Source organism: Sminthopsis crassicaudata, chromosome 3 (assembly GCF_048593235.1).
Source record: "Sminthopsis crassicaudata isolate SCR6 chromosome 3, ASM4859323v1, whole genome shotgun sequence".
NCBI classification, from domain to species: Eukaryota; Metazoa; Chordata; class Mammalia; order Dasyuromorphia; family Dasyuridae; genus Sminthopsis; species Sminthopsis crassicaudata.
The window spans coordinates 489470790-489614968 of record NC_133619.1 but is presented as its reverse complement, the minus strand read 5'-3'; the positions used below and the strand labels follow the sequence as shown (position 1 = coordinate 489614968).

At 36.4% G+C, this 144179-nt stretch overlaps 1 long non-coding RNA gene across 3 annotated transcripts in view; it reads left to right on the top strand.

Moving 5' to 3' along the window:
• The window catches only part of LOC141563115 (uncharacterized), a 97719-nt gene extending 91226 nt beyond the window's left edge, over nt 1-6493 (top strand). For all 3 annotated transcript variants that reach the window (XR_012488331.1, XR_012488330.1, XR_012488329.1), the window contains one exon: nt 671-6493. This is a non-coding gene — a long non-coding RNA (uncharacterized LOC141563115). The remainder of the gene's footprint in view (nt 1-670) is intronic.
• Nucleotides 6494-144179: the final 137686 nt, after the last annotated feature.

Sequence of the window (144179 nt, the reverse complement as noted above, 5' to 3'; positions counted from 1 at the left end):
TCTCTTTGGGATCCAGGTCCAGTAGAGACACTGCTGGAACAAAGGGTATGTACAATTTCATAGACCCTTTGGGGATAGTTTCAAATTGCTCTCCAGAATGGTTTGATCATATCATAGCTCCACCAACAGTGTCCCAGTTTTCCCTTATCCCATCCCCTCCAACATTCATCAGTATCTTTTTTCTGTCATCTTAGTCTATCTAAGAGGCGGTACCTTAAAGTTGCCTTAATTTGTATTTCTCTAATAATAGTGATTTAGAGCATTTTTTCATGTGACTAGAAATGGCTTTAATTTCTTCAACTGAAAATTGTCTTTTGACCATTTATCAATTGGGGAATGGATTGTATTTTTATAAATTTGAGTCAGTTGTCTATATGTTTTAGAAATGAGGCCTTTATCAGAAACACTGGCTAATATATTTTCCCAGCTTTCTGCAATCCCTTCTAAACTTGGCTGTATTGGTTTTGTTTGTGCAAAGCATTTTTTTTACTTAATGCAATGAAAATTATCCCTTCTGCATTTTACAATGTTCTCTAATTCTTCTTTAGCAATAAATCTCTCCCTTCTTCACAGATCTCAGAGACAGACTATCCCTTGTTCTTCTAATTTGCTTATAGTATCACTCTCTTTGTTTAAATAATGAATTAATTTCACATTATTGTTCTATAAGAAATGATCAGCAGGATGATTTCAGAAAGGCCTGAAGAGACTGACTGACATGTACTGATGCTAAGTAAAGTGAGTAGAACCAAGAGATCATTGTACACAGCAACAGCAAGATTATACGACAATCAATTCTGATGGACATGACTCTTCAACAGCAAGTTGATTCAGGCCAGTTCCAATGATCTTGTAATGAAGAGAGCTATCTGCACCCAGAGAGAGGACTATGGAGTCCTGAATGTTGAATATAGTATTTTCACTTTTTTTTGGTTATTGTTTGCTTGCATTTTGTTCTCTTTCTCATTTTTTCTCTTTTTGATCTGATTTTTCTTGTGCAGCATGGTAATTGTGGAAATATGTACAGAAGAATTGCACATGTTTAACATACATTGGATTATTTGCCATCTAGGGAAGGGAGTGGGGGAGAGGGAAAATTTTGGAATACAAGGTTTTGCAAAGTGAATGTTGAGAATTATCTATGCATATGTTTTGAAAATAAAAAGCTTTAATAAAAAATAAAGAATCCATTTCAACTTTATCTTAGTGTTGGGTGTTAGATGCTCATCATTGTCTTTTGTGTGCCATACTATTTTCCAATTTTCCCTGCAATTCTTATCAAATAGTGACTTCCTATTATAGTAACTGGAGACTTTGGGCTTGTGAAACAGTAGATTACTATAGTCATTGATTATTGTGTCTTGTGAACATTACCTAATCAACTGATTACTACTCTATTTCTTATCTAGTACCAAAAGGTTTTGATGCTACTTCAAAAATATAGATTTAGGTCTGGTACAGTCTTCCTTTGCATTTTTTTCATTTATTCCCTTGAAATTCTTGATCTCTTGTTCTTTCATATGAATTATGTTTTTTTTTAGTTCTATAATTTCTTGACAGTTTGATTGATATGACACTGAATAAATAGATTCATTTAGGTAGAATTGTCATTTTTATTATATTAGCTTGGCTTACCTATGAGCATTTGTTTAGATCTAAATATTTGTGTGAAAAGTGTTTTATAATTGTTTTCATATAGTTCCTGGCAGATAGACTCCAAAATATTTTATATTATCTACAGTTATTTTAAATGGGATTTCTTTTTTTATTTCTTGCTGTTGGGTTTTGTTGATAACATAGAAATGTTGGTGATTTATGTGGGTTTATTTTATACCCTGAAACTTTGCTAAAGTTAATTTAGTAGGTTTTTTAGTTGATTCTCTAGGATTCTCTAAATATACCATTATATTATTTGTAAAGAGTGATAGTTTTGTTTCCTCATTACTGAGTAACTCTAACTCCTGCAATTTCCTTTTATTCTCCTCCTATTAAAGCTAATATTTCTATTACAATTTTGAATAATATGGTGATAATGGGCAAGCTTATTTCAGTCCTAATCTTATTGGGAATGCTTCTAGTTTAGCCTATTGCATATAGTGCTGGTGGTTTTAGGATAGATGCTACTTATCATTTTAAAGAAAATTACATTTTTTTCTTGTGTTCTCTAGTGTTTTTTTTAATAGAAATGGGTGTTGTATTTTATCAAATGCTTTTCCCACATCTATTGACAAAATTATATGGTTTCTGTTATTTTGATTATTGATATGGTCAATTATGCTGATAGTTTCCTTGATGTTTAAACAGCCTTCCATTCCTGGTGTAAATATCTAGATTTTTATTTTTTTTTCTGATTTCTGGTATATGGTGTTAGATGTTCATCAATAAATTAAAAAAAAATCAAAATCTTCCTTCATTTTTTCTTCTTTTCTTGTTTTTCAACTACTGAGAAAAAACTGCCCCTCTCTTCTGCCTTATTACAATAAAATTCCCTGAATGGCCATGTTTTAAAAAAATGTCTCAAACAGTACTACCTTGCTCAAAATCCTCATCTACTCTCATTCTTAAGGCTCACACCTCTTAACCTGGCATTCAAAGCTTTTTTACAATCTGACTCCACACTCCCTGAAGAGCTTTATAGAAAAGGTTGGCTGCTCTGTTTTTAGCTAAGCTAGGGTTTTCATTGGTTTCCCTGACTCCTTCTGGCTTTTCTTCCTTCTGTACCTTTGATTATTTTGTCCCTTGACAGGAATGCACTTCTTCATATTTATTTGTGGAAGTATTTATTGCCTTTCCAAATCCAGGATAGACTTTAATTCCATAATCATAACTGATATTTACATATATTTTCTTATTTGATCCTTTAACAACCCTATAAAGTACAGATTTTTATTAGTAGCACTATATGGATATTATTATCCTTATTTTATAGATTCAGAAAATGACGTTTATAAAAATGAAGTGACCAAGGTTCCTATGACTAGAGGTGCTGGAATTAGGATCTGGATTCATCCCAAAGTTGGTGCTTTACTCCCAACTCTACACCATGTTGCCTACAGAAAATCTTCCCAGACCTTCTTCCAGAAAGCAGATGTGATCTCTTCTTCTTCTGAACTTGTAGCATCTGGATTTCAGTTATTAATTCAGTCATGTTTCAGTCATATTCAATTTTAGTTGTCTTTTTTCTTTTCCTACTAGACTAATAAAAATATATTTGAATGATCTCAGTGCTAGGGGCAATCCTTTGCACATAATTGCATAATACATAGTAATAGTGATAGTAAAAACTGTTTATATTTGTATAGTGCTTTAAGGTTTGTAAAATATTTTATATCATCTAATTTGATTTTCAAAACAATTTTGTGAATTAAGTGCAATTATAATTTAGAATTAAAAGTGATCTTAAAGGCTTACACCCTCTCATGTTACAGTTGAGGAAACTGAGGCACAGAAAAATTAAAGTTTGCCCAAGGTCATATCACTAGTAAGTAACTTAATATGTTTGTTGAATTGAATGAAATGGGAAAGGTGTTGATAATATTTATTCTGTTCTTATGGAAATCAATTGACTGTAGAAAAAATTGTATGACACAGGGCATTAAAATATTGTGCTTATTTCTGTAAATGGGCATAGACTTGGAGATAGGAAGGAGCTGAGGTTATCTAATGAAATTTCTTCTTGTATATAAGCAAACTGAGGCCCTGAAAGATGAAGAGAATTATCTAGATCACCTAAGTGCTAAGTTATAGGGTTGTGAGGCTCAAATTAGGCAATCTATATAAAGTATTTTTACAAACTTTAAAGTAACAAATAATTGTCTTTTGTCAATATATTTTCTTGTTTTCTGATTATCTGGTAGTATATAAAGTGTCAACAAAACCTTGTATAGCTAATATTGCATAAGCATAATTTCACCAATATGGCCGACTCTACAAAAATCCCATAATGGGAAGATTCTCTAGCCAGAATTAACCCTCTTTCCCCACTCCTTTTGGTACCAATTTGATGTTTGGGATTCCTTTTGTTACTCATCATTTGGTAAAGACCCTTATTAAAAGAAAATACATTTTCTGTTAAGAATGGGCTTATATTGTCAAATTTATGAGTACAAATCATTCCTCAATCGATAAATCGTCAAAAGAAAGCCACCATTAGTTATATAAAAAATGTGCTAAATCATTATTGATTAGAGAAATGCAAATTTAAAAAGCTCTGAAGTACTACCTTTCAATCTCTCAGATTGGCTAAGATGACAGGAAAGGATAATGATAAATGTTGGGGATGTGGGAAAACTGGGACACTAACACATTTTTGGTGGAGTTGTGAATGGACCCAGAGATTCTGGAGAGCAATCTGGAACTATGCCCAAAGGACTATAAAACTGTGCATACTCTTTGATGCAGCAAGGTCACTACTGGGTCTGTATCATAATGAAATCATAAAGGAGGTAAAAGGACTCACATGTGCAAAAATGTTTGTAGCAGCCTTTTTTTTGTTGTAGTAAAGAACTGGAATTATTTGGGGAATGGCTGAACAATTTGTGGAATATTATTGTTCTATAAAAATGATGAAAAGCTGATTTTAGAAAGGCCTGGAAAGATTTACATGAATTGATGCTGAGTGAAACAAGCAGAACCAGGAATACATTTTACACAGTAACAACGAGAATGTGTGATGATTAACTATGAAAGGTTGGTTCTTCTCAGTGGTTCAGTGATCCAAGGCAATCCCAATAGACTTTGGACAGAAAATTCCATATCCTTCCAGAAAAAGAACTAAGGAGACTGAATGTAAATCAACACATGCTGTGTTCACTGATTTTTTTCCCCTCTTTTCTTGTGCCTCCCATGGGTTTTCCCTTTTGCTCTGATCTTTCTCTCCCAACATAATTCATAAAGCAATGTACATTAAAAATAAGTAAATTTACTAGAAAAATGAATAGGCTGATAAGGGGGAAAAGCAGAGGGCTGTATAGTACAGTGCTCAGTATAAGGCTCTGGGAACTTAGGGGTGGAAGAAGACAGGAGAGAGACTGGGGCTGAAGAGAAGAGAAAGGGGCCCCAAGGAGACCAGAGGAGCACTAAGAAAAGCTTTTTCTATTTCATAATCTTGCCCGGAGCTTTTAACAGCTACTTGCCCAAGATGAGATCACTCCAGGAAAGGGAGCCCATCTTTTGTCCCTCTGTGAGGAAAGTCTAGACAGAAAGAACATAGTTTCTTCCTTCAGTTCTTGTTAGCAAGGGGATATAACTTGTCTGAGCACAGAATCTTCCAGAGAGCTGGAGCAAGATTTTACTCTGATTATTCCTGCCTTAGTCCTGGCAAGAAGCTATGAATCCAGGCTTAAGATCTTCCCAAGCTGAGCATCACCTGAGAGATCTTTTCCTGGGGAAGAGTTAACTTTTAAACCCACAAAGGCCCCAAACCTCCTCATGTATCTGTGTCCTGTCAGTCCAATTCCCTTCCTGGGCACAGGTAACTCATAATCTGGATTTCTGCCAAGCTCAGATCATTGTTCTGAGGAGGTGGTATGTACTCTTGTTGTGTGTTGGTGCTGGATAAAGCTCACTCTCCTGAGCTACAGGACTTACTGAAGATGATGAGTGTTTGACTCTTGACTCAGGAGATCCCCCACCTTGCTTCACATGCAGTGGATTGCACTGCCCTCTCTGTGGTGATCATAGCATCCCTGTCTGCTGTGAAGATGAAGGGAGCTTGGCTGGCATCCCAGAAGCTGGGACAAAGAGGGGAAGAGACTAAAGGACTGGGACATCTGACCATCTCACTTGTGTACTGACAAAAAGAATACATGATTTCTGGAAGAAAAAGAGATGGAGGGAGCCAGAAACGGTTTTTTAAGTTTTTACCCTCATATAGTCTCCAAAGGAAATCTCTGGTCCTGGGAAATCCTCCCTTCCCCAGCAAGAAATGGTCACTGAAAGATCTCTTTGTTAAATCTTCCAAACTATATATGATCAATCAATCCCTTCTATTTGCCACTCCCTCTCCCCACCACCATTTTTTATATTCTTATTTCCCTCTATCTCTGGGATTGCTGGAGCCTCTTGGCTCCTTTTCCCATGTTGGTCCTTCTTGGCATCTTTCCTTACCTGTGTCAAAGGCAGATTTCATATGGTATCACAGGGTCAGGCTGAATAATTCAGCAGCCAGATAAATCAGTGGGTTGGCCAGGCCTTGCTCTTTGAGGTGATGGTAATAATCATTGCTCATCATTACGAGACATTGGGAGAAGGCTGGGTCCTGTTCAGGGCTAGCACAGCCAAGAACCCCCCCTCCCAGGGGTTAATGGCAGCAAGTGAATCTGTCATCAAGGTCAATTATCCAGATAATTCAGGTGGAAGTGGCTAGGGGCCTCTCTCTCAGCTACAACGATCTCTCCCTCTTAACTCCTAGCCTATTATTATCCATACTACATATCTGCCTTGGATTAGATTATCTTGTATTAGTGATCTTTTCATGTATCTGTGTCTTGAGTCCCCAGTTGGATTGAAAGTTCCCTAAAGGAAAATAATTTATTTTATACATTTTTGTATTCTTTCTCCATCTCTCCCAAATTATGTTTGGCACATGGCAGGCACTGTGATAAGTACACAAACACAAATGTACTATCAAGGTGGTCTCTGCTATCAATATTATTACATTTTACTATGGGGATCTAACATGTCTACAGATAAATTAATACAAGCTATATACAAAATAAATATAAAGTGATTTTGAATCTAGTTATCCTCCTGTCTTCTCTGTCCTCCATCAGTTTTCCTGTCACCATTCTTTCCTGGGACTCCTTTGTTAGATGAATATCTATCTACCAGACCCCAAGGTTCTATCCTGACTCTTCTACTCTCTCCATAGTCTCCCTCCTGATGACTTTATCAGTGTACAGAGATTCAATGATCATTTTTATTGTGATGACTCCTAGTTCTAGATATTCAGCCCTAATATGTCCCCTGAGCTTTAGTAATAATAATAACAATGCTAACATACATCTATCTATTCTATCTATTCTATCTATTCTATCTATCTATCTATCAATCTATCTATCTATCTATCTATCTATCTATCTATCTATCTATCTATCTATCACTTACTAAGCACCAGGCATTGTGCTAATCACTCTATATTTGTTGTCATTTGATCTCACAAAAATTCTGGAGAGTTATCCCCCTTTTTTCAGATAAATGTCTGAAGCTGCATTTGAACTTAGATTTCCCTGACTCCAGATCTAGAACTCTAGTTTGAAACTTTGAAATTATCCTTGATACTTCCTTCTTTGATGCTGCCATCTCTCTCCTTACTTTGATCAACTGATAAACCTCATGTATATAGTGTATCTCCTATGATAAAATGTAACCTTCTTGAGGAAGGGATTCTTTGAATCCCTAATATCTAACATAGTATACACAGTACATGGTACACAGTAAACACTTGTTAAATTTACATTGTCACCCGTTGGTTTAATCTAAAAAGACCAAGAGACCTACTAGGTAATAAAGTGCTCATTTACTTGAGATTAATTCCTCTGTCTTCTCCTCTTTCCACAAGGTACCATTTGAACTTCTCTTTCTATAAAATTCTCAGAGATATAACTGATATTTATATAAACTTTTTCTTGAAACAAACCTGTGAGATATGAAATACAGATAGGTATTACCCCCATTTTACAGATAAAACTGAGGGTTTTGGGGGTGGGAGTTAAAGTGCTTTGCCTATAACCCTGTGACTACTAGCATTAGACTTGAGATTTGAATTCAGTCCCCAAATTCTGAGTGCCATGATTTTTCACTCTATTATTGTGCCTCTCAGAGAGAGCATTTTAGCACTCAAGGAGGATTCCTCCTTATCTATAGAACCTAAGAGCTGGGAGGGGTCCCTGAATTCTATCTAGTTTAATCCATACCTGGCTAAGCATTCCTTCTTTTATTAATCATTCAGTTTCTTCGGGAAGATCTTTAGTGGAAGAGGGGGAAGAACTATCTTCTAAGATAGCCCTTTTTATTTTTTCCTAATATTGTTAGGAAGATTTTATATATTATATATAAAAATATACATATAAACATGCATATATTTAGATATATACTTTATAATGGATATATTATATATGATACAATTATTATATATGATACACATGTATGTTGTATATACATACATACACACATGTATATGTGTATAAAATATCTACTTCTGCTACTTCTACTCATTGCTTTTCATGTTGTCCTCAATGGTTAACCCGCCAGATAATCTCTCTCAAGTTGTAATCCTTCAAACATTTGAACGCAGCTTATCATGTCTTTGGCAGCTAGGTGGCTCAGTGGATAGAACTCAGGGTTTGGAATCAGGAAGATTCATTTTCATGAGTTTAAATCTGACCTCAAACACTAGCTATATTACCTTGGAAAGATCACTTAATCTTATTTTTTTAGTTTTCTTATCTGTAAAATGGAGTAGAGAAGAAAATGGCAAACTACTCCATTATCTTTGCCAAGAAAATCCCACATGGGAGTCATGGAGAAATAGACATGACTGAACAACAACAAATCATGTTTTTACTAAACTGCTCCTCCCTAAAAGTCTTAAAGACTTCCTAACTTCCTCAATTAATTTTCATATGAGATGTTCTTCAATTCTCTTACTATCCTAGTTTTCTCTGGGGAGAAAAAAATTAGGATTTAGTACTCAAGGAAGGTCTAGTATTTAGGGAAGTGCTGAAGGAAACATTCTGTACTCTGGAGGTCTCACTAGTCAGAAAAATACTCAATTAATATTATAGATGGAAATGGATGGGGTGAGTAGACCATATTTATGTTTACCCTGAGGCAATGCAGAAAGTATGGGCTGCATGTTCCTGGTCAATAGTAGGACATTTGACATGAAGTTCTAGACTTGATGTTTTGTCAGGAAGTTGATGTTCCCTAAAGCAGGAAGTCCCTGCATGCATGTCTCCCCAATTTGATTTGAGGTGCTCCCAAATGCCTCTTAATCCAGAGTATCTCTTGGGTTGATCTGATGAGGAAACTGATCTTAGTAGTAGCATTTTCACAATTATTGATGCTTTGTACTACCTGTGGGAGAGGGTTAGCTATGCATCAGATCATAGATTTAAAGCTAATTTGTTGTTCAATCATGTCCAACTCTTTGTGACCCTGTAGATCATGATTGTGTTTTTTTTTGCAAAGATACTAGAACACTTTTTAAATTTTCTTCTTCAGTGGATTAAGGTAACCACTGGCTAAATGAATAGCCCCGAATCACATAGATAGTAAGCATCCGAGGTCAGATTTGAACTCAGGAGAGACTTTTATATAGTTTTAGGGAAGAATTTCTGCCTTTTACCTATTTATTCATTTGTTTTTTCTTTTTTTTTCCTGCCTTTTATAACAGAGCTGTAGTAAGAAAAAACTTATAGGTGCTAAAGTAAAAGAGAATGACAGAGTCCATTCTTCTCTTGATGAAGAGGCCCTGAGTCAAAAGCTGAAGTCTATGAGCAATATCTAAATGAAAATCATCTGGCAGAAATTATGTATCTAGTCATATAGCATTCAAGATGTAATGCCCATTAGAGCATCATCAGGCAGAGACTATAAGACCAGTATTAAACAGGTTTGGCAGGAGCAATGCAATGGTATTCTTCAAAGATACCAACAGCTCTAAAGTATTGAAAGTATGAATTGTTATAACAACATAGATGCCCTGGACACCAATATTCCACATATGTGTGCTTCTTGTATCTGCCTTGATCACACTTCCAGTTTACGCTACTCCACATGTATTCTTCACATGGGTCCACTCTTCCCCCTGTCCTAGGTATAAGTATGTCTTGTAACATGGATATTATTTAATAAGTTTTTTTTTTACAAAAAAAATTAATACTGGGATAGTATGTAAATTAAAAATTATAATTTTATCAAAAGGTTTTCCGTATATGCAGGAAGTAGTTTAAACAGAATATCAGCTTTGGGTGTTGATGGTGGGGCGTAATGCTTCTTTGTGTTTGAAGGATAATGCTTCCCAGGTCTTTGGGTTTTATTGTTATTCCTTCTTGTGTCATTTTGTTATATGACCTCACTTTAAGCTAATTATATGCTCCAGTTTACCAAGAAGGTTAAAAATATTTGAAGAGAATCCTGAATTATGATTTAGGTGATGTAGACTCACACAATGACTCAGACCTTAGGGTAATGATTCTTTGGAGAAATCTTCTTTGTGATTTCAGGAGTAATATGATATGAGAAGTCATTTGAGATTTCTATTATTAATGTCCCAATATCACAGAAATCCACTTGGAAAAAGCATTTTTTCCCCTTTTGTGTTCAGGCTGTATAAGCTCAGGTTAGAGAGCCAATTTTACTATGTTTTCTTTATAAGACAGACCTGGTGCTTTAAGATAATTTTTGCATGGTTGAATGCTTAAGTACTGATATCTGTTATATTAATGAATCCATTTTTAGTATAAAAGCCGATATGAGCATATTAATGTTGTATGCTTAGACACTGGTGTATAACCATGTACCTGGAGCCATACAATGGATTGCTAATTAAATAGTTGTTCATGACTTAAAAAAAGTAAGGACAACAGGAGCTTTCTGCAAGATAGTATAGATATTTTAGGATATAAAGTGCTTACTAAAAATATGAGAAGACAGAGGCTTGTGTGCTTTCTGTACATTACCTAAATAAATAAAATTTTAAAATTACTGATATATTGGGAATTTCTGTGAATACTTAGAAACTGACTAGTAGGCAGATAAGAGCATACTGAATAGAGTTAAACTTCTAATAAACAATGAGAGGAAATTTGAAAACTATTGATTTTTTTGGGGGGGAAGTCAGTTGAGAGAATGGATGTGCTTGTAGATCTTTGTATTTCCCAATACATGGTACTGGGTTTGCTTCTTTGTGCTGTAGGGAAACCAAGGACTAAGTTAAGAGTCTACTCAGAAAAGGATTCATATCATTTTGGGAAAGAACCATGGAAAAGTTTAGATCAGCCATATGATTAAAACACAATAGCATTGGTATATACCTGGATTAAAATGCAGTAAGATGCTAGAAAGTCCACTTTTGGAATTGTGCAGAATCTGAGGACCACAAAGCCTGAAATCATATAGCAAGAATACTTGAAAAATCCAGCTAGGTAACTTGATGATGATGGGATATCAAAGCAAATAAAAAGGTAAAAATTCTCTGATTTTGTAAACTTGCATAAGCAATAATTGATAGAATAAGGAGAAATCAGATCTGAAGAAGTAGATGAAGTTAACCCAGAGCAAGTGTGCAAAGGTATGAAAGAGCTAAAATGTGCTTGATTTGTCTTAAGCCAAAATAGAAGCCACCAGAATTTGAAAATATTCTTCTTTTTAAAAAGAATTATTTAGTTCAAGAATGTCATTAAAGCTGCAAATAGTGATCTAACTTGAGAAAGTATATTAAGAAAAGTGAGGAGCTTATGAAGAATCTGTATAGAAATGAAACAGTGGACAGAATCATGGAACTGCACCTGGAAAAGCCAGAGGTTCCAACATTTGATGCAAAGATACCATTAATTCAGAGAGGGGTAAAATTATCTTCTTTTAAGAATTTTTACTTTTGAGGTTTCATTGCATACACTGAATAGTGGCAAAGATGAAAATAAATGTTTGAGGGGTTGTGTAAAGATAACTACTCTGATACATTATTGATGGAGCTATGAGTAGGTATACTTTTGTACCTTTTGGTACAAAACACTTTTGGAAAGTAATTTGGAATTATGCAGAGAGTGACTAAAATATCTATACCTTTAGATTCTTTGATTTATACCTGAAGGACGCTAGCCATTGATAAGAAGAAAGTCGTTGTAGATACTCAAAATATTTATAATAGCACTGTTTTTGATTGCAAAGAATTAGATGTAAAGTAGATGCCCATCAATTGAAGAATCCTTAAAAAATGATGGTGCATGAATGTAATGAAATATTATTGGGCTATAAGAAATAATGAGTATGATGAAAACTGAAACATGGACTTATGTAGAATGAAATAAGCAGAGTCAAGGAAACTAGATTATATAATGACTACAACAACAATTATATAAATAGAAAGAATAGCCATATACACACACACAAATCAAAAGTGAATGTTGTAGAGTCATAAAGAAGAAACAAGGCTTGAAATAAAGGAAATGAAAGGAAGCTCCTAATCTTTCCTCTAAATCTCACCTTGAAAGATATACACAGGTGTTTAAGTATCAATTATATTAATATGTTATTATGATTTTTTTCTTTGTCTTTAAGAAAATATTATTTGTTGTATGTGATTGCTCTGGGGAAGTGGTGAGGAGATTGTTCTGGGGAAAACTGTGATGATAAAAATGACTAAAATTTTAATTTAAAAAATGGCATTTAGGTGATACAGTGGATTGACTAGTGGACCTGGAGTCAGGTCCTCCTCTCTTCCTGAGTTCAAATTGAGCCTCAGACACACTTACTAATTGTGTGACCCTGGGCAGGTCACCTAATCCTATTTGCCTCAGTTTCCCCATAGGTGAAATAAGATGAGAAGGAAATAGCAAATCACTCCAATATCTTTGCCAAGAAGATGCCCAAATGGGATTACAAAGAGCCAGATACAAATGGAAAATGAGCAGCCACAAATGATAATATCTTTGTCAGATGCACTTAAGAGAAGACTATAGGCTTTAGCAGTCAAAAACTGATACCCATTCAATTAGCATTTAGAAAAAGGACAGGACATTTAGAAACCAGAAGTTACCCTGGATCCAGAAGAAGCTAGGTATGATTCAACATGTAGTACCATTCTATCTGGACTCATGGCCTCATACAAAAGTCACCATGAAGAGTGGTTATAGAGTAACCTATTATGCTAGACAGTGGATTCCAATCAACAATTATATTGAAATTGCTCAATTTGAAAAAAAAAACAAACCCAAAACTTTTATTGCTTATTAAAGACTAGGAGTAAGTGAATAGTGTGTCAAGGATTATCCTACTTTGGCTACCCCAAAGAGTGAACATGAAATTCATTCTTATCATTGTTGTCAACAAGAAAGTGTGTTGTTTTATTCTCAGGCACTATGGCTTTGTTCAAATGTGAAAAACAGAACTTCTGGGGGTGAAGCCAAAATAGTGAAGTAAAGCCATAAAGCTGTTTGAGCTCCTCCAGTTTTCCTCAAAAACCACATGAAACTAAGCCTCTAAACATAGTGGTGGAATGAAACCCCTTTCCAGCTCAAAATAGACTGGAAAAACTTCAAGAAAGGTCACTCTCCCTAGGGTGAAAAGGGTGCTTCAGACCAGCTCAGACAGGCTCTGGGAAAGGTGGTGAAAAGGTCTTAATCACAGCAAATTAGCAACTAAGACCCTCAGTATAGGAACAAATCAATGGGGCAGTTTCCAATCTCAGCTCAGAAGGCAAACTCTGGGAAACCAGACTGTTTCCTTAAAAGAGCAGGTAAAATTACTCCCTACAAAGGTAAGGGACCTCTGTGCTCAAAGCCATAGCTCAGAGGTGTACAGGAAGCATGGGACAATGCTCCTTTTACCCCAGGAGCAGAGCTCTACCTTAAAAGTTAAAAAAAAAAAAAGGAAATACCAAAAGAAAAGAAAATGAGCAAGAAACAGAAAAGAACATTGACCATAGAGAACTACTTTGGTGACAGGGGAGACCAAAACACAAACTCAGATGAGGATAAAATGTGCATAGAAGAAATCTTAAAGGGTGATATGAATTTATCTCAAGCCCAAAGAGGCTTCTTGGAAGTGCTCATGAAAGACATTAAAAGGCAAATAAGAGAGGTAGAAGATAAAAAAAAAGAAAGAAAATGAGAGGTATGCATAAAAGAGTCAACAGCTTGGAGCAAGAAGGAAAAAAATTGTCTGAAGAAAACAATTCCTTAAAAGGTAGAATTAACCAAATGGAAAAAGAGATATAAAAGCTAACTGAAAAAAACCACACATTAAAAGTTAGAAAAAGGCAAATGGATGCTAATGACTTTGTAAAACAGCAAGAATCAGTCAGACAAACTGAAAGAAATGAAAAAATTGAAGAAAATGTGAAATATCTCATTGGAAAAAAACAGCTGATCTGGAAAACAGATCCAGAAGAGACAATTTCAAAAGTATTGGTCTGTCTGCATGACCAAAAAAAAGGAGCCTGGATAGCATTTTTAAGAGATCATAAAGGAAAACTACCCATGTATTCTAGAAACAGAAAGGGAAATACTCCTTGAAAAAAATCCACAAATCACCTTCAGAAAGAGATCCCACAAGGAAAACCCCAAGGAATGTTGTTATGTGTTAGGTTCTTACTAAGTGCTAATGAGATAATGAGATATTAGGTTCTTACTAAGTGCTAAGTAGGTACTTGACAATTCTCTAGTTCTGGCCTTTACTGGGGAGGAGCTTGCATGCTTAGGAGGAGCAAGTTCATTAGTTGAAGTAATTTTTCCCAGAAGCCCTTGCATTATCCCACCCCCATTCTCTGGGAGGACAAAGAGGGCAACTCTGGAGGAAAAAGGGAGTCTCTGCTCTAGACCAGACTTGAGGCAGCTCTCTGCAGGAAGGGAAATCACTTCTCTGGACGAGAGTTAACGGCAACTGTCTGGAGACAACGGTTCTCTACAGGAAGAAGAATCTGTCCGAGAGATTTGAGTTGATACAGCAGATCTCCTCCCAGAGAGCGATCGGCAGCTTCTGGAGACAACAACACGTTACAGTTATGAAACTCCAGAACTACAATCTCAAAGAAAAAATATTGTATGCTGCCAGACAAAAAACAATTAAAATATCAAGGAGCAACAGTCAGGATTACCCAGGATCTGGCAGCTTCTACAGTAAAGGATAGGAAGTCCTGAAAGATCATATTCTGGAAGACTAGTGGAAGAACTAGGCTTACAACCAAGAATTAACTACCCAGCTCTATTTTCAGCATTATTTTTTCAGGGGAGGCAATGGAGCTTCAATGAAGTAAGAGAATTTAAATCATTTCTATTGAAAAAATCAGAACTAAACAAAACATTTAATTGACAAACATAGGACTCAAAAGAAGCATAAAAAGGTAAATGGGGAAATATATTGTTTAAAGGTTTAATTGTTTATATCACTAGATGGGAAAATGATATCTATAACTCTAGAAAATTGTATTTGTCACTGGAGCAGACAGAAGGGGGCATCACATGGACTGAGGGTGTGGTTCTGAATGGACTCTGATATGTTAACATCAAAGAAAAAGACATTTTTGAGCGGAAAAAAGATTTGTACTTGAAAAAGAGGGAATGGAAGGTATAATGGGACAATTCGTTCACATGAAGAGGTGCAAAATACCTATTACAATCTAGAGAAAAAAGGGAAGGGAATGAGCATTGTCTGAAGCTTGAGCTCATCAGTTTTGGTTCTAAGAGAGAATAATTTAATCATTCAATTGGATGTAGAAATTTAATTTTACCCTATAAAGAAGTAGGAAGAGAAAAAGGAAAGAAAAGGGAGGGGCAGTATAGAAGGAAAGGCAAAAATACTAGGGAAAAAGGTTAAAGAAAGGGGGAAGGAGTGATAGAAAATAAGGTAGTGGGTGGGGTTGGTAAAAAACCCACAAGACTAAAGGACAGGGGGAAAGAGAGAACAAAAGTATATAGAGGGGAGAAAATAGAATGGAGGGAAATGGAGATCGGGTAATCATAACTGTGAATGGGAATAGGAGGACTCTCACAAAACAGAAATGAATAACAGAATGGATTAAAAACAGAATCCTACAATATGTTGCTTACAAGAAACACAGTTGACACAAAGAGACACACACAGAGTAAAAGTAAAAGACTAACAGAATTTATTATGCTTTAGCTGAAGTTAAAAAAAACAGGGGTAACAATTCCAATTTCACATAAAGCAAAAGTAAAAATAGATCTTATTAAAAGAGATAAAGAAGAAAAATACTTCTTGATAAAGGGTGTCATAAACATTGAAGTAGTAATGATGCAAAACGTATATGCACCAAGTAGTAGAGCAGCCAAATTTCTAGAGGAAATTTTAAGCCAGTTACAGGAAGAAATAGACAGCAAGATTATACTAATAGTGGACCTCAACCTTTTCTTTTCAGAATCAAACAAATCTAACCACAAAATGAATAAGAAAAAAGAAAGAAAAAACCAAGTTGCCAGCATTAAAAATGAAAAGGGTGAACTTACCACCAATGATAAAGAAATTAAAGCAATAATTAAGAAGTATTTTATCCAACTGTATGACAGCAAGTCTGACAATTGAACTGAAAGGGATGAATATTTACAAAAATGTAAATTGTTCAGGTTAACAGAAGAGGAAATAAATTACTTAAATAGTCCAATTTTAGAAAAAGAAATTGAATAAGCTATTAATGAACCCCCTAAGAAAAAATCTTCAGGACCATATTAGGTTCTTACTAAGTGCTAATGAGATAATGAGATATTAGGTTCTTACTAAGTGCTAAGTCGGTACTTAACAATTCTCTAGTTCTGGCCTTTCCTGGTAGTTTGACTTGTGAATTCCTAAGGAAGAGTTTGTGTGCTTGGGAGGAGCAAGCTCATTGGTTGAAGTGGTTCTTCCCAGAAGCCCTTGCATTATCCCACGCTCATTCTCTGGGAGGATAAAAGAGGACAGCACTCCAGAAAGAGGAGAAGTCTCTACACTACATCAGGCTTGATGAGGCTCTCTGCAGGAAGGGAAGTCACTTCTCTGGACAAGAGTTAAGGGCAACTGTCTGGAGACAACGGTTCTGTACAGGAAGAAGAATCTGTCCGAGAGATTTGAGTTGACACAGCAGATCTCTTCCCAGAGAGCAATTGGCAGCTTCTGGAGACAATAGCACGTTACAGGACCATATGGGATTCACAAGTGAATTATACCAAACATTTAAAGAACAATTAATTCCAATACTATGTAAAATATTTGGAAAAATAGGTAAAGAAGGAGTACTTCCAAATTCATTCTATGATACAAATATGGTACTGATGCCTAAACCAGGAAGAATCAAAACAGAGAAGAAAATTATAGATCACTCTCCCTAATGAATGTTGATACAAAAATTTTATTTTTTTATTTATAAAACATATGCATGGGAATTTTTCAATGTTGACCCTTGTAAAATCTTCCGCTCCAAATTTTCCCCTCCTCCCCACCTCCTTCTCTAGATGGCAGGCAGTCCAATACATGTTAAATATATTAAAATATATGTTAAATCCAATATATATGTATATATATATGCATATACACACATATATATATTTATACAATTATCTTGCTGCACAAGAAAAATTGGATCTAGAAAGGAAAAAACCTGAAAATGAAAACAAAAATGCAAGCAAACAATAACAGAAAGAATGAAAATGCTATGTTGTGGTCCACACTCAGTTCTCATAGTCCTCTCTCTGGTTGTAGATGGCTTTCTTCATTACTGAACAACTGGAACTGGTTTGAATCATCTCATTGTTGAAGAGAGTCATGTCCATTAGAATTGAGCATCATATACTCTTGTTATTGTCATGTACAATGATCTCCTGGTTCTGCTCACTTCACTTAGCATCAATTAATGTAAGCCTCTCTGAAATCCTGTTGGTTATTTCTAACAGAACAATATATATATATATATGTGTGTGTGTGTGTGTGTGTGTGTACATATGAATGTAAGATATATAATATATAAGAACAATGTAGAAGATATATAACAATATAACAATAATAAAATAATATTCCATAACATTCATATACCATAATTTGTTCAGCCATTCTCCAATTGATGGGCATCCATTCAAGTTTTCAGTTTCTAGCCATTACAAAATGGGCTGCCACAAACATTTTTGCAGATGTGGGTCCCTTTCCCTCTTTTAAGATCTCTTTGGATATAAGCCCAATAGATACAAAAAATTTTAAATAAAATATTAGCAAAGAGATTACAGCAACTTATCAACAAAATAATACACTATGACCAAGTGGGATTTATATCAGGAATGTAGGGGTAGTTCAATATCAGGAAAGCTATTACTATAATCAACCATATCAATAACAAAACTAACAGAAATCATATGATAATCTCAATAGATGCAGAAAAAGCTTTTAACAAAAATACATTACCTATTCCTGTTAAAAAACAGTAGAGCACATAGGGATAAATGGAGCATTCCTTAAAATAATAAGCAGAATCTATCCAAAACTAAGAGCAAGCATTATTTGTAAGGACGAGAAACTAGACTCATTCCCTATAAGATCAGAGTTGAAACAAAGATGACCATTGTTACCTCTATTATTCAACATTGTACTAGAAATGTTGGCTTTAGCAATAAAGAAGAAAAAGAAATTAAAGGAATTAGAATAGGCAATGAAAAAATAAAACCATCACTTTTTGCTGATGATATTATTATATATATGTATATGTGTGTGTGTATATATATGTATATATGTATGTATAATCCTAGAAAATCATCCAAAAACCTACTGGAAACAATTCACAGCTTTAGCAAAGTTGCAGCATATAAAATAAACCCACAAAAATATTCGCATTTCTATATATTATTGACAAAATTTATCAGCAAAAGATAGAAAGGAAATTATATTTAAAATTACTATAGATAAAATAACATATTTAGGGGTCTACCTGCAAAGACAAACCCAAGAACTATATGAACACAATTACAAAACACTTCTCACACAAATAAAGTCAGATCTCAACAATTGGAAAAATAGCAGTTGCTCATGGCTGAGCTAATATAACAAAATGATAACTCTGGCTAAATTGATATTTTTCAGTGCCATACCAATCAAGCTGACAGACAAAAAGTTATTTTGTAGAACTAAAAAAATAATAACAAAATTCAGCTGGAAGAAGAAAAGGTCAAGAATATCAAAGGAATGAATGGAAAAATACTTAAAGGATAGTCCTTAGCAGTACCAAATCTAAAACTATATTATAAAACAGCAGTCATCAAAACCATTTGGTACTAGCTTAGAAATAGAGTGATGGATCAGTGGAATAGATTAGATAAAAATGACACAATAATCAAGACCTGTAATAATCTAGTATTTGATAACCCCCCAAATTCCAGTTTCTGGAATAAGAATTTACTATTTGACAAAAATTTCTAGGAAAACTGGAAAATAATGTCAGAAACTCAGCATAGACTTACATCTCATGCCTCATACCAAAATAAGGTGAAAACAGATACATGATTTGGGCATTACTAGTGATATCATAAACAAATTAAGAAAATAAGGGATACTTTACCTATCAAATATTTGGAGAAGGGAAAAATTTATGACCAAAGAAGAACCAGAGAACATCATAAAAGGCACAATGGACAACTTTGATTACATTAAATTAAAAAGGTTTTGCATTAAAAAATCCACCAGAAGTAAGGTTAAAAGGGAAGTACAAAGCTAGGAAAAAATCTTTACAGCCAGTGTTTCTGATGAAAGTCTCATTTCTAAAATATATAAAGAACACTGTCAAATTTATAAGAATACAAATCATTCCTCAAATGATAAATGGTCAAAGGATATGAACAGACAATTTTCAGATGACAAAATTAAAGCCATCTATAGTTATATGAAAAAATGCTCTAAATCACTGTTGATTAGAGAAATACAAATTAAAAGAACTGAGGTACTGCTCACACACCTTAAATAATGATATATGTTGGAGGGGATGTGGGAAAACTGGGATACTAATGCATTGTTGGGGGAATTGTGAAATAATCCAACCATTCTGGAGAGCAATTTGGAAATATGCCCAAAGGATTATAAAACTGTGCATACTCTTTGACACAGCAGTGTCATTACTGGGTCTATATCCCAAGGAAATCTTAAAGGAGGGAAAAGGATCTACATGTACAAAAATGCTTGTAGCAACTCTTTTTTTGTGGTAGTAGAGAATTGGAAAATAAGTAGATGTCCATCAATTGGGGAATGGCTGAACAAATATGTTGTATAGTATTTTTTTTTTTTGCTGAGGCAATTGGAGTTAAGTGACTTGCCCAAGGTCACATAGCCAGGAAGTGTTAAGTGTCTGAGGCTAGATTTGAACTGAGGTCTTCATGAACTGATGCAAAGTTAAGAGATCAGAACTTGGAGAACATTGTACATAATAGCAGTAATATTGTAAGGATGATTAGCTGAGAAAGACAGCTTCTCTGACAAAGACTGTGATCCGACTCAATTCCAAACGACCCTTGGTAAAAAAATATTATATCTCCAGAGAGAGAAGTGATAAATTCTGAATGTAGATTGAAGCATCCTTTTTAGTTTACTTTATTTTTCTTATTCCTCTATGTGTATGTATATGTGTATATGTTGTGTTTTTGCAACATGATTAATATGGAAATATATTTGTATTGTTTCACTTGTATAAATCAATATTCTAATGCTTGCGTTCTCAAGGAATGAGAGGGAGGGAGGAGAGAATTTGGAATTCAAAATTTACCAAAAATGAATGCTAAAATTATTTTACATGTGATTGGAAATTATTTCAAATAAAATATATTTTTTAAAAATTAAAAAATAAGAAACATATTTTAAAAAATTTAAGTAACACACCTAGAAAGTACAAAAGGCTGGATTTGAACTGGGTTTTTGTGTTCTGTCCACCTATTCTAACTCTGACCTTTTTAAGCTTTGTGAGCTCATCAAGTGATTTAACTCCCTCAGGAACACAGTTCTCTAAGCCTCTTAATTCTCTAATTTGGGGAGTTGATGCTGACTTGACTTGGGAGAGGAAGTTTCCTTATCCAGGTTGATCATAGGTCCCTAGCCCATATAAATGTGGGCTACTATGATGATGATGGTGGTGATACTCAGTATGTGGAGTCTTCCTGTACTTAGGCTAATCTACCACTGTGTTTTTTCATCATTCTTCATCCCTCTATGCATGAGTTGGATGAAAAAGCAGTATAATTATCCCTTCTACATTATGTGTTTCCCCATCATGATTTCATGTGCAGGTTGGCATAAGAAATTAAATGTGAAATTTTGGAGAATTTTGCAGAAGGCACAGATGAGACTCAAAGGCCAGAAGACAACACAGAAAAAAATTTAGAAACTTAGAAATGCAAAAAAGTATAGTATTGCATAATATCAATATATTTTATCTTTTAATACCATATTTAAAACACTATACCATAATACCATATTAAAATACTTTTATTAAAGTATGGCGTATACTTTATATCTATTTCTCTCTGATCTAAAGAGAAGCCAAAGTTTTTTATGTGAATTTTTCAGATCATGGGGGAACTGTTCTCCTAACCCTCAGGATGTGGAAGACATAGCTACAATGGGATATAATTGACCAACTTACCTGACCCACAGTCTTCATGCTAACTATGGTTTCAGAAATAGTCATTAATGCCTAAATAAATATTTATTTATTTAATTTTATTTTTTTCCCTGAGGCTGGGGTTAAGTGACTTGCCCAGAGTCACACAGCTAGGAAGTGCTAAGTGTCTGAGATCAGATTTGAACTCGGGTCCTCCTGAATTCAGGGCTGGTGCTCTATCCACTGTGCCACTTAGCTGCCCCCTGCCTAAATATTTATTGCCTTTGTTCAAGAGACATCACTATGCAACGGTGGAACCTAACTCTAAATCAGGCTTCTCAGAAGACCTGGGGTTGGGGTTAGGACTTAAGTCTTGCCACATGACAGGACCCAATCTAGCTTTGATTGAGCCTTCACTTCCTAGCTCAACATGACTCAATTCATGTCATGTGCCCATTGCCATTTGTGTTGCAGTTGCCACATCTGTAGCAATAACTTTCCCTGTAGATTATCTTTGCAGCCCACTTGGGGCAGCAGGAAATTAAAGGATAACTGACCTGCATGGAACATGATTTCTGAACATCCACAGCTGCCTCGGGGAGCTCAGGAGCATCTCATTCATTTGCACCAGCGAGGAGGAATGAGACGAGGGCAGCCGGCCAGCCAGCTCCTCGGTGTGTATGTGTGGCAGAGCCCATGCTGGGGACTAGGCTCCTAGATGGACTCCTGTTTGTCATGCCATTCAATTATGTATGAACACAGTGGGGATGACCCTACTGATATCATTGGGAATGCCCACGTATGGGCTGCAGTATGACAGTGTGTGGTTGTGTGTTTTTACAGATGGTTGGGGATATGACAGAGCTTGTTGTTGTTTTTGTTTGCCCTTTGTTGTCAAAGACAAACATGGCATCATGGAAACGGAGGCTTTGATCTTTAACAGTTTTCAGTTTTATGGTAGCAATTCCATTCAATGATTAAGGTTAGGTAAGAAAGAAATGCTGCAAAATATAACTTTTTTACTTAGTCAAAAAAAAAATCCATCTGGGAGGGAAAGACCCTTAGAGTTTCTGGCCAAAACAAAAGCGAGTTCTATTTACATTCATTTTGAGGCAATAAGAATTCAAACAATAAGCATTTTACAGGACTTGGTCTGGGATATTTTTTATTTTAAATTTCATTTTTTCTCTTTTATTTTAATTCATTTATTTTTTTAATAGACATTGCTTTATGAATCATGCTGAGAGAGAAAAAATCAGAACAAAGGGAAAAACCATGGGAGAGGAAAATAAAAAAAAAAGTAGTGAAGTACTTGATTTACATTCAATCTCCATAGTTCTTTTTCTAGATGCAGATGACAGTTTCTAGCCAAAATCTATCGGGATTATTTTGGATCACTGAACTACTGAGAAGAGTTGATCATCACATGTTCTTGCTGTTATTGTGTACATGTATTCCTGGGTCTGCTTGTTTCACTCAGCATCAGTTCATGTAAATCTTTCTAGGCTGGGATCTTTTGTTAGCCAATTATTGAAAGCCAGATTAATGTAAACTTAAGGCACAGACCTTAGAAATATATAACTATGGAGGGCAGTTTGTTTGTACAGCGGATAAAGTGCCATTCCTGGAATCAGGAAGACCTGAATTCAAAACTGACCTCAAACAATTATTAGCTGGCTGACCCTGTTTGCCTCATTTTCCTCATCTGTAAAATAATCTGGAGAAGGAAATGATGAACCACTCTAGTCTCTTTGCCAAGAAAATCACAAAAAGTATCACAAAGAGTTGGACATTACTCAAAATGACTATACAACAAAAACAACAACATATTTATGGAAAAATCAGATTGTGATTGGATGAAAGTCTAAACTTGTGTATGTGACATAAGCATATACCTGCGATCCTAGTGGGAGTGTCTGAGCTTGCCAACCAGTTACTGGAACCCATAGACTACACAACAGTGAATTAAGTGTGTGAGATATGTTGAAGAATGAAAGAACATGTTTACTCCCTCCCTTCAATAAGATTACAATTTAATAGGAATGTCAAACAGATTTAGTTCATTTTAGCTTAGTTCAAATCAATTAACCAACATTTATAAAGTACATATCAATGTGATGAGTGCTAGGCATACTAAGGTGAAAAACAACTTTTATTCTCAAGATACGTACAATGTACTAGGCAGGATGGAACAAGTCAAAGTAGAATGTGATGGAGATAATATAGCTGTTCTAACAATTCACACCTAAAATCAACATAAGCATATGATTCTTAAAGCTCTTTTTAAAAAAATTATTTATGTATTTAATTTTTACAAAAATTATGCATAGGTAATTTTCCAGCATTGCCAATTGCAAAACCTTTTGTTTCAATTTTCCCCCTTCTTCCCCCCACCCCTTCCCCCAGATGGCAGGTTGACCAATACATGTTAAGTATGTTAAAGTATAAGTTAAATACAATATATGTATACATGTCCAAACAGTTATTTTGCTGTACTAAAAGAATCAGACTTTGAAACAGTGTACAATTAGCCTGTGAAGGAAATAAAAAATGTAGGCAGACAAAAATAGAGGGATTGGGAATTCTATGTAGTGGTTCATAGTCGTCTCCCAGAGTTCTTTCACTGGGTGTAGCTGGTTCAGTTCATTACTGCTCTATTGGAACTTATTTGGTTCATCTCATTCTTGGAGAGGGCCACATCCATCAGAATTGATCATCATATAGTATTGTTGTTAAAGTATATAATGATCTCCTGGTCCTGCTCATTTTACTCAGCATCAGTTCATGTCAGTCTCTCCACGCCTTTCTGAAATCATACTGTTGGTTATTTCTTACAGAACAATAATATTCCATAATATTCATATACCACAATTTATTCAGCCATTCTCCAATTGATGGGCATCCACTCAGTTTCCAGTTTCTGGCCACTACAAAGAGGGCTGCCACATACTTGCACATACAGGTCCCTTTTCCTTCTTTAAAATCTCTTTGGATATAAGCCCAGTAGTAACGCTGCTGGATCAAAGGGTATGCACAGTTTGATAACTTTTTGAGCATAGTTCCAAATCGCTCTCCAGAATGGTTGAATGTATTCACAATTCCACCAACAATGTATCAGTGTCCCTGTTTTCTCACATTCCCTCCAACATTTTGCATTATCTTTCCCTGTCATTCTAGCCAATCTGACAGGTATGTAGTGGTATCTCAGAGTTGTCTTAATTTGCATTTCTCTGATTAATAATGAATTGGAGCATCTTTTCATATGGCTAGAAATAGTTTCAATTTCTTCATCTGAAAATTGTCTGTTCATATCCTTTGACCATTTATCAATTGGAGAATGGCTTGATTTCTTATAAATTAGAGTCAATTCTTTATATATTTTGGAAATGAGGCCTTTATCAGAACATTTAAATGTAAAACCGTTTTCCCAGTTTATTACTTCCCTTCTAATCTTGGTCAAACACTAGATTATTGAAATTATTGGCTGTTTTTTCCTTTGAATCTAATCTATCCCACTGATCAACTAGTCTATTTCTTAGCTAATACCAAATGGTTTTAGTAACCTCTGCTTTATAATATAATTTTAGATCTGGTACAGCTAGGCCACCTTCATTTTTTTTCATTAATTCCCTTGAAATTCTTGACCTTTTGTTTTTCCATATGAACTTTGCTGTTATAAAGTCCTTTTTTAAGCTTGATAAAAAAAGTGATATCAGAAGAACTCTTATAAGAGGAGAGTAAATTTCTTTGCTGTGAAGGATAGAGAACAAGGGGAATCGTTGAAATAAATAGGTGAGGAATAACCCATGTGTCATCTTCCATTTCATAGGATCATTGAGTTTAGAGCCAGAAGGGACTCTAGAGTTCATCCAGTCTATCCCCTCATTATGCAGATTAGAAAATAGAAAGCCAGAAGAGGACATCTGTGCTCAAGTAGGCAGTAAGTAACAAGCTGGGATTAAAACCTACATCCTCTAAATCCTGAGGTATTTATTCTGAGTATAAAACAGCTGAAAGTGAATAGGAGATATTCCTAACTTTAAAAGTTAAATTTAATTTCACAGATAAGGTAGCATTTATCTGTGCTTATGGGAAAGAAAACTGGATTCAGGGTAAAGAAGTAGTTTGGAAATCAAATTCTGACATTGGGCCATTCTTGATAAGTCTCATCTTCTTCTGGAACATTAATTTTTTCATCTGTAAAACAAGGATAACATTACATTGAAAAATTTAGCATGATATATAAATGTGTTTCATTATTATTATTAGCAATAATTATCTTCTTTTGTGAAGTTCAGATAGAAAAAAATATACAGGGATAAGCCACTATCTTGCTATTATTGTTTTATATTTAATGTTCTATGTTCCATTGCACAAGCAGATAAAATAACCATTTAAAAATAATTGCATAAAAGTATTGAGTTAGAAGCCGTAGATTCAGTGAAAGCATCATTAGGATTGTTACAGCAATAGATGAGATGATGGGGGTGATAGATATATTATCTTCTTCTCTCATGGTTTTGATTTCTTTTGCCAAGTCTCCATAGCTATTTAATTTTATGCAGCTTATAAGTTATTAGCATTTGGTAGGTGTCATCCATTAAACTATTGTTCTGAAATTTATGTGAATAAATATTATATCTGGGCAACAGTTTTGTCTATTATTAACATTCTAGTTCAAATACAGCTTATTTGTTGAATTCCCAATAATATTCTGAGGTCTACATTTATAGTATGGAGATTGATTATCTATTCTTTTATGAAAGATTGTGAATTCCTGATATGTAATTCTTGCCATAAGGTCATTTCATGCCAGGTACTAAAGTCTTGGAAAAGTGCAATGAGGTAGTGCAGTTTCTTTCTGTCATTTATTTCAACAATTTGAATTGATAAATGAATGAATGAAAAAAATATTTATTGTTTGCTATGTGCAAAGTACGATTTTGAGTCAGTCAGTTTGTAAGTATTTATTAAGCAATTACTCAGTTCCTGGCACTGTGTTGAATGTTAGGAATACAAAAAAAGGCAAAAGCCAGTCCAAGCTCTCAAGGAGCTTGCAATCTAATGAAGTGCTAGAGACATAAAGAGAAAAAGGAAGCAATTCTGGAAAATGTTATGTATGGCTTGCTTAGAAGTAGGTCTGGAAGTCTTCAGGGCACTGGAATTTCCAGGACTTTTAGGCTTCAGAGTATCAGAGTATGAGGGGAAGTGATGGTCATAATGGTTAAGGTTAGTGGCAGTGACTTGATACCTTAGAATATGCTGCTTCTTGTTTTTCCCCCAGGGTGCCTTGTGGCTTCAACAAGGCTGGATTGCCTTTCCTGATGGGCAGTTGGTCAGTATTGATCATATATTAAGAAAGCCAGGGTCAGCTAGGTGGCACAATGGATAGATCACTGGACTTGGAATCAGGAAGATTCATCTTCATGACTTCACATCTGGCCTTAGACATTAGCTGTGTGACCCTGAGCAACTCATTTAACATTGTTTGCCTTAATCTTCTTGCCTATAAAATGAGCTGGAGAAGGAACTAGCTAACCATTTCAGGATCTTTTCCAAGAAAATTCCAAAATGGGATCACTGAGAGTAGGAAACAACTGCAACACTGAACGACAACAATAACAAAAAGTCTCCTCCAAAGACAATGTGCCTGTAATTTCCAGCAGTAATGACCTGATCCTGAATTGCTGTCAGATATGCCTGACTTAGCTATCTGACATTTTTTGTTAACACAGTTTTGGTTGAATGAATGTGAATACTGCCTAAAGAGGGTCTTTGGGTTCCACTTTTGTATATTTGCAGTTTTATAGATTTTTTTGGAATTGAACTACTTTTGGTTATGTTTGACATATTGAGCGGCATCCACCTATTGTTGTTCAGTTGTTTCAGTAATGTCTGTCTTCATTCCCCCATTTGGAGTTTTCTTGGCAAAGTTACCAGAGTAATTTGCTATTTCCTTCTCCAGTTCATTTTGCAGATGAGAAAACTGAGACAAACAGGATTGAGTGACTTGTCCAGAATCACACAGATACTAAGTGTCTGAGAACATATTTGAACTCAGGAAGATGTCTTCCTGATTCCATGTCTGGCATTCTATGCCACCTAGCTGCCTTCCACTTATCATAAGATTTCACTCTATGTTAAATGAAGTATGCTTCAAAAAGCATTTCCATGAAATTTTAACCAGTTTATAATGTGATCTGGTAATATTATTGAGATTTTTGTTTAGTCATAATCTACAGTTGGTGTCATGAGACTTGGTGGCACATTACAATTGGATTTGGCAATGGAGAGGTATAACTTATTCAAAAGGAACAAATTAGATATAATGGACCTTAGAGTTGCATTATATAATGAGATACTCATAGGAAGATATTCATAAATTGAAAGGAAAAGCATGATTGAAAATTGAACTAATGATTTGTAGTTGGGTGGGATCTGAAGCCATCTAGTCCAAAACTGTTCTTTGATAGAAGAAACTGAAGCCTAGAAAAATTAAATAAATTGTCCAATTCCTCATTTTCAAAATATACAGAGAACTGAGTGATAAATGGTCTAAGGATATATATAAACAGGCAGCTTTCAGGTGAAGAATCATAGATATCTGTAGTCATTTGAAAAAATATACTGTCACTATTGATTAGAAAAATGAAAATTAAAACAACTCTAAGGTACCACCTCACACCTATCAGATTGGCCAACATAACAGAAAAGGAAAATGATAAATATTGGAGGACATATGAGAAAATTGGGACACTAATGCATTGTTGATGGACTTGTGACCCAATCCAACCATTTTGGAGAACAATTCGGGACTATAACCAAAGAACTATAAATTTGTGCATATCTTTTGACTTAGAAATACTGCTACTAAGTCTGTATTTCAAAAAATATTTTTAAAAGAAAAAAACTTATTTGTACAAAAATATTTATAGCGACTCTTTTTGTGGTGGCAAAGAATTAGAAATTGAGAATTTGCTCATGTTTGGAGAACGGCCAAACAAGTTGTGGTATATATTATAATGGAATACTACTGAGCTATAAGAAATGATAAGCAAAATGATTTCAGAAAACCTAGGAAGATGTACATGAACTGATACAAAGTGAAATGAGGAGAACCAGGAGAAAATTGTACACAGTTAAAGTAAATTTGTACAGTGATCAACTGAATGATTTAGTTATTCTCAGCAATGCAATGAATCAAGACAATTCCAAAGACCTCAATGAAAAATGCTATTCACTTCCAGAGAAAAAACGGATGCAGTCTGAATGAAGTTCAAAGCATACTCTTTTTTACTTAATTTTTTGTGGGATTTTTTTCTTTCACAACATGTCTAATAAAAATGTTTTACATGATTGCACATACATAATATGTAGAAAATTGTTTGCTATCTCAGAGAGGGAGGGAGAGAATCTGGAAATAAAAAAAATTAAAAAAATGTTAAAAATTGTTTTTACATATAATTGGGAAAAAATAAAATACTATTAAAAAAACAGATTGATAAAAAATGTTTTAGCCAATAAAGGGTGCCTTTCCTCCACGTAGATACTCTGGGGGAACAAGAAAGGGATAAAGCTAAACCTTAAGACAGAGGGATGATAACAATGGATGACACAGACAAGGAAGAATAATCAAATTGGGGAGAAGAGCAAAATTGGTTAATAGAGAGTTGAAACTCAAGTTAAGTGAGGAGATGGTAAAAGAATAGTGAGAATTCCCTAGTCTGTTCAATTCATCAGACCCAGAAAATGTTTCAGCATACTGAAAAACCGGTGGATATTATTCCTTACCTGCTGGAGGCAATCTTTGAAAAAATAATGGAGAACTACAGATCTGAAGATGGGCAAAGGTAGATTCTTCAAACTATAAAAAAGTGAGAGCTCGATTGGGATGCTTGACATAATTCTAGAACATATTATTAATGGGATGGTTTATGAACCCTTAGAAAGGGAGGTATTGATCACTTTACCAGAATAGGTTCATCAAGAACTTGTCATGCCAGACTAACTTCATTTCTTCTTTTGACAGGTATTAGTCTTGTAGGTTGGAGAATGATATAGATGCAGTATACCTAGATTTCAGAAAAGCATTTGACAAAGTCTCACATGATATTCTTTTGAACAAGATGGAGAAATATGGCTTTAATGACAATAGAATTTGATAGTTTGGGAAGTGAACTCCAAAAGGGATGATTTAAAAGCTGATGTCATCTTGGGGGAAGGTCTCTGGTGGAGTACCTTAAGGATCTGTTCTTGACTTTTCAGAATATTAATTTACCCCTAACTTGAATCAAGTTATAAAAAATATTTTTCAAGCTTCTGAATAACAGAGTTAAGAGAGAGAGAACACACATTTGAAAAATTATTTATAGCTTTTGTTTTTATATCACCTTCAGATTGCAACATCCTTTCTCCCCTCTTTCTTCCATGAGTAATCTTTTATAACAAAGAATAAAAAAGTAAAAGGGGAGAAAACAATTTGGCAAAATGAATCAACCCATCGACCAAGGCTGACATTACATGTGGTGTTCCACACCCGTAGTCCTTAATTTTTACAAAAAGGGAGGATGATACATTATTATATTTCTTCTTTAAGGCCAAGCTTCAATACTACCATTACAAAACCTTCCATTTAAATTTTCTTTTGTTGTTATTATTTGCATGTCCATTGCATTAGTGGTATATATTGGTTTCTTGGTACTACTTATTTTATTTTGCATAAGTTCATGCCAAGTCTTCCTTATTCTTGATGTTAATCATTTCTCATAATGTAATAATATGCAATTCCATTCATGTATCCCAATTTAATAGCTCATATGTTAGATAGCAGAATTCAAATCCAAAAATATCTTGGCAAGCTACAACAAGAGGTAAAATATAATAAGTTGAAATTTAATAAGCGAAATGTAAAATTCTACACTTAGATTTTTAAAAAATTACATGCACAAATATAAGATACAGGAACTTGTAAGTGGTCTTTTCCTATTAGATAGCAAGTTCTGTGAGGGCAGGAACTGTTTTTCTTTTTCTTATTTGTAATCCTAGAGCTTAGCACAATGCTTAGCACACATTAGGCACTTGGTTAATGTTTATTGAATTTAATTTAATTGGACATAGGAGACATAACTAGACAGAATTTTGGATGAAAATGACCAAATAGGCCACAAACTTAATATGAATTCATGTTGTAATATGGCAGTCAAAAATGTTATGGCAACTTTAGACTACAAAAAAGAACCATAGTGCTGAGGATGGGTGGGTGATAATTCTGGCTTACTTTTTCTTGGTCAGATTACATTTAGAATACTGTACTCAGGGCTGCTGCCACATTTTAGGAAGGCCATTAGAAACTTCAGCATGTCTAAAAGCACCAAGAGGAGGGTAAAAGGACCCCAAACCATTCCATATAAGGATTCATTTAAAAAAAGCAGGAAATGTTGAACCAAGAAAAGAGGAGAGTTGTGGGAACATGAGAGCTATTTTCAAATATTTGAAGGACATGAACATAGAATAACACTTGTTTTCCTTGGACCTGTAAGGCCAGATTAGGAGCAATGAGTAGAACATCCAGAGGCAAATCTGATAAGAGAATGTGAACTGCCCAAAATAGAATGGGCTATCTTGAAAGGTGGGGAACTCCTCATCACTGGAAGGCTCCAAGAAACGACTAGATGATCAAGAGTTAGGAATGTTGTATAGAGGATTCTTTCGTAAGTTTGAGTTGGTCTAAATGACTTCTTAGGTTCCTTTGGATTCTGATAGTTTATAATTCTAAGGAAATTTGTTTTTTTTTTGCTGAACTGACAGAAAGACAGTATGAGCAAAGCCAGCTGGCAGGTGCCCTGAGTGAGCCTAGCCAAGCTGCTGGACCTAAAGCTTGTCCGGAAATATCCCCTCTGTGATAGCCTCATCATGCAGTTCAGAGAGTGATGAAAATAATTTTGGTGCAGTTTGGCTAAAACTTCCCATCCTCTCCCTAGTGATGTGGATATTTTGGTTTGGGTTTTTCATGGGAGGAGACCTAGTAACTCTGGGAGAATCCTTAAATTGGAGATTACTCATAACCGAATATTTGACCCATTGGGAAAAGCTGGAAGAGATAAGAAAGAAGCTGTTACCTGATTGTTAATTTACTAAAACACTACTGAGTATGTTTTTCTTAGAATCCATGGAATAAAGGTGAACTGCAGTTGGAGTGGGATGGAGGGGAAGGGAAGTCAGGTAGAACTGTTCTTCGCTACATGAGCATTTTCTTGAACATGAGCAGGGGAGGCAATAGCATGTCTCTTGGATACCCAATTTTCATGACCCTTAAAGTCAGGAAGTCCTCTCTTGTGCTTGAAGTAAATATGAATGGAAGGCAGCATCTTTAAAGGAAATGGACAGCTCCAATATCTGAATGAGTGGATGAAGTTAATGTAATGGTCCTTCTCTTCACCAGCTGAAAATAGTGTTGGCAGAATTGTCAACTCAAAGTGGTTGAGTTGAAGTGCATTCTGGTTAGTCTTAATCCTTTCCCTTTCAGTATTCTTCCTATACCCTACCTTTCTCAGTTTCTCGGTGCCCAGTTGCCAACCCCTGGATAACCAGTTCATCCTATCCAGGCCTGGGACAGTACCCTTGTTCTGGACCAATATCACTTCACCCTTCCTTCTTTCAAATATTTTCTATTTCAGTTTCATTCTTCAGGGCTCTATTCATAACTAGTAGTCATTCTGGAAATAATTTGATAACTCACAATTATGTAACATTTAACTTTATAAAATCCTTTCTTCACAACTATCCTGGGAGTTAGGAAGTATATCTAGCTATGTATCTGACTTGTCTATCTATCTATCTTTCTAACTATATCTATTTATAGATATTATATATATTACATATAGAGATTTATATCTATTTATAGATAGATATAGATATAGATATAGATATAGATATAGGGAAGAAAACTAAGGTTTTATAGAAGTTGAGAGGGTTGTAAACAAATTCATTTTCAGGTAAATCATTCACATGTATTACCCCTCCCAGCATTAATGCAAGCACAGTGTTTGGCATATAGTAAGCACTTAGTAAATTTTTTTTTATTCATTCACTCTCAGGAGTATTTATTTTTTGTTGGAATTGTTGGAATAGTAACTTTAGAAAACTGGCAAGGTTTTCTAATAAGAGAATTCCAGATAGTATGGAAGCCAATTTGTGGTTGATGGTGACTGAATTGCTTCGTTTAATTCCAGGACAGTTCAGGCCAGTAATCTATCTTTCTGATACCAGTCTCCCACTCTTTCTTTTATAAAAATCCCACTATCAATAACTCTATAGAAGTGAGTACCTATTCATAAGGTAGATCTTCTCTTAAAGCATTTAGTAAGCACAATGGTAATACCAAAAATAAGTGTGAGCTCACAGTTTTACAGTAGAGTTTAAGTATTTCCCTTCTATCATCATCTTCTCTTATGTCATTGCTCCAGCCCCAGGATAAGTTGGTCTCATATAACATATTGACATGTTTAATCTCTTTCATCACTCAGTCCATCTTCTTGCCATTCCCAGGCTAGGAAAGTGCCAGCCAAACCATGCCTCTGAGGTTGGGCTGTAGTTCTGGCTATAAATATGAAAAGTTGATTTTTCTAGTGGAGTAAGGCTTTCATATGGAGCTGTTTTAAGCTCCCCTCACAGCATGTTTTAACAGCTTGTTGCATGAAATCATTCACTTGAATGGCTTTCAATCCAAGCCCAAGCTGTGCCGTCCAAACCAATCTCTCTTTCCTTCTTTCTTTTCCCCCGACCCAGTGGCATTAATTTATTTCCACTCTTGCAATCTAGGCAGCTACTTTATTACCTGGTGGAATAAGGTAGAGGTGCTTAGCCAAGTCTTTGATAGATGTGGGTGAAATGTTGGATCTCCTGATAGTGGGTGGTCAGGTAGGTGGGTGAGGTGTTTTATACACTTAGGATGCTGAGCTGAGGGAATAGTTCCTTCTTCTATAATATTACAGAGTAGAGATATGAAATGGAAAAAAGTATCAAATCTACATTTATTTATGACATCATAATTTTGGAGGTCCTTTGAAAGGTCATCATGCATCCCTTTATCTTTAAGTGTGAGGAAGCAAGGCAAGTATACTCACAGCCTTGTTGAGGAAGACACCCAACTGAGAAAGATTCATATTCAATAAATGGAGGTCATGAGTTCAAATTCCTTTCCATTTGCTCTCTATTTCCTTTTATAATTCAAACATACAAAGCAATGTGTAGCCTTTTCTTCTCTTGCTTTTCTTCCTTATCTTTCTACTTGTCTATTTCTCTACATCTTTTTGCCAAGTTGGCATCCAACTGTTTGCCCTGATCATCCTTCTGCTCTAGTTCTATCCCTTTATTTGGAATGAATACACTTATTTTACTTTTTTCCAGTTCTCTCTGATCTCTTGGTTCAGTTTCCATGTTCCCCCAAGCCCTGGAACCTTACTGCTCTTTCTACCACCCCCATCCATCTCCAATTTCTTTAAAGTTCGGTCCAGAATATTAATTCTTCCCCTTTAGCACCCCCAGTGAAAAAACTTCAGGGAGAAAAATGCCATCATTTTAAAAATAAATGACCCAGGCACAGTAGGACCTTATTAAAATACAAAGAGATTAACAAGGTCTCATTCCCCTCAATTATTAACAATGTACTTGTTCTTCAGAAAAGTACCCATGAAAATTTAAAACAGATGAAAATGGTTGTTCACTTAAAACTGCTCAGTTAATCTGTGAGTAATGTTTTATTCAGCGCCGTTAAATGAACACTTCGAGGTTTGATACCTGGTGATCCATCACTCAGAGGGCACAAAAGCAGATCGATAAATAGCAATGTGGAGAAGACAGGAGGAGGAGGAGGAGAATTGAAGAGCAGCTATCAGAATAGCTTGAAGACTGTAGCAGAAAAGGTTCTGGTTAATTCACTGGATGGTTCCAAAATCGATGGTGGATGCTGGATTTTTATGACTGGACCACTGTAGTAGGCACAGTGGAAAGAATGATGAGGGGAGGAGGGATAATGGACCACTGCCAATGAAAATGTCTAGTAGAAAGGGAAGAGAGAAGCCAGAAATAGACAGGAAAGAAGACATAGGAGGACTATTTAGTATATCTAAATGGGGAAAGGGAAACAAGTCTGCTCTTCTTTTATTTTTTCTTTCTTTTTTTTTCTTCCCTTCCTCCATCTCTCCCTCTTATCATTCCTTCCTATCTCTCCTTTCCACTCTCTTCATTCCTTTTTCTCTTCTCCCCTTCCTCCTTCTCCTTCCTCCTCCTCTTCTTTCTTCTTCCTTTCCTCATCCTCTCTTCCTCTTCTTTATATTAAAGAGTTATGAAGTCCTCAAGGCTAACATCCTCATTTTACAGACAAGGTACCTAGAATTCAGGAAAATAAATGCAGGAGGGTAATAATATTTTAGAAGGTGATATTATGGTGAAAGGCAATAATAAGAGAACTTTGGACTTGGAATCAAAAAAAATTTGGATTTGAATCTTGACTCTAACATTCAGTAGCTATCATAGTACAGACATATTCTTTAAGCTCTATGAATCCTAAGCCCTAGATCTTTGTGAAGAACCTCTGTGATGAACTTATGGAAAAGAGTTACACTGGATGTGCAAGCATGAATTGTGATCTGAATCACTGTGGGATTATCTACATCTGTAGGGGCCATAGGTTCACCTAAGCATTGGAATAAATATTTACCTTTCATAAGGGTGTTGCAAGGAAAATAACTTATAAGCTATAGAGCCTGATATAAATATAAGTTATTAGGTATAAGGAATGATGTTAAATCATGGATTTTTTTATTTCTCTGAGGACGAAATAAAGAAAAATGGCCACACACTGTAAAAAGTGAAGTTGGGGACAACTGGACATTTTCCCATAAGTTTGTGGAAACCTGGTCACTTTTCTATTTATGGGTTATGGCTGGGTGGAGAACAGAAGCAGTACCTTGGATTTCTTGAAACCCTTTTTATCAAATGCTTTTTCTGCATCTATTAATATAATCATATGATTTCTGTTAGTTATTGATATAATCAATTATGCTAATAGTTTTTCTGATATTGAACTAGTCCTGCAATACTGGTATAAATCCTACTTGTTCATAGTGTATTATCCTGGTGATAAATTGCTATAATCCCATTGTTAACATTTTATTTAAGATTTTGGCATCAATATTCATTAGAGAAATTGGTCTATTGTTTTCTTTCTCTGTTTTGGTCCTTCCTGGTTTAGATACTAGCACAATATAATGTCATCAAAGGAATTTGGTAGGATTCCTTCTTCCCCTATTTTTCCAAACAGTTTGTATAGTATTGGAATTAATTGTTTTCTAAATGTTTGGTAGAATTCACTTGTAAATTCATCTGGCCCTGGAGATTTTTTGAAACTCTTTTTGAAGAATTAATTCAAAGCTTAATTAACAACAAATTTCAGATTAATCAAAGCATAGATTTATGGCCATAGGGGAGAGAGAGCTTTATATCACAGAAAGGAATAAATACTGTGGAAAAGTTTTTCATCCAATAGAGCAAAATATTTTTATACTCTTTGAATAGAAAAAAAAATCAAAGAAAAGGCTTTGTTTGACTAGATTACGGAGGTATAAAGAGTTAGGAAATGAATGGATATATAAAAATTAGATGAGATAAAGAGTTACTTATTTGCATATGTGTTATTTCTCTTCTTGTTTCATTTTTGTTTTTGTTTCTCCAGGGCCTAGAATAACAATTGAAACATAATATATAATAAATTATTGTTAATTGATTTCCTGATTCGATTCCCCTATTTAAAAGAGATCTTATCTTCCTAGAAGTTTACCACAACTCCCAGGAATCAGGATTCCATCTTTCTTCCCTTCTTTTTGAAACTTTGCCTGGTTGGTGAATGTCTTTTGACTTCTCAGAAATTAAAAAAACAAAACCAAAAACAAACCATACTTAATTAGGGTCATTATATTGCTTACCCTTTGCTTACTCCTGCCTTTGTTCCATTAATACTCCATCTTCCCTGATGGCCTTCAGGCAGTTTTTAAGTTCAGAAAGTGGTTGAATAATTGGCAGAGACAGTTGGGAGTACTAGTCATGAATAATACTAGGGCAGAGCATGCAAATAGGTGAAAATTCTTTATATTCCTCTAGTCTTTTCTACTTAATTAGGAAGAATTTATAATAATTCCAGTTCTATGTTTAATGAATTAATACAAATCTTACTATTGTGAGAAACCTCTCACAAACAGGGTTTTCCTAGGAAAGCAGATTACTAAGAAGAAAGTAGAACCAGAATTAGTGTCAAGTAGAAGGCAAAATTAGCTTTCTTTTATATGGTGCTATGGATAGAGCATTGAGCCTAGAATCAGGGAGACCTGAGTTCAAATATAGCCCCAGACACTACCTAAGCAAGACTATGAACAGTTTATTTAATTTTGTGCTGTCACAGTTTCTTCAATTGTAAAGCAAGGATCACAATGGCATTTATCTCCTGTGGTTGTTGTGAGGATCAAATGTGATATTTGCAAAGTGCTTAGCACAATGCTTGGTACATGATTATTATCTGTTTCTTTCCCTCCTCCCTCCTTCCTTTTTTTCTTCCCTATTTCAGGTATCTTTTCCTTCCCCCATCCTATTCTCAGAGATAAAAGGAAAATCATCCCCTGAATCTTCTACTTGTGTCTCAGCTGTATATTCCTTCAACATATCCCAATGCTCCCAAAGTAAGAAGATGTAATGGTTGGGAAACCTTCATTTGCTCAATGATATTAAGTTGACACTCATGAAGCTCCTACTATGTGTCAGGTTCTGTGAAAAATTGTTCATTTCTAAGGTGTATGGGGTTTATTAATAACTTTTCCCCTTTCTATAATGCTGTAAGATTCCCAAAGTGTTTTTATAATCCCGGTGTAGCAAAGGAAGGTAATATAAGGGCTAAAATACCCATTTCATATATGGAGACATACTTTGTCCAAGGTCACAGAGTAAGCAGGAATCAGAACTACTAGGTCTTGAGTTTAGTTAAGATTTCTGAATCTCAGTTTAGGGTTCATTCTGTCTTATTGGTGATAGTTAATGGTTAGCATATAGCTAGGGATATGGATGACTTTTCTCTGCTTTTATTATTCATTCAAAGTTATGGTAAAGGCTTATTAATTTTTCTTGCCAAGAATTAGGAAGTAGAAAGGAAGAATACTGGATGCTGACAAAGTGCTTGGAGATCCTTGTCAGGATGGGAGCTCCAAAAATAGTAGGCTTTATCAGGCATAATAGTCACCTTCCTACTTTTTCTACCTTCTAACCCTAAGAGCTACCTGCCCACTCCTTTCTCCCTCTTCCTCCTCCTGCACAAATAAACTAAGACAGAAATAATGTTGCAGGGTTGGATGCATATTCATATTGAGATGACTCTATAGCAACCCAAATCTCAACAAAAATAGTAACCTCCCAGACGTTTGTATGAAGCATCCGCACCCATGGGAGTGTGAGCAAGCAGCTGGAGCAAAGTTGGCCTAACGGTGAGCCCTGAGTCAGGGAAACAGGTGGACTGTTTGGGGGGATGACTTTCTGCCCCAAACTCCTTCTCACAGATTTAAGGGAAACCAGGGGTGGTGTGACTGGGTTTAAGGTGGTGGCAGAAGTGTTGCTGGACAGAAATCACCACCACAGAGCTGTACCAACAGCTTGGCTTTGGACAGTTCTGAAGTCTTGTTATCCTATAGATGTCTTAGATAATCTTGGGAAAGTTCTAAAGAAGCATGAATCAGCTATAGCTGACAATATTCCCTGGAATATCTACTGTATACACACATATACATACATGTGTGTGTGCCATGTATATATGTTGTTTGTACATTCTCTCTCTCTCTCTCTCTCTCTCTCTCTCTCTCTCTCTTTATATATATATATATATATATATATATATATATATTTTTTTTTTTTTTTTTTTTTTACTGAGGCAATTGGGGTTAAGTGACTTGCCCAGGGTCACACAGCTAGGAAGTATTAAGTATCTGAGATCAGATTTGAACTCAAGTCCTCCTGACTTCAGGGCTGGTGCTCTACCCACTACGCCACCTAGCTGCCCCCACATTTTGTATATTTTTTCTCCTATAGACTGAGTTCCTTAAGACTAGGGATGATTTTTGTTTTTCTTTGTATTCCTAGAACTTATCACAGTGCTTGGTATACAGTAGAAATTTAATAAATGCTTGTTGACTCATTTTAAATTTCTAATGAGAATATCATAAAGATTCAAAGATCCATATCCATGTGACTGGTCAGAGGGAAGAAAGAACTTGGGAGGGACCATGCCCACAATGTAATCACAAGCTTTAGAGATCGTTGTCATTGCTGAGAAATTAAGGGGATATAAGGGTATAGATGGGAAACAGGAGAAGCATGAGTGATATAGATAAAACAGCTAATACCAAATTGTATAATTAAAGTCACCATCATTCATTGGAGGCAGTGAACTTGGACCTAATAAAAACCAGTATCAAGGACTACATTCATCCTGGTGACCTGATCCTATGCATTCTGCCTTTCTCCTCCTTGGTGAGGGAGTTCTATGATTTCTTAGCTCATGTGGCTGTATAGGAGTGTGTAAACTGAGGAATGCAACTTATCTAATGCTTGATCTTGCTCTTGCTCCTGGCAGGTTGTGTGGATTGGTTTGGTTCCCTTGGTCATTCCCTTTGTGGATGGTATAGTAAGCCATGTACTATCATGTTATTCATAAGAAGAGTGGGATTAGAATCCTGCTAGTCTGTTTCTCTCTTTGTAGAAAAATAAAGGGAAATTGTCTGAGTTAGTAAGATAGCTAAGAGTGAAGACTGTTGATGAAAACCAGCTCCACACTGGCCTAATTAGGCTTTTGTCTAGGATTGAAATTCTGAAGCTTCCTTTGTCATGCTTTGCAAAGGATGGCAAAGGAGGATAGGGAGAAGGCAATTCTCCCAATTTATTTTCTCTGCCTCTTGGGTGAAACATGGATGATGGTATATATATTCCTTTCTAAATTATGTGATGTTCTACCTCTCCTTAATGACAGTGCCATTTCTCTGTTGATTATCTTCAATTTTTTGTGTGTTTTGTTTTTGTTGTTTTTCACTGTTGTCTGATTCTTTGTGATCCCACTTGGGATTTTCTTGGCAGAAATACTGGAGTAGGTTTGCCATTTCCTTCTCCAGCTCATTTTCTAGATGAGGAAACTGAGATAAACAGGGTTGAGTAATTTACTCAGAAACACCCAACTGGTAAAGATCTCAGGACAGGTTTGAATTCAGGCTTCCTGACTTCAGGCCCAGCACTTTGTCTACTGTATACACACGTATACATACATATGTTTGTGTGATAAATGTATGCTGTTTGTACATTTTATATATTTTTCTACTATAGACTGAATTACTTAAGACTAGGGACGACTTTTGTTTTTCTTTGTATTCCTAGAACTTAGCACAGGGCTTGGCACACGGTAGGAGTTTAATAAATGCTTGTTGATTCACCTTACATTCCTAATAAGAATATTATAAAGATTAAAGGATCCATATTTTCAATGTGCTTTGGAATTTCAACATGATAATTGTTGAGCAATATTCTCTATAGGATAACATTTTGGCCTAAGTGTCAGTACCGCTAGGGATCTTATCCTAGCCTCATTACTATCTTACTGTATGACTCTGGAAAAGTTAATTAACCTCTCTGGAATTGTTTACTCATCTAGAAAAATGGGGAATAATACTCTTTGCACCCAAATTATTTCAGAGGGAAATTGTGAAGATGGATGAGGTTAAACTCTGCAAATGCCTAATGGGAAAAGAAACTATAGCAGTCCAAGGTGTGCTGTATTATCATTAATAAGCAGTCTCACTCCAGAATTACCAACAACCAGTACAGCTCTTCATCACACAGCACAGCCCTTCTCTGTCTCAGACATTGTCTCATCCTGTCTAATATGCCATTTTAATGAGACTCAAACTCCACTCTGCCTCTATCAGAGGAGCACCAAGAAGATGGGAGCGAGATAGTTCTCGTCTTGCTAAGAGCCCTTCACCATCTGGAAAGAATAAAACGTTAATTAAGAGCAAGAAAGGAACGACTGATGGATGATCTATGTTTCTGTGTGACGAAAAAACCACCATCAGGATATGGGGGTGGGGAGAATGAAGAGTCCAAGGGACAAAATTCTCCTCATATAATTGGAAAGTGACAGGATGACTCTTAGAGGGATACTAGTCCAGCTCAACTTCCAGTCCTTCCTCAACAGATCTTTCCCAGTGGCTTCTATCCCATAGGGATTTCTCCCTTCTGCAAGCTTCCAAGGCATTTTTTCTTTATTATTTGTCATTTGGCAAATGATTTCTGTTGTTTCCTAATTGTTTCATTTTGTCCCCCTAAACCAGACCATAAGTTGAAAGACAAGGATCTTCTTTATCCCCATCGAGGGTGTGATAGTATGATAGTTTGATAGCAATATGTCTAGGATACTTCTATTGGGCGGGTAAACCCCTAAACCCATACAGATAGCAATCCCTCTAGTTCCGAGTAACTTGTTTCATAAGTTATGGTAGCTCCCAAAATTCATAACCTTCCTGAATACAGCTAGGGACTTTCTCTAATGACAGATACTGGACTTATACTCAGAGCTTTTGTAGTGGAGTAGAAAAGGCAGTTTGACATAGTGGATAGGACACTAATCTAATCCCATCTCAAATACTTCCTCTATGTGAACTGGGCATACCTCTTCAGTTCTATGAGCTTCGGGGTTTTTTAATCTGAAGAATAGGGATAATAATAGTACCTACCTCACAAGGTTGTTGTGAGGATAAAATGAGCTAATGAATGTAAAGCATTTTGCCAACATTAAAACCCTATATAAATGTCTGTTGCTGCTATTGATAGAACCCACCAGAATTAGAACAGGGCTGTCTTGGTCTTCAGGAATTCAGGGTCACCTGCATCCTGTGATAAAACATTGGAGTTAGATTTACTGTAGATTAAGCAAGCGATGATAATAATAACTGCCGCATTTATATAATACTTTCAGATTTTCAAAGTGCTATTTGTGTTTTGTCTGTACATTTCATGGATACTTTTGAAAATACCACAATGTAGAAACAATGGTTATTCTTACCCCCCATTTTACAGATGAGGAAAATGAGCCTCAGAGAGGTCACTTGCCTGGATTGACACAACCAGGAAGTATTTAGGGTGGGATTCTAGAATACCCAGGTCTTCCTGACATGAAGTCCAGCTCTCTGAAGTCAAGTTAATGATACTTAGGGAAAGACAGTATGCAAACAAGTTTGTATGAAATTTAGACAGAATAAGGCAAAGATAATCTCAGAAGGCATCTTCCAGAAGGTGACTTTGAGGAAGGCAAGGGCAGCTGGATGGCACAGTGGTTAGATTGCTGGGTCTGGACTCATCCTCCTGAGTTCACATCCAGCCTCAGATACTCACTAGCTGTGTGAGCCTATGCAAATCACTTAACCTTGCTTGCCCCAGTTTCCTCATCTTCATAAGTTCAAATCTGGCTTCAGACACTTACTGTGTGACTCAGAGCAAATCACTTAATCCTGTTTGCCTCAGTTTTCTTATCTCTAAAATGAGCTGGAGAAAGAAATGCAAACCTCTCCTGTATCTCTGCCAAGAAAACCCCAAATGGGGTCACAGAGTTGGGCTTGACTGAAAAATGACTGACTGAAGGAAGCCATGCTTGATAACTTGACTTGATTGATTAACTACAAATGCACCTGGCAGGTTATATCAATTAACATAGCCTCACAATATCATCTTTGGCACTTTAAAACCGAACTGCACTCCTTTGAAAGCCTACTGTGACTTGTTTGTCTGTTTCCAATATTGTTGCTAGGAACCCAACTACCTCTGCAATATTTCACCTAGTGTGGATATTAATCCAGCAAGAACTGACAACCTTAGTTAAGGTATGCTTTTACTTGAATGAATGCATTAATCGATGAGGGATCTAGCTGTCTTAGAAACAGGTCTTAGAGTACGCCAGGTGCTCTCCATTCCATATACTAATAAAGATTTACCCAGAAGTGCTGGATGCTTATATCCACTTCCTTCCCAGCCCTGCAGCTCTGGCATCCCAGGAAGCACACTGTCAGTAAAATCACTCTTTCAGCGTCTGTTGGGCTTTGACAGAGATGGCTTTCTCCCATCCTGGCAGGATCGGAACCATTTTGTTCTCACATAGCCCCTTCTCATCTTTCCTGGGGAGAAGGGACTTAATTGTAGCTGTACTCCTGGGGAAGAGATTCCACGCTTTTGCCCCATGCTGAGTCAGAGCTAAAGATCTGCCTGCAAGGAGCAACCAAAGGTATTTTTATTCCTGCTTTCAATTTTACTTTGGGCCCCAAACACCAAGTGGACAAAAGACTATCAATAAATGCCAAGTTGTAAGGGAAAGTGCAGCTCACTTAGCCGCCTCACCATCGATTTTCACCTGCTTTTGTTGATGAAGCTGCATGCGTAAGTAGTGATAAATCCATTAGACAAACATGACACTCCATTATTCACTGTGTCTCCAACAGCCAGGAATGGGGGGCTGTGGATGCTCTGGTTGGAATGGCTGGGGACAAGGGAGAAGGAAGCTCTACTCTAGGCTGTCATGCTTTATCTTCCTTCCAGACAAACAGGATGAAGCACCAGTGGGTAGGGAGTGTACCTTGGAGCCTTGGAAAGGATTATGGCTCCCTGTGCTGGAAGTTTCCAGTCTAGCTTCCCACGGAAGCAGCTTTAGAAAAAGCCCTCAACACCAAATATGTGGCCCATGTCGGTGGGGTCTTTGCTGTTAGGGAGGCTAGATTAGGGGTGGATTACTTGAGCTTGGGAGTTCTGAGCTTCAATAAGGTGAAAGTCACCTGGATGTCGGCATAAATCAGACTCCAACAGGCTCACACAGCTAGTGGGTATCTGAAAAAAGTACCAGAAAGACAGGGGCGCAGATAGAATGGAGAGTGGAGTTGGGTGGTTATAAGCTAAAGAAGGGTGAACTAGCCAAGATCAGAAATACAAAGCGCACACACAGACAGACATGCTATTCCTACTCTTCTAGTTGGCAGGAGTCCCAAACAGCAATATAATGCTTTTGGAACAATACAGTTTGCAAAGCACATCTACAGGGTCACAACTTTATTCCTTACAATAGATCTATGACATAGGTAGATCATTTATTGTTTCCCTCAGTTAGAATGCAAGCTCCTTGAGAGTGAGGATTGTTTTGTTTTTGCCTTTGTATCCCCAAGTGACTGGTACCTAGTGAGTAATAAATACCTATTGAATAAGTGAAGGATTCCCAGTTTACAAACAGAGTCTCAGAGAGGTTGACTTGTTCAGTAGCACAATAGCTATGGGAGAAAGGCCATGACTTCTGATTCTTCCCATTATAGCAGAGTGCTATCTCAGTCCTGCATACTGATGGTCTTAATGTCCATCCCATCCTCGTCCCTTTAGAGGTATGAGCCCTTTGCTTTGTCTGACTCTGTAACAGGTACCATGACAACCAACAGATGAGATAGATCCCTCTAGGATCCTGATGCTGATTAATGCTATTCACCTGATTACTCTATACAATTTATTGGGTACACTGGTATAGTGTTTTGTAATTTTTAAAATGTTTTCTCTATATTTCTTATTTCTCTGAGTCATGCCCTCCGTATTTGCCCACCTTATGAGCCAGGCTAAGTCCTGGAGAATACAAATACAAAAGTGAGCCAGTGCTTGCTCTCAGACACCTTACATTCTAACAAGAGGATACCATATGTCTAGGGGAATGGTGGTCAGAGAAAAAAATTTGGTCTTGAAGGTCACTGGGAGTATGATAGAAACTATGGGGTAATATATTGTTGTTCCCATTATAGTAACAGGGAGAAGGGGAGGGGAAAGGAATAAGCATTACATAACACCTACTATGGACAAAGCACTATGCTAAATGCTTTACAAATATTACTTCATTTAATTCTTACTGCAGCCTTGAAAAATAGATGTTATTTTTCCCATTTTATAGTTGAGGAAACTGAGACAAACAGGTTAAGTGACTTGCTCAGGGTCACACAGCTAGTATTTGAGGCTGGATTTGAATTAAGGTTGTCCTGGCAGTATTGATTTGCTTATTTGGTTGGTATCTTGCTGGATGTCTAGATGTAATGGGAAACACAGTAAGAGATTGATTAGATATGGTGAATTGAGGTAAATATTCACTTATTCACTAGTCAGGGCTGCTCAGACTCAAAGTAGGAATTTTATTGTCTACTTCCTCTGCATTTGTACAGCACATAATAGGCAAGCATTTACTAGTTGACTGATTGACTATCAAATAGCTATTTATCCTGTAGCCATGGAATCTACCCAATCTATGATGCTAAATTAAAAGAGGGGGTTCCTGGGAAGAAGAATGTCAATTCTGTCCTATGTGGGGTCAGCACTGTGTGATCTGGTTCTGTGATTCTGCTACTGTGTGGCTGTAGTGGCTTTCAGCACATGATTTAATCTCTTAGAACATCAGTGTTCCCATCTCACCCTAAGGGCTAAGATAATGATTTCTGAGGTCCTTTCATACCCTAACACTCCCTGATTTTATATACAATTGTTCATTCAGCTCCCCACAATCTCTACTGATAAGAAATCATATTCCACATTTATATAGAGCTATAAAGTTTATAAAGCACTATGCCCACCATAACCCCTAAAAAAGGTAGTTCAAGAATTATCACCTTTAATTTCCAGATGAATAAACTGAGTCTCTTCAGGGTTAAAGGATTTTGTCCATGGTTACATAGTTAATATCATCCTAGCTGGGAATAGAACCCAGACTCCTAGGCTTCTGTGATCTTTCCAGTGCATTCTAAACAAAAGGAGTCATTGGGCTTGTCCTAGACTTCCCAGGTGGGACCTTCTTCTGGATGGTAACTGTGCTGAGGTTTACCTGGTCAGAACTAATAAGTACATGGTAATTGTACCCTCAGGAGCTTTCCTGCTAATTGCACTCACTATTTCTGGCTTGTGCCTCCTCCTGATCTGTCCTCCTGCTTAGGAGACAGAAATAACCTGGCGCTTGGCTGATAATTATCTCATGGACTTCCCACGTCAGCAGAGCCTCAGAAACAAGATGCCCGGCCCTGACTCAGCATCTAGGTTTTAGCCAGAGAAAAGAAGGTGGGGAGGAGGGAGACCTAGACTGGCTAAAGAATAGTATCTCTGAGAGCCTCCCTACCTCTTGAATGAGGATATTTGCATAGCAGTTTTACTTTCTAGGACACTTTTACATATTTTATCTCATTTCAGAGGATTATAAAATGGTAGATCATCTACTGACCAATGGTCCTTAATATAATGCTTATACATTTATTTTAATAACTATTTTCAATATGGTTAGTTTCTTATTATTCTATGCATTTTTATGTATATAAAATAACCCCCTGAGAAGGGGGTCAACAGGCTCCTTTAGACTGCTCAAAGAGGGCCCATGACACACAGAAAGATTAGGAAGCCCTTCTCTAGTCTAGTCCTTCTACTTGATAATATGAAAGAAATGAAGTCCAAAAGGTGTCATGACTTACCCAATGGGAATGATAGAGAAATAATTTGAACTCTGTTTTTTTTTTGCTTCCCTATCACCATACACACAATTGCTGGGGATAAAAATACAAGCATTATATTTGACAAACGATTTAGTCAGGTCACAGAAAAGGTAAATAGCACAGTGGATCCAAACTTGGGTTTTTTAATGGCTCTAGGTCCTGCACTTTTTCCTTTATGCTCTATGAATTTTGTATGTATATTTTCTTTGCCCCAGCAAGAATGTAAACTTCTCAGAGACTATGTATACATAGTTTCACTTTTCTCAGAGTTTACAGGTTTATTATTATTGCTGTCACCACCACCACCATCACCACCACCACCATCATTTCTTATCATTCATTATCATAATTTCAGTGGTTCTTGAAAAGAATTAGCGGCAGTTTGGTGTCACAGTGAATAGAACACCAGTTCTGGAGTCAGTAGGACCTAAGTTCAAAACCAGCCTCAGACACTTACTAGCTGTATGATCCTGGGGAAGTCATTTAATCCTGACTACCTCTCCCCACACTCCCATTTCTCCTCCCCTACACCAAAAAAAAAAAAAAAAAAAAAAAAAAAAAAAAGGAAAAAAAAGGCATCTCCTAAGGGAGAGAATATTCACCTTATTTGGAGTTCTTTCTCTCTGCTTTCCCTTTTCCATCTCTTTTCACTTCCCCCTTCCTCTCTTTTTTCCTCATCTACCTTAAGTAGCTGAAGTCAGAACAGTGGCCAATGACAGCAAAATTATTTGTAGCAGCTCTTTTTATGGTATCAAGGAATTAGAAATTAACTGGATACCCATCAATTAGGAAACAGTTGAATAAGTTGTGGTATATAAATGTAATAGAATACTATTGTTCTATAAAAATGATGAGCAGGTTGATTTCAGAAAAGACTGGAAAGATTTGCATGAACTGATGTTAAAGAGAGCAGAATCAGGAGAACACTGTAAGTTGTAATAGCAATTTTGTGTGATGATTAATGATAACAGATTTAGTTCTCCTTAGCAGTGCAGTGATCCAAGACAGTTCCAATAGACTTGGGATGAAAAATGCCATCTGCATCCAAAGAAAGAATTATGGAGACTGAATGTAGATTGAAGCATTGAAGCATTATTTTTTGTATTTCTCATGGTTTTCCCCCTTGTTCTGATTTTTCTTTCGCAACATGACTAATAGGGAAATCTGTTTAAAATACATGTAAAATTCATATCAGATTGCTTGCTTTCTTGGGGAAGGGGAAGATAAGGAAGAAAGAGAATAAAAAAAAAAACTAGAGCTCAAAATCTTACAAAAATGAAGGTTGAAAACTATATATATAATTGGAGAAAATATTGTTAAATGAAAAAGAAACCTATAGTATGAATTCTTTCTATATTTTTTGGTATTTATACCAATTTGTATTATTAGTTATATATTGCACAGACATGTGCTATCTTCCCAGCTAGCTCCCTAAGGGCAGGAACACATATCTCATTCCTAGTGTTCTTTTCTTCTCTCTTCTTTTTTCTCTCTTCCTTCATCTCCCTTTTTTCCCCTCCTCCTATGAATGGATGATATCAGACTAGAGGCTGATTGTTGTCCTTCCTACTTGAATAGGACCAAGATATCATCACTATGCTAGAGTCAAGTCATTGTGTCCATCTGTGGCTGATCATTTTGGAGCTCGGAATGCTGTGTCACAAGTCGGACACAATAGTAGCTATGAACATTTGGGATGGCTTCTCTATGTGTATTTCATGTTTCTTTTGGGCTAATTCAATTCTGCCTTGCTCATAGAGCACAGCACCTTCTTTAGTGAGGATCCTCCATGCGGGGTTCTTGTGCCAGTGGCTCCCATGTCACACAATTGATTCTACAGTTCTTAAGAGAGACCTTGAGGGTGTCCTTATATTACTTTTTCTGACCACCTTGTGAGAGCTTGCACTATGTAAGTTCTCTGCTCCTAAGAATAGAAGAAATAATGAATGTAAATAGAGCCTGTTTCTGTTTTGACCAGAAATCCTGAGGGTCTTAGCCTCTTAGATTGATATTTTTGCTAGGTAAAAGAGGCCAGTTTCTGCCTCATTTCTTATCTAGCTTTAATCACTGACTGGGAGTTGCCTCAGTCAAACTGAGATCTGTTAAAAACAAAAAGACCTTAGCTCAGAAAGGACAAGAGTCTTTCAATGCATTCAAGACCATCTTCAGTCAGCCTAGTCTATATCTGGTGACTGGACCCAGATGGCTCTGGAGGGGAAAGTGAGGCAGCCTCCCTCACTTAAGTCTAATTCACTTGCATGTCATGGCATCCCCTCCCTGATGCCCTGGTCCTCTTCAGCAAAGGACAACCAACTTCTCCTACTGAATGGCAGATATCAGACTAATGGCCAATGACAGAAGAAAAACTTCTTTATGGAGAAAGACAATTAACAGACAATGGTGTCAGCTTCAGGGATTGTGACCCTCTTTGAGAGTTAAGTCATGGCAATTCATTTCCAGCAGAAAGTTGCACTTAAGGGGAATTTTATGAAGCTTCATTTGCCACAAGTGTTCCCTACATGTCTGCCTCACAACCTTTGTACTTTAAGGTTGAACCCACTCTTCCAAGTGTGTACAAGGGGAGAGTGTGCCCTGGTTTGTAGATTCTTTTAGACCAACCATTCTTACTCTCCTCAATAAAACTCTTTCCTGTTATCTAATTGAAATATTCCTGATTTCAGAGGAAGAAAACCAGTAGACGATTGTGAATAGCCTAGTCCCTCAGGGCTACCTCTTGAACCCCAAAAGAAGTGGAAGCTTGCCAGTGTCTGAATACCTAATGCAAGTGGGAGTTAGAGAAGTTAACTCCCCAACTTCCCAAAGATATATGTGGATCCTCAGATGCTATCATCTGGTATAAAAGAACAACCCAAATGACTACTATCGGTTCATCCATGACCTTTGATTATGTGTTGGGGAACTGAAGTGCCATAGCAGAAGGCTCAAAATAGCCACATCTTGCCCTTATTAGGATGGACTGAGCTGTCAATTTTTTATCTTTGTGGTTACCACTGAATATATGTGGAACCAATAAAAAGTGGATGTGTGCATGGGGTTATTTCCAAGCTGAGGGCAGTATAATATTTCACTCTGGTATAGACCTCCAATATAGGAGGAACTGATTTCCTAACCTACCTTGATGAAAGTAGAGCTTAAGGCCTCCTCAAACCAGTGAGGTGCAATAGACTCTTTCACCCCATAAGGTATCATAATTAATGGCCAGAGGAAAAGTAGTGACTCCCTGACAAGAGTTATAAAGTGAGATATTTCCCAGCCTAATAAATAATCAGGAGGCTTGTTGTCTTTTTGAGATGTGTATCTGGGATGGCACAGGAAGCCTTGTCCTTCCTGGTAACTACTAGCCTACTGGCCACTTTTAGTGATTCTTACACAAATAAAACTATCAGAAGGAAACTAGGAATCAGACAGAAAATATGAAATTTTGGGCAAAGTGATATAAGATCTTAGGGACATAAGTGAGGTTTTCCTTACTGAACCTATTCAGGTTAGAGAATTCATAATAGAAAGGTGAATATGGGGAATGAATAGTTGTTGTTCAGTCATACCTGACTTTTTGTGATCCCATTTGGTGTTTTCTTGATAAAGATACAGGAATGGTTTACCATTTCCTTTTCCAGATCATTTTACTGAATGAAGAAACTGAAGCAAATTAATTGATTTGACCAGGATCACACAGTAAGTGTCTAAGGTCAGCTTTGAATTCAGATAGATGAGTCTTCCTGACTCTACCTGACTTTAACCACTCCATCAATTAGCTGCCTCAAGGAATGAATAACTGGTGTTGAAAAGGGTATAACAACGACAGGGCTTATTATCAGAGAGAGTAGGGAGGGAAGAGAGGGAGAAATATAATTTGGAACTCAAAACTGAAAAATAAAAACAATGAATGTTAAAAGTTGTTTTTTTTTACATGTAATTGGGGAAAATAAAATATTAATTTTTAAAAATGATATATGAGAAAAGGATTTGAATTTCTGCACTGTAGTTTAAAATATAGGAATAATAAGCTTTTAATTAGGGAAAGAGAGGTCCTAATAAGAGATGATATGCTTTTTGCAAATCTGATCTAAAAAAGTTAGCTAATAGATTTATTTATATAGGCAAAGTTATTAAGCATTTACTCTGTGCCAGGTACTATACTGAGGGTACAAGTACAAAAACAAGCAAGATATTTCCAGACCTAAGAAACTTTTATATTTGAATAAGATAAGATAACACTTAAATAAAGGGAAAGTTCAAAAGTGTTTAGTGAAAAGGGAGACAAATCTGGGAACTTGGTTAGAGAAGTCTGATACTGGGCAAGATAAGATTTTTTTTAAAAAGCTCCACTATTAGATCCCTGAATCTTAGGAGAAAATCTAAAGTGCTAGAATGAGCTGGAGAATGATGACTAGGAAGTGGCTTGTAATGGGTAAAGAAAGCAAAATTTTAGCTATTAAAGATACAAATAAAAAAACCAACATAGTTCCTGTCTAAAGAGCTTATCACTCCAATAGGGCCTGGAAAGCAGGGAGTTCCTTAGTCTCAGTGAAATTTTAAGATATTAGTGTTTAAAACTGAACTAAGACTTTTGGGACATCTTGTATATACAAAATAAGTGAAGTATGAGATCAAATGTGACAGGGAAAATGGAAAATTTCGCATGATGCTATAAAAATAATTTAGGAGAGAGATAGGATAGGATAGGATAGGATTGGAAATCAGGAAAGAATTTATGGAAGAAAAGGCCCTTAAATCAATCCTTCAAGGATTGAAATCATCAGAGATAACTAGAGAGTGTGTCCCAAGCATGAGAACATCCTATATGAATGAACTCATAGAAAAAGAGAATGTAAGATGGTGTCAGGGGACAACTCAGAATCCAATTTGGCTAAAATACAGAGTATATAAAAGAGAAAAACATAAAATTAGCCTGAAAAGGGTAGCAGGATAAAACCAGATCGTGGAGAATTTTAAATTTCAGATTAATGAATTTGAATTTTATCTTGTGAGCAAAAGGGAACGACTGAAGGTTTTTGAGGAGGCGAATGATACGATCAGACCTGTGCCTTAGGAATCTTATTTTGGCAGCTGTGCCAAGGTCTTTTCTATCCTCCTGCTCTCAAGAACCTGGGAGGTTCTGAAAGGCATGATCTGATTCCCCAGGAGAAAATGCAAGGTTTGCTTGCAAAGACTATCTTGAGATTTGACTAACAGAACAAGGTGCTATTTCAGCTTGCCGACTTCCCCCCTCCTACGCCCCATCTTCCCAGCCAGAATTCAAATCATAGACCTCATTAATAGGAACTTATCACATGACCAGTTTCTTGCTCAGATCCCAGGGAGGGAAGACAAGTCACTTGCTAAGGGAATACAGCTGTTTCCACCTGCAACTGAGAAGCTCCAAATTTTCTCTTCTCAGGTGGGGTCATTACAGTTTTTGGAAGTGGCAAGAACTGACTCTTAGACCTGTTTAATCAGGCCAAAGATTGTCAGGATTGGGGCTGCTAAAGAAATGGCACATTTATCTGTATAGAAAGGCAGTAATTGCCAATTTATCACCAACTGTGACGGGGCGGTGAACAATTAATTCTGGGGGATTCCCTGCCTGCTGGGGTGTGATTGGCTGTCTCCTCCCAGGCAGCTTTCATCCAGCACCCCCCCTTTTGGTAAGCCCCCACGCCCTCTTCATCCCCCCGCCATACTCTATCTCCCAGGCCAGCTGATTAACACCACTTATGGTCCCGGTAGTTTAGTCACCCATTAGTGGGGATCCAAGTTCTCCCTTCAGGTAGGGCTAGATGTGTATCAGGTGAGAGAATAGAAATCAATGACCATTAAAGTTTCTTCCAGCTCTGAGATTTGTGAGTCAGTATTTTGCCTGTTATATTCCATTTTATTCTTTCATTTCTTTAATTGAACATTTATTGAAGGCCTACTATGTGCAGTGTTATTCAGTTGTGTCTGACTCTTCATGGCCCCATTTGGGATTTTCTTGGCAGAGATGCTGGAATAGTGTGCCATTTCCTTTTCCAGTTTATTTTACAGATGAACAAACTGAGGCTAAGGGGGTTAAGTAATTTGCTCCGGCTCACCAAACTAGTAGATGTCTGAGGCCAGAAATTAACTCTGCAAGATGAGTTGTCTTGACTCTAAGCATAGCACATATATATATATATATATATATATATATATATATATATATATATATATATATATATATATATATATATATATATATATATATATATATAATATAGCAATAACACATTAGGCCACCTCGCTGCCTCAAGAACAATCATATCTAGTATTTACATAGCAATTTAAGTTTTGCAAAGTGCTTTTAAATATTATTTCATAATATTTACCTCCCTACTCTCTCAGATAATAAGCCCTCTGGTTGTTATACCCTTTTAAAAACCATGACAATATTGAGAGGTAGGTGCTATTATTATCCCCATTTTACAGATGAAGGAATGGAGTTACTTGCCCAGGCTCACAGGGAGCTAATAATTGTCTGAGGATGATTCCTGATTCCAGATATTATGTTCTAGACACTGTATCACCAAGATGCCTCATACTGTATCTAGTTCTGTTCCTCATTCTTGTAGAATGAATGTGTTGAAGGTGAAATAGTGTGTTGCAAAGCCCACTAGAGGTTCTAAGTGATCCATTAACACACAACAGAGAACATTCTTTTTGTTTTATTTTCAAGAACTGGAGGGGGACCTTGGAGATTCTTTAATGATTAAGTTCTAGTCTTTAAAAAATCACTTATTATTCAACAGGCATTTAGTCCTTCATTTACAGGTAAGAAAAACTGAAGCATAGAACAGTTTAATAATTTGACCAAAGCCATACAGAAGATAAGTGGCAGAGTAGTACTAAAGCCACATCTTCTGACTACAAATCCCATGCTTTCTCCATGACACATGCCATGTCTAATTACTCTGGAAGGAATTAGATCATATCACAGGATCTCAGAGCTGGAAAGTCTCCTAAGAACTGCTAATTTGGCGGAGCCAAGATGGCGGAGAAGAAACACACTACTCTGTAAAGGTCCTCACTCCCTCACAACCAATTAGATAAATCAGCCTCAGAATAAGCCCAGGACTGATAGATACCACAAGGACTGGAAGCACGACTTACCAGCTGAAGAGAATCTGGAGTTTCAACAGACAAGGTTATTTTTACCTTCCAAATCCAATTCTTTCTTTGCTACAACAACAACAACAACAAAATTCGGTTCTGCACATATATATTGTACCTAGGATATACTATAACATATTTAATATATATGGTAATGCCTGCCATCTAAGGGAGGGGGTGGAGGGAAGGAGGGGAAAAATTCGGAACAGAAAGAAGTACAAGGGATAAAGTAAAAAATTACCTATGCATATGTACTGTCAAAAAATGTTATAATTATAAAATTAAAAAAAAAAAAGAAATGGGAGTACCAAATCATCTTATTTGTCTCCTAAGGAACCTGTATGTGGAACAAATACAAAGAGAACAAAACATGCAAAAATTGACTGGATTAAGCGTGGAAAGGAGTACGAAAATGCTATATATTATCAAGTTATTTATTTAATTTATCTGTAGTATGTGTCATGAGAAGTACCAAGCTGGATGTAAGACACACTGGAATTATGTTTTCCAGGAAGAATATTAGTGATCTCAGATATGCCAACAAAACTTTTCTGACGGCAAATAGTAAGAATAAAACATCTCTTTCTTAGAATGAAAAAATATGTCTTGAAGCTTAAAATTAAAAAAAAAAAAACTTAAGATTTTAGTGACTGGACCCATCATTTCCTTACAAATATAGAGAAAAGAAAGAGAAGCAGCAGGAATGTTTAGGGATCTTTGGCTCAAAAATCACTGTAGAGCGTGACTGCAACCATGAAAGTAAAACACTTGCAATCTAGAAATCATACTAAAATTAGAGACATCACTTCTCCAACAGAAGTTTGAGCATTTAAAGGTATGCTTGTTCATTTTTTTTCCAGTATCAATGTATGACTATGAGAGTTGGACTATGAAGAAAGCTGACCACTGCAGAATCCACACTCTTGAACTATGATGCTGGAGAAATTTGTGAGAGTTCCTGGATAAGTAAAAAGATCAAATCAGTCAATACTCACAAAAAGTAATTCAAGAACTCATTTTGAAAATCAGTTAATGATACCATTGCCTAATTAATATAGTGACATAATGAGAAAATGGGACTCATTGTAAAAAAAAAAACTGATCTTGTAAAAGATTGGAAAAGTGGATTGCAAAAGATTAGATTGATAGATTCTATAGGAAAATAATTATACATTTTGACGAACTTTGTGAGATAGTGAAGGATAGAAGGTGGTATGCTATGGCCCATGGGATCACAAATATTTGAATAAGACTGAATGACTGTAGAACAACAAAGGGTGGGGTTGTGTTTTTTCCACTACGGGAGGATTTAAAAATTTGGGGGGGGAGGGGAAAGTTATTTATCAGGATTTATTTCTAACAGATACTTTTTGAATGACTCAGTACAATGTAATGGAGAAAAATTTAAAGAAAAGAATAATGTAGTCACTTCCTAAGTCATTAAAAACCAATCTGTAGTTTGAAACTATAACTTTTGCTAAATAATCTCCAGTGAAATTATTCAATACAACACATATTTAAAAAAAAAAAAAGAACTCCTAATTTGTTCTGCCTATCACCCATCACCAACAAGAAGTCATCTAGTCTTTGTTCAAAGTCCTCTGGCTAGGATGGAGGAACCATGAGGTCGTTACCTACTATCTTTTGAACCAGCTTCTACTTTTGGATATCCCTAATTGTTAGGAAATTTTTTCCTAAAATCAATCAGTTCTGTAATGCCCATTGTTCTGAGTTCTGTTGTTGAGATCAAATGGAGTAAATCTAATTCTTCTTCAATCCATGAAAGCTGCAAAGAGGTTAATTTGGATTCTATGTCAGGTAGAACTTTCTAACAATTAGAGCTGTCCAGAAGTGGAATGGGCCACTTAGAGAGCTCAATTAGTGGTCAACAAGCATTTATTAAGTGTCCCTTACATTCTGGGGACACTGTGTTAAGTGTCAGAGATATAAAGAACAGCAAAAACAATCCCAGACAGAGAGATTCCCCTTGTTGGAGGGTTTCCAGTATTCTTTTGATGAATGGGTTCAATTAGATGACCAGGAATGCCCCTCCTAATCTTAAATTCTGTGATTCTTGCAAATGCCATCTTTTATTTTTTATTTTTATTTATTTATTTATTTTCTGAGGCTGGGGTTACGTGACTTGCTCAGGGTCACACAGCTAGGAAGTATTAAATGTTTGAGACCAGATTTGCTCTATCCACTGCGCCACTTAGCTGCCCTGCAAATGCCATCTTTTAGACTCATCCTTGTATTGCAATGTCTTCAGTGTTCCTTACATCTTGATCATCTTCCTCTGAAGGCATTATAACTTGTCAATGTCCTTCCTACAATGTGACATTCAGAAGTGAACACAGAATTCCATATATAGCCAGAGCAGAGTTGGGGTGCCAGGGAGAAGGCAATGGAATAAACATTTATTAGATACTTACTATATGCCAACCACTATGCTAAGTGCTTTGCAAATGTTTTGTCATTCTTTCCCCATCCCTGCTCTTGCCTTGATACCCTCTGTCTTCTTGAAGTCTAGGATAATATTATTAGCTTTTTGGATTATCGTGGCAAATTTTGATACAATTAATTTCTGAGGTCCCTTCCAGTTTTTACTATCTAAATGCCCAGATTCTATTGGCAGCATGAGGCAAATAGAAGAAGAAGTTAATGGTCTGACTTCTTCCTGGACTCAGGGACTGAGTGGCCTGAATAGCTCTATTTGATTTAGCCTCTAGGTCCCATCAGGCAAGCATTGCATCTGCCTCTCTGCCTCATGTCATGGCCAGTGCAGTAAAGAATAGCAATTATTATTCTTGCGTCTCATTCAGTAACTGTTGTCGTGTAAATTGTTGTTAAGATTCATGCTGGTTTCTGAGCCTGGGAGACTGGATTTAGAAGCGGAAACCTCAGCAATTTTGAACCAAGATATATTATTCCATTATTAGGAATGGAACTGATGATCACAAAAGCCGAGGCGGCAGCATTTACTGAGCACCAGTTGCCTCTCGGATGTGTTTCTTGCTCCCAAGATGAGTCTATGGGTGTTTGAAAGTTTATTTGCTCCTGTGACATGAGCACTTCTGTGGGGAGAGGGAGAAAGATAGGGGCTATAGGAAATGCAGTCCATTCTCCAAAGGGAGAAAGGTAGGGGCTATAGGAAATGTAGTCCATTCTCCAAAGGGAGAAAGGTAGGGGCTATAGGAAATGCAGTCCATTCTCCAAAGGGAGAAAGGTAGGGGCTATAGGAAATGTAGTCCATTCTCCAAAGGGAGAAAGGTAGGGGCTATAGGAAATGCAGTCCATTCTCCAAAGGGAGAAAGGTAGGGGCTATAGGAAATGTAGTCCACTCTCCATTATCTACAGCCACTTAGAAGAGAGGAGCAGACACATGGATAATTGGAGGCATTAGATCAAGAGATTCACTGCAGTGCAGTTTTGGAAAGCATTATTTTGGAGCATTTGCAGAAGATTTACCTTTCTAATTAGGTCTTTCTTAAGTTTGCATTATCATAAGTTATGTTTCCCTTAACATATGATTTTGGGTGGTTTGGAGAAGCAAGCCAGACCTTAAGGAGAAACGAATAAAGGATTTACAATTTGTTAAAAATGACTTACAAAATGGTTAAGGCATGTGGAAATTCCCAAGTGCTGAAAATGCACTCAAGAGGTTTGGGTGCCAGTCCCAGTTCTGCCAATAATAATTTAATTTGCAAAGTGTTTTTCATCTATTTTTTCATTTGAGCTCACAATGACCCTCTGAAATGGGTACTACAGGTATTATTGTCCTCATTTTATAAATGAACAAAGCAAGGCTTAGGAGATTAACCAATTTGCTCAAAGCTACAAAGCAAGTGTCAGAAATGGTATTTGAAATCCTATCTTTCTGATTCCAGGGACAGCGTGACAACACATTCCTTTATTATCCTGTGTAATGTTGGCCAGGTCATTTAGTTTCTATGTGTTTCTGTTTTCTCATCTGTAAAATGAAAGGACTAGACTAAATGATTACTAAGTAACACTAAGGCTCCTTCTATTACTATCATTCTGGGATTTTGTGATCAAAGAAGGTAAAGCTTCTAATATAAAGGGACTAAATAGCACATTCTGCTCCTTCTTAGGGTTTAATTCCCTCCCCCTAATACTTGGACTGGATAGTATAGGTTTCCTTCCTCCCTTTTTTCCTTCATTCCTTCGTTCCTTCCTTTCTTTATTCCTTCCTTCTTTCCTTCCATTCATCCATCCATCCATCCATCCATCCATCCATCCATCCATCCATCAGTGTCTAGCAGAATAGTGAGTTTAGAAGTTGGAAGACTTGGGCTTGAACTCTTTCCCTACTGCTTGCTATGTTTGACTGAGGGTGATAAAGTCACTCTCTGAGCCTCAGGTTCTTAATCTGTTAAAGGTAGTTAATGATATGTTATGTACTTTCAAAGTTCAGTATGAGGAAAGGGCCTTTAAACCTTAAAACACCTTATATATGCCTGCTATTATCATCTATGGTTTTCTTTTTAACTTGGTAATAAAAGGTGGAATACTGTTCAATATCATGCATTTTCTCTAGCTATGATTTCTGGGGCTTTTTTGCACTTTTTGTGGATCTATCTATCTAACCGTCTATCTTTTGAACATTAAAGGTAGAAGAGACCCTAGGGATTATTTAGTTTAGAGACCTCAAACCATTAACTTATCATCTACTGGATTGGCTGCTTGAATCCCATCCCAAGTGATATTGTATAACCCTTTGCTGCTTTGTTCACATGAATATGTAACTCGATAAACTAGACTTTGTAAAGAAAAACAAAGATTTGGGGAAGTAAATTATTTATAGAAACACAAAACAGATACAGAATATGTGTTGGAGACCTAGTATGAGTCAATCCCTTCATTTGAAAGATGGAGAAATTTGTAATCTATGTCTGTCATCCATCTCTATCTGGTTTTCATCAATCAACTCTCTTTACTCCCTTCTATAGCCCTTCTCTACCCATATTTTACCTATCCATCTGTTTCTGATCTAAATCATCTTTTATTTTTCTCTCTATATAAAATGAATTGGATTAGATTTGTCAGATTCCTTCCAACTCTAAAATTCTATAAGATATCCCTCTCCCTCTTCCTCTTCTTCTCCCTCTTCCTGTTCTTGTTCCTTTCCTTTTCCTGCTTTCTATTTTCTTAACTATCTACCATTGTCCTTTTATAGATTTGCCTGTGTGTTATTATTTTCAAATGGGTTCATCAGCCATACACAAATGGTGAAAAAGAAACAGTTCATTTCAAATCAGCTTCAATACCAATACATTTTGAGTGAAATCTTTTACTCATGCAGATATTTTGATAAGCCCAATAAAACAACAAAATAACTTAGTATCTAGTATTGAAAATTCGAATCTTATAAGACTAGATTAGAAGGGACTTTAAAGGAGCACTTCAACGAGCAAGCAAGACCTACTCTGTAGACGTATTCCCTCTGTCACCTCCCTAACAAAGGATTGTCTGGTCTCTATAATATATCTAGTGTTGGGGAATTCACACTTCTGAAAGAAGTCCATTTTGGTTTTGGACTGATAGAATTGTTAGGGTGGCATAAGAGATCTGATCTCTCTTTCTCTAAAGGTAGATTTGGGTTCAAGACCCACTTTTTTTTTTACATTTTTAAAAAAATTTATGGAATAAAATAAGAAGAGTATAATAAAAAAGTTATTGCACATGAAACTGCAAATCTATTTTGCACAATTTGCTATTCCTTTTAAATATAACCCTTTGACATATAATGGCTATAGAACTCTGGGCAAATCACTTAATCTATTAATACTCCACAAAACTCTCTATGATATAACTTATGTAGCAAGTCGTGGGCTGTATATGCTCTCTTACTCTACTATTCTGCTGCCTTTGTTTGTAGGAATTCATCACCAAGTGTGTTCCTTCAGCAATGGAATCATAGGTCTGCATTTTTTTAAAAGTAAATATATATGTAATTATAATTGTTTAGGAAATTCTTCTATTAAATTAAAATCGAGCTCCTTGAAAATTTTACCCATTTGCTCTAGATATGACTTCTGAGACTGAGCAAAATAAATGGAAGCACTCTTCTGCATGACAGCCTTTCAAATGCATGATGCTAGCTATCATGTCTCTTTGGTCTCTCCAGGCTAAAAACCTCAAGTTCCTTCAATAAATGCTCATATGCTCAGTTTTAATGAGTTAAGAAGGCACTTTAGTCATAGAACTTTAGAAATGAAAGGAATTTTACAGGTAATTAAATCCAAAGTCCCCATTTTTCAGATATGGAAACTGAGGTTTAGAGAGAGTAAGTACTCCAGAGATTCCCTTCTCTCCCTCCAAGGCATGCCATGGGTCCCCAGGGATGCTATACTGCAGTAGAAGTTGTAGGGTTTTCTTGAAGGCTTTTCTGTGTCTTGGAATTATACAAAGTTACATGGCTATTGAATGTCAGGGCAGGTCTTCTGAGACCTAGTCCAGCAATGTTTTTTTACTACTGGACAATGAGATCTATCGATACTTCTTCAGTGGAATACAGGATCTGAGTTCTGGTCAAGGGTCTACTGCTAATTAGCTGCGAGGCTTTGGACAAGTGCCTTCCTCTCTTTATTCTTCAGTTTCTGTCTCTGCAAAACAAGAGATTACATTAGGTGGTCTCTAAACTCCTTTCCAGGCCTGTCATCTTTCATTCTAAGTCAGAGGTCTTAATGCTTTTCTCTCTATTCGGGGGTAAATCTGCCAATAGGTAAATGGCCCCCATTTCTGCATATGGGCTCACATCTAGTTCCCTATCTCTTTAATTCTAACTGCTCTATTTGTGCAGGAGCCCAATTGAGAACCATAAACACTGAGCATGGTTATTTTCTGACTGGGAAGTACAGAGCTGTGAACACACATAACTAATGGTTTTCTTTTTTGACAAGTAATGTTCTCGTCATTGGTTCCTCAAGGTTGTGCTGGGGCTGCCTGCAGGGCGCTGTATCATTTTTATCGTGGTGCTTTCTCATTTCACACTTGCCTTTTTCTCTCTCTTTTTAAAAAAGATTTTCATCCACCTTTTCTTCCCAGGCCTGATTTATGACCTTGCCTTTCCCTGATTTGTTCGCCTGGCGATAATCCTTCTCTTTTCTGGGTAGCGGGATGTGCTTTGCTTTTTGTTTCCATGAGCTCACCGTTCTGGAAAAGGAAGTACAAGGAGCTAGGTTTTTAAACTGCTTCCCCACCCTTATCTCCACCTAGATTTCTAATTCCTTTCCTCTCTGTGAATCAATCCAGTCTGGATCTCCTCCCATTCTGCTGCCTTCAATCTATTTAATTTAATTTTATTGTTGTTTATTCCCAGAAGCCCTTATGCTAAGATGCTAAGATGCTGACTTGGTTCAGCTCTTCTCCACCCCATTGAGCATTTATATCCACTGTCTTCTCCCTACCTGCTCTCAGTGGGTCCAAGAATTTGGGGAGAGGTTCACAAGACAAGAAAAACAGAGGGAAGGGAAAAGGAAAGAAGGAGAAAATGGGAAAGGAAAGAGAAAGAGAGGAGAGAGATAGCAAAAGATGGAGGAGGAGAGGAAGGGAGGGAGAGATCATGGATTTAGAGTTCGGAGGATTCCTGGAGACCATTAAATCCATCCCTCTCACTTTATAGACGAGGAAACTGAGGTAGAGCTGTAGCCAGTATCACACAAATCCAGTACCTAGTATCACACAGTTGGTAAATTTTAGAGAAAGTATTTGAACCTAGACCTTCCTGACTCCATATACTTTTCACTATGTCTTGAAGCCCTCAGCTTTATTTTTTTTTATTTTTTTTAATTTTTATTTTATAATTATAACATTTTTTGACAGTACATATGCATGGGTAATTTTTTACAACATTATCCCTTGCACTTACTTCTATTCAGATTTTTCCCTTCCTCCCCCAACCCCCTCCCCCAGATGGCAAGCAGTCTTATATATGTTAAATATATTACAGTATATTCTAGATACAATATATGTGTGTAGAACCGAATTTTTTGTTGCACAGGAAGAATTGGATTCAGAAGGTAAAAATAACAGTTTACATTCATTTCCCAGTGTTCCTTTTCTGGATGTAGCTGGTTCTGTCCATCATTAATCAATTGGAATTGGATTAGATCTTCTCTATGTTGAAGAAATCCACTTCCATCAGCATACATCCTCGTACAGTATCATTGTTGAAGTGTATAATGATCTTCTGGTTCTGCTCGTTTCACTCAGCATCAGTTGATGTAAGTCTCTCCAAGCCTCTCTGTATTTCTCCTGTTGGTCATTTCTTACAGAACAATAATATTCCATAACATTCATATACCATAATTTACCCAACCATTCTCCAATTGATGGACATCCATTCATCTTCCAGCTTCTAGCCACTATAAAAAGGGCTGCCACAAACATTCTGGCACATACAGCTCCCTTTCCCTTCTTTAGTAGTTCCTTGGGGTATAAGCCCAGTAGTAGTATGGCTGGGCCAAAGGGTATGCACATTTTGATAACTTTTTGGGCATAATTCCAGATTGCTCTCCAGAATGGTTGGATTCTTTCACAACTCCACCAACAATGCATCAGTGTCCCAGTTTTCCCACAGCCCCTCCAACATTCATCGTTATTTGTTCCTGTCATCCTAGCCAATCTGACAGGTGTGTAATGATACCTCAGAGTTGTCTTAATTTGCATTTCTCTGATCAATAGTGATTTGGAACACTCTTTCATATGAGTGGAAATAGTTTTAATTTCATCATCTGAAAATTGTCTGTTCATATCCTTTGACCATTTATCAATTGGAGAATGGCTTGATTTCTTATAAATTAAAGTCAATTCTCTGTATATTTTGGAGATGAGGCCTTTATCAGAACCTTTAACTGTAAAAATGTTTTCCCAATTTGTTACTTCCCTTCTAATCTTGTTTGCATTAGTTTTGTTTGTGCAGAAACTTTTTAATTTGGTGTAATCAAAATGTTCTATTTTGTGATCAATAATGGTCTCTAGTTCTCCCTTGGACACAAACTCCTTCCTCCTCCACAAGTCTGAGAGGTAAACCATCCCATGTTCCTCCAATTTATTTATGATTTCGTTCTTTATGCCTAAATCTTGGACCCATTTTGATCTAATCTTAGTATGTGGTGTTAAATGTGGGTCCATGCCTAGTTTCTGCCATACTAATTTCCAGTTTTCCCAGCAGTTTTTGTCAAATAATGAATTCTTATCCCAAAATTTGGGATCTTTGGGTTTGTCAAAGATTAGATTGCTATTTTTATTTTTATTTACTATCTTGCCCGAAGCCCTCAGCTTTAAATAAAGATTTTGATTGACTTCCATATTCGACATCCTAGGTTATTGTGAAGCTGGTAAGGAACACAAGTGGTATCTGATTTAGGAATTCTGTCTCTTGGAAATTTACTCACAGCACCTTCAGAAATACGCACAGATACCCTCTACCTGACCACAGTAAATAGGTTTATGTCTTTCTTTTATAGATATTATAGCATTTACTGATACATAAAAAGGACACAAGAGAAAGAGAACAGGAGAGGGAGAACAGACACCTGATGAAGGGTATTTGGATCAATGAGACAGGACATGGGTATGGGAGCAAGGGATAGGTCACAGTAGGAAGGGCTGCAAGTCCCCAGCATTTGTGTGGTTTCTCTGACATAAGCTTACATGTTGTGTTTATGTACATGCATGTATAATATTTATGTAAATGGATGCTCATATAAACATGTGAACACCATTATGTACCTGTGGGCATCTATGTTCATTCATGTATGGTCTATGGGTCTGTAAGTATCTCATCCCTGGCACATATGTATGGTGCTGACAGGGATGCATAGGTAGTGAAATGATTCTAGAATGCCTTGATTCCCCTTTAGCTCCAGATTTCCTCCTTACAGTCACATATATACATACAGACTTTTCCTAGTTCGTGTTCCTCCCACCCTGACAAGTTCAGAGACTTAAAGAATTTTTATTTTCTGACTATGAGAAGAATGCATGTATATATGTGGAGGGGTTCAGGGTAGGGGGTAGGCTCCAGGTAGATGTGAATTCAGTTTATATGGCTGTAAAGGGGAATCATGGGGATAGCTAGAAGAGAAACAAGGCATTCTAGAATTATTTTGCTACCTAAAACATTCCTGGGGATCCCTGTCAGGACCATAGATATAAGTCTATCTTATTTCTTTCCCCTTTAATGATTCATAATCCTTCCCAGAAGTATCTCACTTTTTCCATCCTTTATTTTTTTATTTTATTTTACAAGGCAACCAGGGTTAAGTGACTTGCCTGGGATCAAGTGTTTGAAGCCAGATTGGAATTCCTGAATACAGAGCTAGTGTTCTATCTACTGTACCACCTAGTTGCCCCATTTTTCTGATCTTTGGAGAAGACTAGATTGAAGCAGTGCCAAAATCAAATAGGAAAGGTCAGTATATTGACTTAGAAAATCACAAATTAACATTATATATGTTGTATTATGTTTTTTAAAAAAATTGTTAAACATTTCTCAGTTACATTTTAATCTGGTTCAGTTCCCCTGAATCTGGCAAGGAATATGACATTCTGGGCTAGAGGACCTTACTATTTGTAAGGAATTTTCTTTTCTATATGGAATCTGTGCAAAATATGCTCCATACAGTGATGACTACTTTTGGAAAGTATGCATCTACATTAATTAATTTTAAAAATCTATTTTTTCTTTTCATTCCTCACTATTTATTAAAAAAGAAAATGAAACACCTGTAATATGCATAGTCAAGCAAAACCAATGAGAATTTCAAAACCAGAGCACTAGTCATACCCATGACTCTATCACCTTTGTGACAGAAGGTGAATAACATGTTTCCTTCTGAGTCATCTGCAACAGTGATGGGTTTTTGCACTGAGTTATTGAGTATTTTAAAGTTGTTGGTTTCTACAATATTGTTGTTAGTGAATACATTGTTCTCCTGGTCCTGGTTATCTCATATTGCCTTATTTCATACAGGTTTTCCTAAATTTCTCTGGAATTGTCCCATTCCCATTATGGTATTCTATTATATTCATAAACAATAATTTGTTCACTCAAACCCTCTGTTTCTACTTCTTTGCCCCCACAGAAAGAGCTGCTATACCTACATCTACTTTCTCATCCATCAATAAGTATTTTATTGAAGTTATCGAGCAGTCATATTTATGGTTGCCTTTAACAAAGAATATTTGCAAACTTAGCTTAAAACAAAAAATCTAGAAGTTTTTCATGAAAAATCTTTAAGCCTATCATTTGCTCTAATGATTCAAAAGTTTTTTATAATCAACAGTTAACAAAAGGATCTCATATTCTTTGAATGTTTCAGTCAACTGTGTAACAGATCGAAGATGTGTTCTACAGAGAAATGTTTGCAAAAACTTACCTTTTCCTATCTGAGATTTTCATTAGGGAGACCACCAATTATAGTGTGCTGTTACATCAAACTCCAGGGCATTATAGGACCTTTTCTCAGAAATTCAGAATTATTTAAAAAATCAACTTAACAATAATATTAACTTTCTTTCATTACTAGTGATTATCTTTACAAAGTACTTTACATGTGTTATTTCATTTGATCCTGAGATAAGTGCTTCTAGTATCCTGTTTTCACAGAAGAGGAAACCGAGGCAAACAGGATTAAATGATTTGTTAAGGGTTACCCAGCTAATAAGAGTTTAAAGCATAATTTGGATATCTTTCTGATTCCAAACCCAAGACTCCACCTATGGTGCCATTGTGCCACAATGTCTCCTAATACATAAAGGGAAAAACTAAATGAATGAAAAATCTCTGTTGTCCAAATGTGATGTGTAGCTGGCTGTCTCATTCATTGAGTTACTAAATCAGCACATATATTCGGGACAATACTATAGCTAAGTAGTATGGTCTCAGAGTCAGGAAGACTGTTGGTCAAATTATGCCTCTGACACATGCTGTCTATGTGATCCTGGACAAATTATTTGGTCTCTCAGTGCTCTAGGCAACTATTTGAGATGATAAGTTCCAGAAAAGATGCTTCCTATTACTAGTAGAGGGAGTTTCTTTATCTGAGAGTTCCCCTATACCAATGACATGGTAGGTCCTCTCCCTATCCCTGTAGAATACTTTTTTCCCCTCCCTATCTTGCCCAGACTAGGAGTAAAGCAGTCACTCATGGGCCAGATTCCATTAGTGCTTGCAGGAAAACGTTTCCGCTTTTTATTTCTGAGAGTTGATTTGTCCCTCTTTAGGCAGCCTGGTGGCCCTGTAATCCCAAGGATCTTCCATATTTGATGCCTTACCTAGTTCAGTTACATGATTGACTTAGCCTACCAAAGTTCAGAATTCCTTATCTCAAGCCTCCCTGGTAGTCTGGCTTGGGGCCAAAACTGAATAATCAGTAAGTATTTATTAAGTGCCTACTGTGTGCTAGGCATTGTGATAAGACTGTATATAGAAACAAAACTCTCTCTATATATATGTGTACGTACAATTATGTTATATTTTATATATGTGTATATAGATATACGTATATATCTGGAATGGGACAGGAGGGTGGATGATATTTCAATGAAAAATGTCATAGTATTTTTAATGATCTTAAGCCACTCTGAAGCACAAAGACCCATATTTTCAATATAAATACATGATTGTCAGTGCTATTTACTTGGAATTTTAATGTTTCTAGGATAAACAAAATGTGTCTGCCCAACATAATCCATGGCATAAGTAAGTACTTAATAAATGCTTGCTTCTTGATTTGGGAATCTGAGGAGCAATCAATTAACATGTGGTGAATCGGCCACATGGGAAGAATGGATATCGAGAGTACTCCACTAGTACCTATGAAATGTCAAAAGCCCTAGAGAAGAGACACTGATAGCTTGCTAAATGAGGTGGATCCTCTGTGGAACTTCTGTGGAAGAACATGGTTAAGGATTGTATGTAAGAAGAAGGCACAGATGGGTTGTAATCCATCCCAATGAAGGGAGCATTCACATGGACATCACTTATCTGGTGAAATAAATATTGAATAGTGGGTGCCAAGGAATTTTTCCTCTTCCTGCAGGATGAATAAAGGGAGTGGGAATTTTTTGAAAAGATGTTATTTCAGCTGCAGGTAGATTTTTTTTTGAGAGTGCTTCAATCCCTTCAATCTGAGGAATTGAATAACTAACATAGGTTATCATGTCATCAGTAGAGAAGAAAACATTTGAAGAGACAGAGAGCTAAGCGCATCTAGCCTCTCACCAGATAACCTTCATAAGCAAGAACTGAGGAAGACCAGTGGCTGAGTCACTGAAGAACAGCTGGAAGCATTCTTAGAAGTTATGTGATCTAATGGCCTTATTTAATTTATTTTTAATGAAAAATGTTTATTGATTTGTCATCTACATTTCATTTACAAAAACTTAAATGCACCCTTAGATTTAATGCATCTTTAAGTATTATGGATGTAATTTTTTTAGTTGATAGGACTTTGTTTTTTTCATATTACAAACATTTAAAGAATATTTTCCCATCATGAGAGACCTTTTATGACAAAGTAAAACAGTTAAATAAAGCTAATAATACAGTGACTTCATCTGCTAGTATATGTAATATTTTATATTTGTATTATCCCAATCCCACATCTTTACTTTAAAAAAAATGAACAGAAATCTATTTTCTCTCCTCCCATAGCTCATTGTGGGGGAAAAACAAAACAAATTTCTTATAACAAATATACAGACTCAAGAGAAACATTCCTTTAGTGGCAATATATAACAATATATGTCTCATTCTGTACCCTAAACCCATTGCCTCTCTGTATGAATAGCATGTTTCCTCACCAGTTCCCAAGAATTCTAAATGGCCATCATATTGATCATACTTCTTTCAGCTTTTCAGAGATGTTTGTTTTAAGTGTTGTTGCTATGGGGTAAATTGTTCTCATGGTTCTGCTCTTTTCTTTCTTCCTTAATTGATTGAAGCCCTTACTCAGTAAGCTCTAGTGGCTCCCTATTGCCTCCAGGAGCAAATACAAAATGCTTGACTTGGCATTCAAAGCCCTTTGTAACCCAGCTGCTTCCTGCCTTTCTAGTCTTCGTAAACCTCCAAGCTCCTCTAGGCTCTATGTACATCTTTATTTTTTTAATTCGGTGACCCTGGAGGGACAAGACTTTCTATCTCTCTGTTCCATGTCTAGAATGCTCTGTCTCCTCTGCTTTTTTTTACTGACTTTCCTGGCTTCCTTTGGTCCTCTTTGAGAATGAAGTGCAAATGACAACTTCTTGACTCTGGCTTCCTTTAAGTATCAAAGAAAATTCCATCTTCTACAGGAATCGAATTCTTGCAGTTGTGTCCTTCTCTTTGTGATTCCATTTGAGGTTTTCTAAGCAAAGCCAAAGGCAAGGTACTAGAGTGTTTTGCCATTTCCTTCTCCAGCTCATTTTACAGAGGAGGAAACTAAGGCAAACAGTGCCCAGGGTCATGCAATTAGTGTCTGAGGCTGGATTTGAACTAAGGAAGATGTCTTCTTGACTTCAGGCCAGAGCTGTGTGTACTATGGCACTACTAACTGCCTCTTTGCTATAGAAAGCTTTTTCTAGCTTCTTTTAATTCCAGTGTTTTTCTTCCTTTAATTATTTGCTACTTATTCTGTACATAACTTCCTTTGTGTGTATATTGTCTCTCCCATTAGATTGTAACTCCTTAAGGACAGGAATTGGGTTTTTTTTTGCATTCATCCCTTGACTCTATGGTCAATGCTTTATACATTGTACTATGCTGTAAGAAGCAGTCCTAAAAGGACTTGCAAAATTGCAGATTCTGAGACAATTTTCTTTTGTATGTTTTCCTTGGAAAAACAGGTGATAGATTGGTCCACAGTCATAGGAGAGTGGAAAAACTCAATCTTAGTTTGTACCTTTTTATTTTACTTCAGAGGGAAAGGAGACTTTTGAAAATAATAACTACTATTTATGTAGCTATTTAAAATTTGCAAAGCTTTTTATAGATAAAACTTGTGATCTTGGACCCTCAAATTCCACATTTGTGTGAACAGGGTTTAATATTGAATCCTCTACTAAGTCACTCTTTGGCTTGTTCCTCTACCTAGATTGCCATTGGGAACCTCAGAATTTGTCCCCAGACAGGGTATTTCCTAGGAATATTAAATTATAGTTCATCAATCCCTATCTCTATCTTTATCCATTTGCTGTTCAGTCACTTCAATCATGTCTGACTCTTCATGACCCTATTTGGGGTTTTCCTGGCAGAGATGCTAGAGGGGTTTGCCATTTCCTTCTCCAGCTCATCTTACAAATGAGAAAACTGAGGTAGAGTTAAGTGACTTGCCCAGGCTAACATAGCTAGTAAGTGTCTGAGCCAATTTAAACTCAGATGCCAGCCTAGAGTTCTATCCATTGCATCACATAGATGCTGTTCCATCTCTCTCTCTTTCTAGCTCAATTTCTATCTATCTCTATTTCTGTCTATATCTTCTGATTGAAAAGAGGAACCTTCAGCTCTCATGTAAAAAATAATTTCTATTGACTCACAGGAAAACCTCTATTTCATCCCATAGAGAGAATACAAAAAACAAAGCTCATCGAAACCCACTGATGATCAAAACATCTCTCCTTTCCACCCTAATGAGCCCCTTCTACCCCCTCTATAGGGTCCTAGCTAATCTTCAAAACTCATATTGATTGAAACTCCCAGGGTTAGACCCATAGAGACCTCATTCTTTAGTGTATGCTAATCTCCCCAGAAACCTATAAATTTATGGTCCCCTAGACTTACTTTGGGGTTCCCCAAGGCAATTTTGTGTTTGAGGTACCTGAAAAGTAAACCTCCCTTTCCTTAGGTCCCGATAATTCATGTTACTTGTGGAAATAATAAAGGGAATGGTCCATGTTTGCTCTTCCACATTTTGTGACTTATTCCATATTACTCTGGCTCCATTGGATTTTTTCCCCTTTCCTCTGGAAAGCTAGATCTAAGAAATTGGTGTTGACCAAAAAGTATATCCTTCCTTCTCTTTTCTTATCATCCCTTCTACAAATACATAATATACTTTGATCTTCACAATAGCCCTGTGAGGGTTAAAAGATCCTTACTAACATAATTCCCATTTTACAGGTAAAGAAACTGAAATTTAGGGAGATTCTTTTATTTGCCTATGATTACACAGTTAGAAACTATTTAGATAGGATTCAAACCCAATGATCCCCTGAATCCAGGTTTAATGATATTTCTACTATACCATATTTAAATTCATATCCAGATAAGGAGATATCTTGTTATTTTTTGGTCATATTAGTCCTTATAACTAATTGGAAGCCACCCTTTCCTTTCTTCCTCATATCTAAGCCAATGGTTCTTAAATTGGGATCCACAGCTTTCTTGGGACTCCATGTATGTATGTATGTATGTATATATATATATATTTATTTATTTCAGTATAATTGATTTCTTTTGTCATCCTCTGCATTTTGTTTTATGCATTTAGAAACATTGTCCATTACTTCAAAAGGAGATTCATAGGCTTTCCCAAAATTCCAAAGAGTCCCATGACCCAAAAAAGATTGAGGTGTTTTAGGCCTAGCAGGAGAAACAGGTGGTAAATTTTACAAAGTGGTAGCAGGTGTGGGTAGGGTGAAGCCCTTGATGTGATGAAGAACCACAAATCTTGCTTAATTTCAGCACTTGGGGAAGAAGGACGTCTGCTCAGTACCTCAGGCTTCCAGACAGAAGTTTTGAGACCTTTTCTTACACTCCTTGCCTCTAGGAGATTTAACCTCAGTGAACTACAATATATGAAACAGAGAAGTCAGGAAGTAAGCACAAAGTCCTAGAAAGTTGTCAATTAATTCAATTAGGCAAATTAAAAACCACAAGGAGGAGAGGGTCATATTCTTCCTCCTTTATCCTTTTTCTTTTTCTTAGGGCTCCTTCAAACTCTTCACCTTTCACATTTCCTCCTAAAAATGAGTCTTCCTTCCTTCCTTCCTTCCTTCCTTCCTTCCTTCCTTCCTTCCTTCCTTCCTTCCTTCCTTCCTTCCTTCCTTCCTTCCTTCCTTCCTTCCTTCCTTCCTTCCTTCCTTCCTTCCTTCCTTCCTTCCTTCCTTCCTTCCTTCCTTCCTTCCTTCCTTCCTTCCTTCCTTCCTTCCTTCCTCCCTCCCTCCCTCCCTCCCTTCCTCCCTTCCTCCCTTCCTCCCTTCCTCCCTTCCTCCCTTCCTCCCTTCCTCCCTTCCGGAAACTGAGGGAAACAGGGTAAAGTAACTTGCCCAGAGTCAGATAGCTAGTGAGTATCTGAAGCTGGATTTGAACTCAGAAAGATAAGTCTGATTCCAAGGCTGATGCTCTATCCACCTATGTTAAACTCCTGTAAAATTTAATGCCTTCTCTACATCCTAAAGAGATCATAAAAAGGGAAAAGGACCCACATGTACAAAAATGTTTGTAGCAACCCTTTTTTTGTAATAACAAGGGAGTGAAAACTGAGTGGATGCCCATCAGTAGGGGAATGGCTGAGTAAATTATGGTATATGTGTTACTGGAATATTATTGTTCCATAAGGAATGATCAGCAGAATAATTTCAGAGAGGCCTGGAGAGACTTACATGAACTGATGCTAAGTGAAGTGAGCAGAACCAGGAGAACATTGTATGTGGCAACAAGAAGATTATACTATGATTAATTGTGATGGACATGGCTCTTTTTAACAGCAAAGCAACTCAGGCCAGTTCTAATAGACTTGTGATGGAGAGAGCCATCTGCATCCAGAGAGAGTACCATGGGGACTGAGTGTAGATCACAACATAGTATTTTCACTTTTTTGTTGTTGTTTGCTTGCATTTTGTTTTCTTTCTCTTTTTTTTTCTTTTTGATCTGATTTTTCTTGTGCAACATGATAATTGTGGAAATATGTTTAGAAGAATTGCACATGCTTAACCTATACTTGCCATCTAAGGGAGGAAGTGGGGAGAAAGAGAGGAGAAAACATTTGGAACACAAGGTTTTTCAAGGGTGAATGTTGAAAACTATCTATGCATATATTTTTAAAATAAAAAAGCTTTATGAAAAAAGGAAAAAAAAACTTAAGGCTCTAAATATATGCTAATTATATTAATAATAATAATTATTAATTACCCCCCAAAACTTATTTAGTCTAGAGAGGTTCCTATCTTCAGTCAAATACATACTTTTAGACTTTTAGACCACCCCCTCTAACTCCTACCCGATGTATGATAGTGTTCCAGAAATTCAAGCTAATTTTTATTTGTCTCTACCAAATACAAATAGAATAAATCTGAAACAATAACAACTAAACAACTCCAGATGCTTTGGGGCTTACTCGCTGGTTCAGATAATCAATACCAAAGTTCCCATCTCCACTGGCATGGAAAATTGAGAATGTTCCTTCTCTCCCGCCCTCCCTCCTATTCATGACACTAAGCATAACTTGCTTATTCTCAAAGTAACAGGTGAGCTGTGAAGGATGAGACAGTTCATCTATCTGTCTTCTGCCTTTCTCTCCCTTTGTGTAGGTTTTCCTCCCCTGTGACCTTGGGCCTACTGAGCTGGAAGCCCCGAGAAGGTGGCTGGTATTGCTACCCCATCTGTGTGAGTGATGGATGAAGTTAGGTAGGAAATGAGATTGGTTTCCAGGTCTGATGGATAAAGTCTCTCATGCCACTTGAAATAGTCAGAAAGAAAGAAAAAATATTGCCAAGAGCTGCAGGATTTTTTCAATCATAGGATTTTATTTGAAACAGGAATAGCCTAGTACATGTCTTGTTTATTTGCCAATGAATAAATGACAAAATTTTTTAGGATGCCCTTTCCTGGGCTCCTGGATATTTTGGGTGCACATGGGTGACATTCTTGGGGGTGCCTGGAGTAAGTAATCTATGGAGGATTCAGTACCTTGGTCTTGACTTGACTCCTCTTCCTGGCTTACAAAAATATTCAAAATTAGGTCTCATAGGTGGCCCCTATTTCTCTCCATACTTGTGTGCCACTAGACAATTCAGGTTCAAATCTCTGTGGGTCAACACCCACAGCAATCATAGTATTTATTACTTTTATCAGCCACTTCACCCAGTTGTTCAAAGTAAAAGACATTTGATAAAATATCTCAAAGTAATAACAATGATCCCTTTATGAACACATGGTACATACACTCCCATAGGTTAACACAATACTAATAAGGGAGGGTACTCATGTCAAAAATGTGTGTGACCCAGGAGCAAGCGTGGAGATATAGAGAACATGGCTGAGCAACTTATTCCTATGATGCTGTTGTTCAATTCCTCATAGCCCCATGTAGGGTTTTCTTGGCAAGGAAACTGGAGGGTTTGCCATTTTTTCACCAGCTCATTTTACAAATGAGGAATTGAGGCAAACAGGGTCAAGTGTCCAGGGTCACACAGTTAGTAAGTATCTGAACTCAGGGCTTCCCAACTCCAGGCCCAGTACTGTATCCATTGTGCTATCTCACTGTCCATACAATGCTGTCCACTTGTACATAGGTCATTTGATAATGTCGTATTTTTTCTTTCTTCTAGATGTGTTTACCGGCTTTGTTTCACCTCCTCTTCTGGACATTTCCATGGTTTTTAGTGTCACTGATTTGTCTCCTTCTACTGTCTGTTGGGATTCAATTACCTAGTCTCGTCAAGGATATTAGACTGTGAGTTCTTTGAGAGTGGGATTCTCTTTTGCCTTTATCCTCAACACTTTTCACAGGGTCTGGCACATAGTAAGTGCTTAATTTATTATTATTATTATTATTATTAATTTATGTCAGTTTATTAACTGACACCTACTCCCCCCTGTTGTCATGCATCGGGCATCCTGGGCTATCTTAGTTTTGACCTTGTTTTGCCACTGGACTTCCCTGACCCTGACGGAGGGAGTGAGACTGACGACTTCATGCAGCTCTGCCCACTCATCACCCTTGTGATGTCTTGATCCTTCTCAAGAACAAAGGATGAACAACAACCATGCATTAAGGTACAGTCGGGCCAGGAACCTGGTTTATGAGAAAGCTGTCCTTCGTTCTAACAAGGGAGTGGCTTTGAGAAGGAATGGGTCTTCTGACATCGGACGTGTTCAGCTGAAGGCTACACTTGTTAGGAACATGGCAGACAGACTCCTGTTTAGGGGTGTATTGGACTCCATGGCCTCTGAGATCTCTTCCAGCTTTGGGACTTTTTCGTGTTCTCCTCATTGTCCTATTTAAACTCTCTCTGACCTTCACTCATATTTCCTCATCGAGAATGCTCTTCCTTTTCCTTTCTGCTTATAGAGATTCTGCTTATTCTTTAGGACTCAGCTCAAGTCCTACCTTCTTCATAAAAGCCTGTCTAATAAATGCTTGTTGATTGATTGATTCATTGACTGCTTTCCAACACTGATTTCTCTCTTCTTCAAACCATTACGCAATGTTTAGCATTAAATTATTTCTAAATTTTGAGTGTGCTACATCAAATGAATAAATATTTATTGAAGGCCGACTATGATTAAGGCACTCTTGTGGTGCCAGCTACCTCCTTAGCTAGATGACAAACTCCTTGAGGGGAATAACCTATAATAGACTCTGAACTAACCCCACTCCCCCTCAATGTCTAACATAAAGTAGGTGCTCAATTTTTGCTTGTTGACTGATTACTGCTTTCCGGGTTGGAGAGGAGCAAGAGCACGGTCTTCACAGTCATTAGTGTAGAGTCTGTTCTAGGGACTGTGGCCAGATCAAAGGAAGGGAAACACTGATCTTGTCCAAACGATGCTTGCAATCTAGCTGAGGGGGGAAGGGGGGAGAGAGAGAGAGAGAGAGAGAGAGAGAGAGAGAGAGAGAGAGAGAGAGAGAGAGAGAGAGAGAGAGAGAGAGAGAGAGAGAGAGAGAGAGAGGTAAAAGGAGGAGGAAGAGAGAGAGAGAAGAAAAAGAGAGAGAGATAAAAGGAGGGAGGGAGATGGAGGAAAGGAGGGAGATAGACAGAGGAAAGAGACAAAGAGAGACAAAGACTGAGAGAAAGACAGAGAGACAGACAAAGACAAAGACAGAGAGATGGAAGGAAGGAGGGAGAGGGAGGAAGAGAGAGGAAAGAGAGACAGATAGATGAAGAGACAGAAAGAGGCACACAAAGAAACAAAGTGAAAATATTGGGAACACAATAAAGTCTCAGGAAAATATAAAAGCACAAACCACCAAGAGTGGATAAATAGAATGTAAACAAGATGTAAACACTGAGGGCAAATGGAGAAGAAGCGGGATCAACTGGAGAAAGTTGCTTCATTTTAGCTCAATTTTGAAGAAGGAGAAGGACATGTATCTCTGGAGGGAATTAGAAGAGGCTTGTTTAAAAGAAGAGAGTCTTTGTATTAAGTGCATACTAAATATATGTGAATTTATTTAAAACCCTATCTGCTCTATTTGTTGGATTTAAATTCTTCATAAGAAAAAAGAAGTCAAATCATAAAATAGAGGAACTCTTCGTCAAGGAGGATCTCAGAGTCACTGAATTTAGCAGAGCAAAAGCCTCCATTTTGAGAAGTCAAGACCCATATAGAGAAGTATAGATCATTAGGTTGGCAGGGCAAGCCTGGCCTTGGCAGAGAGAAATTAAGAGCATCTGGTCCTCACAGAGTTATAGGGTGGTGTTAAGTAGATAATTAACACCTTTCCTCTGAAGAGAAGCCAGAACAGCCTGCAATAGAGGGGGCCAATAACCTGAAAAGATTCTGGGACACTTTCTGAGGCATTTTATAGTGATGAGATTTTATAGTTAAAGTACAAAAAAATCAAATTAAGGGGATCAAATGACAGTTTAGAAGTGACAAGGATACTTAATTTATACTTAGAAATTTGTATTTATTTTAAACTTTGCTCTAATTGGAAATTTGACTGCTTTCAAGAAGAAAGTAATTAATATGTCACTTTCTTAAATGTTTTTGAAACAAAAAAGCATAATGAAGCAACTTATATCTTATATGCCTGTGTTTTTGTTATCTCAAAGCCATTCATATTGCATCGGTGGCTGATAACATTCTGGAGATATTTATGACAGATAACCAGAAGTGCATTATCAACGCAGACCAACTCAGTTGTCATAAAACTAGAATGGGACAAAAAAAAAAAGCATAACAGTGGGGGTTCATATTCAAAGAATTTATAGGTCAATATCAGGAGCTGGAGCCAAAGAATTACGGTTCATTAGAATCAAAATTCTAAATCACAGCAGTAATTTCTCTGACATCTTCTAGAGGTCTTTTGCTTTATCCTTTAAGTCAGATCAGCTCATCTGCCTATGAAGACTCTAATATAAACTAAACAAAACTAAAAATTAAAAATTTAAACTCTGATTTAAATATTTCTTGTTAGTATCTCCAGACTCCCACAATATGCTTTAGCTGGAAGAACTCTTGCCAAGTACATAGAGCAAAATTAATGAGGATCAAAAAAGTACTGGGACTGATCCTCATCCCTCTCTTCAATTTAGGCGGTAGGCTATTCTAGAGATAACATGATTTACCTAGAGTTAATTATCTGAATACTCTTTAGGACTGGCCTTGAACTACTTATATGTCAACTTTATCTTTGGACAAGCATTTTTGCATTAAGTACCTACCTTGTGCTCGGAACATTGCTAAGCTCTGGAGATAAACAATAAAAGCAAAAACAGCCCCTAATCTCAAGAAGCTCATATTCTATTGGGGAGAGGGGAAGAAAACCCTATTTAAATCTGCACTCAGACACTTCACACTTCTAACTGTGTGACCCTGGGCAAGTCACTTAACCCCAATTGCCTCAGCAAAAAAAAGTAAAAGAGCTATTCCTTCAATGGAGACTATAATAATGGAGGAAATAGTTGGGATGATGTCAAGGGGATTTGAGATAGAAAGAAAGGAAGAAGACCTTTAATTTTTTTTCATCGAAATATGAGGTAAAATCCTCAATTGAGAGGATGGGAATATGGAGGATTGTGAATGGCAAACAAAATGTGGAAAAGCCTCTGCAGTGATTAGGATAAAGAGACAATTAGAGAAGAATAGAGAGATTGCCTTGCTACAACAAGGGCCCAATTGAGATTAGATAAAATAAATCTATGGTGAATCCACTTATTATGGTTTTATGATTTCCTCCATTTCTGTTCAGCCTTATGCTAATAAGAATGAAAAGGACACATGGAAGAAGTAATTTATTTGGGGGGATTGGCAAGAGACTAAATTATTTTACAGTGAGCATCCACGTTAGGGAATTAATGAGGAACAAGGAACTAGACTCAAAAAGCTTGATAGACAAATGTAGTGAGCATGAGGGTATCAAGATATTTTCTTCCTGTTCTCTTTGTTCCAATAACACTCATTCACTCAATAAATAACTCTTTGTAACCTTAAAGTTCTTCATAATTGTGAAGTATTATTAAAGTATCTACTATATACACAGGGCATAGAATGATGAAGATACTGATGAGCTTTCTATGCCCTTCAGTTTTAATTCAAGAGGCTTTGCTTTCAAATTCATTGTGGTCTGACATAGTAGTGTATGGTGGCAGCTCAAGCTGCCATGAGACATGGATCTAAAGCTGAAAATAGCACAGCTCATCTAGTCTGACTAACTCATTTTACAGATGAAGAAACTGAGATTCAGAGAAGACAAATGATGTGCTAAGGTTACCCTGAAGAACTGAGACTGTGAATATAGATGTAGTTAGAAAGAATACTATACAAAGTTTAGATTAGACATAATCTAACCTCATGGAGTTTAGAGTCTAATTGGAGATTGGCTACAAAGATATAGAAGATACAAGAGCAATTATGCTGCACGATATTTCAAAATGAGATTGAGAAGTAGTTTACTAGTAAGCATGTGATATTTGGATTCAGGAGATATGAATTTAATCCCACCTCAGTCATTAGCTTGTGAGCAAGTCACTTAATCTTTCAAAGGCTCAGTACTAATCTGTAAAATGGAAAGACTATAAATTTACCATCTGAACTACAGTGTTCACAAAAATCACAGAATGACATAATTTCAGAATTGGAAGGGATCGCAGAAACTATTTCTGAAAAAGGATACCCTCAGCAATGTTCCTGTTGGGGGAATCCTCTGGCTTTTACTTAAAGGTCTGAAGCAAGAGGCACTTCATTCTCCACAAAGGTGACCCGTTCCACTTTGGGATAACTATCATTATTAATAAGTTTTTCCTTAAACATAGCCTAATATTGTCTCTTTGTGATTTCTGTTCATAGTTTCTAGTTTTGCCTTCTGGAGTCAAACAGAACACATTGAATCTACCTTTCAAATGATAAATCTCCAAATACTTCAAGACAGCCATACCTCCCCCATGTTATATTTGCAAAATTGATTTTTGACCCCAAATGTAAGGCTTTACATTTCTCCCTATTAAATTTAATCTTATTAGCTTTGTCCCAATGGCTAGCTTGTCAAGATTGTTCTGGATTCTGTCTCTGTTATTGAACATGCTAGCTATAGTTACCAGGTTTATGCCATCTGGAAAGTTGAAAGCATGCTATTTATGCCTTTATCAAAGTCATTGATAAAAAAAGTACATATTTCTCAGGCACTCTACTGGGGATCTCCTTCAAAACTAACACCAAATTACTGATGATTAGTCTTTAGGTTCCACCATTGAACTAGCTCAGACTCCATGTCACTGTACTATTGGTTAGCTCCCAGATTCTTAGGTTTGGGACCCTGTATGGGGTCTCAAACTAAGTGTGGGGTTACAAAATTATGATTTATTATCACTAAATGTATACCTATTTTATATTCCTATATACCTGGAGTCACATAAAACTTTCTCAGGCCGAAAGGAGTAGTGAATGGAAAAAGTTTAAGGATTGTTGATCCAGCCCATATTTCTCCATATTTTCCCCATAAAAATAATATAGAAGATTTTATCAGGAGCAGCTAGTGGATAGAGCACTAGCCCTGAAGTCAGGAGGACTTGAGTTCAAATCTGGCCTCAGACACTTAACACTTCCTAGCTGTGTGACTCTGGGCAAGTCACTTAACCCCAATTATCTCAGCAAAAAACAAAAAGAAGACTTAATCAGACACTTTGCTAAAATTTAGCTAAAATATATCTGTACAAAAGATATTTAATGTAGGAACCTCGATCTTATTTTTAAAAATGTTTTTATTTTATTTATAGTTTATGGAATAAAATAAAACAATCATTTTCATAACAGCATAACAAAGAGATGATTGCAATGAAACTACAAAACTATTATGTACAATTGCTATTCTTCTTAAATATAATAAGGTTATTATGTAAATTTCTTTTTTTTTTCTCCTTCCCACTGCAGAAATGGCTGCCATTAGACACAAATGTGTGTACGTGCATATATATGTAAAATCGTTCTATACATCTATTTATCACTTCTTTTTCTGGATGCATATGCCCTTTGTAGTTAATTTGGGTGTTTATAATAGTCAAAAGTATTCTGTTGCTCAAAGTTGTTCTTAAAATAATATTGTTCTTAATGTATGCTTTATTCTCTTGGTTCTGATCATTTTGCTATTTATTATTTCATGCAAGTGTATCCATGGTTTTTCTAAGATCATTGAGTTCATCATTTCTTATAACACAGTAGTATTTCATCACAATCATATATCACAACTTGTTCAGCCATACCTCAATTGACAGGTAACCCTGCAATTTCCAGTTGTTTGCCACCACAGAGAGAATTGTTGTAAATATTTTAGAACATATAGGTAGGTTCTTTTCTTTTTTTCTAATCATCTTTTGAAATAGACCTATTGCTGAGTATTGCTGGGCCAGAGTATGATTCTTTGGGCATAATTCCAAGTTGCTCTCCAAAATGTTTGAATCAATTCACAGTTCCACCAATAATGAATTAATGTCCCATTTTTTCCATATCCTTGTCAATATTTGTCACTTTCCCTTTCAGTCATTTTAGCCAATCTGATAGATGTAAAATGATATCTTAAGCAAGTTTTAATTTGCATTTTTCTAATCAATTATTAAGACTTTTATTTTAAGAATCTTTTTTTTTAAATGGATGACTATTGAAGTGTAATTGGTTTGTTTTGTAACCCTATGTATTCAATTTTATGTATTTAAAAACATCCTTCTGAAAAAGGGATCCTAGATTTCACCAGATTGTCCAAAGGGTCCATAGACCAGAAAAGAACTTCTATTCTGTAAGATCCCCTAGTCATAAAAGAATATAAGGTTAGTCTAGCATGACTTATTCTGAATGATTCCTTGATGTTCATGATCACTGCTTATATGTTCACTAGCCATTGTTTTAATAGATATTCTAACATTTTCTTTGGCATTAAAGTCAAGTTCCCTTACTTGTAGTTTGTGGAATTAATTTTCTTCCTTCTCCTCTCTCTCCTCTCTTCCCCTCAGTTCTGATATAATATCCATCCTTTTCCAATCCTATGATATCTCTTATATTTTCTATACTCTTTCAAAGATCACTGCAATCACATTGACCCATGATTTCAGTAACATGTTGCAATCCATCTGAGGCAAGTGCGGAGGGACAGACATATTTCCTTAGTCATCTTAGGTTCAAACTCCTTAAAGGCCAATTTTGTATTGTCCCCAGTTTCAAGACTATTTTTACTGGTGGAAAAAAAAGCATCTCCTCAAAAAGAGCTGAGTGGTTCTGCTTCCTTTCTATTGTCAATTATCATAATCCTGTCTCTCCTAAGTGATGATCCTGTTCCTTATTTAAATCTTTTCTTCTCCAACATGACTAAAAAGTCTTTCTATCATCCTTACCAGTTTTTCATACTGCAGCATTACTGACACTCCTCTTTAAAGATCTATTTTGGTTACCATCCTCTATTACCTGCCCTTGCTTCCATCCTCTGCAGTCTATTAAATCCCTGTTCATTGGTGAGTCCTTTGAGCAATCCTGTCTCTAGACAACTCTTCATTTTCTTCCTTCCCAAACATTTTAAAAACTGTTGTGAGGAAAATGTTTTGAGGACCATCAAGTGCTATTCAAATGTGAATTGTTGTTATTTGGATCATTATAATGGAAATTAAAAAAAAAAAAGAAGTATGGCAGGTCTGAAAGAGTGAGTGGGTCATGACTAACAGGGAAGACTGTTTAGGCTTCATAGATAGTGAAATTTAAGCACTGGACTTGGAGTCATGAATATTTGAGTTAAAATCTGACCTCAGAAATTTACTAGTTGTGGAACTCTGAGTTAGTCACTTAACTTTGGTTTGCCTCAGTTTCCTTAGCTGTAAAATGGAATAATAATAGCACCTACCTCCCAGGATTATTGTGAGCATCAAATGAAATAATAATTGTAAAGGTCTTAATACAGTGCCTGGCCCATAATAAGCACTACATAAATTTTAGGTGTAGTTAGTAATACTTCTGTTTGCTTCAATTTCTTCCTCTGTAAATTTTATTTTAATTATTACATGATAGCACCTGCCTCTTAGAGTTGCTCTAAGATTGAAGTGAGATGTTTGTAAAAACACTTATTAAAACTTAAAATGACATGTTAGGGTTAGTTTATTATTATTATTATTTATAAACCCAGTTCATAGACTTAAATCCTGATCTTGGTACTTAATGATGATAGTCTGTAATCTTTGTTAAAACTGAGCTTCTGGAGATATCATCATTCATTGAATTGAGGAAGTTTAAGATATTTTATACCATGTAATCTCTTTGTAAGGTGAATCTCTTTGATGGGGTAAAGAAAGCAACATAATTGTGTGAGAATATCAGTCATACCCTGTTAGGATTACTAAGTGAGAACTGAGGTTTTCTGGACAATTACAAGGTGAGAACTCAGGTTGACTTGATAGAGGGGGCAAGCTCATTGGCTGGGGTGGTTCTTCCCAGAAGCCCTTGCATTATCCCACGCCCATTCTCTGGGAGGATAAAAAGAGACAGCGCTGGGCGCAGAGAGGAGATCGGCCTGGAGAAGGATAAGAGCTGGAGGAGATTCAGAGCCAGGATTCAAGAAGAAAGACTCTGCATTGCATCAGGCTTGACGGGGCTCTCTGCAGGAAGGGAAGTCACTTCTAAGGACAAGAGTTAACAGCAACTGCCTGGAGACAACGGTTCGATACAGGAAGAAGAATCTGTCTGAGAGATTTGAGTAGACACAGCAGATCTCTTCCCAGAGAGCGATCCAGCAGCTTCTGGAGACGATAGCTCGCTACATTTGGCGCCCAACGTGGGGCAAGGACTTTTGCTTATCCTGACAAGAGGAGCTAGACCAGACCTTCGCAATTTGGCGCCCGAACAGGGACAGACACGGTCCTGATTCCAGTGGAAAAGCTTCCGATCTAGATCTCAGTCTCTCTGACCCAGAACCGTGAGTAACGAGGAAACTTTGTTAAAGATTAAGTGAGCGTGCTAATAGATAAATAAGGAACTTAACTTGTTAAGGGCTAAACCAGCAATCTCTTATAGTGAAATGGGGCAAACACCTTCTGTTCAAGGAAAATGTTTAGAGAGCATCATCAAGGTTATGAAAAGCCAAGGATTGATTATAATTTTAGAGGAGATTACTGAACTTTTAAGAACTGTGAAGGTCATATGTCCTTCTTTTTCTCTGGAAAAAGAATTGGATCCAGATGAGTGGAAATTAGTAGGAGAGCAATTAGGTGAACAGTACAATTACCTTTGTGACATTTTACCCTTTGGTTCCAGACCAAACTCAATTTCCAAAGATACAATTCATATATACAATGTAATCCAATTGGCTTTAAACAATGTTATTCTAAAGGAAGAGATGAAGGAGCAAAATGGGGAAGTGTCAACTAAACTAGGTGAAAAGGATGAATCAGATAACAATGAAGTTAAGTACAATTCTGAGCAACAGGAGCACCTCCCATCTCCTCCCTCAATTAACCCTTCATGGGTGGAGCAAGAAGGAGGAGAGGAAGAGGCAGAAACACAAACAGAATTGCCTGTGAAGCAGCCTAAGCCTATGACAAGATTAGAAAAAGCATTGGTTAAAGCTAAGAGAGAAGGACAGGATATAAGTGATTTTATACATGCATATCCTGTGATTGAAAATATTGATTCTGTAGGTCATAAAATGAGAAGATATGCACCTTTAGATTTGAATAAAATTAAGGATTTGAAAAAAGGTTGTACCCTTTATGGGACTACATCAGCTTATGTCAAAATGTTACTAGATGGTTTGTCTTATGAAGTCCTAACCCCGAATGATTGGAAATCCATAGCAAGGACATGCCTGGAACCTGGAGAAAATTTATTATGGCTTGCGGAATTTCATGAATTATGTAAAATTCAAGTCAGATGCAATTTGGAAATAGGAGTTAACACACAATTCACTTTTGAGCACTTGGCTGGTGAAGGTCGGTATGGAGAGAATTCAGAACAGATTAATTATAGCATGACAATATATGAACAAATTGCTAAGGCTGCAATAAAAGCTTGGGGTGTCCTTCCTGGACAGAAAGATCGTGGAGAGGCTTTCACTAAAATACAGCAAGGTCCCAATGAACCTTTTGCAGATTTTGTGGGACGTTTGCAAACTGCTGTCAAAAGAACTATTGGAGAAAATTCAGCTACAGAAATAATGACCAGACATCTGGCTAAGGAAAATGCCAATGAGATTTGCAAAAGAATTATATGGGGATTAGACAAAGATGCTCCTTTAGAGGAGATCATAAGACGCTGTGCTACAGTGGAAACAAATGCTTTTTACGCCCGGACAATGATGAATGTGGAAAGGCAGGGTCCCTCCTGGCAAGGGACTTCTAGAGAAACTCGGCAATGTTTTCAATGTGGAAAAATTGGACATCTAAGAGCTCAGTGTAGGTATGGAGATACAGTGAGAAGACAGGGTGAAAGAAGACCTAAAACCCCATGTCCAAAATGCAACAGAGGACTCCATTGGGCATCAGAGTGTAGAATAATTCAGGGAAATGGGATGAGTGGCCCAGGTCCAGGGCCCCTGGCAAAAAAGACTTGGGGCATGATGGCAGCTGAGGTTACACCCAAAGAACCTTTAGAAGGCCAGGACTCTGATTTAGTCAATCAGCAGAGAAGCAATCACATGGCAGAAAGGGATTACCTGATAAGTCAGTCAAAAGGCAATCAGATTGCAAAAATGGATTACACTTGGGGAGAATACAGGCCTTTTAAACCAACAGGGCTGTGCCCAGTGCAAACAACTCCAATGTAATTGTCAGATGATGAGAAGAGATTTAGAAAGTGGTAAATAGAAGGAAATTAGATAGGTTAACTGCCTGGAAGAGAGGGTTTGCTTGTATTTCTTCAGCAGGAGAAGGAATCAGATGGGTGCCAACAAGTCATATTCGGCTTGTCCATCAGAGAGAGACAGAAAAAGAGAAAGGCCTCAAAATAAAGGAGAAGATCTAAGAAACATCTGACACTGAAAGAGCATGGATAATAAGAAGACTGTTAAAGAACTTTAAAAACCAGCAGGAATCATTGGACTTCCTCACACAAGATGAGAATAATGGACAATGGACTTATGGACATTTATAAATTTTCAATTTATGATTATTTGATTATGTTATATACTTCTAGCATGTGTTATGTTACTATGTTACTATATGCTTATGTAATTTATGTAATTATCTGTAATACTTCCCATATTGATGGATTTATGTTTCAAGGTCATTTATGTAATTATCTGTAATACTTCCCATATTGATGGATTTATGTTTCAAGGTCATGACTGTCCTATGTTCTAAATCAAAAGAAAGAGGGAGATGTTAGGATTACTAAGTGAGAACTGAGGTTTTCTGGACAATTACAAGGTGAGAACTCAGGTTGACTTGATAGAGGGGGCAAGCTCATTGGCTGGGGTGGTTCTTCCCAGAAGCCCTTGCATTATCCCACGCCCATTCTCTGGGAGGATAAAAAGAGACAGCGCTGGGCGCAGAGAGGAGATCGGCCTGGAGAAGGATAAGAGCTGGAGGAGATTCAGAGCCAGGATTCAAGAAGAAAGACTCTGCATTGCATCAGGCTTGACGGGGCTCTCTGCAGGAAGGGAAGTCACTTCTAAGGACAAGAGTTAACAGCAACTGCCTGGAGACAACGGTTCGATACAGGAAGAAGAATCTGTCTGAGAGATTTGAGTAGACACAGCAGATCTCTTCCCAGAGAGCGATCCAGCAGCTTCTGGAGACGATAGCTCGCTACAATACCCACCGGCATCTGCATAAAAAGCAAAACAAAACAAAACAAAAATAATCAATTCATTGGTGAGCTTAAGTTGGAGGAGTCCAGGCCAGAGGTAGAAGGAGCAGTCTTGGAGTTGAGTAACCAGGTCCCTGAGAGAGTAGTTTAATTAAAAGTAATGGGAGAGTTTTTTCCTCTGTTTCTTCCCCAACTCTTTTAACCATGTCATCAGATACTGGACGAGTAACAAACAATACATCAAGTTTAGAGCAGAGAGAGATTCATCAGTTATGTTCTGAGGACACACTTAAACATATCTTAAATTTAGCCACCATAGGAAAGAAGCATCTTTAAGCAACTTGTATGAGAAAATAATACCAGTTGCAGAAAATAATACTAACTATGTGATCAAGAAAGGATTCCTATTCCCTGGATTTGTGAGGTACTCCATTGCCTCATATATTCCCTACACACAAGCATTCTAACCTTTATACTTTAAGTTTTCATTCATTTGCATAACAGAAAATAAAGGCAAGCCTACAAGGAAATGAAGGAAAAATGGATAACTCTGAACCCAGTATGTAGTATTTATTTTATAGACTTTCTTGAAATGGAAATGTTTTGTTTTATATTTTTAATCCTTTCTTAAGTTCTGCTATGCACAGGATAATTTTTTTTTTGCTTTTGCTTTTTTGTTTACTGTTTTGTTATAAGTTAAAATAAATAAATAAAAATAGAAAAAAGAAAGTTATCAAAAAAAGTTTGTATTCATTTTCCTAAGAGACCTTGCATGTTCAGAAGAGATAGTGCATCCTGATTTGTGGTGGAGAATGTTTTATACCAGCTGTTTTTATTATTCAATTTTAGTAAATATACTTTTGGAAAAGCTACTGACTTAATCAATGAAAGGCACACTGGGCAGGGTAATGCATGATAGTCTTAGGAAACCTGAACCCCTCAGGGTAACCCCTAGAAATCTGAGTGATAGAGCAGCTAGCCACTCACTGGGGACTCAACCTGTCAGTGTCAGTGTGAGTTAGGGAAGTGATCCCAGAAAGGGTGTTAGAATAGAAAAAAAAAAAAAAAACCTTGGTAAAGTTGTGTTGTTGAAAGATTTTATTATATTATATTATATTAGAAGATTATTATTTACAGGGTACCTAAAATTGCCAATATTGTTTACTTGAATCATAGAATCATAGGAATAAGAGTTATAAGGTTCAACAGGAGTCATCTTGACCAATCTACTAATTTTCTATTTTTTTATTAAAGCTTTTTATTTTCAAAACCCACAAATAGATAATCTTCAACACTATGCCTTGCAAAAACCCTGTGCTCCAAAATCTTTTCCCTCCCTTTCCCACCCTCTCCTTTATACAGCAAGTAATCCAATATATGTCAAATGTGTAATTCTTCTATACAAATTTCTACAATTATCACATGGTACAAGAAAAAGAAAAAAATGAGAAAGAAAGCAAAATGCAAGCAAACAACAAAAAGTGAAAATACTATGTTGTGGTCCACATTCAGTCTCCATAGGTGTCTCTCTGGGTGCTGAAGGCTACTTAGGTTTGGCTGGAGCTTCAGCAGGAACCACCGAAACTTTCCCCTCCCAGACAGGTGGAGAGTTGGGGTCCGAGTCTTGGAAGACTCAGTGAATCTTGGCTGATTAAGAACTCGAGGCCCCTCTGTGCTGCAGAGATGGGCGGAAGCTCCTGGACAGAAGAGAGAGCTGAAGGGAAGCTTGAGGTACTATCCCTTCACCCCACTAAGCTCTAAGCTGCTTACACTGTTACCTCTTATTAAAAGAAAAAATGATCCAGCAAAGAAGAAAGATCTTCACCATTGAAACATATTATGGGAACAGGGAAGACTGGGGTTCATCTTCAGAGGAGGACACTGAAGTAAAAAGAGCTTCTTCTACTCTACAGAGTAATGGCTCCTTGCCCAGAGAAAATTTATAAAAGAGCTCAAAAAAGAATTTAAAAATCAAATGAGAGACATTGAGAAAAAAACTAAAATAAACAAATAATCCATTCAAGAAAAACAAAATTATGGAGAAAAAAATTAACCAGCCAAAAGGAGATACAGAGTCTCAAAGATGAAAATAACTTTTTGAAAATTAGAATTGTGCGAAGGGAAGCCAGTGAGGTTATATGAAATAACAAAACAGGTTATAAAGAATGAAAAAAATAAAACAGAATGTCAAACATAAGAAATATGACAGGTCTGGAGAAAAGATCAAGGAGAGAAAATATAAAAATAATTGGGCTGAAAGTTGTGACCAAAAAAGGAACCTTAACACAATAATGCAAGAAATTATCCAAGAAAATTGTCCTGCAGTGATAGTACATGAGGGGAAAGTAGAAATAGAAAAAAATTAACTGATTACTACTTTAATGAGATTCTTTGTGGAAAACACTTAGAAATATTATTGCCAAATTTCAAAGCTTCCAGATAAAAAATTGCAATAAACAAGGAAAAAAGCCAATTCAAATATGGTGGAGTTACTATTAGAATTGTATAGCCACAATAAAAGACCACAAGTCCTGGTATCATTTTCTACTGACAATCAAAAGAACTAGGCCTATGGTCAAAATATTATTTTCTATAATATTGAGTGAAAAAAAATGGACATTGAACTTGTAGATTTTTCAGTACTTTCTATCAAACAAACCGGAACTTAATAGGAAATTTAAAATATAAGAGCTAACACCAAAGATCAATTTCAAGAAACTCAACATGGCCAATTTATTTATGTTTTTTTTTAACATGGAAAATGTATAAAATATGTTTAAAATTGAAATTAACAACTGGGTAGCTCAAAAGAAAGTTTGGGACAGTTAAGGTATAAATAATAATTATATTATACAAAGGAGGTGCAGAGGAAGACTAGACACAGAGGCATGAGAGAAGGGAGTAGAGCTTGTTTGAAAATCTACTCACATTGGGAATTGGTTCAATAGGCAACACTACATATATTCCATAAAGGGTATAGCACCCTCCAAAATCTATAAAGAAATAAGGGGGATGGATGGATGGATGGGGAAGCAAAGGGTGAAGAAAGAAGAAGACAGGGGAGGGATCCATGGATGGGAGGAGGTTAAGTAATAATATAATAAGTAATAGCAAGGCAAGTTAAAGAGCAGAATTCAAGTAAAGTGTCAGCAGGGATAGGAAAGATATGTGTGTGGGAGTATGGGGGGGGTAGGGTGTGTATGTGTATGTATATATCTGCATATATATACATAAATTTATCCTTTCTTAACCATAGCCTGCTTGAAGGTAATTGGGGGGGGGGATGAAATGGGGAAAAAGAATAAAGTAAAATAAGTGTGCAGAGGAGAATAAAAGAACAACTTACAGGGAAGTAAAGAAAAGATGGATGCTCATGATTATAATTTCTTCTACTAATATAGTTTCTTGATCTGGTAATTTGTTGTTAGATCTCTATATGTTCTATATACATGTATATTATATAGATATAATGTTCTGCTGGGCACATAATGCTCTCTTTTGTTTTATATTCCTTTTCTATTTTTCTTTTTTCTTATTCTGTTTTTTTAATAAAAAAATCTTTCTAAAACAAAAAAGTTAAAGACCACCAATTAGTCAATAAACCAAATTAAAGCATCTACTCTGTGCCAAAGACTATACTAGATACTGAACTACAAAGGCAAAAATTAAAGAATTCCTGCCTTTAAAGAGCATACATTTCATTATACATTCACACACACACACACACACACACACACACACACACACACACACATATACACACACTCGGCAATTTTGAGGGGAGAAAGCCTTAATGGCAGGGAGATTATGAAATTAATAACTCTAAGGAGGATTCTTAACCCAGGTTCTGTTTGTGTATACATTTTTGGGGAAGAGGACTGGAATTTTAAATGGGGAGAATATATAGCTGCATTTTTTTTACTGATCTCTAAAATTTAGCATTTCTGTCTATTATTTATAAACATTATTCTGAGAAGGGATTCATGGGCTTCACAAGATTGCCCAATTAAAAAATGTTTCAGAAGGATTCTGTGATTCAAAACAAGTGCAGACCCCCTGATCCAGAGGCACACAGCTCCTTTTGTAGCTGGATATCGACAATTCTTCTTCCTTTATGGATTCTTTGTTTTTAGAGGAGCACATGATTCCCTTTTAAATAAGGGAACAGCTGACCATTAGGGACCAGGCTGCATTAATTATCTGCATCGTGATTAATGGGAAATGTTTCTTCTTCTGGGAGTAGCTATTCCTTATGGGCAGTTAGTGGTGCAATGGATAGAGCTTGAAGATCTGAGTTCAAATTTGGCCTGAGATACTTACGGTGTGACCCTGGACAAGTCTCTGAATCTGATTTGCTTCAGTTTCCTCATCTCTAATATGATCTGAAGAAGGAAATGGTAAAAATCTAGAGGATTTTTATTTCAAAACCCCAAAAGGAATCATGAAGAGTTGGATGCAACTAAAATGACTGAATATCAAGGTATAGTTGCTATACTTTGAATATGTAGAACTCAGAGCAGATGATGCTTCTTGTTTAGCCATCCTTATTTATTATTCTTCCACAATGTAAGAAAGGCTCCTGATTAAACTTGGTCTCCTTTCTTTCAGTTTTTTATATCATCTTTCCAAGTAGGTATCATCTGAATGATAATAATTAATAATAATAGCTGGCATTTATAGAGCTCTTTATAGTTTACAAATCACTTTAAATACATTATCTCATTTGCATATAGAGTTAGTACTCGCACTGAATCATAGACTTGATCAAAGTACCTTTAGTCCTTGCAAAATTTTAATTGGTAATGCTAAAGCACATCATAGTTGCTTACCAGTGACATTCTAGCACTTTTAAGCTTTGTCAGCCAGCATTGTGAATAGAATACTGGACTTGGAGTCAGGAAAATCCATATTCAAATCCAGTCTCAGATGCATCCTAGCTATGTGACCTTAGTGAAGTCATTTAATTGTCTTCCTCAGCTTTCTCATTTATAGATTGGAGACAAAAATACTATTCCTCAGGGAGTTATGAAGATAAAATGAGGTAATATTTGTAAAGCATTGAACAAAGTTAAAGACACACACACATACATGCATATATAGATATATATACATACAGAGAGCTGCATATAAATGTATGTACATATACATATATCTGTGTGTGTATATATGTATATATACACACACAGATATATGTATATATAATTTCCTTCTCATCACTTTAATTATATACAGCTGCAAGTGACATGTGGCCCATTACATTTACCTATATTACCTTCCCAGATTAAATAGAATGTCAGTGCCTCCTCTTTACTCACTATCTTAGAAAGATCTGTGATCTTATCAATATCTTCCTGCAATCAGTCAGCATTCAGTGTTCACTGTGTGCCATACACTTGCCCAAGATGGGGTTACAAGAAAATGATGGTATAGATCATGCCTTTAAGGAGTTTGCATTCCATAATGATTTCAACAGCGATATATTAAAAAACCAGTAGAACATCAAAAATCTTTCTCAAAAAGAAGGAAAGGAATAACAAGTGCTAGCATTTCTATAGAACGTCAACGTTTGCAAAGCACTTTAGATATGTTACTTCATTTAATCCTTACAACAATCTTGTGAGGCAATCTTGTGAGGTAGTTGTTTTTTAATAGGATTATTATCCCATTTTACAGATGAAGAAACTAAGACAAGGAGATATTAAGTTACTTGCCCAGCATCACATAGTTGCTTATTATCTGAGGTTGGATTTGAACTCAGGTCTTAGCTTCTCTAAGTCCAGCACTATATGCACTGTGTCACCTAGCACAGATGATTTTTGTTCATGTATTTTCATTCATTTTTTCTGGACTAGAGTAGATATTTAGTATTCTGAAGGCCTTTCTCTGGTATTTTTTATATTGCATCAATAGCAGAACAGTTATCAGGCTAAGAATCCATTGTTCTTGCTCTATGATTGTCTCTACTTCCTTTTTTGGTCACACATTCCCTTGCACTCTTTACACTTCTTTGTTTGTATAAGTCATTGTAGGTAACATTCTGAATAATCAATTTATACCTACCACTTATTTCTCCCCTTTACTTTGGGCTGCCTGCCAATTTGATTCTTCTGTGATCTTTGAATTCTATTATTTTAAGGTAAAAACATCTCTGGGAGAATGTTGATGTTTTTTTAAAAGACTGGTTTGTAGCAGGGAGCATAAGGAGATCATTGCATTTGACTAATTCTTAATACAGCTTAATGATCATTTCAGTCTTGGATAGGGGGATGCTACCATTTTTGAGCTGATTCTGATTTTGTTGCTAAAGAAGAAGTGAGGGTGATAACCTCAGAGAATATCATCTTAACATTTGTGATCAAGGAGAAGCAAACTGAGCTTAAATTACATCCTAGATTTGGGAACAATGAATTGCGAAGAGTTCAGATGAAAAAATAGGGAGACTCCCAAAAGTTCTAAAGGGCAAAATTCTGCAAGGCAAAATTCATGGACCCAGGAGGGCTGGGAAATCCAGTAGTGATATTCTGGATATACAAATGATTTGAATGAAAAAAGAAAAGAGAAATCTATCTAAAGAGAGTGATGATGATATATTAAAGGCTCATCAACCTCTTTAGATAAAGAAAAAACCACTGCATGTACAAAATAATTATCTTGTAAAGCTCAAAATGAACTGAGACAATTGAAAAATTCTCAAAACAACAAAAATGGCATTAAAATCCATGTTGGAGGAGGTAAAAGAAAGATCAAAGGATCCCTACTTGAGTAAATGGGACACTAATAATGAGTGACTGAGATAAAACAGAACTACTCAACTCCTATTTGTTGTGTCCAGAGAAGTATCCTACTAGTGTTTCTCCAAGGATTTTTATTTTGCCTTTGGTTATTTTAGATTTTTGTTATTTACTTGAATTAAAGTATAGATGTCATGCTTATTAAAGTTAGCACTTTGGAAAATAGAGCAAGTATCCAAAAATATATTTCCAAGCTAGACTGATGTATCAAATATAATAAGATTGAAATCTCATAGGGACAAATGTAAAGTTCTGTGCTTTGAGTTAGAAGCATTAGCTACACATGTACAAGATGGGAGAGGAGTAGCTACAAATCAATTTTCACAAGAAATACCTGTGGGTTTTAGTAATAATTTAGTGATTTAGTTCAGTATTAAGCTGCTTTAAATGAGGACTACAACATAGAATTCTGTGTTGGTAGGACTACATTGGAGTCATTATAACTCTCTTTTAGGTATCATATTCTAATAAGGACAATGCTGTTGGTCCATATTCAGAGAAGGATGTGAAGAGACTTGAGGTCACCCAATATGAGGATTTGTTGTAGGAATTGAGATATTTAGCTTAGAGAAATTAAAGAGGAACATCCTGTCTTTAGTCAGTTAATAAACATTTATTAAATATCTACTATATGAAAGGCATTGTGCTAAGTGCTGAGGATAAAAAAGATAGGTAAAAAAACAGTTACAGTTTTCTCTAAAGGAATTTACAATCGAATTGCAAAGACATCATTCAAATATATATATATATATATATATATATATATATACATATATGTATTCAAATATATTTGAAAAGTTATCATGTGAAAGAGATTAAATTTGCTCTGCTTGATCACAGGAAGAAGAATTAAGAACAAGAGTTAGAAGTGATAGAGATGAGTTCAGTGTCAAGAAATTTCCTAGAAATTAGAGCTGTCCAAAAGTGCAATGGACTGCCTGGGGAACTAGTGCTTCCCTCTCATTGGAGGTCTTCAAACATATGCTGGATGCACAATTTGTGGAGATGTTGGAGAGGGCATTTTTGTACTGGTTCCAGTTGGACCAGATTTTCTCTGTAGTCTCTTCCAATGATGAGCTTCCATGATTTTGATTCTATGACAAGCATAAAGCAATAATGGAGACCACCTGGGGTACTTTGGATCTCCATCCTTCCTCATTTTCTCCCGAAATATGTGTCTTTGGGGAAGTGATGCTGATTGAGGTTTATTGTTGTGTCTGTCCTTATAATTTTGGCTTACTTAAGGAGTTGTTTTATGTTTGCATGTTTTAAGTCATGTTCTCTTAATGTGGCCCATACAAATTACATCCCAAGGTACAGAGACAGGCAAGCAACAAATATTAATTAAGCTCTTCTATAGAATAGTCACTGTGCTAAATGCTGAGGATACAAATACAGGCAAAAAGAAAAATAGTCCCCATCCTATAGGAATTTATGTTTGAATGGGGGTGGGTTGTTGGAGAAAACATACCAGTCAGAGTTGAAAATCAGTAGTAGGGAGGATGAGGGGTAAGTAGGAGTGCAAGGGAGAGAAAGTATCTGGGAAGGGTGTAAGAAGTATCTGGGGTAAATCCCAGAGTAAGAAGCAATTAAGGGAATTAAGGTTAGTCAGACTGGGCCCCTCATCAAAATAAAGAATAAACTCACCAATGGGAGAATAAACCTCACCAGTATGATGAAGGGATGTTCCAGGGTAAAAAGGTCAAAGGTACTAAGGGAAATTCCAGGGTGAGAGGGAGCTGAGGCATATTTACAAAGTACCAACTAAAATCCTACCTCCTACAGAAAGCCTTCTCCAGCCTGTCTTATTTTAATGCTTTCACTCTATTATTTTCTGCTTATCCTTTATATAGCTTGCTTTGTATATATTTGTTTGCATGGACTAATTAATTATAGTGTAAGCTCCTTGGGGCCAGAGACTTGTCTTTTGCTTCTTTTTGTATCGCTAGAATTTAGCTGAGTGCCTGGAACATAGTAGATGCTTAATGAATTTAGAGTAATTAATTGAAAAAAGTAGAGCTGAGAGAGAAATGAAGGAAAGGAATGGAAGAAAGAACATGCAAATGTGGTTGTTGAAAAACTCTTGTGATAATTGAGATAAATGGAATATGACATTTTGACATTTGAAAAATGGGAAAATTCTCCAGGATTAGAGATAGACAAAAGTGCTTATTTTCAGAAAGGTGAAGCAGGTAGAATCTTCATACTCCAGGATAGTGACCTTGATGTTGGTTCTTTGAAAAATTCTCTGTTGCATTAGGGAAAGGAAGAAGCAATCGTTATTAGTCAGCATAAGTTAGTTCATTAAGAATCCAGACTAATGAAATATTATTGTATTCTAAGAAATAAAGGATATGAGGAATTTAGAGATTCATGGAAAGACTTAAATGAACTCATAAGTAAGCAGAACCCGAAAAACAACATATCCAAGGCTTACAGTAATATAAGACAAGAACAATAAACTGAATTTGATTGCTGGGTAATTATCATCACCAATATGGGCCGGGAGAAGAGAAAGGAAAATGTATCACTTCCCTTTCATTGGAGAGGTCGGGAACTAAAGGTGTAGAATATTAAGCACACTGTCAGATATACATCTGTTTTGTTTTTGCAACAAGGGAAGGCTCTTGGAAGAATATCCAGAGATGATTGTGATATAAGAAAAAGGAAAATAAACACATTTAATTAATCTTAAAAAAGGAGAAAATGAGTTTCTAAGCATTTATTTATCAAGTATTTAGTATGTTCCAGCTATACTATGCTTATAAATATAAAGAAGCAAGATATTCCTTCCCTAAAGGAAGAGTGTTTCGGTGGGTGACTGGATTAAGAACTGATAAATTCTTTTACAGAATGGCATAGTTTTTTCTATTGCTGTAGTTGGAACTAGAGGTGAGAAAGGGATGTGTGTGTGTGTGTGTGTGTGTGTGTGTGTGTGTGTGTGTGTTGTATGTGCAGTTTGTCTCTTTCCTTCCATAAATCAGGTCACCAGAATTGCTACTCTTCCTACCTCAACTATCTTTAATGTGATCCTGCTTGGCTATCTAATTCAGGACTTCACAAGCTAATTCCCCCTCCACAACAGTAATAATAAAAACCTTTCATTTCTTAAAATAGCATTTTGTGGAGATAGGAAGTGGATCATGGGTATGGGAAAAGGATTTCAATTCCTATTTTACATTTGGAGAAAAAGACTCCTAAAACGATTTTGTCTCTTGCCTAGGATCACCCAGCAAGTCTCCAGAAGTGTGAAGATTAGATCACAAGGTGGTTAATTCCAGGGGACTCTACCTTTCCCCTAAAGAAACAGGGAAAGATAATATTGGAGAGAAAGGGATAAAGATCAACAACGATAAATCTCTCTATTCTGGGCCAAATTTAAACAAGTTTTAAATAATGCAGTTGGCATTGGAGGCGTTGGAGTCTCCAGGGGGAATTAATAATGGATGAGCCCATCTCTCCCCTATCTCCTTCCATCTTCGGAACTGCAGGGAACTTGTTCTGCAGAGAAAGAAAGCCTGTCTGGCATTGGGATCAGCATGTTTGGAGGGGATAGCATGGTGAAAAGAGGAAGGTGAGGCTGTAGCTGACAGGGCCAGGAGAGGGAAGGGCTATGGAGAACAGCTGCTGGAGAGACTAGAAGGTATCGTAGAATGGAAGCATCATGTCACAACCCTTGACTGTTGAGTCCGCCTCCAATCAGGCACTCACTTTATCATGTGCTTTTAAGCCAGAGGTCTAAAAGAAAGTGGACCATGAGCAAAAGGAATGGACTTATATCTTGCCTCTTCTAGGGCATATGAACCCCCTGAAGGCAGGCACTATGTTCTATATAATTTTATCATGTATAGTATTCTGCACTTTCTGAAATGAATGGCAAGGACCTCTCTTCCCCAGGCCTGGATCCATAATCCTGTAGGTCAGAGGGGCTCCAGGCCACAGAAACTGATAATAGAATCAGAATAAGGTCTGAATGGGATGGATGATACAGGATGGGCTTTGGGAGGCTGTACCTAAGACTTTTACATCTCTTGTCTCACAGAGGAAAGGTGACTCCCCCTCTCTGCTCTTATATTCCTGAATAGGAGAACAAAGAATCTTGGAAAAGAGCAAAGAATTGGAAAGAGGAATTTAGAGCCAGGGCTCAGTGAATTTTCCTCTGAGCTCAGGAAGGACTCCTGGGACATGTTCTTTGGGCCCAGTGGCAGAGAAACAACTCACAAATTCAAAAAACTGCTATAAGGAGGGGAGGCCCTCCATTCAGAGGGACTCAGAGGGATTGAAGCTGCTGGCTAATTGGGTTAATAGAGGAGCACTTGAGGAAGATAGTGTCCTTCAGACCTTTCACTTGGAGTGCATATTACTTTTCTCTGCCTTGGGAATTTTATGAGAGAGGCTTAGGACAGTAGGGAGAGGTGCTGAGCTCAGAGGAAGGGGAAGACAGAGTATAAGCCTATATGGAAACCCTACCCGTGGGAACTCAGAATTCTTTACAATAAAGTATTATTCTGCTCCACATTTCAAGTCGTATGCTCAGCTGATTGGAGGGAGGGCTGGGGCTGATAATTATCAGGGGAAAAATCAATGGAATTTGTGATGCTGACAAGGAAACCATATTAGTGATAGAATTTAAAAGATATTGGCTTTGGATTCAGTGGACCTGACTTCAAAGCTTAATTGTGTGATCTTGGGCACTTCACTTCTCGATTTCAGCTTCCCCATCTGTGGAATGAGCTTGAACAAGGTGAACCCTGAGCTTTCAAAATCTGGAGTTATAATCCAGTGAATATTTGAGTAGCCTCTGGCATTGTAAAACAGCTGATTGGGACCCTTTCTCAGGGGTACCAGGGACTAGGAGTAGGGTGCCACAGCTGATGACTAACTAGGAGGATCCTTACTCAGACTATTGAGGGGAAACAGAGAACAGAGCGGGTGTTTTCCTTTCCTTAACTATGTTCTCTCTTGGTGATTTTGAACTCAATACAGTTTTAATGTTCATAAGATGAGGAGAATCACTACCTATCTGTCTGTTCTCTTTTACAGAACTTTATCCCCAATTCAGGAAGTGATCTCCTCCTCTTTCCTCCCCTCTTTCTCTCTTTATTCATTCCTTTTCTTCCTCCATTTCTGGCTCCCTCTCTTTTCTCTCCTTTTCCCCTTTCTCTTTCACTACCCTTCTCTTTTTCTTCTTTTACTTTATCCTCCTCCTCTTCTTCTTTCATCCTCATCATATCAATATGTATTGAATAGGACTCTCAGGTAGGATAACTTTTCCAGAGGTGTCTGGACAAATCAGGGCAATGCTAACCCAGGAAGCAGAGTTTCTAGGTCAAGACAACAAGCATTTATTGAATATCTGTCTATTAGAGAGCTTGGTTATTATTTCTTCTCTTTCTCTTTGATAGAAAAAGGCTCAATGTGTGGATTTACCTCTCTTGGTCTCTGGGTGTGGGCATGTAATTGGCCATGAGAATTAGATTCTATATTCTTAACTTTGTTATAAGTCACTCAAAAACTTACCCTATGACCTATGATATTCACAGCTCTGTGCTGAAAGTAGTGGGGAGACCTTGGAGGAAGGAGATCCAGCAGGAAGGCATACCTATAGTCATGAAATGACTTTATTTACAAGATGGCTTAGCTAGGAGAGACAAGTAAGATTACTTTAAATATAGAAGAGAAAGCCCAGAATAGTGGAAGTAGAATGGGACCAATAATTTGGGTCCTTAGTGCTGTGGTACTCATTGTTCCTATTTGGGGAAGTCTTTATATGTGTGGGATAAATATCTCCCTAGCTCATTAATGGGTCTGAAACCTGTAGGCTGCCATCAACCTGGTTTAGCCCATCTATTGAGACAGTTTTACTGGGATGTATGCTATAGTTTCTTGGAACCATATGTGAGAGTTGGGTGAAGATGGATTTCAAAGGTGAATAAACAACCCTGAAAAGGGCTTTACAAACCCTCACATCGAGTGTCCTCTCTGAATAAACCTCTGTGTATGTGTATGTGTGTATGTGTGGAGTGCTTAGAGCTTGGTCAGATATTGAAGACACCAAGGTCATCCACTGCCTCCTGGACAACGTCATTCATCCTGCCTTTCATTCATCCTCTCACGGGACTTTGAAGTTGACAGCTCACCTCTAACTCATGTGAATCCAATTCACTTGCAAGGCAAGACATGATGTCCTTGGTCCTCTTCAAAAACAAAGTATGAACAACAACAACTTATTTGTTGGCAAATTATTTCATTTCTATGGGCCTCAGTTTCTTAACTAGTAAAAAAAAAGGTGTTGGACTAGATCAGTAGTTCCCAAAGGGTATATTATAATTCCAATGTTATATTTTTATGAATAAAAGAAAATTTAGAAATTATTTTGCTTAAATATATATATTTTACTTACCTAGAATACATGGTATGGTAAATATAATTATAAAATAAGCAAGATATATCTTTTACATATGTAGCAGGGAGGTAGATTGGAATAATTTCCATAGAACTCAACCCTTTTCAGTAAGATATTCTCTGGCTCCTTGCTAAAGGACATGTATGCTTATAGGTAACTGCTTAGTCCCTTGGTCCCTTAATGGAACCAGCTTTTTTTGAATAAGTAGGAAGTATGTCTATGCAATTTCTGGCTATATATAGATATACTAAACTTATAATATATTGGGACTTGAATGAGCAAAGAACTCAAAAAATGTGATTACTTTCACTGGAGGGAAATTGCATAAGTGAAAATCTCCTAAGTAGTGTTGTATGTATAAATTTCTGTGATTACTCATGGTCAAGAATAATGGGTCGTGAGAAAAAAAGAGTTAGAGAACTACTGGATTCAGTGATCTCAAGGTTTCTTTTAGGTCTGACATTCTTGTAGATCTCCAATAGATCCATGGATAGATTTCAGAAGTCAATGAACTTGGATAGGAAATACACACACACACACACACACACACACACACACACACACACACATACACACGCTATAATTATGGTTGCTATCCTGAATTCATGATTTTCTACTTCTTAATGGATTTTTTAAAAACTTCATAAATAACATTTTTTAAAGGAACACTCTCTGTTCTTCAAAATCAGTATCAGCACCAGGGACTTATTTCCCCTTAATTTTCCAAAACTATATATATGTATATATATATATTTTTTTTTTTTGCCAGGGAGACAGTAGGAGCCCGGGCAAGATAAAAAAGTGTGGGGCTACCTGGTCCACCAAAGCCAATTCTAGCAGGGTGTAGGAAGTGACCAGGAAGAAGTCCCAAGGGCAGGGAAAGTAGCGAACAGCTGAAAAGCTCTGAATGAGTAGAAACAGATGTGTAATGAGAGCAGTAGCGGGGAACTATTTATTGATACTAATTATCCCATGGGCTATACAAGAGAATGTATGATGCTGGTAATTAGTGGAATAGGCATGATTAGAAGCTGGCCTTTGGGTGTTTTTATTTTTTTAAATAAATTTTTTATAGCTATCTTTTATTTTTATATTATATTATCTGCATTTCCCAATGTATTCTCCACTTCCTCCCCACAGCCATCATTAAAACAAGGAATAAAAAAAAAAGAAGGGAAAAAAAAAAAAACAGTTCAGCAAAACTAACCAATGAATGCATTGAAAAAAATCTGAAGTTCTATCACCTTATCCTAAGGTACCTCCCACACTTACTTAGGTGTTTGTGATAGAGTGTGGAAAATAGAAAGTGGATGGAATATGAGTCTCCTATAGAAGGCAAATTCTTTAAGGGTAAGAATTATTTTATTTTTGTGTTTGTAGCCTGTTGCATGGAATGATTATTTAACGACTAATCAAATGAGATATTTGTAAAGGACTTAATACAGTACTGGGTATACAGTAGTCACTTAATAAATGTTCATGGATTGAGAGATGACTTGAGGCTCTTCCCCCCAAAATTTCGAGGTTTTTGGTAGCTCATCCTTCTCAACCACCAGGTGGGTTTAGAAGTTCTGAGCTGATGATGTAGTGACAAGGAAGTATAGCTCAGCCTTCCTGGGTGAAGAAGAATGTTTGGGTGGTGAGTAGGTGAGAATACTGCCAGTGTGAACCCCACCTCCTTGACAGTCCCTAGAGAGTTTCTTACCTGTGAGAGCCCGAGACTGGCAGAAGCTAGCCTTGAGGTCCGGCTTTATGGACTCTGCTCCAGAGTTTAGCTACCTATTCTGATCAATATCAGCATTTAGCAGGCTGTAGTAACAGGTTTCTGGCAGATGTAGCTATCTGATTAACTCACTTCTGAATCCCCAGTGGTCTCTTCAGAGAAAAAGACATTGTTGGGGAAAAGCCAATGGACCAGAGTCTGTGTGGGAGCGCAATTAGTGGGAAGCAGAAGTGCCTGAGAGTATATTTGCAGGCTGATACCTGTGACCATGGCCAGAGAAGGTGTGGATGGTTGCTGGCGGGATGTCTGCCTGGAGCACAAAACCATTCTGGGTTCGGAAATACTCCGCCAGGCAAGCCTCTCTATGTTCTAGAGGTACCATTTCCCCAGTCCTAAGAGACCATGGCAATATTCATTCCATTCTGCCCTTTATACATCCTGTGGTCAGTTATATGGTTCTCGGACATCTGTATCTCAGTTGGAATGAAATAAGTAGATTAATTCTGCAGTGAAGGCTGAAGGTGATAAAAAACTGGAGGCTCACCTTTCATTTTTCCTTGAGACAATCCTGTGGTTAGAGATTTAAACTCTACCTGTTTAAATTACTTTGTATAGCTACACAGACACACAGGACAGCTAAGTAGTGCAGTACAGAGAGTATCAGGATTTAAGTCAGGAATACTCATTTTTCTGAATTCAAATCTGGCCTCAAAGACTTTCTAACTGTGAAACTCTGGTCAAGTCACTTAACCTTGTTTGCCTCAGTTCTTTATCTGTAAAGTGAACTGGAGGAAGAAATACTCCCGTATTTTTCTCATGAAAACCCCCAAAATATTCACAAAGAATTGGATACAACTGAAAAATGTCTGAACAATAACAAGTATACACATAGAGACACACACACACACACTTTTAAATTTACTCATCTACGTATTTATTGTTACTTTCTAATAGAGCATCAGCTCCTGGAAGTTGGGAACTGGCATGACTTTGTCTTTGACTTTGTCATGACTTAGAATTTAGTATAATGTTTGGCACTTTGCAAGATCTTAAAAAATGTGACTTTATCCATCCATTTATTTATTCATTTGGTAAAGATTGGAACTGCTTTGGTTTTATTTTATTTACTTGGTACACAGAAGTGTTTGTTCAATTGAACCAACAGAACCAAGCATGAGAAGATCTGGACCAGTTTTATGGGTCAGGTAAATATGATTTGAGGGACACAGGGGAAGGAAGGCTTGCTATATTCCAAAATGTTCTCCACATCCAGATGCCCTAATAGCTGGAGTTTCACAATTAGAAATTCTTTCCTTTGAGTTAAACTTCAACCTCTCTCTAAGGTTCTCTTTTCAAATGGAAATATTCCTGAGGGAGATGTCACATTGATACATTAAATGAGTCATTCAGATCTTTTTGTTTTGTGACCTGAGGGACATAGAGCAGCTGAAACCAGCACTAAGCTCATGGGAAAGAACAGAGAAAAAATAAATTGAGTCCTCTAAGAGCAACCTTACCTAAAGTATAGTCTAGAATTGATTCTGGAAGTGAGATCCAGGGCAGGGGACATCTGATCTCCAAATGCCTCAGGTAGAGTGTGGGGCTGATAACTGTTCAAAAGGGCCTCTCTGGGCAAAATCAGGGGAAGAGGCTATCATTTTCAGGCTCTCTTGTGATCGAATTTTCCTATAGAAAACCATTTAATATTTATTCTTTGGACTTTCTATAAGTTTTTCTCATCTTTAGCTAAATATGAGAAGGATCCTTGGGGAGGAGTTTGTTCAATCTCTTGTGCAAGGCTATACAAAAAGAGGTGGAAGTAAAGGAAGAGTTTATGAAACTAAACTGTCAGGCCTTAGCTACTGGTATTTTAAATAGCTGTAACACAACTACCATGCCTGGAAGGTCAAGTAACTTAAATTTCAGCTTTCCCTCAGGATTCTTCTGTAACCTTAAGGGTATTTGGGCATGTCTAGGCTCTCTTCAACTGGCTGTGGCCCCTCAAAAGTAGAAGACCCCATTATATCCCATTTCTACTTAACTACTAAAGTAGTTTCCAAAAGAAGCATTTTCTTCAAAGGTAGAAAATATATATACAAACAACTTAGAGCCCACAATCTCAATTCCTAGTCATGCCCCTCCCCATTTTAGGCTCAAGTCCTAGATGCTCTAGCTTCTCAGAGCTTACCTGCCCAGCTATTTTACTTCCATGACTTACTGGTAATGCTGATGTTAAGGTCACTATGGCAAACTCCCAAGTTTGGGGATCTAGTGAGTCTAGGACAAAAGAAACTCCCAAAGATGTTCCCTTCTCTTCTTCATTTCATGGTATCTGTAATCTTCACCCTTGGTTCAGGTCACATAGAGAGAGCAGAAAGGAGAAGCAGGAGAAAAAAAAAACAACTATTTTAATCTTACTAGTTTTAAAGACCAGTTTTAAAGTTATATAGTCAATCAAAAAAGGCTTCCCTTACCTATATGGTAGGAAATGTTGGAGCCTTCATATTAGATGATTTGGGCATACCGGGAGCAAGCTCCCCTTAGGGGATCCTCTTGGATCCTCTCCCCTCTGAGCATGTTCTAATTGCAAGATATTCTGTGAGTCTTGAAACTACAGGAAGGATTTATGGAATCTTGCTTTGCTGAAGGCTTCAAAATACTTAAGAATTGTTCTTGTTCAGTGATTCAATGAATCCCCACCCTATTTTATTGTTAAAAATAAAAATTATATTATTATCAATTAATATCAATTTATTATTAGTACTAACTGAAATTTATATAGAAATTTACAGTTACAAGATGCTTCACATTTATTAGGTCATTGGATCTTTACAACTCTATGTGATGATTAGAAATGAAATGATTTGTTCAAAGTCACACACGAAGTAAGGGAGCTAACATGTGCAAGTCTCCCAGTTTAGTGCTGTTTCTAGTATAATTAGTTGACTTTCTTCTCTCTGTTTCTGTCTCTCTCTTTGTCTGTCTCCTCTTTCTGTCTATCTCTCCCCTCTCTCTGTCTCTCTCTATGTGTCTCTGTCTTTCTTTGGACTTTTTCTCTCTTTGTCTCTCTCTCCTCTCTCTCCTTTCTGGAGCTGGGAACTGAGTGTAGAACTTTCTTCCACATTTCTACCTTAGAGTTTTAACAAGTCTTTCTTTGCTAGAGGTGGGAGCTGGGGAAGTGGGAACTGAGAAGCTGAATCATTTTCCAGTGGTCACATATCTCAAATATGTCAGCACCAGGATTTGAAACCTTCTTTTCCTGGCCCTTTAGGTTGACTATCTGTCCACTAGGCAACATGATCTTTCTTTTCTACATTCTAAATAATAGTATCTTGGGACCAGAATATCTGAGTCCTTCATTCCCTTTAGCCCTAGTTCAGATTCCTCATGTTTGGTCCTGATCCTCCTCTCCTCTGTCTCTGTCCCTGTTCGCCTGCTCTCCGTGGTGCTGAGCATTTAGAACCAGGAGCTGAACGATTTGTGAGAAGCCAAAGGGCTTAGCTGAGAGTGAATGACACTCGAAAGCTCCGCTTGTGGCTTTCGAAGGATGGATGAGTCTCTGATACTGGCCTCACAGGTAATGAACGGCCAGGGCCATTGTGTGAATTGCTCCCTTATCTCATTCTGGCAAGGGTTCCCTCTTCCTCTTCTTGAAAAATGGGCAGCTAGCCCATCTGGAAGCAGTGACTGCTTTTTTACAAGAGCCTCCCTTCATCAGGATTGATGGATGAAATTTCTTTCTCTTCCAAAGAGCACCTTTATGCAGCGAGCTACTTTCCCTTGAGCCTTCCCCTCTTCCATTTGCTTCAGATTTTCTAAAGAATGGGTACAGGGGTGGATGCTAGAAACAGAGATTAAAGTGGAATTAGTGGTAGATTGGAAGGATATACTTTTCTTGGTCTCAGGATGTAGAGGGTACATGTGGGTGGTGAAAAAACAACCATAGGTTTGAGATCAGGAAGATCTATGTTCAAATGCTGCCTCTGACATATTTGTCATATCAAGAGAGGTAAATCACTTAAACCTTGTAGTGCTTCAGATCCCAGACTCAAAGTTATAGATGAATTGTTTATCTGTATCGGTGGATAGCTCCACACTAGGAGAATAGATATGTGAAATTACAAATTTGGATTCCCACGACTTCCTTCCAAATCAATGTGAGGAGCAATACCTAATTTATGCCTCTCATTATACTTATAGCCATAGGAATATGGCTCTAGTTGCAGAAGACTGATACTCAATTTTCTGATTCTTATCTTGATTTTACCATTGAAAAGCTGTGTACCTTTTGGAAAGGCCTTCAGGTCTTCAGGTTTATTTAATCTGTAAAATGAAAAACTAATAAACTTATTTAGGAGGCTAGAACAAAAATGCTTAACAAAAGAAATGAAACTCAAGATAAATGATAACAAGAGGGTACCTAGTTTCCCCTCAATTAAATCAAGGACCTATTGCTATAATATTGTAGTATTATATTAAAATAACTTTCAAACATGATTTCAGTCATTTACGCATTCAACTATTATTTATTAAACATCTACTGCTTATTATAAAGAAATATTATAAAAGGAAAATGGACAAGACTTGACAACTAGTTGGATGTGTGAGGTGAGAGAGTGAGAATTTGTGACTGACACCTAGGTTGTGAACATGGATGATTGGGAGGCTAGTGGTACGTACCCTCAGCAATAATAGGAAAGTTTGAAAAAGAAGAGGATTTGGGGGCAAACACAACAAACTTACTTTTAGAGATGTTGAGTTAAAGTTGTCTACAAGACTTTCAGTTTAAGATATTCATTAGGCAGTTAGAGATGCAAATCTGAAGGTCAAGAGAGAACTTAGAACTTATATAGAGATGATTTTTGAAATCAAGGAAGCTGATAAGATCATCAAATGGAATAGTATAGAGGAAAAAGAAAAAAAAAGAACCTAGAGCAGAATCTTGGGGGGCATCCAGAGTTTAGTGGACATGATGTGAATGCAGAGCTAGCAAAAGAGATGAACGAGTAGTCAGTCAGGTAAGAGGAGAATCAGGAGAGAGCAGTGTTGTTAAAACCCAGAGAGGATAAAGTAGCAAGGAGGAGAAGGAACTAAATGCCAAAGACTGCTGAGGTCAAGAAAGATAAAGGCTGGGAAAAGACATTAAATTTGGTGATTAAGAAGTCATTGGTGGAGCAGCTAAGTGGTGCAGTGGATAAAGCACCAGCTCTGAAGTCAGGAGGACCTGAGTTCAAATTTGACCTGACACTTAACACTTCCTGGCTTTGTGACCCTGGGCAAGTCGTTTAACCCCAGTTGTCTCAGCAAAAAGAAAAAAAAAGAAGTCATTGGTAACTAGTAAGAGCAGTTTAAAATGAATGAAGAGTAATGAAGCTAGATTGTAGAGAATCTAGAAGAGAGTGAGAAGAAAGGAAATTGTATTATCTATTGTAAACTACTTTTCAAAGAGTTTAGTTACAAAAAAGAGGAAAGATATGAAACAATAGCTTCTGGGATTAGATAGATCAAGTAAGCATTTTTTGAGGATAGGGGATATGTGAGAATAATTTTATGTAGTAGTAAAGCACCTAGTAGAGAAAGTTTGAAGTGAGAGAGAAGGGATGATAGAGGGAATGATCTGATGGAGAAGACAGAATGGAATGGAATCACTTTGCATATAAAGAGATTTACTTTGGCAAGAACTGGTGAAGGAAAACAGTGGTAGAAGGCATCAGAATGATGTAAGATGAGTGAGAAAGAAAAGAATTCTTTGCAAATTGTTTCCATATTTTTAATGAAACATGGAAAATTTTCAACTGAAAAGATAAGAGTAGAGAGAGATATAGGAAATTTGAGGAAGGATGAAATGATTTATAAGGAAGAAAATAACACTTAATATGTGCCAGACACTATAGTGTTTTACAAATATTCTCTTATTTGATCTTCTCAACCTGATCCAGCCCTGAGTTGTATGTACTATTATTATTATTCTCATTTTATAATTGAGGAAACTGAGGCAGACAGAAGTTGAGACTTGATGAGGATCACACAGATAGTAAGTATCTGATACTGGACTCTAATTCAGGTCTTCTCCATTCCAGGCCCAGTGTTTTATCCATTATGTTACCTAGCTCCTTAAAATTACCATGGTGAGTGGGAAAATGAATAAGTGGGGGCATAAATGGAATTATATATCAGATTTGTTGTAGACTTAGTATAATTTAGTGATTTTTTTTCAGTTTCATTCAGCAGTATATGAGAAGGAAGAAAGGAGGTGGATGGCAGGAATAAGACTGAGTCTGAGCAGGGAAAGATCAGAAAGGGACATAAAGGGACAAGGGTTTTTGAGAGAAGATAGTATAGAGTTGATCTAGATCACCAAAGAAGCTGATAGTCTGAGAAAGAACTGAGAAGGAGGAATTGGAGCTTGCTGTGTAGATGAAGAAAAGGATTTGAAGTTACAGGGCAGAAAAAGAAGTACAATCATAACAGATTATGATAAGATAAATAATTTTTAGAATTCATAAACTGGATGTGGAATACTTGTGGGAGATGGCACCATCAAGAGTATGAACATTTATCTGTGGTAAGATGAAAGAGCAGATCACGGGAAATGAGCAAGTCAAGGAACTAAGAGGTAAGGATATTTGAGAGAGTATCAATGTATATGTTAAAATCCCCTAATGTAAGGGTAAGAATTGTAAAGGAGCAAAATACTGTGATCAGGCACTGAACTCACTGTGGAGAGGAGAATGTGGCAGAGGTCAGTAGACATAGCTCCTAGATAAAGTGTGGCAAACAGAAGGGATTGTAGATAAGTAAACTGCCAATTTCAAAAAAGGGGGAAATGTGAATACTTCAGATTAATAATTCCTATTAATATTTTAGAGTTAGTTATTAAAAGGATGATTTATGAATTTTTAAAAAGTTGTGGTTCTTATGGATGAGTATGAATTCATTTAGAGTTAGTGATAATGGATTAACTTTTAAAAAAGGGAAAGCCACACACATAGCATATCTGTATTTCAGCAAAACACTTTGACAAAATTTTTTATAATACTGTGGTGGAAAATATGAATAGGTGACTAGATAAGAGTTTAAACTGGAAGACTAAAAGGATTCAAAGAAAGCTGTTTAATGCATGGAGGGAAGTCTCTAGTGATATGCTGGCCAGAATGCTCTGTCCTTGTCTTGATTATAACAAACAATTTTAATGAATTTCTTAAACATCATGCTTATCAGACTTGCAGATAACAATAGGTGGGGATGATAGCTAATAGGTGAATGACAGAATTGGGATATGAAAAAATCTTGACAGACCAGTGAACTGAAGCAAATAAGATGGAATTGACTAGAGATAAACGTATAGCTTTACATGTGATAAAAAAGCAACCAAAACCCCAAACCAAAAGCTATTGTATAAGCACAGGAATGAGAGATGTGACTGGAAAGCAATTCATGTAAAAAAAAGTCTAAATGCTTTTTGTTGTTGTTGTTGTTGTTGACTATAATTTTAACATGTCACTAGTGGAATAAGAGAGCCAAAAGAGCTAGTTTGAGCTCAGGCTACACTAATGGAAATATGGTGACAATCCCATTGTACTCTCTCAGACCACATCTAGAGTATGTATCCCATTCTGGATACCACACCTGAATCGAGCAGTTAACAAGATGTAGTATTTCCAAAAGGATGTTAATTGGACAAGAGGAGTCTACATCCAAGGTCCTAAGAGAGTTGGTTGGAGAAACTGAGGCTGTTTAGCTTGGAGAGGAGAGACTTCTAGAGCACATGGCAACTGCCTTCAAAACTCAAGGGTTCTCATGTGGGACAAAGATAAGAATTATTCTATTCAGACCTGGAAAGTAAAACTAGGATTAATGGGTGGACATTGTAAGGAGAGAGATTTCAACTCAATAGTAGGAAAAATCTTCTAGCAATTAGACCTGTCCAAAAGAAAAATGGGCTAGTGCCAAAAGATAAAAGAATTTAAGAGCAAGAAGAGGCCTTAAAACTCAATTAGTCCAGTCTTCTAATTTTACAAACAAGATAACTGAGGCCCAGAGAATTTAAGTGTCCTGTTCAAGATCACATAAATGTGATAAGTCCACATAAAAGCAGAGATAGGATTTGAATCTAGGCCCAAACTAGATATGTTATTTCTATATTATACTTCCTCTCTAGAAGTAGTAAATGTATGGTCATTGGAGGTCTTCATGTAGATAATGATTGACCATTTATACTTTATATAGGTACTGAACTTGATAATTATTGGGTTTCTTCTAGTGGAATGTGACCATAAGATCTTTGAAAGCTCAACATTGTAATGATGAGTCATGAAGTGAGTGTTTGAAAGATGTTGCTAATAATGACTTGAATGTAAGAAGTAGCATAAAAGACATTAACTAGGATATGCATGATCATAAAACTAAATGTGTCAGTCCTATAATAATAGAAGGGGATAGTTGAGGGATCACCCAAGTGTTAAGCTTATCCAATATAACCATATTTCATTCTAATTTTGAGGAAGATCCCTAGGACATCAAGAAGAAGTTTTATGATAAAATGTGGGAAAGAACTGCAGAGAGCAAAAAGGTATGGGAATATGATCTTCACTGGTGAAGGGAATTTCCATGCCCATGAGATTACAGCAGAATTAAAACAAAAATTCAATGACAATATTTATAGGCAAAAACATATTAATTTTAACTTGAAACTGCAGAACTATATGGGTATATCTTATTGTTGGGAGAGAAATCATGGGGGATTATAGATGTGCTAATGTGGATTGGAACACTATAGATTCTTATCTTATCAGTTTGCAAAACTACTCTAATGTTCCTTTTCTCCCAAATTCCTTTTTCTGTGCTAATTTGGTGCTAGCCCAGCTTGGAAACATTCTCAGTGGCTTCTTTTTTGGAAGGTTGGACCACAGCTCTCATTCCACTCTTTACATAACCCAGATAGCTATTGAAACAGCCAACTTTGTAAATAGCAATTGTGAATAGGAATAAGTCTAGATCTTACCCCAAAACACACGTACTAAAGGGGTTTATTTATTTATTTTAAATTTGTATTGATATTTGTTTTTGTATTTCCTTCATTTCTGAATATATTTCTGTCCCCTCACTTGCTCAGACAGACAAGCTTGAAAACTCAAATGCTCAAATGAATCTTTGTGAGGACAGTCTTTTGCCTTGTTTTGTATTGCCAACACTTAGAATATCTAGCACACAGGAGGAGCTCAATGTTTATTGGATGGATATATGATAGGAACTATTTGGGATTTTCCTTCAACAATGCATATTACAGCCTGTGTGACTTGTCCACATCTCCTCATAAATTTGCCATGTGGGAGATCTGTCCAAAGTGCTGAAGATCTTTTATTTCTCCTGATATTGTGAAGGTACTGATAGTAAACTCTCATAGTCCACTTGTCATTCCTTATCCTTGTTAGATGTCAGCCCAATTTTTCTTCCTAACATACAATTCCCACATGACATTTTTTACTTCTGTTCTTTCAAGTTTCTCATTTTTCTGACTTTTAACCCGCCCCTTGTACTTCTTCATTGCTCCCTGTATGATACTCAATTTTAATTCTCCTAAGAATATTGTTTTCCATATCTCGTTGACTTAGAACAGCACTTGTAAAATGCTAGTGTAAAAAGATGAGACTTTTTAGTTAATAAACATTTATTAAATAACTATTATGTGTCAGCCACTATATTAAATTCTAGAAAGACAAAGAAAGACAAAAACCAATCTCTGCCCTGGAGAAACTTACAGTCTAATGGAGGAGACAACATGTAAACATCTATGTACAAACAAGTTATATACAGGATAAATAGGAATAATCCATGAAGGCTTTGGAGACAGCTGGTATTTTCAAATTTGTGGCATATTAATCTTTCAAATTTAAAATAAAATTTAAAAAAATTTTCAAATTTCACATTTTTCAAATTTCAAAAAGAAATTAAGATTCCTGAGAATTCTCATATATTTTTAAATCATTAAGATGTTTTCCATAATATTTTGCTTTATATTTTAAAAAATAGTGATTGACTATAATAATAATGAATCACTTTTTTGGTAGTGAGTCCAAAAATTCCACAGTTTTCTATTAAAAAGATATTAAAAATGCACTTTATTATTATTATGAACAAATATATTGTGACAATAATTTAAAAATATCTGGCTGCAAGCTTACTGATCTTGATCTTTCTTAAAATATTTCCTACATTTTTCATATTCATCAATAATTCTGAATATCTAAAAATTTTGTCAAAGAAATAAATATTTAGTGTAATAGTATTTACAATGAACTGTAGGGGCATGGAGCCAAGATGGCAGAGAGCAGACATGACTTTCTGTGACCTCCTCTGACCTTCTCTCAAACCAAAAGTAGATTAAGCCCCAAAGCTGGTTTTGGAGTAAAAAAAAAAAAACACAAATATTTGAAGTACAACACATTTCCAGAAGAAGATACCTTGATAGAACTTCAGAACAGGCCTGTTTCAAAGGGGCAGAGTGACAGTCTGCTGAGCCCAGACTATAGCACAGGGAGGCCAGGGTAAGGAGCTGGGATGGGGAATCAGAGTGTTGCAGCTTCCATGAACCTGGGAATCTTCTGTGAGTCTCTTAGGCTACTCTGGTTTCAAGCAGGTAGTTTGGCAGATTTGCTACAAAAGGCAAATTGTAAACCTCTGAATTCTAAAAGAATGTGGGACTTAGCTTTGATTACCCAGCACCAGAAGTCAATCAGCAGAACTGCTCTGAGGCAAACTGAAACAGCTGTTTCTCCTTTTAGTTAAGAACAGATCTCAAACCTTTAAAAAATGAGCAAAAAAACGAAAAGAATTTTCACCATAGACAACTTTTATGGAGAGAGATAAAAACAGACCTCAAATCCTAAGGTTCCTTAAGGCAAATCAACTCCAGATGAAGTTCCAAAGGGAGATATGAGCTGGTCCCCATTTCACAAGGCTTTCTTGGAAGATTTTCTAAAGCATCTTAAAAGAGAGTTAGAAGAAAAATGGGGAAAGGAAATGAGATCTTTGCAAGAAGGGATGGGGAAAGCATATAACTCCCTACAAAATAGATTTGATGAAATGGAAAAAGTATATAACTCCTTACAAAATAGATATGAAAAAGATACCAATTCACTGAAAAACAAAATTTATAAAATTAAAAAAAAATACAATGAATTTGTAGCCTATAACACCTATTCAAACACTGGAAAACACCAGCAAATGTTTTTGGGAAGTATTTGCATACAATAAAATTCAGATTTCCAAGCACAGTTAATGGTACTACATAGAATCATGTATTGAAATTGACCATTTATAGACTTATTTTACTTCCAAAATTTGTTATTTCTTGGAATATCACTCAAGGGATTTATATAAAGCATATTATTTGCATAATTTATTAATGCTAATTTTTATTTTTAGAAATAGTTCACTTTAGCAGAAGACAAGACCATGAACACATACTGATAGCATGATGGCAATTACAAGAAAGACTAATTAAATCATGGCCACTTCTCTACTATACTGAGTCCTAGAAATGTTGACCTCAACCTTTCGACTCTGCATATCAGCATTTTGGGCTCTTGTTTTAATTTATTTATTTTATGTCAGTTGATTTCTTCAAGACGGTATTTTTTTGGTTGATTGTTAACTTTAATTCTGTAAAAAGAATTTGCCTACTTTCCTTTCTAACCATTTTTTCCATGTGATTTAGAAAAGCATCAATTTCCAGAGAATTCTGAGAAGGAATTCACATATGGAAACACTAAAAAATCTCCTACAGACAATCCAGTTTATTATTCTTCTGTTCAACTCCTGGGATCCAACTTGTCTCTCCATATTGTTGGCCTCATATACCTGATGGATAAGCTATATAGGTTGTCCATTACAATGCATTTTATAATTTGGGCAATAGGTGCTCTTCATCCACCTGTTTTTTCTTGTGTGAATAATGTAGCTAAATTATTTTGAGTAGTAACAAATATCTTCTAGGAAGGAAATTCTGCAATGTTCTGAGGCTTGATGTAACCAACACAGTATCATCAACAAACAGGAGCATTTGGAATACTTGACTATTCACAGAGATGGAGCTTTGTAATTTCCCAAAGGCAATCTCTTTCTTTTGAAATATGTACTATATCTCTTCCATCATAGTACTGAACACATTTTTCTATCCATAGGATATTCTTGCCCTTTTCTCAAGGAATTTAGTATCTGACATACAGTCATCTTAACTCCTGCCAAATACATGTATATATGCATATAATCAATATGACATTAATGTTAATTTAATCTTAAACACTTTCTCTTCCCAATTCCTTCATCTCATCATCTTCCATAATCTATTTCTCCTTTTCTCTTCAATTAAAACATAGGAATGTCTTTCTTTCAAAAATCTTGATCTTATCATTAACCATAAGCATTCCAATTCAATCACTAAAAAAACTTTAAAATTTCTTCATCCTATCATAACCTCCTTTCATCTCATTTCTCCCTATGCTTTACCCATCTTGTGCATGCATAAAACCGATTTACTGTTATGTACTCTAATGAGCACCGATGATACACTTAGAAGGCATTCATCAATGCATGCAATCAAAATTGATTGACTATTCAACAATAAAAACACCAATCCCTCTTTGAAGAAACCACCTACCTGATTCTTAAGGCTTCCAGTAAATGTGTCTCCTATCGGTATTCAAAACAAAGTGCCCTCTCTGCCCAGCTGTAGGCTGTATGTCTCCCTTCCAAGTGGCATTCTGACAAGACTCCATCAATCAGCACTGCTCTCAACTGAACATGATGTGCTGGGATTTCCATATGTAGGAAGCAAGAATCTGTTCTAGTCTGGAGCAGGCTGATGTGATGGTTGAGGCTTCTCTTTTAGGGTTCTCTTTAAGAACATTTACAAATTATGCCTAAATTCCTATTGGTGTTTGATTATTTAAGCTTGTGCTAAAAGAACCATCCCCCCCAAAAAATAAATAAATAACCAGTCAGAGCTCTCGATTCCTGTCATTTGCAAATGTTTTTCAGTTGTTTACTCACAACATTACTAATGGTTTACCAAATTTGGGGGACATGAATGTAATTTCTAGTTAATCAATGATTTAATAAGTATCTACTATGTACCAGACACTTCCATTTGAATTATCTCAGGGAGATTCTGAAGATCACCTGTTAGTCCATTGAGACACTGAGGTCCTTTCTTGAAGTAAACTGACAAGCATTCAGACTCTACTGCAGAGAGCACAACTCTGTTGGGCTGGCTACATTTTCTGAATGCTGAATGTATGCTTGCCAAAGAGACTATTTTATTACCCATATTATTTCTCCTCATTTATTTTATGGAGAACTCACACAGGGCAAAAGCTCACAAAGTGGACAGAAAAAGTGATATGAAGATACTCCAGGTCTGTCTTAAGAACTTTAGAATTGATTACTTGACATGGGAAACACTAATACAGAATTGCCCAGCATGGCATGCCTTCATCAGAGAAGATGCAAAGCAGAATTGAAGTAGCTCAGAAAAAATGTCATATGTGCAAAGTTAGAGGATCCCACCCTAAATGTTCATAGAGGCTACTTGTGTCCAACATGTGGCAGAGCATTCCAAGCTCATATCAGTTTGAGCAGCCACAGTCGGAGGCATTAACTTGATTCTAACAGTGATATCATTTTGGTTTTCTTTGCGAACAAAGGACAAAACCAACCACGTATCTGCTATGTACCAGTCACTATTCTAAGTGTTGGTGATACAAATATGAGGAAGATAATTACAACTCTTAAGGAACTTAACAATCTAATAAGGGAAGACAATAAAAAAGGAAGTTCTGAAAAAAAGATGTAGGAGACGATGGAGTTCAGTTCAAAGGAGTACAGCCAGGTGGAGAAAAACCAACAGACCAACCAAAGACAGATGTATGCCAAACTGTATCAATAAGTGGTTATTGTATTACAGAAATACAGCTTGTATAGCAATTACTTAGTTACAAGATGGAGGCTTAAATAAAACCAAATTTTGTATACTGTTAATATATTTATCCCTATTATACCTCCTTAACCTATTTCTTCAATCCTTTTCAGCCCCATCCTAATTTTACTTTCCTCCTTTCCTAATCTCATCTTTATAGTTAATCTATTCAACTCTATGCTGTCCTCAGTCCCATCTCCTGCCCTATCATCTCAAAGCTTCTGCTTTGAGCATAGATTACAATTATCATCAACACTGTTGCTACTCAGATGCTGATGACTAGAGTTGGAAGAAGTTACAAATCTGAGCTGTTTGCTTAAAACTTCTGTTAGCTTATATCTTGCTACAAATTAAGGATTGGTCCATTGTTTTGTTGATTGTCTTAAATTGAGAAAGTGATGAAGAAAATATTAATAATACAGATTCAACAATATATTCTGAGTACATTTTGGGGAGAAGATTATTGTCATTCAGTCATTTAAGTCATGTCTGACTCTTCTTGACCCTTTGGACCATAGTCTTCATGAGGTTTTCCTGGCAAAGATATCAAAATGGTTTGTCATTTCTTTCATTAATGAATCAAGGCAAAAAGAAGTGACTTGCCACAGCTAATGAATGTCTGAGGCTAGATTTGACCTCAGGTCTTCCTCATTCCAGACTCAGCCCTCTATCCACTTAAACACTTAGTCACCTCCTATCTAATCTTTACTGAGCCCTTATATCCTTATTTGATTCTTTTTTGCATTTCCCATTCTGATCTCCACTTGCACAGCCAACTGGATATTTCTTACTCTCCACAAACTGAAAACAAAGTTCATTATCTTTTCTTCCAAACTCATCCCCCTTCTAAACAAGAAGGGCACCACTGTCCTTCTAGTCAACAATGTGTATAACATTAAAGTTGTTCTTGACTTCATACCCTTCCTTACGTCACAGAGATAATCAATGGTCAAATCTTGTTCTTTATACTTTCCCAATATATCTCCTATTCAACCCCTTATCTCTACTCACTTGGTGACCTGCTTATTTCAGGTCCTCATCATCTCTAACTTGGAAAACTGAAATAGCTTACTAATTAGCCTCCTTCTTCTACCCTCTCTGAACCATTTTTCACACAGTCACCAAAGTGATTTCTTCTAAAATGCAAGTATGACTTACTCAGCAAACTTCAAAATCTTCCTGTAAAAGCACCTCCTGATATAAAGGTGGAACTTGGAGTGAGTTCAAATATGATCTCATATGCTTATTAGCTGTATGATTATAGCTAAGTTACTTAACTTTGGTCTGCTCAGTTTCCTTAACTGTAAAAAAATGAAATGATATTACCTAATTTGCAAAGTTATTATGAGGATCAAATGAAATACTTCAGCACATAGTAGGCACTTAATAATTTTTTTTTAATCTTTCTTTTCTCACTCCCTTTTCATACTTTACAATCTAAACTGACTTTCTTGCAGTTTCTCAAGCATGACACTTCAATTTTTATTTTAGGGCCTATGTGTCAGCTGATCTTCATGCTTAGAATGTGTGCCCATTTTACTTCCACCTCTTAGAATATTTTGTTTTCTTCAAAACTCCACTCAAGGATCACCTTATTCTAAATCAAACCTTTCCTTCCTCCACACAACTGCCTCATTAATTTTGTTCGTGTTTTCTCTCTGTCTCTGTCTCTGTCTCTGTCTGTTTCTCTTTCCTTCCCACTTAAACACCTACTCACCTCCTATCTAATCTGTACTGAGCCCTTATATCCTTTCCCTCTTTCTTTCTCTATCATGGTATATAGAAATAATTGTGTACATATTGTCTCTCCCAGTTGAGAGAATGGATTATTTATTTTTATCTTTATATAGCTAGTATTTGGTACAGTGCCAGAAACATAGTAGATATCTAATAAATGCTTGTTTATTAATTGTGCATTACCAAAACCCTCATCAAGGAGGTCCTAAATTCATGTGTCATTCCCAACCCCCAACTTTGGTAACAAAGAATAAAAAGACAGAGAAAAAAACAATACAGCAAAGCTAACATGTTAACTAAGATTCTTCCATATTCTTGTTCCTTATCTTATAATAACAGCAAGAATTTATAGAATGCTTTAAATTTTGCAAAACACTTTATACAGATTATCTTATTTAATATTCACAGTGTCAAATATGAAAGAGGTATTATTGTTATCCTTGTTTTACATATATGGAAACTGAAGCAAATACAGCTTAAGTGTCTTGCCCAGAGTCATACAGCTAATAAGTATCTAAGGGCAGATTTGTTCCCTAACTCCAGATCCAACTCTCTACACAGTCTTTACACCTAATTTTCTCTCAGATCCCTTACTCCTCAACTCCTATGTACCTCAATTATAAAGAAGTGAGGACAATAAGTATTCAATGTGTTACTATCTTCAAAGCACATATGTCCTTGGTTGTCTGAGACATAAGCGACCCTAGAATCTTACATTCAAATACATTGCATTCTTCCCCCATTTTTCATTCCCTGACTGCTGCCATCCACTTTAGAGAAAGTGAATATCATATGTGATATTCTAGCATATCTGAAGGCTAGAGGCCAGAACAGATATTTAGTTTTGGAGGGGCTGGGATTTTTGTCTCAATTCTATCATGAAATATTGGGGTATTTCTATTTTTTCTACTAATAAAAAGGACATTGTCTCAGTATGTGCAAAGACAAAGATAGGGACTAAAATCTGTGATTTCATAAATACAGATCTAGACCTATAGATCACTTCCCTAAGCTTCAGTCTTACATTGCTAATTGTTTAATGGAAATTTCAAACTGGATATTCTAACGACATCTCAAACTGAACATTTTCCCAAAACTGAACTCATTATCTTTCTCCCTAAATCCTTTCCTCTTCCAAACTTCTATATTTTTGTTCAATCTTTATTCTTGTTCTTATCTCTCAGGTTTATGACCTTGGCATTATCATGGATTTTTCATTCTCTATCATCTCACATATCAAATCAGTTCCCAAATGTTTCCTCCAAAACAGCTCTCACATGTGATTCCTTCTCTCCCTCCATTTATATAGCTGGTTCAGGTCCTCTTCACTTGACTAGATTATTTTTTTTTATTTTAAATTTTATTTCATTTTTATTTTATGAAATAAAATAAACATGTCCATAACATAGTAGAATAATAATTAAAAGAAGATTGCTCATAAAACTACAATTCATTATATACGGCATGCTATTCCTTTTAAATATATAATAAAATTATCATGTAAATATCTTTCCTCCTTTTTCTCTTCTCCCTCCCCTCCTCTGGAGATGGCTACTATTAAACACAAATAGGTATACATATATACATATATAGACACATACACATATATATTTGTAAAATTATTCTATATTTACTTCTATTGATCAGTTCATTTTTTGGATGTAGATAGGATGTTCCCTGATATGTCTTTTGCAGCTGATTTGGGTATTTGCAATAGTCAAAATGACTTATTCACTCAAAGTTCTTAAAACAACACTGCTGTTACTCTATACAATGCTCTCTTTTCATTTCACTTTTCATTATTTTGTGCAAATATGTCCATGTTTTTCTAAAATCAACAAACTTCTCATTCCCTGTAGCACAGTAGCATTCATCACAATCATCCACAACTTATTCAGCCCATTCCCCAACTGATAGGTTATTTTAACACTTCAATCCATCCTACACATAGCTACCAAAATCATCTATTGTCAGTGCAGATTTGACTTTGTAACTCCCCTACTGTGGCTTCCTATTGTCTCTAGGATAGAATACGATCTTCTCTGTTTACCTTTTAAAATCCCACACAATCTTGCCCCATCCCATCTTTTCAGCCTCATTGGACATCATTTCCTATCCTGCATACTATGACTGAGACAATTAAAAGATGCCATAGATGGAGTGACTTGAACTCGGGAAGATTTGGGTTCAGATTCTTCTTAATCTACTAGCTGTATAATATCAGGCATGTTGCTAAACATTTCTTAGTCTCAGTTACTCATTTTTAAAATGGGTATAATATGAGTACTTACCTTCCAGGCTTTTTGTGAAATTTAAATGGATTAATATATGTAAAATACTTTGTAGATGTTAAAGTGGTATACAAATGTTGACTTACATTATCCATTTAGAGTAATTTTTTTTTTTTTTGTTTCTCACACACAGCATTCCCTCTTCCATTTCTTTGCCTTTGTGATGTCTATCACCCTGGAATGCAGTCCCTCTTTTCTTCACAGAGTCCTTCCTTCCTTTAGCATTTAGCTCAAGTATCATCTTCTATCTATTCTAATGTAGTTTATCTAGTATGATTAGTATTTCCTACTAAACTATGAATTTGCAATTATAAGGGCTCTGTTTCCATAGAAAAGACAACTCTTCCCCTCACATATGGAAAACTTGTTAGATTGAATTGCATTGTTTGCTATCAAGTGTTTACAACTTATGAAGTTCTAAGATATAAAAAAGATATATAAGATATAAAAAAGATATAACTGCACAATTTCTTGGTTGTTAGAGCTGAAAAGAAAATGATGCTAAGAAACATGAGTTTAATAGGAGTGACTCTGAAATTAAGTGTAGGATGGGATGAACGCAGAGAAAGAATCAAAGGATTTGAACTGGAAGGGACCTTAGAAATCATCTAGACAAATCTCTTTTTACATATAAAGAATCTAAAATATATAGAATTTTAAAAAAATTGTTGAAGTCCAAAGAGTTTGTAGATAGAACAGAGGGAATTCAAGCCCAGGTTTGTGGACTCCAAATCTATTGCTTTTTCTACAACATTGAGTTGACCTAATATGACATAAAAGGAGATCAAGGATAAGAAGATAGATAGTTTTAAAAAGAGAGGTCAAAAGCAATTATGTCAGTATTATAGATGGAAATTTGGGTGGAGAAGGTAAAATGAAAAGGAGGAATTTATTGGGCAACAGAGGTCTGATAAACATAAGGACACCAGAGAGGAGACAGGATGATTGATGTAGGTCCTCAAGCTACAAGGGGCAGCCAGACAATGATTACATTAACTGAGCAAAGGTGAGACGTCTAGAAAGGGCACAGAAGTGAGGAACAGCTGTGAAGACCAATTTATCCAAGCGTATGGGTGGTGGTGGTAGTGTGCTGAGTGAAAGATGCTCGACATATCCTGCACAAAATACTAGGAAGCTATTAAGTTGAGATTTGTATTGACTGTGAGAGAAAATTTTGATAGGTAACCGAGAATTGGACGTAGGAAACATAGAGAAAGGACTTTCTTGTTTCTGCAGGGACTTGGGGAATTAAAAGAAGTAAAGCTCTAATTGACACAATAATTTCTAGGTAGGTTTCAGGATGGACTCCTCTTCCGTTGAATGGGGAGAGGTTCTTAACCATTCTATGGCAGTTTGATGAAGCCTATGGACTCTGGTTTCAGGATAATGTTTTTAAATAATTGAAGGAAATGATAAATTATAGTAAGAGGTTAGTGAAAATAAAGATGTAATTTTTTTCCCATCCAAGTTCATGGACCCATTGAAATCTACTCATAGACTTCTTGGCAGTCCATGTATTCCAGTTAATGACCCTTGTCTGTTGTGTCCTGAAAAAGTATGGAATTCCATAGAAAAGGCCAAACTTTTTAAAACCTGAACTGTTCTGAGGTCTTGTTGCCCATTAATACTAAATTGTATACTAATAAATTAATGTGAAATATTAATACTAACTCATTAATACTAAATGGTATTAATATTAAATACAAAAGTGGTCATGAAGTTCATCATTTGTTCATGATCCATACCCTTAACCAAAAGGTTCCCCAGAGGCAAGATATCTGGAGTGAATGAAAGGGAAGAGATACCTATTAGAGAAAACAAATGCTTTCCTGAAGGAAGATCTAAACTACCAAGGGGCTCCAGGTTTAGCAATAGACGAAGGCAGTGATAAAACTGGGAATGTCAGCTGGCAGTGGTGAAGTGGCAACATTAAAGTGATAGAGGAATTCCTAGAAGAGGAAGAGGAGCAGGAGGAGGAGTAAGAAGAGAAAGAAAAAGAAAAAGGAGAAGGATATGTAGAGGAGGAACAAGAAGAGGAGGAGGAAAAGAAGAAGAAAAAGGAGGAGGAGGAGGAGGAGGAGAAGAACAAAAGGAATAAGAAAAACAATAAGAATAAGAACAAGAACAAGAAAAATGAGAAGAAAAAGAACAATAACAAGAGAAAGAAGAAAAAGAACAATGAGAAGAACAACAAAAAAGAAAGAACAAGAAAAACAAGAATAAAGAAGAAGAAAAAGAAGAAGAACAATAAACATAACAACCACCATTACTACAACAAACAACAAACAACAACTTAGACCTTGACTTTCACTTGTAGGGACTATGTAGATTCAACCAGCTGGAAAAAGTTGGTTTTCTAGAAGTCTGAAACTTTGCTTTGTGGTGCAGGGACCTAAACCACATAGTGCTCTAAACTTTTGGAGTGCATATGTAAACTCCTGCAAAAAGTATAACTCAATATAGGTGTAAGTTATTTGACTCTATTAATTCAAGTACTTATGAAGATACTCTATCCAGGTGTGGTACTATAAATTAGGAGGATTATATAGTTTCCTGGGAAGTGGAGGCCCCCCCAAAGGCAAAAGCGATTATATGTGTCTCTCTAGCAATTCTAAATCTTTTCTTTTTTCAGGAAGGCCCTGCTCAGGATGACATAACAAATCTGGACATCCTTGGGGAAGGCAGAGACCCACCTTAGAGATAGTTGGGGTTACATTAAATTTTTATAGGCTCAGATTTTCAGTCTTGGTATTTATTCTGTTGGGTTACATAAAATCTGTCCTTATTCATCTGAGCATTTGCCTGGGAGCTGACAGTCTTTTCTCATTAATGAAAACTTAGAAATTAACAAAATTTTGATATTCTTTGGGGATATTCTAGAAAGGGACAATATGAGTCCCATTTTGATGCTCATTCCACTTTAGGATAATTTGAACTTGGAAAGTTTTCTTTCTTATAGAACTCCTTGAAGACAGATACTATTTCAATTTTGTCTTTGTATTCTTTGTACCTAACATAGTGCCTATCACATAGTAGGTACTTACTATGTGTATATTCATTGATTTATTATAATAATCTTAAATTAAATTTGTCTCTTTTCATTTTCCACAATTTACTCCTATATCTACCTCTGAGAGAAAGTAGAACAAATCTAATCTTACTTCCATTTCTAACAAAATACTTAATAATAGCCACTGTATCTTCCTTAAGGAATATTTTCTCTAAACCCTAGTTCCTTCTACTGAGCCTTATATAAGATGACCTTAAAGAATTTTATGATTCTGGTTGTATACTTTTCAGTTTATCAGTGTCTTTAACATGTCATGTGCAGAACTGAAAACAGTATTCTAGGTGTTGTCTATCACAGAGTATGATGAATTTTCACATCCATAGTCCTCTCTTAAACTGTCTGAGAAAATAGTCTTTCTTGGCTATTATATCACACTATTAACTAGTACTGAGCTTATAATCCATTGAAATCCTAAAACCTTTTCAGACAAACTGATATCTAATCATACATTCCCAGTTATGGACTTTTTGAACCTAAGTATAAAATATTTCCATTGATTTCTATCATATTTCATCATATTAGATTGAGTTCAGTGTATTAGCCTGTCAAAATCTTTTAGAATGCTGACTTTGGTCAGTATTAATGTGCTAGTTAACCCTAACCCAGCTTTATCTAATTTGCAAATCTGATAAGCTTTCATTCTATTTATGCAATCACTGATAAAAATGTTGTACAGCACAGAGCCAAGCACAGATCTCCAGGATATTCTACTAGTAATTCTTGAGTTTGACATCAAAACCATAACTACTCTTTAAATCTAATGAGTCAAACTGTTAACCTCTGCTATTAGGTTTGAGGCATTTTGTGGGTTACTTTTATCAATCAGCTACACTAGAAGACATTGAGGTTCCAAATAAGAGTCACTTAATCAAATGTACACAAGAAACACATCCTGCCAAAAATTACCACATAACTATTGGGGAAAAGCACATAAAAGGAGAAGGTTTGACTAGAAAATGTGAGTAAAGAGACATACTATAATATATATATGGCCAAGATATAGAATATACAAGGCTACCTATATCTCTTTCATTAGAAAATCATTGATGTTTTGTGGTGATGCTGCTGTACTTCTTTTGCTGGGTACTATGTTTGTGAGCATCTCTGAGAATCACTTTTCTGCATCCACTGGGCTGGAGAGGCCTAATTGCTTTTATTTTATTTTATTTTTTAAAAGCTTTTTATTTTCAAAATGTATGCATAGTCAGTTTTCAGAATTCACCCTTGTAAAACCTTGTGTTCCAAATTTTTTTCTCCCTCCCTTCCCCTTAGATGGTAAGTAATCCAATAGAGGCTAAACATATGCAGTTCTTCTATACATATTTCCACAATTATGCTGCAGACTAATTACTTTTAAGGGTGTTCCCGTGTTCTTATGATCACCAGATTGCTTTCTGCTATCTTCCACTGGGCTCAGAGTTTCAAGACCCTCTGATACTATCTACTATTGAGATGCAGGGGCTAAAGAACTCCTTGATAAGAGCAGCTTTATGTTCTCTTAGGATACAAGTTAGGCTATGAGGCACCATGCTCAGGTAGATAGCCAACAAAAATCAAGTGAAGAAGGCAAGACCACTATTCCTATCCTTATGGTCCTTTTTTGTGTTATATATGTGTGTGTATCTGCATATATACATACACAAGTATGTGTGTATGTATATATAAAATCTGCCAGCAAAAAAATATGCTGACTTCTTTATATTCCTAATTATACTATTAGTTTGTCTAATTAGGGCAAGGTTTCCTTGTGTCTGCTTTTCTACTTTCTCATAGCACCCAGTAGAATTCTTTGAATATAGTGGGCCCTTTATCACTTTTCTTGATTTGTTAATTATCAGACAGAAAGTGAAAGAGATTTTCTATCAATTCTGTAGAGATTCTTGGTCAATACCGATAAAATAACAGCTGTGGATCCAACTCTTTCCAGCTATTATTCTATAATATGATGATCCCATAACGTCTTGATTCCTCTCTTACTGGAAAATATGTTCTAGGATTCCAAGGACATATGCTTGAGATCATAACATGCTTGGATGCAATGAAATGGAGCGTGTATTGAAATCTTTTATGGATTGAACATAGATTAATTATGACCCCTTCTGTTTCAGGAAACCTTCATATATAATTAACATTTGATGCATCAGAGAAGAGGGATGAGAGGTGATGAGGAAGGAAAAAAAAAACATGACAGTTTAGAGTGGAAAAAGTCAGAACTCTCTTGGTTGAGATTTCTCTTTGAAGAAATAATTCAGGGGCCTTGGTTCTGGCCCTTGTTTCAGCTCCAGCTATCTAAGAAGCTGGATCGCAAGTATACATTGCAATGTACTAGTGAGGAGGAGAAGGCTGAGGTCAGTTTTCCAGTTTCTTTGCCCAAAATACCTTAACTACTTTTCTGTATGGTCTATGTATTGATTTTACTATCCATTTATAATCTCTTTTGATGACTCGTTATGGTTTGGAGATAACATGGATTCTCAAAGATTATTCCAGTGGATGTTAATCTCTTGTACATCCTAGAAAATGAGAAAAACTGAGTATAGACTCTTTGAAAGACACTGTGTCTGTGTGATGATCAACGCAACCAGGAAAGAAATGCTCATCACTAGAAAACTGGTCAGCAAGTGATGAAGCTTTTCATAAGAAATTATTGAAGACTGTCTGTTTAGGTCTAGAAGAACAATCACCCCCTGAATTAGTAATGACATAGCAAATGATTTGTATTTACCATCCCAAACCTACTTGCACTGGTAGGTCAAATTATGCCTGAGATTTTACCTCACATCCAAAAAAGGGCAAAGATGATAAAAAACTAGACATAGTCAGTGCTTGATAGTCAGTGCTTGAGGTATTTATATATACACATATACTTTTTTTTTTTGCTTTCTCTTTTGTTCTTTGTTATAAGGGATAGTTCTCTGGATGAGGGAGAAGGAAAAAATATATACTGAAAACAAATAGTTAAAAAAATTTTAAAGAGGATCTGCTCAACAAACTTAAATGGCCAAACACCAGAAACATTTAAGAAAGGGCATGATACTGAAAAGGATGGATCAAGAAAGTCTTCAAGCTGAGCTTTGAAGGAAATTGGAACTTTTAAGAGTAGAGTGGAAGAACGAGTACACTCTAGATATTTCAATAGCCAATGCAAAAGTCTGGAGATGGGAAATATGTATGGAGACTAAAGGAATGCCAATTTGGTAGGCCAATAGATGATGCTGACACATCAAGATAGAAAGTGATGAGGAAAAAGAAGAGATTCATTCAAAATTCTCAAGACCATTTTTAGCTGGAAAGATATTAGAATCTGAGAATCATGGGATCCCAGAATTATATTATAAAGAATCTGAGAGGTCATTTAGTTCAATCAGTCAGTAAACATTTATTAAGCATATACTTCATCATAGGCACTGTGCTAAATTCTGGGGGTACAAAGAAAGATTTCCCTATCTGTCTGTCTCTCACTTTCTCTGTCTTTGTCTCTCTTGCATGCATACACATACACATACACACACGTACATACGCATTAATCCACAAAACAAATCAATGATCATGTTGTCTTTGCTTGAAAACCCCAAGTGCAAAGAAAACCCACCACTTTCTAAGGAGACCTATTCCATCTTGGGATAAACTTGAATTGTTTTATTTATTTATTTATTTATTGTTGCTGAGAAAATTGAGGCTAAATGACTTGCCCAGGGTCACACAGCCAGGAAGCATTAAGTGCCTGAGGCTAGATTTGAACTCAGATTTTCCTGACTTTAGGGCTGGTGGTGTTCTATCCATTGTGCCACCTAGCTGCCCCTGGGATAAACTCTAGTTGTTACAAAGTTTGTTTCTATATTGAGTCTAAATTTGCCTCTGCAAATCACATCCATTGTTCCCAGTTCTGTCTTGTGGGACTAAGCAGAATAACTCTATTTGCTAATAAATATTTAAAAGCAGATCTTTACAATGCAAGCTTGATATACTTTTTTTTTGTTTGTTTGTTTGTTTTTTATTTTGAAAAAAAAATCATGCTTTAGTATTCATTCAATATCTGTTTTTTTCTCTAGAGGTGGGTAGAATGCTTCATTACTAGTTTTTTGGAAAGATTTTGGATCATTATAGCCTGAGAATAGCTAAGCCATTCACAGATCTTCATTGAACAATATCACTATTTTTTCTTTTTTATTGATTTATTTTTTATTGATTTATTAATTTTATTGATTTATTAATTTATTTTTTTTTATTATTTTTATTTTCAAAATATATGCAATGATAATTTTCACCAATGACCCTTGCAAAACCTTGTGTTTCAATTTCTCTCCCTTCCCCCTACCTCTCTTAGATTGCAAGTAATCCAATATAGAACAATGTCACTATTACTAGCTCTAAATGCAATTACTATGTACAACGTTTTCCTAGTTCTGTTTACTTCACTATGTATCAGTTCATATAAGTCTTTCCAAATTTCATCAAGCTTGTTATTTCTTATCACACAGTAATTTTCCAATAAAATAATATACTGAAATAGCCCAGGCAATAAAATTCAGGACAGACAAGGTGGTGGCAATTTAGAGAGCAGTTTACTCATTGGCTGGGACGGATCTCTGGAGTGAGTTCTGTCTAGAACCCAAGTAGAGACAGGCTTAAAAGCAATTCTTGTTCTGCCTTGCGGTTACAATAGTGACTTGACTTCTCACTCGAGAAGGGAGATGCTGGGGAGCTTACAGGATGTCTGACATTGTTAGGCAAGCATTCTGTCTGTACATAGTTGAGCAACATTTTCCTATAAACCTGAGGCCCCTTGACCCAGGGATGAGGGGGACAGTCTTTTGTCCATTTCACAACCACAGCTCATTTAATCATCCCTCAATTTTTGGGCATCCTTTTGATTTCCAATTCTTAACAGCCACAAAGAGATCTGCAATAAATATTACTGTACAAATAGATTTTTTTAGATGCCTTTGGGATATAGACCTAGCAGTGATATTGCTGGATCAAAAGGTATGCACAGTTTTATAGCCCTTTAGTCATACTTCCAAATTTTCTCTAGAATGGCTAGATCAGTCCACAATCCCACCAAGAGTTGATATACTTTTAAGTATTATCTATGTTATTAACATTTTCTCCATCACTTTCTTTTTTACATGATCACTCTTCAAATATTTGAGGGCAACTATTATATTCATCCTAAGCCTTCTAATCTTCATGTTAAATATATCTAGTTCCTGCAGTTTTGATGGTCTGGTCTCCAGCTTCTTTGTCAATATCCCAGTTGTTCCCTTATTAATAATTGCCAGCTTATAAATAATTCTTCCTAATTTGTAATACCCACAGTTGGATACTATAATCAAGATATGTTCTGACCAGGGCAGAGAACTACTCGGTAAAGGTTGGAGGAACAGGTGGCACCTACTCTGGATGATGAAGGAAGAAAAAACATTTTGGACAATTACAGATGTGAAAGGAGTGCCTTCCAAGCATAGCAGCTTGCTTGCAAGAATATGAGGGGGAGGTAAAGGGCAGGACAAAATATAAAACCAACTAGTGGTCCAGTTTGATTAGAACATACAGGATGTTAAATGGAATAGTATAAAATCAGTCTGAATAAGTTGGAGCTCATCATGGAGGAATGTGTATTTATTCTGCTGGCTCTCAGTGAAGGTATTTGAACAGGAGAGTGACACAGTCAGATCTGTGTGCAAGAGAATTTGGCAGCTTTCCCCAACTGAAAGTGATCGCTCCCTCCTCATTTTTTGAGAACAATTTTTCTGAATCTTTCCTTTTTGTTCTTGTTAAATTCTACATTTGGGAAGGATGAAATGAATAAAAGAGGGACTGGAGACAAAGAAACCAGTTAGGAAGTTATTACAAGAGAGGCGATAAGTGGTAAAGGAAATGTGAATAGAGAGGAAGGGACTGATGGGGCAGATATTCTTGAGGTAAGAAGCACAAAATTTAACAGCTGATTGGATGGGGAAGATGATAGAGAGGGAGTAATTGAGGGAATTAATGACTAAGATTTTGGGTATGGGTGACTGGAAGGATAACGTGACCCTTAATAAAAAAATGGAAATTGGAGAAGAGGGGATATGTTTGAGAAAAAAGATGATACTAAAATAAAATCATGGAATTTAAAGATAGAAGAAGCCTTGGAGATCTTAGTCCAATGTTCAATTGCATTTGTATATATGTATATGTTATTTTCTACTGGACTATAATATCTTTGCAGTTAGGGTTATTTCATTTTCATTTTTGCATCCTTAAAAAGTAAAACAATGGCTAATGTAATGAGGGGTTATTTAAAGAGAGAAAGAAAAAAAAAAAGACTAAGAAAGGTTTAAGGTTGCTTAAAGTCCTCTAGGAAGTATTTAAAAGAAGTTGGATGTGAATTCAGGTTCTTTGATTCTAAATTCAGGATTCTCTAAACTATCACCATATTGTTTCTCAGTTTTGAACACATACATAAGGATATATGCTAATAAATGTTTAACAACTGACTTTCCAAAAGAAGTGTGCATGACATACTTTTAAACTTAATTTTACTAATTTTTATTAATTATTATTAAATTTTATTAATTGAAATGTTATTAACATTTTCTCCATTGCTTTCTTAAGCCTGGAAATAAGCAAAAATAAATAATGCAAACCTTGATTTGTAGTCTTTACTGACTTCTGAAAATTTAACAATCAGCTCTTGTAATCCAATTCAAATTAGCTGTGACATAATCCTTAAGGTATTTCATTGCTCAATGGCCCCAACAATAGATTCTGGGAGAACCCAACAATAGGTTCTAAGAAGGTTGGGTTAATCTGGAGAACCTGACTCCAAAGATGGAGTGGTCAAGTTTTTTACTTTCCCTCTCTGGTTCTGCCCCCACACCCAAGTAACTCCAGGCATATCTCTAAAATAAAGTATGGTTCATGTCTAAGGTTTTCACCAAATGGAAACAGGTCCCTTATGGAAAAGGCACTCAATTTACAATAAGTATTAATTAGGTCAAGCTGTTTTTCCATACAGAAACCACAAAACATGTCAAACACTCCATTACATTCTTTTCAAAGAGAAAAAGCATTTTGAGAATTATTGAACAGTTATTTTGCATTGCATATATAATTTGATCAACAAACATTTATTAAGTATCTACTATATACCAGCAACTGTGTCAAACACTGGGGGGATAGAAATCCAAAAGTTTACATTTTGGAATTTACATTCAAAAGGGAGAGATAAAATGTACATATTTAAGTAATATAGATTGTATGTAAAATGGTAAGAAGATGTTTTGGGAGGAAAGGCACTAGCACCTGAGGAGAGGGAGGGGCAAGAAAAAACGTTCTTATAGAAAGTGATGCTTGAATTTGTAGGGAAACTAAAAATTCCACAAGACAGAGAATGAATTCCAAACATGGTGGAGACTTAATGCAGAAGCACAAAGATGGGAGAGGCATTGCATGTACAAAGTCCCGATCTCTTGGCCAGAAAGTGGCTGGCTTTTTTTCTTCAGTTATGGGATGATCCTATTGGTGGCCATTTTCTCCTCCAAGAAGTGCTGTTTAAGGTAAAGCTCCCCTCTCTGGTTGGCTAATGTTTGAATCCCAAATGCAGGAATTCTTTGGTAATCACCAAGAATGAAAAAATACATTTTTCATGATTTCTTGTTGCTGTTCTATATTCAAAAGAGGAAGCAGAAAGGCAAAAAAAAAAAGCCTAGAGACTCATGCTTGCCCAGGCAAGCTCACATTCACATTATCTTGCGTTTCAAGCAACCTTTTGCCATGGATGCTGAAACAGACTAAGTTCCTTGGACTGGATGGATTGCATGGACACTATAATGAGTAGATGAGCAAACTTGTCACCTAAACTCTTCTTGTTGTAGCCACTTCTCTCATTCATGTTTGGGTTGAAATATTAAAGCTGGAGATTTTATAAATAGTTGAATAATAGTTACTGCTGACTCTGCTTTATTATGCTTCATTTACTTTCATTAAATATTCTCATGATTCACAGAGGTCCCAAGAATTAGGAAAAGTGGGAGTTGTAGGAGAAACAAGATGAAAGGGGTCTCCTAGAGTGGGATAGGGTCATAACAATCTGATTGGTTAATATATAAATACCAACTCTAGATCAAGTCTAAGAGCAATACTACCCTCAAAGGACTGTAGATAAGAGGAGAGAGCCAGTGGTATAGATTGCAACTTACATATTCTTCATCCTATGTATTTCTCCCTCACAAGATATACAATCTTTTTCCCACTACAGAAATATCTCGACATTACGTTGGCATCAATGGACCACCATAGGTCCTATTTGCTACCCTTTGCCAATCCCTTGCTATCTTTCTATTGATGTCTTTTTTATTATTATTTTTGCAAGATTTCTTGCAGGCAAATATACAAATAACCAAAACACAAAGATGGTCCTTGACATATGGAGAGATGTGAAAAGCTGTAAGATGGAGAATGCTCTGTCGTTTCTTTTTTCCCCTACTTTATCTTCAGATGCCAAATCAATTTTGAACCTTGTTATTGTCCTGAAAAATGAGGTTAGAGAACTTGTTTCCACTCAATTCAAACCTTGTCACTCAAATTGGAAAGAATTCAAGAAAACAAACTAAGGGCTTAGTTTAAGCCTAGGAAGTGGCTTAGTCTGACTGATAAAAGGTGAGGTCCAGTTGATGATGAATTCAAATCTTAGGTCTTCCAAAGATTTCATTATGAACTTTGGCTGATTTATATTCTGTGTTGGAGCTCTAGGACTAAAGTGTTTTATAAAGCATTCACTCTTTTAATGCATATTCATTAAGCTCCTACTACACACAAAGTATTGTACAAAGTTCTGTGTTCCATGCAAATTCCATGGTCAACATTTTTCCATGCTATGTCATATAGCCTTTCTGAGCCTCAGTTTTCTTATCTGTAAAATGGAAATATTGATTGGTATGAGGATCAAATGATATACTTGCATATAAGATGTTTTTTAGATAAAATCCTAATAAATGTCAGTTACAATAAACATATTAAGAAGTAACATGGCTTAGTAGATGGAGAATTTGTCTTGGAGTTAGAAAATCTAGATTCAAATCCTGCTTAAACACATATAACTATGGACACTTCTCAGTTCTCTCAAGAAGTTCACTAAGACTCTTAAGTTATAGGCAGGTCTTAGATCTCCACTGTGGGATGTTTCTGGGAGTTCCTCACGTAAAGATAAGATTACATTTTTAAAAATAATAAACAATGTCTCTGGTTGCAAGGAGTTTATGATCTATTTTTTTGATTTTGACTCCCATACTCATGGTTTATTTTTCTGGGAATTTGACTATTCTTATTCTGGTGAAACATCCTATCTTCTAGTTTAAAGATGGGGTCTCTCCCCGTTTCTAAAATGGATGTGACTAGAAAGGTGTCAGGGAGCGAGTTCAGAAGTTTTAAGGTCTATTAGTCTAGACACTTAGCTAGGCCTGAAGTTAGCTGTCAGTGAGAGATAGGTCAAAGGAAAAATGGAGGATAATACTCTGAGGGAAGTAGGTCAGAGTTTCCATTTCTGACCTGGCTATTTGGACCTCCTTTAAACTCAATAAAGCTGTTTTTTTTTTTTTCAAGGCATACTATGTGGTGAAAGGCATGCAGATGCTAGTGGGATGTTGTTAGCTGCCAGCCAGGGAACTTAAGTGTTTGGTCAATGTAATAATCCTACCTGTGGATGGCTATTTCTGAACCTCCAGAGCTGACCTCATTCTAGGGATGAAAAATGGAGAGCTGCCTTGGGGAGCGAGGGAAGTGGGGGGGAGGAAGAATGGAGACTGGAGAGAGAGAGAGAGACAGAGAGAGAGAGAGAGAGAGAGAGAGAGAGAGAGAGAGAGAGAGAGAGAGAGAGAGAGAGAGAGACAGAGACAGAGACAGGCAGAGACAGACAGAAATAGAGATAGAGACAGAAAAAGAGAGAAACAGAGATAAATGGAAACAGACAGAGACAGAAAAACAGAGAGACAAAGAAACAGACAGACCACCAGAGAGATGAGAGACAGAGACAGAGAGACAGAGAGAGACAGAGGGAGAGGAGAGACAGACAGAGACAGAGAAATGAATGTAAAGATTTTTGGGGCTGAACTACACAAAGAAAAGAGCCAATGTTACTCCAGTTTTGGCTAAATGAGGATAATTGGCACTTGGGCTGAGTTTGAACTGAAGTATATATAAACTCAACAAATGGAAAAAGGACATTTGGAACAGGCATCTGCTGGTGTGTGTCCCTTGGGCACAAATAAGGGGGTGACAAGCCATCTAGACCTTCAATGATCTGCTACCACCAGACAGCTGATGTCTCACCACCCACTTCTCCCTGCCAGGAACCCTTTGTTCCAGGCAGGATTGTCTTTCCATCATCTCCACATTTGTCATATTCATTCCTAGCTTGTATATTCCATCAGACTCATTTACCAGTATGAAATGGCCTTTCTTTTCAAATAAGATAATTCACCTAAAGTACTTTGGTAATCCTTAAAGGACTAAATGCGAATTACTATTACTATCATCCACATCATTATCATGAATCACATCAAAATTCCACCTTTTCTTCAATATCTGACTTTGTAAGAGCCATGAAATCTAACCACCTAAGTTTAAAGATAAGAAAAATGAGAACCAGAGGGTGAAACAGGCTCTCCTGTAAGGGGGAAAGTTCTCTGTCTTTGGAGGTCTTTCAGCAAAAGTTAGATGCCCATTTGTCCCATAGGGTATGATAGGGATTCCTTTTTCATTAGGATTAGACTAGATAGCTATTGAGGTCCTTTCTAACCTCCAGATCCTATGATTCTGATTTTGTGATATGATATATAGCTCAAAGACCATTATAGCATTAGAGATCTAATCCAGCATATGAAGAAATTTAGGCAAACAGGATTAGGAGACTTGCCTAAAGTGGAGCTGAAATTAGAACTCAGAGCTTTGATTCACAATTTAGTGACTTTTCCCACCAACTCTGCTCCTACCCGTCCTTATCTTTGGTCTGCTCCATTCAGTGACATGGCTCTTCTTTACTCTCCACATGTTTCTAGCTTCTTACTCCTTTGCATTTTCTGCTTGCATCTAGATCTAGCTCATGCTGCAAAAGACATATGGTCTTGCTATTAAATAGAAGGACCAGGAACATCAATTGACAAAATAATTTATTTAATAATAAATACTTTCTTTCCCCCATCTGTGCAAAAACACTTTATTAAGTGCCTACTATTTGACAGCTATGTGGCACAGTGGGCTTAGGATCAAGAAGACTCATTTTCCTGAGTTCAACTCTGGCCTCAGATGTTTATTAGTTTTGTAGCCCAGGATAAGTCCCTTAAACCTGTTTGTCTCAGTCTCCATATATATAAAATAAAGCAAAAGAAGGAAATGGCCAACCACTCCAGTATCTCTGCCAAGAAAGCCCCAAACTGGGTCATGAGGAGTCATACCCAACTGAAAAATGTCTAAACAATAACAGTGCTGGATCTCATGCTCTGTGCTAGGGATACAAAAAGAGGCAAAAGGCAGTCCTGGTCCTTAAAGAGATATAATGAATGCAAATAAATAATTATAAGTTGATATTTTTTACTATAAATTTTTTTTATCAGTTGACACTCTTTGTCCTTTAAGATATTCTTAAATTCAAATTATATTAAAATCTTAGCAAAGGTAAGAGTACAGAAGTGCAAGTTGATGCTCTTCTGACTGCCATTTTTATCTTTCCTAGAGTGAGATCAATGTCTTTGTGCAACTCTGCACAAACTCTGTTTCACTCAAATCCAATTCCCATGCAAGTCAAGATATCACACTCATGATGGTGGTCATTGGTCCTCTTCTAGAACAAGGGATAAACAACAACAATTATCTCTCTACTGATTGTCAAGATTCCTAAGTTCTCTTCTGATATTTGATCTTCCTGTCCCATTCTTTGTTCCTCTCTAATAGTAGCTTCAAGTCAATAAAATTGGTAACACACCCAAAGAATTATTAGGATTGTCCCTTCCAGCCAACTAACAATCATAGAACTAAAATTTATTAAACCCCTACTGTGTGCTAAGTGCTATGTTATGTTCTGGGAATACAAAGAAAGGTAAAAAACTAATCTGTGCTATCTATTAAAGAGCTCCCATAATCACTTACATTTCACTGTCCTCACAATAGGTAGGTGAAGGATCCTAGTGTTAGAGCTGAAAGGAACTTTTAAGACCATCCTTTCTGTTGTTGTGCCTTCATTGTAGTTCCACAAGAAAGGAACTATAGTTGAATTCAGGAGAGAACTGAGTTTGAATCTTGTTCTGACTCCAACTTGCTGAATGATTCTGGGCGCTTCATTAGTCCTCTCATATCTTTACTTTCCTAATCTGCTAAATGGACACAGTGATATTTACAATACTTAACTCAGAGATCTATGAGAAAAGAGTATTTGTATACTTCAAATGCAATAGAAATAAAAGCTGCAAATATTGTTATCTAGATCAGAAGTAAGCAGACTATGATCCATGAGCTAAACTAAGCCCAATAAGATTTGAACCCATGTCTGCCTGTTCCAGATTTAGTATAATTTCTTCTGTTCCACCGCCACATGGAATGTGTACTGCTGGCCACAGAAGACTGTCCTGGCCCTGTACTTCCTACTCTAAAGGTCTCTATGGTTCCTGAAATCCCCAAATTATCTAATCTTTTGGGTTAAAATGCAAATATGGATGAAGAGTCCCGATTCAATTAATTCCTTCAGTAATCACTTGAGGGTTGACTTCATGCTATTTACTGGGGGAGTAATTAGTTAAAAAAAATCAATTCCAACCTATCACTGCTATTGGCTTATTTCTTTGTTAAGTCTCTCTCTTGGTTCACAAAGTGGTCTAGGATATGAAAAAGCAGAGATGTTACTAAAATTGCAGAAATTTTTTGTATTTTCAATTACATCAAAGTCAGAACTGAGAAAACTATTTCTTCCTTTTGGGTTAGCTTCATTTCTCTTGATTTTGGATCACACACTAAATGGCTTGGACTAAATCACTGAAAATGGCCACCTACTTCAGTAGTAATTACAAATGCAAATAAGCACTAAATACAAGGTATTTCTGGCTATGGTGGACAAAGAGGCAGCCTCTTTGTGGCACATCATGAAACTTCAGTTTCTTTTGTTTTTCTTGCTTTTTGTTGCAAACTGCCCAATCCTCACTTTCCTTCTGACTTGGCAGGAGAAGAGGGTAGGGGTCAGGGAGAAGAGGTAGAAACCAATGCAGCTTATTGTCCTTGTCTTCCTCTATGTCTCAACATGGCTTCTCTCCCAGAAATTCCTCAAAGTTCGAAAACTTTGAAAATTTGAGGAACTCTTGTCTGATTTTAACAGTCCCAGTAAGTCTCCCTGGCTACCTCCCGGAGGAAAGAGTTAAACTTTTGTCAGATTAACTTTCAGATGCTATCAGGGTTCGTGCAATTATATACCTAGGTCATGAAGGGAAACCATGTATTCCAACACCCCCATTTTACATTCGGGGAAACTAAGGCTCAAATAGGTTAAATAACTTGCCCAAGTTCACATAATTGGCAGAGCTCCTGACACCTCTGAGTCCTGATCCCCTGACTCTTAATCTAGTGTTCTTTTTGTGGTACCATGGTACTTCTACGTACCATTCATTGCAAGAATTGTTCTGAGGGGACAGGTCAGAAAACTTTGATTAATAAGGAAGTGTCCTAATGGGTACTTCTTGAACAAGAGGCCAACATGGAGACTCAGAGGAAGATAAAGAGACTGTATGAAGAGTCTGGGAGCTTGGGAGTGGGGCATTGAAAGGGAAAAAAGAGATAAGCAGGATATTGAAACAAATTTTACATACTGCACAGGAATAACCTAGATAAAGTTATTCTTATCTAACCTCCTAGGAGGAGAAGGCATGAACAGCCTGTGATTTGCACCTTTGGAGAGAGTATTTATATGGATAAGATCATATATCAATGAATATTCATTGATATACTAAAGTAGTAGTCTTTAAATTAATCATTCCAAATCACTAGGACCTACTGAGTACTATATAAAGCATGTTCCTCAGAGAGCATATGTGTCCTAAAGAAATCTCTGAAACACAGTAGAGAAGGATTGTACTCATAGCCAGATTGACATTTGCCTTCTGAACTCTAATCCTCCCTTGCACTTCATCTCCCCTCAGTCGATCAATCAATCAATCAACAAGTTGCCTGCAATCTTGAATTATCTTCACCCCAGTGGAATTTAGGACAGTACTTTTGACATTAGCTTTACCATGAATGAGTCCAGATGCCATGGTACTTTTTACAATCTCCTCCATGGCCCACCCACAAGATTTTCAGCATTCGTTTATTTTTTTTTTGTCTTTTCCCATTAGAATGTAAATTCTTTTTGAAGCATGGTATTTTCACCTTTTTTGTTTATTTATTTATTTTTTTCCTCATGGTTTTCTTTTTTTTTTTCCCCTTTTGGTTTGATTTTCTTTGTGCAACATGACAAATATGGAAATATGTTTAAATGAATTGCACATATTTAACATATATCAAATTTCTTGCTGTCTTGGGGAGGGTTAGAGAGGGAGGAAAAAATTTGGAACATAAAATGTTACAAAAATGAATGTTGAAAAGTATCTTCATATATATTTGGAAAAATAAAATACTATTGAGAAAAAAGTTTTTAAAAAGAAAAAAAAGAATATAAACTCTTTTAGGGTAAGAGCTGCTGTGTTTGCTCTTATATGCATCCTCAGAACTTTAGCACACTATCTGATACAATAAGTATTTAATAATAATGCTCTCTCTTTGTCTCTGTCTCTGCCTCTGTCTCTTTTTTCCTCTCTCCTCTTTTTATTGCTTTCTATGTGTCATGCACTCTTCTAGGTACTGGAAATACATATAAAGAATGAAACCATTCCTCTTTATAAGGAGCTTACATTCTACATTCACATTTCCTGCACTGTAGCCCCCCCTTTCCCCTTCATTATATGTGGATCCTTGGGCTTAGAGTAACTTCAGATTAATGATGAAGGTATAAGATAGAGCTACTTGTGGCTAGGAAGAAAGGAGTATCTAGGGAAATTTCAGTTGACAATAGATCCTAGGTAGCCTAGGCCCTCTTACTTGTTAATGTTTAGTAGTAATTGCAATTAATTAAAAGGTTTGAAATAAAAACAAACATGGTAATGGAGTTAATTTTAGGAAATCACTAATGAGGACTGTGGTATAGGCTGTTTCTTTCGGTTGACAATAACAGCCAGCCTCCTAGTACACATCCTTGGGTACTATTGAGATCATTCCCACTGACTTCTTGGAAAGAGTCTTTTTAATCAACAATATGGTGAAAGAAATCACCAGAAATCAGCTTCTCCATGGGATCCCCTCCCTTCTTGGCTCATACTACAAGGAGCTGGAGCATTCCTGTAGAAAATCAGCATGGATGAAAAACCTCTTGTTTCAAGAATCTCCCCAAAGTCCTACATTCCAGTAGGTGGAAGGAGAAATCATAATTGATATAATCTAGCAGAATTAGGAAGAAGCTGCGTAATTTTAAATTTGACTGGTGAGGACTTTTAGAAAGGTCAAAGACTATATCCACAGCTTTGAAAAGAACACTCTCTTTCTAAAGGTTGGGTCCCACTGATTATCCATATATTTAAAATTTATTACCATTATTAGGTAATAATACTTTTTTACTGAAACAAATAATTAGAGAGTGAACAGGACCTGTATATTTCCTTGAATTAATCAAAGCCATTGTGTGAGAGACAAGATCACATACTAAAGAATTTATATAGAAGGAGAAGCTATCTTAGAACAAGGGGAAGAGATTCTGAAGTCTGGATTGGAGAAGTTGGAGAATCAGGATATTTTGGCAGTTTGTCTTTAATAGATACCTCAATTAGAAGACTGAAGATGAAAGAACTAAACAGAAAGGAACAACTTTTTCCCTAATTTCTCCTCCATAGTCTATATCATGGTATATATAATATTTATTTACCTAGAGGCAATCAGAGCTAAGTGACTTTTGCCCAGAATCACAGAACTAGTAAGTATCTGAGGCTGGATCTGAATGCAGGTCCTCCTGACTCCAGGGCTGATGCTCCATCAAGACACTATCCTTTGTAGTACAAGCTGCCCCATTCAAGAAGCCATCTCCAGTAGTCCTGATCTATATCAGGCCACTAGTCCTGATCTATATCTTGATACTGGTCCCAGATGGCTCTGGAGAACCAAGTGAGATTGTTGACTTTACACAATCCTACTCCACTTAAATCTAATTCATTTGCAAGTCATGATATCACCTTCCTGTTGTCCTTGGTTTTCTTTGAGAATGAAGATAAATAAAAACGAACTGGAATTCATTATTGAACACCAAATAGATTATTTTGATTATATTAAGCTAAAAAGTTTTTGTACAAGCAAAACTAATGCAGACAAGATTAGAAGGGAAGCAATAAATTGGAAAATATTTTTACATTTAAGGGTTCTGATAAAGGCCTCATTTCTAAAATATTGAGAGAATTGCTTAAAATGTATAAGAATTCAAGCAATTCTCCAACTGATAAATGGTTAAAGGATATGAACAGACACTTTTCAGATGAAGAAATTAAAACCATTTCTAGTCATATGAAAAGGTGTTCCAAATCACTGTTGATCAGAGAAATACAAATTAAGACAACTCTGAAATACCACTACACACCTCTCAGATAACAGGAAAAGATGACAGATGTTGGAGGGGATGTGGGGATACTGATATATTGTTGGTGGTATTGTGAATGGATCCAGCCATTCTGGAGAGCAGTTTAGAACTATGTTCAAAAAGTTATCAAATTATGCATACCCTTTGAGCCAGCAGTGTTTCTACTGGGCCTATATCCCAAAAAGATCTTAAAGGAGAGAAAGGGACCCACATGTGCAAAGATGTTTGTGGCAGCCCTTTTTGTAGTGGCAAGAAACTGGAAACTGAGAGGATGCCCATCAAGTGGAGAATAGCTGAATAAGTTATGGTATAAGAATGCTTTGGAATATTATTGTTCTGTAAGAAATGACCAGCAGGATGAATACAGAGAGGCCTGGAGAGACTTACATCAACTGATGCTGAGTGAAATGAGCTAAACTAGAAGATCATTATACATGGCAACAATATGACTATATGATGATCAATTCTGATGGATGTGGCCCTCTTCAACAGTGAGATATTCTAACCAGTTCCAATCGTTCAGTAATGAAGAGAGCCATCTATGCCCAGAGAGAGAACTGTGAGAACTGAGTGTGGACCACAACATAGCATTTTCACTTTTTCTATTGTTGTTAGCCTGCATTTTGTTTTCTTTCAGTTTTTTCCCCTTCTTGATCCTATTTTTCTTGTGCAGCAAGATAACTGTATAAATATGTTTGTGTGTATATATATATGTTGGATTTAACATATATTTTAACATATTTCACATGTATTGGACTCCCTGCCATACAGGGGAGGGAGTGAAGGGAAGAAGAGGAAATTGGAACGCAAGATTTTGCAAGGGTCAATGTTGAAAAATTACCCATGCATATGTTTTGTGAATAAAAAGCTTTAATTAAAAAAAATAATGTGAAAAAAAGTGAGATATAAAAGTGTCTTAAAGACCAAAAAGAAGAGAGAATGAAGGCTAAAAAACCCCAACAATAAATAACAAACAATATAATCAAGTGCCCTTTTTAAATCCAAATATTTCCATAAACTGATTTTAAAAAAACAAAAACACAAAGAGGTTTGAGATTAACACACACACTCTCTCTCTCTCCCTTTCTCTCTCTCTCTCTCTCTCTCTCTCTCTCTCTCTCTCTCTCTCTCTCTCTCACTCTCTCTCTCTCCCTCCCTCCCTTTCTTTCTTCTTTCCTCTCCTTCCCTCATCTCTCTCTCTCTGTCTGTCTCTGTCTCATTGTTTCTCTCTGTCTGTCCGTGTCTAATTGTGTGCCTCTCTCTCTCTCTTTTTCTCTCTCTGTGTCTCTGTCTCTGACTCTCTTTTTTTCTGTCTCTCTTTGTGTGTCTTTGTCTCTCTCTCTCTACCTATCCACACACATATACATATATATGTATATGTGAAATTGTGTAGAAAGACTAACTACTGTATAAATGTTAGGAATTTTCCTAAGGACCAGTGACTGAACTCAGAACTTTTCATCTAAAATAAACTGCTAAGACTGAAGAGGAAGGAACCAAATGGATGGATGTTGTTGGTCAGTCATTCATGTTTGATTCTATGTAATTCCATTGGCTTTTGTCCATAAGATTTCCTTGGCGGATACTGGAGTGGCTTGACATTTCCTTCTTCAGTGTGCTCCCATTTTACAGATGAGGAATTGAAACAAATGGGGTTAAGTGATTTGCCCAGAGTCACACAGGTAGTAAATGTCTGTGATCAGAATTTGAACTCAGATTTTCCTGACTCCAAACTCAGTGCTCTATCTATTGCACTGCCTAGCTACCCATATTATAGATGCCGCCATATTACCCCTCTTAAAATGACTTAATCGTCTTAAGAGAATGCTATATCTTTCTTTGGATTTCAGAATGCTACCCCTAATGCCCATTTACCCCCTTACTTATAAAAGACAACTTAAAATTATTCAGGCAATTACATCCAAACAACTAGGACTGATAACTTCTGGGAACTGCCAGAATGTGAAAATTCCTTCCACTATTAAAAATCTCAACCTCTCCATAACTAGAGTCTTAAAAAATTACTGGAGGCTCAAAGAGGTTAGTGACTTGCTCCTGGTCTATTGTTATTAAATATCAGACAGGATTAAAGCACAGATATTTCTGACTCCAAGCCTAACACTCTAGTGTGCCATTCTATTCCTATTCATAATATTAATGAATATTGAATGGGATGGAAAGTATTTCCCGGAACCACCTAAGAATAAAGGGGACTGACAATTCTTCTGTTCTGGTCAATTCTAGGTCATCCTTTACTGCAATGACCCAGGGGAAAGAATCCCTTTCTAAATTCCCTGGAAAGAAGTCACAATTCAACTATCAGATTAAAAGATAGGGATGAGGTTTTCCATGGGCTGTAGTTAATGCTTCCACTGATGAATGTTTAAGTGTAATGAATCACTTTAATGCACTGGATTCCTTGACACTTTTGAGCAATGGTTGAATAATGGTATATTTGTGTCTAGTGCTTGGATTGGGAGGTGCTACATTCATGGAGACTGGACTTGAGGTGATAAAAGAGAGGGGAATATGGGGATAGGGTTATTTTCTGTTAGGAATTAATAACCTAATTTTAGCTCCACTGTATGATAGGACCAAAGGAAGGAAAGATTTTGGTGTAAAGGGGAGATTTTAAGAAATTCTCACTTAAGTGAGATTATGAAATTTTCTTCTCACTTAAGAAAATTATACAGCACCCATAAATCCATCAGTTGTCAAAAAGCTGTTATCAAGCACAGTCCTAGGCATTGTGCTAAGTGCTGACAATACAAAGAAAGGCAAAAAATAATCTCTGCTCCCAAGGAACTCCCAGTCTAAAGAGAGATAACATATAAGCAGCTATGTACAAACAGGTTATATTGATAAGGAATTGGGGGTAATCACAGAGGGGAAATATTAGTATTAGGAGGAATTATGGAAAGGCTTGTGGAAGGTGAAATATTGACTAGAACTTGAAGGAAGTCAAAGTGAGCCAGTCAAAGTGAGCCAGAAGGCAGATATGAGAAGGGAGAGAATTCCTTGTATGAGAAATAGCTAGTGAAAATTTCTGGAAGGGGGGGAGGATGGGAGGAAATGGATCATCTTATGAGAAATTTCAAGAAGGCTAGTATCACTGCATCTAAGGGTACATGGGGATGGGGAAAAATATCATGCAGAAAGATTAAAAGTTAGAAGGGGCCAGATTGTAAATGGCTTTGAATTTCATATAGAAGTTTTTTATATTTCATGTTGGAGGTGATAGGGAGTCACTGGAACAGCATGAGCTATTGCTTCTGCTCCTATGGGTAACATAATGTATATTTTTAACAGCTACTACCTTGAGTTAATTATATCCTTAAATCAAGGGTTAAGCTTTAGAGGAAGGCAGCAGAAAAAAATAATTTTATAAGAACATAGACACAGAGGTATGCATACAGGATATATCCAGGCATACCCTAATGTCTAAAAAAATTGATATTTTATACCTCACTTTTTGTATGAATTTTTTAAAGCAATAGTAATAACTAACCCATATAGCAGTTCAAGGTTTGCTAAGGGATTCAATGTATTTTTTTTCTGATCCTCCCAAAGATCTTATATGATGAGTGATATTATTATTCTCATTTTATAGGTGAGGGAACTGAAATTGGCAGAGGTTAACTGACTTACCTTATTGTGGCTAAGAGGTGGCCCTTCAATTCATATTCCTGGTATGGAAGTTTCTGCTATACTGGAAAGACTTTAACTGTGGATCCACTAGCTAACTCTCTGTCATGTGAAGCTCAACCTGGCTAAATTTGGAGAAGCTCCATCCCCAGTTGGCTGTAGGGTGATACTGGAAATCCCAAAGATCATCTGCTAAATTTAATCATTGGAATTTATTGGTAGAAAAGATATATATGCCAATGAAATCAGAGATCAATTTTGAAAGGAACTGACTAGGTCATTTAATTATTACTGTGAATGATTATAAATATATATAGATTATAAATATATATAAAATATATTCTTATCAATAATTTATAATTCTAAATACTAATGAAGAGTAATAGCTAGCATTATATAATGATTTAAGGTTTGCAAAGCCTTTTATGAGTTATTTTGTTTGAACCTCAAAACAACTCTATTAAGTAGGTGCTTTAGGTAAGGGACAGATGAATATCTAAAAGTGACTTGTCCAGGGTCACACAGCTAGTAAATGTTTGAGACAAGAGTCAAACTCATCTTCCTCCTTCCAAGTTCAGTTTTTCATCTACCACACTCTCTAATTTCCATGACATTATTAATTGCTCTGTATCTATTCAGCAGAGGTTGCTCCTCAGAGTCAAAAAATCTATTTCTGACACCTAATAGCTAATGTGTTTCTTGCAAATCTCTTAATCTTCCAGATCCCAGGCAACTTTATGAAACTAAAAGTTACAGAGGAGATGCCAGTCTGTATTGGTAGAATTTTCTCACTGGGGGTTCCTTGTATTAATGAAATCATGATCTGGTCCTTTTCTCATCCTAATACATCCAAAGGAAATGGGTTGGGATTATGCAGCAAGAGGAATATGAGTGAGAATATTGCAGACTTGCTGTGGCTAATGATTCTTCTCTTATTGAAATCACAATAAAAGGGAAGAACTCTCAGGCAGACTATCCCTCCCCTAGATTTCCAGACAGGAATTATTGCCTCTTTTTTGAATACTTCTGGATACTTTTGGTTCTCTATCTCAGGAAATCCCTCAGGAAAGTCTTTCAGGAAAAGTCTACTTAAGTATTTCAGCTTTTAGTGAAGAAGAGGCCCCTAGATAACAAACCAGAAGAAACATCAACAACTCTGGGAGATATATGAAACTATTAATTATACTAGAACTGTCTCATCAACTGTCTAGGCTAATTAATGAGGATCATGTGGTTTGCAAAGCTTTTTCGTGACTCTCATTAGCATAAGTATTATTTTCCATTATCCACATTAAATTAATGTAAATCTGCTCATAAAGTGCAGTAATGGATTCAGCCAAAGATTGGTTGATCTGCTCCAGTTCCTAGCTTCCATCATCTCCAGAGCCTTTGGGGAAGGTTATATCAAAGAGGTATTGTGAGGAAAGAGAGGAGAGAGAAAGGAAAGATATGAAGAAAGGAGTATATATGTGGGTAAAGGAGATGGAGATGAAAAAATGGGGGGAAATAAGAAAGAAAGGAGATGACAATTGAAAAGGAAGAAAAAGAAGTCATAAAAGTTAAAGGAGCCAAAAAAAACTTTGGAGAAGTTTGTAAAGCAAATGATAGGAGAGATAAAAAATAAATATAAGAGTTTGACAATATCTTTTCCTTAGAAGATAATCAATAGCTAGTTATTTGCTGAATAAATAAATAAGGTACAAAAAAAAAGAGCTTAATATTTTTATAATCATAAGATCTGAAGTTGAATTCCGGTTTTTCTACTTATTACCTGTTTTATTTTGGACTTTGTTAACAACTATTCTGGACATCAGTTTTCTTATCTATTTATATGAAGGCTGATCAAAGAAGTTTGTAGTTTAAATTTAAGCTCTTATGAGCTTATAGGGAGATGAGTTTTTGTTTAGGACTTTTGAAAAAGGATATAATTGGTGCTTATTGGAGGATGGATTTTTTACCAATGGAGATGATTTGGTTTGCCAGCTTCTTGGGGAGAAGAAGATTGCAAATTTTTATCCAAAGCTAAGAAGAGTAACTAGGAACTAGGCATACACTCTGTAGGAAAAGGGAACCTGAGTGAGGCAAAATGATCCCAAGAAAGAGTGAATCTTTAGGGTTGCTTCCAAGATTTGACTTGGCTGATATAAATCCAAAACATGAGGTATTAAGCTATGCTCAGAGCTAGGAGGAATGTTTCATAAAGTCATGGGAGTATAGAGTTAAAATTGGAAAAGAATCTGGTCCAAACATTTATTGTTGTAGATAAGAAAATTGGAGTCCCATAGTACTTAACTAATCTAAGGTCACATAAGTATTAAATAATAGAGATTAAATTTAATGATTCTGAGTCCCTTGCCTCTCAATCCACTGGTCTTTCTGTGCTAATGGTTAAAAATTTGTCAAATGTTTGTTGATGAAGTTTTAAAGAAAACTACAACTTCTGAACAACTTCACTTAATCAACTGATTTAGAGAAAAAGGAATTTAAACATTCCTTAAGTGATCTTCCAAAAGACTACTTTTGACTACAACTTTTCAAAAGAAGTAAATCATATATGAATTGCAATGTAGGAAAGATCATCTTTTTTTCAAGTCAATATGAATAAAATCTCTAGGGGAAGGTAAACAGTCAAATATATCAAGTTTCTTGTGTTCACTTGGCTGAAAGAATTTTTCTTTTAAAAAGCACTTTATAGTTCATGAAAATTTCTTAAAAGTAGATATTGATATATTTGTTTAAATAATTAAATATTTGTTTTTAATAGGAAACAACTAGAATTAAAAAATGTTGCTTTGGTTTAAAAAAAAATAACAACCTCCAGTTCTAAAATCCTATTGATGTATAGAACACAGGTGATACATGCACAGTGTAGTGAAATATACTGAATTAAATCCTGACCTTATAATTATTACATGAGAGGCTCTGAGCAAGTTTAACATCTTTGTGCTTTAGTTTCATCATTATAAAATAGGGGATTGGGATAGGTGAATTCTAAAGTCCCTTCCAACTTTAAATCTGTTATGCAAGATAGTCACTCACCTACTCGATATGTCTTAAGAAGCTCTAGAAAAGGTTCTAACTCCAAAATATCTCTTCTACTGACCTTTCACCTGGAGTTCCACTATTATAAATGCATTATTCTTGGTCCCAAAACTTTTCATTTCCTAAAGGCATAAGTGTGGTAAATGTTTGAACTTATTTCTCTTAGAGAAATAATTATACAAGACACACTTCAAATTTAATCTGAATTGTTAAAATTTCCTCCATCATTTTCTTAAAAAAAAACATTTTTAAGCATTTTATTTTCAAAATACATGCATCAGTTTCTTAAGAAAACAACAAAACAACAAATCAAATACTGATTTATAGTGGTTAGTGATTTCCTAAGTATAAAGGCTTACATTGAAAACTTAATTGTCTCTCATGGGCTGATTGGAGTTGACTTACATTACTGTAAGGCCTCCTATTAAGTGGAAATAATAGGATGGTTTCATGATGATCATTAAGGAGAAATATTCTTTTGCAATTTGTCAGAAGGTTGGCATGTGAGAAGGGTGGAAGACTAGAAAGGGGATGATAATAAAGGAGGTGGAAAATGGGATCTTTAGCCTATGATGAGGGGATTCCCCCCTTCCTCTGAGAAATT